We start from the raw sequence: 144,179 nt of genomic DNA on the forward strand, positions 1-144,179 counted from the left end.
CAGAAAATAACTCTTCCCCCCTTCAAAGCCTTATTGAAGGCACATCTCCTCCAAGAGGCCTTCCCTAAGACCTCCTTTCCTCTTCTCCCATTCCCTTCTGTGTTGCCTTGACTTGCTCCCTTTATTCACCCACCCATTCACCCTGCGCCCCACAGCACTTACGTACATATCTGCAATTTATTGATTTATATTAATGTCTGTCTCCCCTGCTAGACTGTAAGCTCACAGTGGGCAGGGAATGTGTCTGTTATATTCCACTCTCCCAAGAGCTTACTACAGGGCTCTGCACCCAGTAAGCACTCAATAAATATGATTGCCTGGCTTATTTTAAGCATTCAGTCACCTTTCCCCCTCCTCCTTCACCTCGCTGCTCTCCTAATACAACCCATCCTGGGCACTTTGCTCCTCTAATGCCAACCTACTCACTGTACCTCGATATCATCTATCTCACCACCGACCTCTCGCTCACATTCTGTCTCTGGCCTGGAACACCCTCCTTCCTCATATCTATTACTCTATCCCCACTAAAAAGCCTTACTGAAGGCACATCTTTAAGGGGCCTTCCCTGATTGAGCCCTCTTTTCTTTTTTCCCCACTCCCTTCTGCATCACCCTGACTTGCTCCCTTTTATTCATTCCCCCTCCCAGCCCCACAGCATTTACGTACATATCCGCAATTTATTTATTTATTAATGTCTGTCTCCTCCTCTGGACTGTAAGCTCGTTGTGGGTAGGGAACGTGTTTGTTATATTGTTACATTGTACTCGTCCAAGGGCTTAGCACAGTGCTCTGCACACAGTAAGTGCTCAGTAAATATAATTGATTGATATTGATTTAATTGGGCATTCCATTTTTTTTTTACTACTCCCAATAGAGTGTAAGCTCCTTTGTGGGCAGGGAACATGCTCCTTCTCTGTGATGTACTTTCCCATTTGCTCACTACAGTACACTGCACCCAGTGGGTGCTCAATAACTGTTATTAATCCTATTTCTAATATTCAATCATATTTATTGAGCACTTACCGTGTGCATATCACTGTACTAAACACTTGGGAGAGTACAATATAACCTAGTTGGTAGACAGGTTCCCTGCCCACAACAAGCTTACAGTCTGGGGGGGGAGACAGACATTAATATAAATAAATAATACTTTCAAGGGTGTTCGCTTATTTCGATCTCCGTATTTTTCTGGTAAAGCACATAATGTCAAATGTCATGTCAAAGATTGATCATGCCACTTATTGATCTTCCATTTTTTCCAAACATTAAATTAGCAAATGGATGAGTAGAGCAACAGTCTGCTGGGTGTTAAGTGGGAGGGAGTTCCAGAGAGAAGGGAGGGTGTCAACAAGGGATCCATCGCCACATGGGCTTGGGATCTCTGCTCCCTTGGAGTGAGCTACGGACCGCCAGGCCCCTTGTTCCCGACTGAATCGGCTGCCACATGGACTCGGGAGCTCCTCTCCCTTGCAGTGGAACCTTGGCCCGCCCGGCCCCTGTTCCCGCCAAGCCCTTCGCCTGCCAATCGCCGACTCATCCGCACCGCCACCGCCTCTCCCGAGGACATGCGCCTTGGACCGCCCGGACCCGCGCCCACCTCAACCCTTCGCAACCCAGACCTCCGCACCCCCTCTCAAGGACTCCGCCACTAAGGATCGCCCCCACGCCCCAGCCCCCGCAGACCCCCCCAGCCTCCAGCTCCCATTCTGCTCCCCCGCTCGGGCCTGGGTACTTTGTGCTCCCCCGCTCGTCCCTGGGGACATTGTGCCCCCCTGCTCTGCCCTGGGGACATTGTGCTCCCCTGGGGATATTGTGGTCCCCTGCTTGGCTCTGGGGACATTGTGCCCCCCTGCTCGGAGCCGGGGACATTGTGCTTCCCTGGGGATATTGTGGTCCCCTGCTTGGCTCTGGGGACATTGTGTCCCCCTGCTCGGCCCCGGGGACATGGTGCTCCCCTGGGGATATTGTGGTCCCCTGCTTGGCTCTAGGGACATTGTGTCCCCCTGCTCGGAGCCGGGGACATTGTGCTCCCCTGGGGATATTGTGGTCCCCTGCTTGGCTCTGGGGACATTGTGTCCCCCTGCTCGGCCCCGGGGACATGGTGCTCCCCTGGGGATATTGTGGTCCCCTGCTTGACTCTGGGGACATTGTGTCCCCCTGCTCGGAGCCGGGGACATTGTGCTCCCCTGGGGATATTGTGGTCCCCTGCTTGGCTCTGGGGACATTGTGTCCCCCTGCTCGGCCCCGGGGACATGGTGCTCCCCTGGGGATATTGTGGTCCCCTGCTTGACTCTGGGGACATTGTGTCCCCCTGCTCGGAGCCGGGGACATTGTGCTCCCCTGGGGATATTGTGGTCCCCTGCTTGGCTCTGGGGACATTGTGTCCCCCTGCTCGGCCCTGGGGACATTGTGCTCCCCTGGGGATATTATGTTCCCCGTCTTGGCTCTGGGGACATTGTGTCCCCCTGCTCGGCCCTGCGGACATTGTGCTCCCTGGGGATATTGTGGTCCCCTGCTTGGCTCTGGGAACATTGTGTCCCCCTGCTCGGAGCCGGGGACATTGTGCTTCCCTGGGGATATTGTGGTCCCCTGCTTGGCTCTGGGGACATTGTGTCCCCCTGCTCAGCCCCGGGGACATTGTGCTCCTCTGGGGATATTGTGGTCCCCTGCTTGGCTCTGGGGACATTGTGTCCCCCTGCTCGGCCCCGGGGACATTGTGCTCCCCTGGGGATATTGTGGTCCCCTGCTTGGCTCTGGGGACATTGTGTCCCCCTGCTCGGAGCCGGGGACATTGTGCTCCCCTGGGGATATTGTGGTCCCCTGCTTGGCTCTGGGGACATTGTGCTCCCCTGGGGATATTATGTTCCCCGTCTTGGCTCTGGGGACATTGTGTCCCCCTGCTCGGCTCTGGGGACATTGTGCTCCCCTGGGGATATTATGTTCCCCATCTTGGCTCTGGGGACATTGTGTCCCCATGCTCCGAGCCGGGGACATTGTGCTCCCCTGGGAATATTGTTGTCCCCTGCTTGGCTCTGGGGACATTGTGTCCCCCTGCTCGGCCCTGCGGACATTGTGCTCCCCTGGGGATATTGTGGTCCCCTGCTTGGCTCTGGGGACATTGTGTCCCCCTGCTCGGAGCCGGGGACATTGTGCTCCCCTGGGGATATTGTGGTCCCCTGCTTGGCTCTGGAGACATTGTGTCCCCCTGCTCGGAGCCGGGAACATTGTGCTCCCCTGGGGATATTGTGGTCCCCTGCTTGGCTCTGGGGACATTGTGTCCCCCTGCTCGGCCCTGGGGACATTGTGCTCCCCTGGGGATATTGTGGTCCCCTGCTTAGCTCTGGGGACACTGTGTTCCCCTGGGGATATTGTGGTCCCCTGCTTGGCTCTGGGGACATTGTGTCCCCCTGCTCGGAGCCGGGGACATTGTGCTCCCCTGGGGATATTGTGGTCCCCTGCTTGGCTCTGGGGACATTGTGTCCCCCTGCTCGGAGCCGGGGACATTGTGCTCCCCTGGGGATATTGTGGTCCCCTGCTTGGCTCTGGGGACATTGTGTCCCCCTGCTCGGCCCTGGGGACATTGTGCTCCCCTGGGGATATTGTGGTCCCCTGCTTGGCTCTGGGGACATTGTGCTCCCCTGGGGATATTATGTTCCCCGTCTTGGCTCTGGGGACATTGTGTCCCCCTGCTCGGCCCTGCGGACATTGTGCTCCCCTGGGGATATTGTGGTCCCCTGCTTGGCTCTGGGGACATTGTGCTCCCCTGGGGATATTATGTTCCCCGTCTTGGCTCTGGGGACATTGTGTCCCCCTGCTCGGCCCTGCGGACATTGTGCTCCCCTGGGGATATTGTGGTCCCCTGCTTGGCTCTGGGGACATTGTGTCCCCCTGCTCGGAGCCGGGGACATTGTGCTCCCCTGGGGATATTGTGGTCCCCTGCTTGGCTCTGGGGACATTGTGTCCCCCTGCTCGGCCCTGGGGACATTGTGCTCCCCTGGGGATATTATGTTCCCCATCTTGGCTCTGGCGACATTGTGTCCCCCTGCTCGGCCCTGGGGACATTGTGCTCCCCTGGGGATACTGTGGTCCCCTGCTTGGCTCTGAGGACATTGTGTCCCCCTGCTTGGCCCCGGGGACATGGTGCTCCACTGGGGATATTGTGGTCCCCTGCTTGGCTCTGGGGACATTGTGTCCCCCTGCTCGACCCCGGGGACATTGTGCTCCCCTGGGGATATTGTGGTCCCCTGCTTGGCTCTGGGGACATTGTGTCCCCCTGCTCGGGCCCGGGGACATGGTGCTCCACTGGGGATATTGTGGTCCCCTGCTTGGCTCTGGGGACATTGTGTCCCCCTGCTCGGAACCGGGGACATTGTGCTCCCCTGGGGATATTGTGGTCCCCTGCTTGGCTCTGGGGACATTGTGTCCCCCTGCTCGGCCCTGGGGACATTGTGCTCCACTGGGGATATTGTGGTCCCCTGCTTGGCTCTGGGGACATTGTGTCCCCCTGCTCGGCCCTGGGGACATTGTGCTCCCCTGGGGATATTGTGGTCCCCTGCTTGGCTCTGGGGACATTGTGTCCCCCTGCTCGGCCCTGCGGACATTGTGCTCCCCTGGGGATATTGTGGTCTCCTGCTTGGCTCTGGGGACATTGTGTCCCCCTGCTCGGCCCCAGGGACATGGTGCTCCCCTGGGGATATTGTGGTCCCCTGCTTGGCTCTGGGGACATTGTGTCCCCCTGCTCGGAGCCGGGGACATTGTGCTCCCCTGGGGATATTGTGTTCCCCTGCTTGGCTCTGGGGACATTGTGTCCCCCTGCTCGGCCCTGGGGACATTGTGCTCCCCTGGGGATATTATGTTCCCCATCTTGGCTCTGGCGACATTGTGTCCCCCTGCTCGGCCCTGGGGACATTGTGCTCCCCTGGGGATACTGTGGTCCCCTGCTTGGCTCTGAGGACATTGTGTCCCCCTGCTCGGCCCCGGGGACATGGTGCTCCACTGGGGATATTGTGGTCCCCTGCTTGGCTCTGGGGACATTGTGTCCCCCTGCTCGGCCCTGGGGACATTGTGCTCCCCTGGGGATATTGTGGTCCCCTGCTTGGCTCTGGGGACATTGTGTCCCCCTGCTTGGCCCTGGGGACATTGTGCTCCCCTGGGGATATTGTGGTCCCCTGCTTGGCTCTGGGGACACTGTGTCCCCCTGCTTGGCCCTGGGGACATTGTGCTCCCCTGGGGATATTGTGGTCCCCTGCTTGGCTCTGGGGACATTGTGTCCCCCTGCTCGGCCCTGGGGACATTATGCTCCCCTGGGGATATTGTGGTCCCCTGCTTGGCTCTGGGGACATTGTGTCCCCCTGCTCGGAGCCGGGAACATTGTGCTCCCCTGGGGATATTGTGGTCCCCTGCTTGGCTCTGGGGACATTGTGTCCCCCTGCTCGGCCCTGGGGACATTGTGCTCCCCTTGGGATATTGTGGTCCCCTGCTTGGCTCTGGGGACATTGTGTCCCCCTGCTCGGCCCTGGGGACACTGTGTTCCCCTGGGGATATTGTGGTCCCCTGCTTGGCTCTGGGGCCATTGTGTCCCCCTGCTCGGAGCCGGGGACATTGTGCTCCCCTGGGAATATTGTGGTGCCCTGCTTGGCTCTGGGGACATTGTGTCCCCCTGCTCGGCCCTGGGGACATTGTGCTCCCCTGGGGATATTGTGGTCCCCTGCTTGGCTCTGGGGACATTGTGTCCCCATGCTCCGAGCCGGGGACATTGTGCTCCCCTGGGGATATTGTGGTCCCCTGCTTGGCTCTGGGGGCATTGTGTCCCCCTGCTCGGCCCTGCGGACATTGTGCTCCCCTGGGGATATTGTGGTCCCCTGCTTGGCTCTGGGGACATTGTGTCCCCCTGCTCGGAGCCGGGGACATTGTGCTCCCCTGGGGATATTGTGGTCCCCTGCTTGGCTCTGGGGACATTGTGTCCCCCTGCTCGGCCCTGGGGACACTGTGTTCCCCTGGGGATATTGTGGTCCCCTGCTTGGCTCTGGGGACATTGTGTCCCCCTGCTCGGAGCCGGGGACATTGTGCTCCCCTGGGGATATTGTGGTCCCCTGCTTGGCTCTGGGGACATTGTGTCCCCCTGCTCGGCCCTGCGGACATTGTGCTCCCCTGGGGATATTGTGGTCCCCTGCTTGGCTCTGGGGACATTGTGTCCCCCTGCTCGGAGCCGGGGACATTGTGCTCCCCTGGGGATATTGTGGTCCCCTGCTTGGCTCTGGGGACATTGTGTCCCCATGCTCCGAGCCGGGGACATTGTGCTCCCCTGGGGATATTGTGGTCCCCTGCTTGGCTCTGGGGGCATTGTGTCCCCCTGCTCGGCCCTGCGGACATTGTGCTCCCCTGGGGATATTGTGGTCCCCTGCTTGGCTCTGGGGACATTGTGTCCCCCTGCTCGGAGCCGGGGACATTGTGCTCCCCTGGGGATATTGTGGTCCCCTGCTTGGCTCTGGGGACATTGTGTCCCCCTGCTCGGCCCTGGGGACACTGTGTTCCCCTGGGGATATTGTGGTCCCCTGCTTGGCTCTGGGGACATTGTGTCCCCTGCTCGGAGCCGGGGACATTGTGCTCCCCTGGGGATATTGTGGTCCCCTGCTTGGCTCTGGGGACATTGTGTCCCCCTGCTCGGCCCTGGGGACATTGTGCTCCCCTGGGGATATTATGTTCCCCATCTTGGCTTTGGGGACATTGTGTCCCCATGCTCCGAGCCGGGGACATTGTGCTCCCCTGGGAATATTGTTGTCCCCTGCTTGGCTCTGGGGACATTGTGTCCCCCTGCTCGGCCCTGCGGACATTGTGCTCCCCTGGGGATATTGTGGTCCCCTGCTTGGCTCTGGGGACATTGTGTCTCCCTGCTCGGAGCCGGGGACATTGTGCTCCCCTGGGGATATTGTGGTCCCCTGCTTGGCTCTGGGGACATTGTGTCCCCCTGCTCGGGCCCGGGGACATGGTGCTCCACTGGGGATATTGTGGTCCCCTGCTTGGCTCTGGGGACATTGTGTCCCCCTGCTCGGAACCGGGGACATTGTGCTCCCCTGGGGATATTGTGGTCCCCTGCTTGGCTCTGGGGACATTGTGTCCCCCTGCTCGGCCCTGGGGACATTGTGCTCCACTGGGGATATTGTGGTCCCCTGCTTGGCTCTGGGGACATTGTGTCCCCCTGCTCGGCCCTGGGGACATTGTGCTCCCCTGGGGATATTGTGGTCCCCTGCTTGGCTCTGGGGACATTGTGTCCCCCTGCTCGGCCCTGCGGACATTGTGCTCCCCTGGGGATATTGTGGTCCCCTGCTTGGCTCTGGGGACATTGTGTCCCCCTGCTCGGAGCCGGGGACATTGTGCTCCCCTGGGGATATTGTGGTCCCCTGCTTGGCTCTGGAGACATTGTGTCCCCCTGCTCGGAGCCGGGAACATTGTGCTCCCCTGGGGATATTGTGGTCCCCTGCTTGGCTCTGGGGACATTGTGTCCCCCTGCTTGGCCCTGCGGTGCGGACATTGTGCTCCCCTGGGGATATTGTGGTCCCCTGCTCGGCCCTGGGGACATTGTGCTCCCGTGGGGATATTCTGGTCCCCTGCTTGGCTCTGGGGACACTGTGTCCCCCTGCTCAGCCCTGGGGACACTGTGCTCCCCTGGGGATATTATGTTCCCCGTCTTGGCTCTGGGGACATTCTGTCCCCCTGCTCGGGCCCGGGGACATTGTGGTCCCCAACCGCCCTCCCCCCACTCCGCCCCCAAGTGGCCATTTTGGGAAGCCCTCACCCCCTCTTCCCCCGTGAAATGATTGATCTCCCCTGCCCCCGCCCCGGGCGACGATGTCCTTGTTCTCTCCGTGTTACTTTACCTTAGCCGCCGCCTACGCCCGCAACCCACCCCGGACAACCTCAGGGCCCCTGCCGCCGCCTCAGAGACATTTGGACATGAGCCCCGGGACTCTCCTTGCTGCTGGCCTTTTGACTTTGATTTTGATCAGGTCGCCCCTAAGTCAAGTCGACCCCCGACCCTGGTCTTCACCCGCTTATTAATACTATTCTATTGTATCATATTACTATATTACCGATTTCGCATGTTATTAATTGTCAGTGCTGCCACCTACCTCTCTGGCCTCACCATGTCCTTCCACCCGCCCCCCTCCGCCCCCCGACCCAATCCTCTCCTTCCCCCCTCTCACCCAGCTCTTTCCCGCTCTCTCTTCTGCCTCCTCCCCCCCTCCCCTGCCCTAGAACCCCGCTTTACCAGCGCTACCCCTCTTCCCCCTCCCCCTACTCTTCCCCCCACCAAACCCCCTCCTCACCCCCTTCCCCCTTCTCTCTTCCCCACCCACGCCCCATCCCAGTCCTCTTGTCCCACCACTACCCCTCATCCCCCTCTCCCCGTCCAGGGCCCCGCCACCTCCTTCCCATCCAAACCCTCCCCTCCCTCTGCCCTCCCCCCCCTTGCACCCACAGCTACTTTCAAGTTTGGCCTCTGGAACCCCCGCTCCATTACAGGTAAACTACCTTTCATCCATGATCTTTTCCTTTCCCACTCTCTCCTCCTCGCCCTTACGGAAACGTGGCTCACTCCCGAAGACACGGTCTCGGCCGCTGCTTTCTCCGGTGGACGCCTCTCCTTCTCCCACTCCCCCAGACTCACCGGAAGGGGAGGAGGCGTAGGTTTCCTCCTCTCACCCCGTTGCCGCTTCACTTCTCACTCTAGGCTTCAAGGCTCTCCATCACCTTGCCCCCTCCTACCTCTCCTCCCTTCTCTCTTTCCACTGCCCACCCCAAACGCTCCGCTCCTCTGCCGCCCACCTCCTCACCGTCCCCCGTTCTCACCTGTCCCATCGTCGACCCCTGGGCCACGCCCTCCCGCGGTCCTGGAATGCCCTCCCTCCTCACCTCCGCCAAACTAATTCTCTTCTCCTCTTCAAAACCCTACTTACAGCTCACCTCCTCCAAGAGGCCTTCCCAGACTGAGCTCCCCTTCTCCCTCTACTCCCTCTACCGTCCCCCCCACTTCACCTCTCCGCAGCTAAACCCTCTTTTCCCCCCATTTCCCTCTGCTCCTTCCCCTCTCCCTTCCCATCTCCACAGCACTGCACTCGTCCGCTCAACTGTATATATTTTCATTACGCTATTTATTTTGTTAATGAAATGTAGATCGCCTTGATTCTGTTTATTTGCAATTGTTTTAATGAGATGTTCATCCCCTTGATTCTATTTATTGCTATTGTTCTTGTCTGTCCGTCTCCCCCGATTAGACTGTAAACCCATCAAAGGGCAGGGACTGTCTCTGTTCCCGATTTGTACATTCCAAGTGCTTAGTACAGTGCTCTGCACGTAGTAAGCGCTCAATAAATACCATTGAATGAATGAATGAATGAATGAATGAATGAATGAACAAGGGCTTGTCGACGACGGGAGAGAGAAGAATGAGGCACAGTGAGTAGACTGACTTGAGAAGAAGGAAGCGTGAGACCTGGAAGATAGTGGGAGAAAAGTGAGGATGAGTAGGGAGTGGGATTCAATGGAGGGCAGGAGTTTCTGCTTGATGCAAAGAGGAAGGAGTCACTACTGGAGGTTTTTGGAGGGACGGAGAGAGGAACCCAATTGCAAATCAACTGGAAGCTGCGGGTGTTGCAGCCAAATTAATATTGATGTATTTATAGCCTGGTAAAAGGTTCTGTCAGTCTTTCATTCTTTAAATCAACTACCACTGCTTGGGCATTTTTTTTAAATACAAAAAAAGCAACTAGATTAAACAGTTTAATTGTTTCAACAACTATCATTTCTCCAGGGCCAGCAATTCTTCATCTTTCCTTTCCTCTTTTCTTGTAGAGATAGCAGATGTGATTTTATGCAATATCTGCTTGGAAGTCAAACAGGATTAGCCTCTCCATTAGTTGTGATTGTTCTAAACAGCCCTTATGATTCGACTTTCTACTTGTTTGTCTCGAAAGCCAACCTGGCTTTTTAGCAAATTGATGGTGTGCTGACCACAGGGCATCAAGCTTTTTACCATATTGAAGGTCTATAAAACTAGAGAGGCATCCAAACTTCTAACAGATGTTGAGAGCCGGATCTACTAGAGAAATGACAGGATAGGAGATTGGATAACAGCAGGATCCCCAAACCAGCAGCAGTATCGTAAACTGAAAGGGGACACCTGCAAGCAGGGAGGGTGGAATAAACTATTTAAAGACATAGTGAAGAACAACGTGACCTAGCTGTGGATTGTTGTGACATCATCACACAAGCAGACCACCCTGGTGGGCAGTAATTAAAAGAAGGGTTACTTTCCTTGAGGAAAGGCTCAGTGAAGCTCGGAAATACTGAGGGGCTGTCTTGAAACCAGATTAGCCCTGTATGGGGCAACACATTAGCACAGAAAGGAACTCTCTGTATAGGCACGCGATGCAGAAGGGAGGGTCAGTCTAGCATCAGTTAGTTCAGCCACGTGCAAGAGTGGATTGGATCTAAACATCAGTAGTGTTATCTTTAAGAATGAACAATTATTCCACAATATAATTTTATGGGAAAATGTGATTTTCCTTTTACTTATTTTTTCCAGTCATATAATCTTTTGATGATCTTTTGTTGATTCAAATTATTCTAGGGAATCATAAAACAGTGCACTGAGAATAAGAAAACCTAGACTTTGGCCTCTTAAGTAGAAGGGGGAATCTAAGGAATTTAATTGTGCTGTCAAATAAATGCTGGGCTGGGATAATACCAAATAAAATATTAGGAGTCTCATTTTTGAGGCTAAAGTGAGTTCTTCACTGAAACAATACTATTCTAACCCAAAGTGATATGGACAAGCTTAACAAATACCATAATTATCATTATTGCCTCATCTGTAAAATGGGGATTAAGACTGTGAGCCCCACATGGGACAATCTGATTACCTTATAATAATAATGGTATTTGGTAAGTGCTTACTATGTGCCAAGCACCGTTCTAAACACTGGGGGAGATACCCATTTTACAGATCAGGTAACTGAGACCCAGAGAAGTTAAGTGACTTGCCCAAAATCACACAGCTGACAGGAGGCGGAGTCAGGATTAGAACCCACCACCTCTGACTCCCAAGCCCGTGCTCTTTCCATTAAGCCAGGCTGCTACCCCAGGGCTTAGAACAGTGCAAATCTTATGCAAATCTCAGGTTGGCATGCATTCTTCCTCATTAGACTGCAAACTCTTGGAAGGTAGACACTGTGGTCTTCTACTTTGATTGTGTTTCCAAACTCCTGGTTCAGTAGCTCTGTACCCAGTAGATGCTCAGTAAATAATGATAATGATACATAAAGAAAAACCTTTTCCTAGGAATCTTATATTTCAAAACATGGTAGTTTGAAAAAGACACATAGAGAGAGAGAGCTTTAGGTGAAAAAAATATATATACACACATTGTATCTTTACTGGAATCTGCTTCCTACATGCCACGTACCAGGTATTTCACATTGAGCCAGATCCTTCAGGGGAGTGAGATTCAGAGAATATGGTGTCACTCAAGGCAAGAGTACTTGACTCTTAAAAATCCATATATTCAAGCAAGCCTTCCCAGCTTTTTCCTTTTTGTTTGCCCCTTGTCTCCTTAAACTAACTACTCTGCCCTCTGCCTGACCAGAGAAAGGTTCTAGAAGATGGTAGTGGTTGTATTAGTAATACTATTTATTAAGTGCCCATTGTTTTCAGTGTACCGTTCTAAGCACTTGGGAAGTACAAAACAAGCAAGGGAAACATTCTCTGTCCACAAGGAGCTTACATTCTAATGAGGAAGGCAGACCCAAAAGTACTGACAATCAGTCAGTCAATTGTATTTAATGAGGGCTTACTTGTGCAGAACACTGTTCTAAGCACTTGGGAGAGAGCAGTATCACAGACACATTCCCTGCCCTACTCAATATATGTACCTACATAACTGCAGAGGATGGATGTAAGTAATCTAATGTTGGTATTTGTTAAGTGCTTACTATGTGCAGAGCACTGTTCTAAGCGCTGGGGTAGATACAGGGTAATCAGGTTGTCCCACAAGAGGCTCACAATTAATCCCCATTTTACAGATGAGGTAACTGAGGCACAGAGAAGTTAAGTGACTTGCCCATAGTCACACAGCTGACGTGGCAGAGCTGGGATTTGAACTCATGACCTCTGACTCCCAAGCCCAGGCTCTTTCCACTGAACCACGCTGTATGTGTGTTCTAGAGATGGCTGATGGGTTTCTATGATTTGGGGTGCTTCAAATTAATTAAGCCATGTTGAAGGATGTGGGATTTCAGGAGGGCTTTGATCTGTTGGATTTTTCTGAGGAAGGGAACAACAGGAGTGAGGGGACAAAGGTGAGAGAGTCAAGAGCAAGGTACAGAAAGGTTAGCTTGGGCAGAGGCCCTCAGAAAAGAAAAAGGGCAAAAAAGAGAATAAGTGTAAAAAATAAAGGGAGGAGAAAGAAAAGGAAGAAAGGGAAAAGGAAGGACAGCTTTTAAAAAAAATTTAAAAGGAGAGGACAAATACTGCAGGCTCAACAAAAAGGAAGAAGATCCCACCAAACAGCATCAGGAAAAGAGGGCAGGATATAAATATCAGTGATAAGAAGATCAAGAAGGAAAAAAGGAAAAAGTTACATAATAAGAATCAGGCAAAAACAAAGATTTAGGAACAAATGCATAAGAAAGTGGCTGGATGAGAGAGAAGCTAAATTGGGGAGGGAGAAGTCGTCAAAGAATTATCTGCCAAAGGCTAATTTCTGGTGAATTACAATGCACCCAGTATTATGATACCGACACTTGTTTGGCTAGATAGCCATCTTATGTACACCTCTATAAATTATATATTATAAATTATTTATTTATATTAAAGTTTCTCTTCCCCTCTAGATTATAAACTCGTTGTGAGCAGAGAACGTGTCTACCAACTCTGTTGCATTGTACGCTGCCAAGGGTTAGTACAGTGCTCTGCACACAATAAACACTCAATAAATACCTTTGAATGATTGATTGATTAGTGAATTCACAAGAACCAGCACCCAGCTCCTTTCTTTATGGTATTTGTTCAGTGCTTACTAAGTGCCAGGCACTGTACTAAGCACTGGGCTGGACACAAGCTAATCAGGTTGAACACCATCCATGTCCCACATGGGGCCCATAGTCTCAATTCCCATTTTACAGATGAAGTAACTGAGGCTCAGAGAAGTGAAGTGACTTGCCCAAGGTCAGACAACAGACAAGTGGCAGAGCAAGGATTAGATCCCAAGTCCTTCTGACTCCCGGGCTTGTGCTCTATCCACGGGGCTGCTCTGCTTCTCTAAAAATCATTAGTATCCTTAGAATCATTATTCATTCTTCTTTATCACAGTACATGATTATCTTTATCACAGTTGATTTTTTTCTAAATTGTTGTCCCTCTTTAATACCATATTGGAGCCCTGACCACTAGAAGCTGTCCCCTCCCTCCCCCATGAGGCGGTTCCCTCCTTTGTGTCTCGCCTGCTCTAAATGAAACCTTGGTGCCTTTGCTTCCTAGCCTCGGTCCTCCTTACTTGCTCTTTGGCTCTTGTGCCACCAGTTCTCAGCTCTCTCTCCCAGTTTTCTCTCACACAATTCCCCTCAGCTTTCTCTTGAGCACTCAAATTTCAATCACTTTCATCACTTTTGCCTTTCCTTTTCTCCTCCCTGCTTTTCTGCCCTGCCCTTTATTTTCCTTTTCTTTTTGTTCACCTTGATCTTTTATTGTTTTTCTTTCCACCTGTTCACACCTTCTGAACCACTGTGGCCCCGGCTCCAGTAAGGGCCACAGAGACTCTCTTGTGCTTGGCAACCAGAGGGAAGGGCAGAAGGCTGGAGGAAATGCAAGGGAAGGGAACTGAGGCTCCTTCTTGCTTTTGGAAAGCTGCTTCTGGGTCAGCATCAGGGTAAAGGATCCTGGCCTTTAGCATATAGGACCATGAAGAAATGACATAGGACAACAAAGGTGTCACTATAATCTCCATCTTCAAAAAGAAAGAGGAGAGAGATGACTACAGAAACTACTGGGGTATCTGATTGCTTTCTATAACCTGGTAAGCTCCTCGAGGAATCCTTCTGAGTAGGCTACTGAAAAATATAGGTAATCAGGCACTCCCTGAATTGCAAATTGGTTTCGGTTCAAAACGCAGCTCAACGGGGACAGGAAAAGTGCAGAGAACAACCCCAAGATTTCTAAACTGCATTCACAGACTTCACGAAAGCATTTGATTCAATCAGCAAACCTGTCCCCTGACAATTACTAAGCAAATTTGGCTGCCCGAGAAGTTCTCCAAGATCCCAAGGATCATTCATAATAATAATAATAATAATGTTGGTATTTGTTAAGCACTTACTATGTGCAGAGCACTGTTCTAAGCGCTGGGGTAGATACAGGGTAATTAGGTTGTCTCACATGAGGCTCACAGTTAATCCCCATTTTACAGATGAGGTAATTGAGGCACAGAGAAGTTAAGTGATTTGCCCACAGTCACACAGCTGACAAGTGGCAGAGTCAGAAATCGAACCCATGACCTCTGACTCCGAAGCCCAGGCTCTTTCCACTGAGCCACGCTGCTTCCCCAGCTTTCATGTCAACCAATTGTATTTATTGGTTGATAGAGAAGCAGCGTGGCTCAGTGGAAAGAGCCTGGGCTTTGGAGTCAGAGGTCATGGGTTCGAATCCCGCCTCGGCCACTTAGCTGTGTGACTTTGGACAAGTCACTTAACTTCTCGGTGCCTCAGTTACCTCATCTGTAAAATGGGGATTAAGATTGTGAGCCCCAAGTGGGACAACCTGATTTCCCTGTGGCTACCCCAGCGCTTAGAACAGTGCTCGGCACATAGTAAGCGCTTAACAAATACCAACATTATTATTATTATTGAGCGCTTATTGTGTGCAGAGCAATATACTGAGCACTTGGGAGAGTACAATATAACAAAGTTCATAGCTACGTTCCCTGCCCACAACCAGCTTACAGTCTACAGTCTATCCATGCCAGCACGAATAGGCCAGGCAGGGTTAAATGTGCCCTATCTGATCCTTTCCCCATTACCTTCAGAGTAAACAGGGCTGTGTGGGGGGTCAATCAATCGATCATATTTATTGGGTGCTTACTGTGCACTGTATTAAGCGGTTGGGAGAGTACAATATAACAGAGTTGGTAGACACGCTCCTTCAATCTTCTCAACTTACTCTATGCTGCCAAATTTAAAGATGTGACCAGGGAACTTTAGGCTGATGTCCAAATTTGCTTCTGATCTCCCAAGCAACTCTTCCAACTCAACAGGCTACACACATTATTAAAAGTGTTCCACACATGGAATTTGATACCACTGGAAGTTGCACAGGCCCAAAATACCAGTAGGTTCAAGAGGGGTTGCGATACATTCATAGATAAGCAGCTCCAATGGGTTATTAGAGGAAAACTTGGAGATAAAAAAGGTGTCAAGGAGGACAACTAGCCCAAGATTCCTCCAAATATCCTGTTGCCACCACCAAAGGCAGAATACCAGTCTAGATGGACAATTGTTTTCCCTCAGGAATGGCAATGTCATTAGGGATGCTTGTGGTGAGTAGGCACTTACCCAAGAAGATAGGCAGATGATTATAAACCACCTCAGAGTCAGCACAACTCTAAGGGCTGACAATAACAATATTAGTAATTCATAATCAATCAATGGTATTTATTGAGTGCTTACTATTTGCAGAGCACTGTACTAAGCATTTGGGTGAGTACCACAGAATCAGCAAACATATTCCCTGCCCATAATAATTGTGGAATGTATGAGGCATGTACTTTGGGCTAAGCACTGGAATAAAAGCAATCTAATCCAATTGAATACCATCTCTGTCCCACATGACCCATGGGGCTCACAATCTCAGAAGTAGGAAGGGCAGAAATTTTAGCCCCTTGTTTAAGACAAGGAAACAGGTGCAGAGACATTAAATACCTTGCCTCGGGTGACATGCTCTTTCCACTAGGCCACACTGCCTCCGTGAAGAACACAGTGGAACCATCAGCCTGGAGGTTATCTACCAACCTACATTTCAAAATCCTTTCATACAAAGATTTTCACTGACACAGTAGTTTAATGCAGTCACCAAATTCTGCTACCCAGAGAGTTCACTATCCAATAATGCACAGATAGATACAGAAAATCAAATCAAGAAGGAGAGCAGGTCCTTTGGGCAACTGTAGGACAGTGCTTGTGAGGCCATAAGGCATCAAGCTTCACGGTAGTACCACTTAGAAGACTGTGAGAACCTACAACAGATGGCATACTAACTTCTGGAGCAGATTGATCAGTGTCACCTGTGAGCCATACTCAATCCCAAATGACGAGATAAGATCACCGCAATAAGGTTTTGAGGTGGCATCATTTTACCAAAATTGAGGCATGGCCGACCCCTTCACAGCTTTTGTTGGGCAAGATATGTGAGGAGAATGGATAACCAGGGAGTTGGCATGGAAGGGTAGAATCAATCCTGTAAAGATATAGGGAAGTACAAAATCAAACTATGTGATATAGCTTTGGACTGTTAGGACCCAGTTCCAGCAAAACACATTAGCATGACATGCAGCAATCAAAGATGGTGTTGCTCTCCTTGAGCAGAGGCTTTGGAAACATGGAGAAACCAAGAGACAGATTAGAAAACGGTACATATGGGGAAAATTGCGAAGACATCAGCCCAGCAAAGGACAGACAGTTTTTACATGTACGTGATCTGGAGTGGGTTGCCTGTTGAATATAGATCTTCACAGTTACAACCTCGTGCATCACACTGTCAATGTATCATGTTCAAATTTGAAAGACAGCTCTGTTATGTCTGCCACACTTCAACTCCCCTCCTCTACCCTCACTCAGTTCTAATCCAACCCATGAATTCACAGAAAGGTTGAGTGTACTAAATACATTCTTAAAATCTGACTATTACAAACTTCTACTCCTAACGATGTCTTAAAAGTTTGTTTATGCATTTGGGGGCAAAATGATAAACAAGCTTAAGAAAATATTTCCCAGGTTCTTTACTAACTTCTATTAATCCTCCCGTTGCCCTTTCCTCCCCTTTCCTGCATTACAAAAAGCAGTTTACATGCTTAGAACCGTTAACAAAGCCTTGTTGAGCAGCCTGAAATTACTTCAGAGGTACTTGGTAACACTGCTACAGTGAAAAAAGTCCCTCAGCAATTTCATTAGAAGCCCTGATTTACAGGGGGTTACACAACCCAAGAGTGAAAATATTTCCTGGCTGAAATTTGGAAAACTGTGGCTTTGTTTCATTTAGAAAAGTCTATTTTAACTACTGACTGGCCTCTCAGATCAGGTTATTTCACTAAATAACACCCACAAGACTACAAGCATAAAAATATATAATGCAAACCAAAATATATTTTAAGCCTCAATCATCAGAATAATTTGCCTGTGTAGACACACTGACCGAGATATTTGTCAATTTAAGATATTGGGTAAGTGTGGGTGTTTTTTCTTCCACCTCGACCGATAAAAAGAAATACGTTTTAAAGAACATTCACTGTTCGAGCTATTATTCACAAGTTATAATAAATCACTATTTAGTGAAATGAATCATAGTACTTGTGTGACTCCATTGAACAAGAATAGAAACTGTTGATAGTTTGTATTCATAGCACTCTACAAATTAACCAATTTCCATAGGGGTGTTTGAAATTTTAAGTGAACAAAATATTAATTTGCAGTGTCATATTCGTATTTTTGTTGATGACAAAAACATTCGAATTGTTTTGAATGTCAATCTTTTTTTTTTTTGTCTTTTCTCCTCTCCTCAAACTGCGTTATATTATTCTCTCACCAGAAAAATGCAGGTCCTTAGCTTTCTCGAATCTTTCCACATTGCAATGTGGCATGAACATCCAGTGTTAAATGGAAAATCCCAATCGATAATTATGTCATTTCATAACCGATACCTCGTTGCGCTTTTTTACCGAATATAGCTCTTGGGTATTGTGTATCTACCTATGCAGATAACTGTGGGTGGATTTTTGTGGGTGTGTGTTTGATTATTACAGGGCACTGCCGGCAGCCCGGCAATACCCAGCAACTTAAGTACAAAAATCCGTAAGAAAAAAGAAGTTGTGCTTCAACTTCCAATGACGTGTCCCGAGGAGCAGCTCGAAACCGTGATTTCAAAATGCTTGGCAAACTTGCGCCTACTCAACCCCAAACGTGCGGAGAGTCCCAGACCCAGGTGTCCATTATCATCAATTAGGGAGAGGCGACGGTGGACGCCGGGTGGCTTGGGGATAGAGGATTAGGAGGGTAGGAAGACGGATCTGGAGAAGACCCAAGGAGTTTACTCTCAGAAATCGGCGTCAAACTGCGACTTGGACGAGAACCAGACTTCTCGGGAAAGAAGCACGCTTGGGACACCAGGAGATGGACACGCACGCTCTGCAGTTCAGTTTGAGAATTCCGTTAACCAGAGCGAAAAACACACACACACACACAAGCAAACCAAAATAAACAAACTCTGTCCCTGGAAGCCCAGCTCCTGCCCGCCCCTACCTGGGTTGTGCACTTTGGGGCAAAGTTGGCAACGGGCTACCGAGTCCCAAAGCGGCGCGCTGGGGAGGGAGGTGAAGGGGAGGGGGGCGACCGTTAGCGGAGCGGAGTACAGGAGAACGTAGGGAGAGAATGCAAATCTCTCCCCTACCTCGACCCCGAATAGGGGGTGGACGGGGGCGAGATGCAGGGGGGCGGGAAGAAGGCGGGTGGGCGGGCAGGCTGCCTGCCCCTCCCCGAAATGACGCCACCCGTGCACTGGGCTTGGCCGTGGGTTCGTCCCTCCCCTGCCAGAGCCGCGAGGGGCGGCTGAGCCTCTCCCGTTCCGCGTCCCGCCCGGTCACCCACCCATGCCCCTACCATCCTGGGGCTGCGGATCGCACTTCCAGTCCCCCCTTTCCCGGCCGTTTTCGGAGATGGCCGGGGGGTCGGGCGGCGCGGGGGCGCAGCGTCGGCGGCCGGGATAGAAAAGGAAAGAGCTGAGGAAGGCGCCGAGAGGGGAATCCATCCAACTGGGGAGCGATGGAGCCGGGGCCGCCGGACGCCTGGGACCCGTACCGCCGGCCGGCGCGCCGGACGCAGTGGCTGGTGAGCGCGCTGGCGCACCACTACCGCCTAGACCGCGGCGTGGAGAACGAGATCGTGGTGCTGGCTACCGGACTGGACCAGTACCTGCAGGAAGTCTTCCACCACTTGGACTGCCGCGGCGACGGCCGGCTGCCCGGGGAGGACTTCCGCGTGCTGTGCAGGGTGTTGGGGCTCCGGGCCGGAGCCGGCGGCGGAGCGGGGAAGGTGGAGGGGGACGCGGAGGAGGAGCAGGAAAGGGGGAAGGAAGAAGAAGAAGAAGAGCGCGCGGCGCTGGGGGACGATCTGGCGCCGGAGCTCACCTTTCGCCAATTCCACGCCCGGCTCTGCGGCTACTTCAGCACTCGAGCCGGGCCGGGGGACAGTCGGCTGCCTGTGGGGCCCGAAAGCGAACACATCGAGACCCAGATCCGGCTGCGGAGCCCCCTGCGCCGTCGCCGGGACCGGCCCGGACCCGCCGCCTCCGCCGCCCCCGCCGGGCGCCATCGGAGCGCCAGCGCCGCCGCCGCCTCCTCCGGCTCCCCGGCCGCCGGGGACTGCTCTCGGGAGTGCTACGAGGAGGTGGTGGCCCTAGAGCAAGCGGAGGACAGGGTGGCAAAGCTGGAGGAGGAGAACGCCAGCCTGCGGGAGTTGGTGGAGGACATGCGGGCCGCCCTGCAGAGTAGCGATGCCCGCTGTCTGGCCCTTCAGGTGAGCGGGATCCGGCCGGGGCCAGGAGAGAGGGAGACTGGGGACCTTGGAAAGATGCAGCAGAAATACCCCGGGGCCTGCGTTTCCCTCCCACGTCCTCTCCCTTACTGCTTTCCCGGGGAGGCGAAAGCACTGCCCCCCACCTCAGAGGTGGCCGCCTCGTAGCGGGGCCGCCCGCAGGGGTTCTTTGGGGACCTCATTAAAGCGGGGGCGACTGGGAGGGTTAGGGGAGGCAACGGCGTTTCGATCTAACGAGGAAGAGTGGATGCAAGCCTCCACTACACAATATGAGAAGCACACGGTGTGCAGTAGCATTAAAAAAAAAAAAAAAGACGGCCGGGTGGCCCTGCCGATTGTCTAAGAGAGGTTGACTTGGGGGGTTTTCTCTTTCCGCGGTGAGTGAAGAAGCTGGCTCTGGGGAGAGTGTTCCGCTGTCGGTGTTTGTATCGGTTGAGAGATTGCCTTGCTGGACTGGGCGTTTGAAAGAATGAGAAGGAGAGCTGCCAAAGTGCTTTTCGACTGCTCATCTAGCCAGGCAGTTGTTAGCTATCTTTCCGTTTCGAAGTCATTTCCTTCGTAAATGACAGTGCTGATCGACGAAACGCTGGCCCCTAGAAGTGCTGTCCCACCCTTAGTGTTTCCGTTTAACGCAAGTATTCCGCTCTCCCCTGTTAAAGCAGTCTGTTATTCATTCAGTCGTATTTATTGAGCGCGTACTGTGTGCAAAGCACCGTACTGAGCGCTTGGGAGAGTGCAGTATAACAGTGAGCAGACACAGTCCCTGCCCACGAGCTTACTTTAGAGGCCAGGGGTCCCAACGAATTACTTATTTCATTTGTGACAGACCGCTTCGCCTTCAGAGTTTGGCAGTGGAGCCTCTCCCAGCGCTTGAGTTATTGGGCTGACTTTTAAAACCTATAGGACTAAAGTTTTTGTTTTTTTAACTTTAGAGGGGACCGTTTCTGCATACCTCTCACAACCAGTACAGTGCCCTGCACACACTAAGCGCTCAATAAATACTATTGAATGAACTAGTAGGACATCAAAATGTGTTTTAGAAACAATAACAGATTTGATTGTAAGATTCTTAAGGGCCGGGACTGTCTTAATTTTATTTTCCTCTCCCAAGTGCTTTGTACAGTGTCCTCCCACCCAGTAGGTGCTCAATAAAGCCATTGATCATTTTATAATAGTTCCTGGGCCCCAGAAATTTGAGAAATAGTTTCACTGGGCCCCAGAAATTTGACCCATTTCTCAGAAAAATGCTATGTGTGTTTAATATCTGGCCCATTTTTGAAATCTCGGCTGAGGCTAAAAGCCCCATATCCTCTCCTTTCTGGAAACATAGGACATAGTCCATTTATTTAACTTCAAATGTTAAGAATAAATCTCACTGATATCATCCAAATAAGAACTTCAGGTTCCAGACAATCTGGGCATGACCAATCTGAAATTTAGTTCTGGAGCCTTTTCGTCATCATCATTAAATATATTTATTGTGCACCTACCTGAGCGGACCCCAGTACTGGGCACTTGGGAACAGAAAACAGTGAAGTAAAAGAAATGGTTCCTGCCCTGAGGAATTTACTGCTTATTGGAGAGGACAAACAGGTAGGAATTGCCAGACATACAACAGCTATAAGTAAAATCAGTCTAGTACAACAGTAAACAGACACATTCTCTGCCCACAGCGAGCTTGCAGTCTAGAGGGGTGGAGACAGACATTAATATAAATAAATTACAGATATGTACATAAGTGCCGTGGGGCTGGAAGCAGGGCAGGACAAAGGAAGCAAGTCAGGGCAATGCAGAAGGAAGTGGGAGAAGAGAAAAGGGGTGCTTAGGGAAGGCCTTTTGGAGGAGATGTGCCCTCAAGGATTAAGAGTAAGTGTCTGCCGGATTTGAGGAAAGAGGACATTCCAGGCCAGAGGCAGGACATGGGCGAGGGGTAGGCGGTGAGATAGACGACACTGAGGCACAATGAGAAGGTTAGCTTTAGAGAAGCGAAGTGTGCGGACTGGGTTGTAGTAGGAGAGTAGCGAGGTGAGGTAGGACGGAACAAGGTGATTGAGTGCTTTAAAGCTAGTGGTGAGGAGTTTTTTTTTTTGATGAGGAGGTGGATGGGCAACCACTGGAGTTTCTTGAGGAGTGGAGAAACATGTCCTGAGCGTTTCTGTAGAAAAGTGATCTGGGCAGCAGAGTGAAGTATGGACTGGAGTGGGGAGAGACAGGAGGCTGGGAGGTCAGCAAGGAGGTCAGTAATCCAAGCGGGATAAAATGAGTGATTGTATTAACTTACGAGCAGTTTGGATGGAGAGAAAAGGGCAGATTTTAGTGATGTTGTGAAGGTGGGACTAACAGGATTTAGTGATGGATTGAATAGGTGGGGATCCTTTCCTGCCTTAACTCTGCCCTCTCCTCCGCCAGGCAAAACTACTTTTCTTCCCTCATTGACGCCCATGCCCGTCACCCCTGCCAATTGTTCCGGACTTTTAATTCTCTCCTCAGGCCCCCTATTCCTCCCCCTCCCCCATCTCTCACCCCCAACGATCTGGCCACCTCCTTCATCACGAAAATTAACACAGTCAGGTCTGAGCTCCCCAGTCACCCCTTCTCCTCCTGCTCCCCCGTCACCCTCTCCCCTACTTTCCCATCCTTCCCTGCAGTATCCTCAGAGGAGATCTCCTCCCTCCTCGCAAGTGCCACCCCCTCCACCTGTGCTTCGGACCCCATTCCCCCTCACCTTATAAAAACCGTCGCCCCTTCCCTCCTCCCTTCCTTAACTTCTATCTTTAACCGCTCACTCTCCAATGACTTCTTCCCCTCTGCCTTCAAACATGCCCATGTCTCCCCCATCCTAAAAATACCCTCTCTCGACCCCACTTCCCCTTCCAGTTATCACCCTATCTCCCTCCTACCCTTCCTTTCCAAACTCCTAGAACGAGACAGCTACACTCGCTGCCTTGAACTCCTCAACTCCAACTCTCTCCTGGAGCCCCTCCAATCTGGCTTCCGTCCCCTCCACTCTACCGAGACTGCTCTCTCAAAGGTCACCCATGACCTCCTTCTTGCCAAATCCAATGGCTCCTATTCTATCCTAATCCTCCTTGACCTCTCAGCTGCCTTTGACACTGTTGACCATCCCCTCCTCCTCCACACCTTATCTCACCTTGGCTTCACGGACTCCGTCCTCTCCTGGTTCTCCTCCTATCTCTCTGGCCGTTCATTCTCGGTCTCTGCAGGCTCCTCCTCCCCCTCCCATCCTCTAACTGTAGGGGTTCCTCAAGGGTCAGTTCTTGGCCCTCTTCTGTTCTCCATCTACACTCACTCCTTTGGTGAACTCATTCACTCCCACAGCTTCAACTATCATCTCTATGCAGATGACACACAAATCTACATCTCCTCCCCTGTTCTCTCCCCCTCCCTTCAGGCTCGTATCTCCTCCTGCCTCCAGGACGTCTCCACCTGGATGTCTGCCCACCACCTAAAACTCAACATGTCCAAAACTGAGCTCCTTATCTTCTCTCCCAAGCCCTGTCCTCTTCCTGACTTCCCTGTCACTGTGGACGGTACAACCATCCTTCCCGTCTCTCAAGCCCCTCAACCTTGGTGTCATCCTTGACTCAGCTGTCTCATTCACCCCCCACACCAATCCATCACCAATGCCTGCCAGTCTCACCTTTACAATATCACCAAGATCTGCCCTTTCCTCTCCATCCAAATGGCTAACGTACTGGTACAAGCTCTCATAATATCCCGACTGGATTATTGTGTCAGCCTTCTCTCTGATCTCCCTTCCTTCTGTCTCTCCCCACTCCAGTCTATTCTTCATTCCGCTGCCCGGCTCATCTTCCTGCAGAAACGCTCTGGGCATGTCACTCCCCTCTTTAAAAACTCCAGTGGTTGCCTATCAACCGCTGCATGAAACAAAAACTTCTCAATCTGGGCTTCAAGGCTCTCCATCACCTTGCCCCCTCCTACCTCACCTCCCTTCTCTCTTTCTACTGTCCACCCTGCACGCTCCGCTCCTCTGCCGCTCACCTCCTCACCGTCCCCCCGTTCACGCCTATCCCGCCGTCAACCTCTGGCCCACGTCCTACCGCTGTCCTGGAATGCCCTCCCTCCTCACCTCTGCCAAACTACCTCGCTTCCCCTCTTCAAGGCCCTACTGAGAGCTCACCTCCTCCAAGAGGCCTTCCCAGACTGAGCTTCCCCTTTTCCCTCTGCTCCCTCTGCTCCCTCTCTGCTCCCCCTCCGCCCTCTGCTCCCTCCCTCTTCCCCCCTTCACCTCCCCTCAGCTAAACCCCCTTTCCCTCTACTCCCCCACTCCCTTCCCCTCAGCACTGTGCTCATTTGTATATATTTTATTACCCTATTTATTTTGTTAATGAGGTGTACATCCCCTTGATTCTGTTTATCGTGATTATGTTGTCTTGTTTTTGTCCGTCTGTCTCCCCCGATTAGACTGTAAGCCCATCATTGGGCAGGGATTGTCTCTGTTGCCGAATTGTACATTCCAAGCGCTTAGTACAGTGCTCAGCACATAGTAAGCACTCTATAAATACTATTGAATGAATGAAGGATAAGGCCAAGGCTATGGGCTTGTGAGACAGGAAGGAAGGTGGTGCCGTCTACAATTGATGGGAAAGTTAGGGGAAGGTGAGGTGATGGAAGAACATCCAAGTAGAGATGTCTTGAAGGCAGGAGGAAATGCAAGACTGTACAGAGGGAGAGAGATCAGGGCTGGCAATGTAGATTTGGTTATCATCCGCATAATAGTGGCAGCTGAAGCCATGGGAGCGAATGAGTTTTCCAAGGGAGTGGATATAGATGGAGAATAGAAGGGGACTCAGAACTGAACCTTGAGGGACCCCACACCTGGGGGTTAGGAGGCAGAGGAGGAGCCCACGAAGAAGACTGAGAATGAATGGCCAGAGAGATAAGAGGAGAACCAGAAGAGGACAGTGTCAGTGAAGCCAAGGTTGGAGGTGGTCGACAGTGTCGAAGGCAGCTGAGATGTCAAGGAGGATTAGGATGGAGTAGAGGCTGTTGGATTTGGTAAGAAGTAGAGAAGCAGCATAGCATAGGAGATAGAGCACGGGCCTGGGAGTCAGAAGGTCATGGGTTACAATCCAGGCTCTGACACTTGTCTACTGTGTGACGTTGGACAAGCCACTTTGCTTCTCTGTGCCTCAGTTACCTCAACTGTAAAATGGGGATTGAGACTGTGAGCTCCACATGGTCCAACCTGATTTGCTTGTATCCACCCCAGCACTTAGAACAGTGCCTGGCACATAGTAAGCACTTAACAAATACCATAAAAATAATAAAAAATCATTGGTGACCTTTGAGAAGGTGGTTTCTGTGGAGCGAAGAGAACAGAAGCCAGATTGGAGGGGGTCAAGGAGAGGATTCGAGACGAGGAATTTGAGACAGCAGGTGTAGGGAGTGGATTTTGAGAGGAGGCAGGAGATCTCCTCTAGAGATACTCCTGGGAAAGATGGGAGAGTTGAAGAAGGGGCAAGAGGGAGGAAGGACTGAGGAGGGTTAGGGGAGATTTTAGGGAGCTCACACCTGATAGCGTCAATTTTCTTAATAAAGTAACTGGCCAGGTCACTGGGGGCAAGGGATGGGGCAGAGGCTGATAGAGGGCCTGAGGAGGGAGTTAAATATCTTGGAACAGCGGGAGAGGATGATGGGCATGGGTGTCTACAAGAGTGGAGAAATAATTTTGCTGGGCAGAGTTAAAGCACGCAAGGATAAAGCAGCGTGGCTCAGTGGAAAGAACATGGGCTTTGGAGTCAGGGCTCATGAGTTCGAATCCCAGCTCTGCCACTTGTCGGCTGTGTGACTGTGGGCAAGTCACTTAACTTCTCTGTGCCTCAGTTCCCTCATCTGTAAAATGGGGATTAAGACTGTGAGCCCCACGTGGGACAACCTGATTCCCCTATGTCTACCCCAGCGCTTAGAACAGTGCTCGGCACATAGTAAGTGCTTAACAAATACCAACATCATTATTATTATTATTATTATTGTTATTATAAACTTGAAGTGGACCAAGTCAGCATGATATTTAGATTTCCTCCAGCAGCACTCTGCAGCTCGTGCACAGGAGCGAAGGAGGCACACTGTGCAGGTGATCCAGGGCTGTGGGCTAGTGGTATGATAGCACCTTCACAGACTAGGTGCTCAATAAATACTTTTGTAATTCTTTTTTAAAAAGTAGGTGCCACTTGCTGCTTGTCATAGCCTTTCTAGCCTTGTTTTTGACTCAACCAAACACTTGTATTTCTCATAGCACTTCAGCAAAATTCAACTGGATTGATGAGCATCTCAAGCTTTTTAACCCCTTCTTATTTTTGCCCTCCCCACGTCCTCTCATTATTGGCCCGGATGGTCAAAGGGAGATCGTACTCTCCCAGCACAAGCAAATGACAGGAAAGACAGAGCTACTAATGCCACTAAAAATTAACAGTAAATCCTCACACTTCTAGGCCAATAACGAGGCACATTCAAATTGACTGAAATATTCAGTTGGGAAAATTACGATGGCCGAGGGCTGACTGGCACGACCAGAGAATGTATTTCCCTCTTGGGCTAGACTTTCCAGTCTCTATCCTTCTGCCTGGTGAATATGCACACTCCAAATAATAATAATAGTGGGCTTTGTTAGGCACTTATTATGTACCAAAGCACTGTACTAAGTGCCGGGGTAGATACAAGATAATCAGGTTGGACACAGTCCCTGTCCCACATGGGGTTCACAGTCGAAGTGGGAGGTAGAACAGGTTCAAGGAACTGAGGCCTCCAAATGAAAGTAACATGCGGTCCAAATGAAAGCCTGTGTGTTATTAAAATTGAAAATCTGCTAGGCAGTATTCAAAATGTAGAGGGACCTGCATGTTTCAAAGTATATAGGTTAGAAAAATTAGTTCCAATAATTCCCTATAAAGTAGTCTTCAACCTTCACAACATCGCTAAAATTCACCCTTTCCTCTCCATCAAAACTGCTACCATGTTAATCCAGACATCTTATCCTGCCTTGATTACTGTATCAGCCTCCTTGCTGACCTTCCCGCCTCCTTTCTCTCCCACTCTAGTCCATACTTCACTCTGCTGCCCAGATGATTTTTCTACAAAAAACATTCAGTCCATGTTTCCCCACTCCTCAGGAACCTCCAGTGGTTGCCCATCCATCTCCACATCAAGCAGAAACTCCTTTCCATTGACTTTAAAGCGCTCAATCACCTTACCTCACTGCTCTCCTGCTACAGCCCAGCCCGCACACTTCACTCCTCTAATGCCAACCTACTCACTGTACCTGGATCTCGTCTATCTCGCCACCGACCTCTTGCCCACATATCCTGTCTCTGGCCTAGAATGTCCTCCCTCTTCATATCTGACAATCACTCTCTGCACCTTCACAGCCTTACTGAAGTCACATCTCATTCAAGAGGCCTTCCCTGACTAAGCCCTCATTTCCTCTTCTCCCATTCCCTTCTACATCACCCTTGTGCTTGGATTTGCTCCCTTTATTCACCCAACCCTCAGCCCCACAGCACTTATGTACATATCCATAAATTTATTTATTTATATTAATGTTTGTCTTCCCCTCTAGACTGTAAGCTCGTTGTGGGCAGAGAACATGTCTACCAACTCTGTATTATACTCTCCCAACGCTTGGTACAGTGCTCTGCATACAATATGCACTTAATAAATACGATTGATAATCTGTTCCTTTCCTCCTGCTTGGGACTCCCTTTCTCCTCAAATCCACCAACAACCTGAACAGGCACAGAAGGTAATTCTCCACTTTATCTGGTCACTCCACTTGACCTGTGGCCCAAGTAAAGCTTCCCATGAAAAGTCAAAGTGACTTTGGTCATTCTGCTGCTTCTGAAGTGATATAGCAAACATCCTAAACTGTCAGTTAAGATTTGGGAATAGGGTTTGCACGAGAGCCAGGAAAGTTCTCATCAGCTGTTTTCTCTGGTGCTGGTCAGAAGGAGAGTTGTCGGGTGGGGGGCGGTGCTGAAGCAACGAACTGGGAATTAACAATACAAGCTTTCCTCTTCCATTCCTATGCACAGGTAGGACTGTGGAAGAGTCATGCCAGTCACAAGAAGGATGGCAGCTGCTTTCTTGGGAACGGGACGCCATTAAGTCACGATAAGCCTCAGACCACCAAGGGCTTGCAGAGCATCCTAAAGGAAGTGGAACTAATCCGTAGCTCCAGAGATGAGCAGATTGAAGAGGCGATTAGGATCAATCAGGAACTGGAAAAGGAGCTGAAGCAGACCCAAGAAGCCCTGGCCACCTCCGAGGACCATAACCGCCTCCTCAAAAGGGAGCAGGCAGAGATGAGGAAGAAGGTGGAGGAAGCCAGGCAGACTGTGTTGAACAGCCTGGGGAAGGTAAAAAAGCTGGAAGCAAGAGCAAATAAAGTGCCACATCTACAGATCTGCATCCAGCAGCTGGAATCAGAGGTGCAGTATTACAGGTGAGCTGGGAGTCATGGACCAACAGGACAACTCAGAGTGGAAAGTAGTCAGACTCAATCGGTCTTTTTATTGAATCTGCTGGTGGGTCTGTCATGTTAGTGGTACATCGAAGGAACTAACTTTTACTTCAGCAGAAGCAAAATAGTCATGTTATTCCTCCTTAGGATCTGTGGCAGACGATCATTGATTCAATCGTATTTATTGAGCGCTTATGGGTAACCTTGCCCCCTCCCTGCCTCTTAGGGAGACAGAAGTAAAGGTCACCTAAGCTATCAGCATAACAGTTGCACTGGAGAATCACCTCCTTGGGTTAAGGAAGAGCTTTTATCCCAATTTAGCTCCCTTCTAAACAGCCTCTCCTTTATCCAGTTCTCTCCGCCCCCTTAGTTTAATGCCACCAAACATGATCTATTAGCAACTGAGAGAACATCAAAGAGGAGCCAGTTTAGCTACTGACCAAGAATGAATGTTTTAACAACCGCATCTAAAAGCCAAAATGAATGACTTTGTTGGACTGGGTTGAGTTTAAGAGCCAGTCTTTCACTCAGGGTGTGAAATCACTAGCCCCATGTCTTGTCTGTCAGTTTATAATGAGTTCTGGCTGCTTTGTTTGGACTTTGGAGTGGAGAGAAATGAGTTTAAAGCCATTCTGCAGTACAAGATTAAAACTGAAAGAAAAAACATATTTTCCAGGCAGACTATAGAACATATGATACAGTGGAGTTTCAGCCAATGAGAGGTAATATCCTTCTAGCCAGAGACAGAAAACTCCACTTGCCTGAGATATTGAAACATTATTTGCTGGACTTGCTGGGTCCCCCATGTCTACTCCTAAGCTTTCGTCTCCTGCAGCCATGCCTTTCCCAAAGTTTGGAGCTCCTTCTTTAGAAGGCAGTATGTGGGTTAGATACCAATTGGGGATTTTAATTTGCCTGGGCATTGAGCAAATTGGGCAGCGACACCTGCTGTCTCTATACCAGTTCAGAGCTCCACTTGTCATAAATCAATTCTATTTTATTCCAAGTGAATTTAACACTCATGATACATGCTGAGTTAGCAGCTCTGCAAATGGAAACCAAAGTTCTTCACTTATACATGCACCCACTTCTACAATGTGAAGATTGCATTCTTGCAGAACCCCACATTAAGGAAAAGTTGCTTTGTGGCGCTCTTATTAGGAACAAGGCACCAGAGAAATCTAAATTTAACAAATTATTATTGGGGAAACTGAGCCATTGAGAAAGAAAATAGGGTTCTCCGGACCACCTAGTAATTCAGTATGAGATCTGGGAAATCAGGATCCTTTACTCTCTCCTTTTCCTCTATCTTTTATAGAACATTCCCAGGGGAAAAAAGCAAGTTAGCCACCCTTAGGAACAGTACAATAATTAAAATTATATGCCTCACACCTTTACGTTATCAAATGGTAATGTGCCTGTCCTCTCTTTTATTTTTTAATTCAGAAAGATGATCGCAGATGTTGATTGGTTTTTAACAGAATCTAACTGCAGTATTAATGGTAGTCTTTAAAGGCGGATGTTAATTTTTTTTTTAGCGTATTACTAGCAACAACAAAAATTTTTGTTTAAGAATGTACATAAAAATACAATTTTTGGTAGTGACTTGGAAAGTAATTTTACCAAGTAGGGCTATTCAAGTTATATGGGTCAGAGCCAGAGATCAGACAGTGTCACCAGTGCTCCTAACCTCCAAGGGCTTATTTCAGAGTACCTTCATTATTCTTCAGTATTTACAGAATCTAACAGACCAGAATTCTTTTCTCTGTGGATTACACAGTAGGTCCACTGCACATATTCACAGCACCAGGGAAAGTGGGAGCCAGGCCTGCCATTTTCAGTCCTTTTTGTCTTAAGGTGATCAGTGGGAGTTTATTAGGCGGTTTCCAGATGACGCCCACAAATCCCAAACCTGCATGCTGACTGAGGCTGAGAGGAGAGAAAGACCTCTCCTGTTGGTGATTTTAGGGAGCAACTGAGGCTGGGTCACATTGTGTCTGAGTTACCATTCCTGATGCAGAGCAGGAAATCATGGACTGGATAATATTCAGCTTCTATTTCCATCCTTGAGTGAGGCAGAGATAAGTTTCAGTTCCACAAGGAACCTCTCTTTTGTGGGGCCCTTCTGAGGTTAGGGGGGCTACACTCATGTGCAGTAGACCCCAGTGATTTAGATGAGTACCGAACATCCTGTACCCAAGGACTCCTGGCTGACAAATTCCTAGGGGAATTTGTGTCGCAGGTCCCAAACTGACACAGAATAACCCAGGAGGGTCTCCAACTCAACAGGCCCCTGCAAACCTATGGATTCTCAAGCACTTAGTACAGCACACTGCACACAATGGGCCCTCAATATATTCCCTTACTATAACCTGGGCTCCTAGAACAGGCCCATCTCACCAATCCAGGGATCCGCCCATGAAGAAAACTCTCTGAGGGAGCTCCAGGCCAGCTCTGGGAGCATCAGGAGGGAAACCTCAATCCAAAGAACCATTAGTTTACTACTTCTATCTTCCTGGGATTAAACCTTGAATTTCTAGATTAAAAAAAATCCTAAGTAAAGCTATTCTCTCATCTCCAAAGATCAACCTCTCTATGGGATCTTGGCAAGCCTTTATTTGCTTCATGCCTTGAGACAATAACTGCATTCGCACTGGACAAAGCCAGTGACAGGCTTGTAAAAACTTCACAGATGTTAAGTGCATTTTAATGACCTTAATGACATCTGTCGCACTGGCCTGTTAACAGTTCGGGAGATTTGTTACCAGTGCGTTTTTGGCCCAATTCAGCAAGACAGACAGAAAATCACAAGATTGGGCTCCCAGGAACAGGATGTCTTTGTCATAATAATAATAACGATGGTGTTTGTTAAGCACTTACTATGTGTCAAGCACTGTTCTAAGCACTGGGGTAGATACAAACTAAGTAGGTTGGACACAGTTCCTGTCCCACAAGGGGCTTACCATCTTAATCCTCATTTTACAGATGAGGTAACTGAGACACAGAGAAATTAAGTGACTTGCCTAAGGTCACAAAGCAGACAAGTGGCGGAGTCAGGATTAGAACCCAGGACCTTCTGACTTCCAGGCCCATGCTCTCTCCACTAGGCAGTGCTGCTTCATGTCATGACATTGTGTCCAGGGACCAAAGCCCCCGATTGGTCTGCGAGTCTGCCTGTTTGTTGGACCACTGCTGCCCAGGGATACTAGGGGCTCTGAGCTGCTCCCATCATTCTGTCCCCAGCCTGCCTGGACATTGGCGGCTGTTCTGAGGGGAGAAGATTAGATCAAACATGGAACTATTGATTCATGGCTCCAAAAATGTTAGTCCTGTCTCCATGGTGTAATCCCCATTTCTGTTAGCTTTCCCTGTGTAAATTCCCATGAAAAATATGCCTGGCCCATGTGGAACAGCCATTGATACATACTCCTCACAGTTCTTTCTGGTATTTTAAATAGGTAGAGGCCCTGAGTACTGGATCGGATTGTTGACTCTCCCTTTGCAGGAGACCTTTACTAAAGAAGCAGGTTCTAAAGTAGTTTCCTTCTTTTGTCTGGAGACCCCTTTGGGGCTGTGGAAACTAACCAAATCCAGTTAGTTTCTAATAGGTGATGGACAGTGATTAGCTCCCCATCATTTATGCCTGTGAATGTTTGTTTATAAGACTTCTCACTAAGTCTCCCAATTTTCTCCCAACTAGGCTTGCCTTGTTTGATGAGTCTGAGAGTAATTCTCCACGAGCACAATAGCAATGTCACTTAGAGGGAATGCTGCCTATTCAGACCAGCGGACCTGGATTTGCTCAGCCTTAGTGTTTCCTTAAGTCTATTTGTTGCACACAGTACTGTCACTTAGCAACCTCCGCTTTCATCCACACCTTCCAGGGGCAAAAACACTAATTCCAGGCTGCCCTGAGACCACTGGGTTTGTCTTGTGACCTGTCCCTCTAAAAGCCTAATAAGAAACCTGGATGAGTTAGCTATTTTGTGTAGTAAGTGACCATGTATCTCAACATCGAGTGTAACTTTTTTTTTTTTTTAATGTTTTCTTACATCTATTTGTGGAAACTTGGGGTCTCGGGCCGGGGTAGAAATTTCCAATAGGGCTTCCAGCTTTTTTGTGTCTGAGAAACTGGTTTCATCAACTTCCAGCCTCCCTTTCTGGGGAGCCGGCATTCTACTTCTAACACGGATTCAGGCACCTTTTGGGGTGAATGGGCAGGTCTTTCTAGAAGGAGCATTAGGTTTCTTGCTGGACCAACTTCCTAAAGCCTCTAATGTTTTAATAATGGTTTCCTGTTTTTGTAGCTTATCATCTCACTGGATGAAGATAAGCAGTCTGAATTTATAGCTGCTCTGTGCCATGGCACTTTCTCTCTTTACAAAGGGCAAATCGGTCTCTGTGTTTCCAAAAATAAGAGAGAACAACTGTAGGTAAAACATGACTGTTTTCTAAGCTGTTTTTGCATGTTTGGTACTACTTTTGCTATTCTTGGAGAACAGGATCCCTGCTGATTATAACTGAGGGGGAATTCAAGAAAGAAAGGTAGCTTGCATACTTTCAAAAGCCCTTTTGAACTACTTAATCCCACTTGCTGACAGCAAATACACATGCACAGCCACCCTCTTTACTGTATGGACAGAGAGTCTGGATGCATAGTGTCCTGCATTCAGTGTTCACCTAGGAGAGTCAGGACATTTTCCAGGTACATTGAGGGTCACATGAGAAATTGCAGTAATTCAATGCCAACTGAGCAAGAATCAGCCTAGCCCGAAAGTTGGCAGTGAGAGAAATTGAATGTAGAATATGGCTCACTGATCATGGAAAGATAAGGAGGGACAGGTTAGAGTCGAAGATTGGGTTAGGACAAGTTTTCAGATGTTGACTCCTATATCAGAAGAGTGTGTGGTAATCCACATGTTTGCTGCCTGGACCCTAGAGTGTCTGCCTTCAAAGGTCAGATCAGTGGCCTAAGGTCTGTGTACCTGTGGAGTCAGGTATAGACACAAAACAGATCTGGAAATGGAGGGAAAAGTCAGACCAAGCCAGGGAGAGGGACAGTTACAGAAAAAGAGATAGGCATGAGAAGAGCTGGGAATGGCGAGGGCAGCAGGGATGGAGGAAGGGACCAGGGATAAGGAGGAAGATGGAAAGTGAAAAGGAGGGTGAGTTGGAAAAGTGTAAGAGAGAGATAGCGATGAAATAGGAAATTTTACTTGTGGAATCTGCAGTGTTTCGCATTCGAAGGTTGATATTTATTTACAATCTACTTTTTCTCTATGGCGAAACATTGAATAGGAGTTCTAGTACCTCTGGTAATGGAAGATATGAAAAATCCATAGCAGGTGTTTAACAAACGTCAACAGCAGGAGAGCAGCGTCTAGGCTGGGAAAAGACATGGAGGAGATTTTTGATTGTTGCTCCATCACCTCCAAACAGCTGTCTAGAACCCCTCAACTCCAGGCTCCAGGACTGACTTGATTGGGCAGTTGTATTTAAAGACATTAGAATTCCCCTAGCCTTCTTTTCTTTAGCTCAATAGAAATGACCTAAGATCCTATGTAATTGGAAGGGGGTGGGTGGGGAGTTGTTTATCTGGGCAGGGTTTGGTTTGATCCATCCAAGAGGTTGCCGATATCTCAGAAGTCCTGTCAGCGAGTTGTTTCAGGCAATTTCCACTGTAGCAAAATCATTTGTTCTTTATTCTGGAGGAATCACTGGGTTTGAGGAAAAAGCACTATCTATAAGAATGAATGCATCTTGAAGAATGAATGAATGAATGAGTGATGATATTTGTTAAGTGCTTACTATGTGCCAAGTACTGTTCTAAGCGCCAATAGAGTCAAGGTTATCAGGTTGTTGCAGTTGGCGCTCATAGTCTTAATCACCATTTTACAGATGAGGTAACTGAGGCACAGAGAAGTTAAGTGACTTGCCCAAAGTCACACAGCTGACAAGTGGTAGAGCTGGGGTTAGAACCCATGACCTCTAACTCCTAAGCCCGTGTTCTTTCCACTAAACCACGCTGCTTCTCTTTAAGAGCAGAGCAATATAATCCAGTGAGTGAGATCACTCCAGAAAAGCCCCAGGAAACTTGCAGGATGTTTCTTTAAGAAAATGCAGTGACTGTTTTATTCTCATCTTAATCTAGAAAAGAGTGTGGCAGTATGAAGCCATACGTTTATGATTAATGACCTAGAGGCACTGAGTGGAAAAATACCCAAAAAACCTCAAATCAATCTGATGTTCAGTAAATACCTTCAGTGTCACATGTGGTCAGGATACTTCAGTCATTAATCTAAATGTTAATTTTTAATGTAGGTTGATTAGTTAACCAGATGTTATCAGAAACATCTGCCAGTCAGTCAGTTGTATTTGAGGCTTAGTGTGTTCCGAGCACTGTACAATACAACAGTAAACAGATACATCTGTGTTCACATCTGTGAACACCAACATCCATCCTGCTGCTCATCCGCAGGGCCTGCAGAAGTTCCAAGGAGGAAACTAGTGGGGTGAGCTTTGGGAATGAGTGACAGGGAGACTGAGGAGAGACCAGTAGGACTAGGTGCTCAATGAGCAGCAGTGTGCCTGGTAGAGCAAAGGCTTGGGAGTCAGAGGACCTGGATTCTAATCCTGGCTCTGCCACTTGCCTGCTGTGTGACCTTGAGCAGGTCACTTCACTTCTCTGGGCCTCAGTTTCTTCACCTGTAAAATGAGGATTCAATACCTGTTCTCCCTTCCTTGTTTGTGCCTGACCTGATTATCTTCTGTCTGCCCCAGCACTTAGTACAGTGTTTGGCACAATGTAAGTGCTTAACAAACACCAATAATATTATTATCGGAATAATAACCAGTCCTCCTGCCTCTTTGCCCTAGCTGTTTTTTCTACTGCTGCTCCACTGTCCCCACCATCCCATCCCCACTCACACATTTTCCCTTCCCCCCCGCCTCTCTCCTCACCCCCACTGTTCCCCTGTTTCTCTTCCTAGTTCATTCCCTCTCTCCCCATACCCCTATCTCTTAACCTCTCTCCTATGATGGAACACTTAATCTATTCACCTATCCAGAGAATTTAAAACCACCCAATTGGTTAAATAGGCCAATCTGTGAATCAGTGGTTTTTAGTTGGATTCATCCTGCCAAACATCATTAAACAGGCTTTAAAAATCCACAAGTACTGTGTACCCTCTCAGATGTGAGCCGATTCAGGAGACATGATATCAGTAGCATCACAGTTCAAGTCCAGGTTCAAAGAAAATATCTCCTTCCCAGGCCGTTAGGCTAAGAAAAGCAAGGAAGGACAAAGACACACAAATGCCTGCTTTGCCTGAGAAAAAATGACTTCTGTGGAAATGATGCATGAACGGCATTTCCTATTAGAGAGTGGATACTCCTTACTTGAAATCAGATGGGGAGCATCCTTATTACAGGGGTCCCAGGGTTACCTTAGGGGCCAGGAACTGGGTCAATCATTGAACTTGCAGTGAGAAGCAGCTTGGCTTAGTGGAAAGAGCACAAGTCTGGGAGTAATAATAATAATGATGTTGGTATTTAAGTGCTTACTATGTGCAGAGCACTGTTCTAAGCGCTGGGGTAGATACAGGGTAGTCAGGTTGTCCCACGTGAGGCTCACAGTCTTAATCCTCATTTTACCGATGAGGGAAGAATGAGTAAGAAGACCTGGGTTCAAATTGTGACTCCACCACTTGTCTTCTGTGTGACCTTGATCAAGTCACTTATCTTCAATACCTGTTTTCCCTCGCACTTAGACTGTGAGCCCCATGTGGGACCTGATTATCATGTTTCTACCCCAGTGCTTAGAACAGTGCTTGACAGAGTAAGCACTTAGTACCACAATTATTATTATTATTTATGACCCCCAAGGCCCAGCCTACAATATTGAGAACATACTGTGTATAGAACACTACTTAGTGCTTGAGAGAATATAATAAAAGTAAAAGACACAGTTCTAGCCCAAAGGTGCTTATAATCTGATGAGGGAGTCAGGCAGACACAGATGGTGTACATGGAATGGGTGCAGGAGAAAAAGCAAGTTAATAGAAAAACCCAGTAGCAGATGAAGTAGGGAAGAGGGTTATAGGCAGAAACCAGAGTGGCCAATTTCATCTCTTCCTACATTTTTATGAGAAAAAATTGAGTTTCCCTCCCAATATCCCCCATCCCAAAAGGACAGGAAACTGGCCCTGAAATGGTACAGAATGAGTGCATTTTGGGCAAGGAATGTGTCTGTTGCTTTGTTTATGGTATTTGTTAAGCACTTACTATGCATCAAGCACTGTTCTAAGTGAGTGCTGGGGTAGATACAAGTTTCATCAGGTTGGATCCTGTCATACATGGGGCTCACAGAGTAAGTAACAGGGAGGAGGATTTTGCAGTTGAGGAAATTGAGCTACAGGGAAATTAAGTGACTTGCCCAAGGTCACATAAGTAATTGGCAGAGCCGGGATTAGAACCCAGGTCCCCGAATCCCAGGCCTGTGCTCCTTCCAATAGGTCACATTGCTTTTGCTTCTGAGAAGCCGTATGGCCTAGTGGAAAGAACACGGATCTGGAAGACAGAAGACCTGGGTTCTAATGCTGGCTCTTCCACTTGTCTGCTGTATGACTTTGGGTAAGTCACTTCTCTGTTCCTCAGTTACCTCATCTGTACAATGGGGATTGAATACCTGTTCTCCTTCCTGCTCATACTGTGAGCCCAATGTGAGACCTAATTATCTTGCATCTCCCCAGTGCTTAGTAAGTGCTTAAGAAACACTACATTTATTATTATTATTTTTTGGTGTGCTTTCCCAAGTGCTTAGTACAATGCATTTCACCCACTAAGCACTCAATAAATCCCATTGCTACTCCTGCAGAGTACCTTAAATGACAGGCATGGATAAGTAAAATCCCTTCTTTGCTCCCGAATTAGCCTAAAAAAGAGTAGGTTAGGACTAAGCTGTTTAGGCACCTTCTCATCCTATCCTTTTCCTCCACGGGACTCTTCCTCCCTGAGCTCTTTTACAAACAAGGAGCAACCTTGTGACAGTGGCAACCTCTTGACAGCCTTTATGGTTACCTGATTTGGGACTGAATCATAATTAGCACTTGAGCTAACTGCAGCGTGGTTCTCACTACTGCCCTGAAATATTGGCCCTCATTGTAGTCTACCTGGTCAAATAAAGCTCTTGTTAGTGCTTTGGTCTCTTAAGGCCTATTAAGCCTACAGCCTACTAAACTGCTATCCAGGAAACACTTGGGTAAAAATATAATAAGAATGTCTCCAGGCTCAGCATTTTTTCAGAATTACAGTTTAGCTAGGCAATTCAAATACTTTAAATTGTTTGTGGATTGTGTACAGTGGGGTTGTTGAGGTTGTCCTACAACTTTAATCCTGGTTGGCATGTTCATTTTTGTCTCCCCTTTTTTTTTGACAGCGATGAAATTTCTTCTCATAGAGAACTATGTAATTGTTCCATTTAAACATTAAGTAGGTAACAGCCAGGGCCTTAGCTATTCAATTACACTGTTTAAACACTATCCAGGTGCAGAGTTAATGGTCCTCCCCTCAGTAGATGAACTAGGTAAGGTTTTGTTTCAGTTTGCTACTCACATTTCTCTTTTGCACTAATAAATCAGGAGTATGTATTCCTTAATTCACCTCAAAATGTGCAAGTTGATCAAACGAAAAGCTGCTCTTTTTCATCCATCCCCAATTGTTTACTGTTCATTCAGGTCACACCCCTCATTGCAAGGTGAGTGATCTGAAAACTCACTGGAAGCCTGATGGGCCCTCACCTTGCAGCTTCTGTAGAGAAACATTAGAGGTTAAATGTTACTGTCCCATGGGGGAATTTGGGTCTGGGTTTTTGTTAGCATTTTGCCTACAAAATTAGTCCTGGCTATGATCAGACTCAGTCTATAGAACTACAGCTCCTGAACAACCCCTCTTCCCCTTTCCTCTCCTAAACTGAGGTTCACAGCCACACTGCTGAACCAATTACATTTGTAGCCTTTTTTTCTGGGCTGCAGCAAGCCTTTGGAAAAACAGTCTGAGAAAATCCTAGGCGTTTTTTAATCTCACTCTAGTTGGCATCCAATTCCAACATTCCACACTTTGGAGCCAAAGGTGCCAAATGTGAGGAAGCAGAGCCCAGTGAGAGGCTCCAAACTGGGCATGTCTCTTGGACACTGTTTGAGGAAAGGCTCTCTGGGCCCTTAAATGCACTTCTGGGAGAGGGTCCCTTCTCTTAATGAGGGCATTCTCATTCCTTGTTGGAGCCATAATGAGATGTGGATTAGGGTAACCCTGCCCACTGTTTTTGCTGAGCAATTGGACACTGCTGATATTGCAGACTTGGGAATCAGTCAATCAATGGTATTTGAGCGCTTACTGTGATTGAAGCACTGTATTAAGAACTAGGGAGAGTACAACACAACAGAGTTGGTAGACACATTCCGTGCCCACAAGGAGCTGACAGTCTAGAGGAATCAATGGGAATTGAAAGTAGTGCCAATACTCGGGCAATATTTGTCTTTTTCTTCCCAGATCCAAGAGGCCTCAAATGTCAGTTGTTTCAATGGGTGAAGCATTGCAAAGTGCCAGAAATAACAGTCGTGCTGCACCTTCTGTTACACAGGGCACAAGCAAAACATTCTTAAGGAACTCTATTTCCCGGAGATGAGATTGGTTTAGCAGAAGTGGGGACCCGTGCCTGCAGAGAGAGTGCTGTTAGTATAATAGTCTGGGGCAATCCCACCACCCGTGAATAAATTACTTTTCAGTGCAGCCAGAGGGTCTGGTGCCTCTCAGGATATTTGTTCAGCCTCTCTGGGAATTTTTGGCCAGCCTTAGTGTAACTCGGTAACCCAGAGTTAGCAAATTCTGAAACTTGCGATTTTCAGTTTGTCAATCCTTGATTCTTCCTACTTAGTCACTTCTGAATCAGTGCTCTGATTTTCCTGTACCTGCTACATATCTTGCAGATCAGTCAGTGGTTTTTCAGTGCAGGTTGGCCTTTCTTCCTTCACTCTACTCAGTTTTTCCTCCCCTTTCATCTTGTTAGTGTCCTGTGCAGCCTTTCTGTATTCTTCTAAATTCTGAGAAGGCAGGCAGGCAGGCTGGGCTCTCCCTTCTAGGACATCACTAGGCAAGGTTAGGGGTGGGCTGGACTGGGCTGGCATTGTTGCATCTGGGAAAATGCTAATTACTTTGACCCACCCTTGCCAAGCATTGTGATGACCAAAAGAAACAAAAAACAACGGGAAGAAAAGACACCCCAAAGGGCAGCAGCAGCTCCGGCTGACAAAGAGTCCCTTTAAAATCCTTCTGTGGTGCTTCTCTCTGCTTGTGCTCAGTGGAGGCTTTCGCTTTTTCTTCTTTCAGTGGGGGGTGGGGAGAGGGGAGTGTGGTTGTTGTGTAGAGGATGAAAAGGCTGTAGTGGGAGAGGCAAGGAGAAGAAAGACCATTACCGTGAAAAACGCCCCCACAAGAGAGTAGCCATCAAAGTGTCACCTTCTTTCATCCTTTCCTTCTCACCCGCCTTTGCTTGACCTGGGGAAAGGAAGCTTAAATCAAATAGTCAGAAGGAATGATGAAAATAGCCTGAATGAAACAAAAAGGCTGGGGAGCAGGCAGAGTGGAGGAGAAGCGTGAGGTAAGAAGCGGGGCACCATCTGGAGGGAGAGGAGAATGCTCTTCTGTTTCTCCCATGATTTCACTATAACACAGCTCTGTGTGTGTGTGTGTGTCTGTGTGTGTCTGTGTGTGTCTGTGTGTGTCTGTGTGTATGTATGTATAAAACTCTGGTGGGAAGCAGGAGCCTACTTTCCAGAACAATAAGCGGGGGCCTGCAAAGCCCTTGCCATTCTAAAGCAGGGCTCTTAATTTTCTATGGTCTATTTGCCTCAAAGGGAATAAGAGGCAGGAGGTGTCCATCATCCTCTGTAAAGAGGACCACTTAAAGACAAGAGATGGAGTTTTAATATCGGTGACTAATTTTAACCAGGCTTTTGTTTGGTGAGCAGTGGCAAAGACATCCTGAGGTAGATTTGAGAGTGACTGATAAAAAATTGTCACTAAGCAGTGGAAGGAAGGGGACTGGGCATAGGCCTTTGCAAGTTTAATGCTTTTTACTGTAACTCCAACCTAGAAGTTGTGCCTTTTGGTTCATCTTTTAGAAACCCTAAACCAGATTTGGATTCCTAAAGATAATTTTTTTTTTTGGTCATCAGGTCACAAATCTCCTTTTGTGCCTTCTCTCTTTATCTAGGAAAATTCTACTTTCAGCCACCTTGGGCTGGACGTGTTCTCAGAATATCTGCTTCAGCCCAGCAAGAAGTGAATGCCTTAATATCTAAAAATATCTAATAATAATAATAATAATTAGGGTATTTGTTAAGCATTTACTATGTGTCAAGCTCCGTTCTAAGCGCTGGGGTAGATACTTTCATTCATTCATTCAATAGTATTTATTGAGCGCTTACTATGTGCAGAGCACTGTACTAAGCGCTTGGGATGAACAAGTCGGCAACAGATAGAGACAGTCCCTGCCGTTTGACGGGCTTACAGTCTAATCGGGGGAGACGGACAGACAAGAACAATGGCAATAAACAGCGTCAAGGGGAAGAATAGAATCAAGGCGATGTACAATTCATTAACAAAATAAATAGGGTAACGAAAATATATACAGTTGAGCAGACGAGTACAGTGCTGTGGGGATGGGAAGGGAGAGGTGGAGGAGCAGAGGGAAAAGGGGAAAATGAGGCTTTAGCTGCGGAGAGGTAAAGGGGGGATGGCAGAGGGAGTAGAGGGGGAAGAGGAGCTCAGTCTGGGAACGCCTCTTGGAGGAGGTGATTTTTAAGTAGGGTTTTGAAGAGGGAAAGAGAATCAGTTTGGCGGAGGTGAGGAGGGAGGGCGTTCCAGGACCGCGGGAGGACGTGACCCAGGGGTCGACGGCGGGATAGGCGAGACCGAGGGACGGTGAGGAGGTGGGTGGCAGAGGAGCGGAGCGTGCGGGGTGGGCGGTAGAAAGAGAGAAGGGAGGAGAGGTAGGAAGGGGCAAGGTGATGGAGAGCCTTGAAGCCTAGAGTGAGGAGTTTTTGTTTGGAGCGGAGGTCGATAGGCAACCACTGGAGTTGTTTAAGAAGGGGATACAAGATACAAGATACAAGATATTAAGATACAAGATAAGTCAGACACAGTTCCTGTCCCATATAGGGCTCACAGTCTTAATTTCCATTTTGCAGGTGAGGTAATTGAGGCACAGGGAAGTTCAGGGTTTTAATTTAAGCACTATATAACCTTGGCTTCACTGACACTATGCTTTCCTGGATCTCTTCCTAGTTCTCTGGCTGCTTCTTCACACTCCTCTTCCATCCTCTGTGAGAGACCCCTTCTCTTCAAGGGTCAGTGAGTTCCTCAAGGGTCAGTTCTTGACCCTCTTCTGTTCTCCATTTACACTCACTCCCTTGGTGAACTCATTCGCTCTCATGGCTTTGACTACCATCTCTACGCAGATGACACGCAGATCTACATCTCTGCCCCTGTCCTCTCCCCCTCCCTTCAGGCTTGCATCTCCTCCTGCCTCCAGGATGTCTCCACCTGGATGTCGGCCCGCCACCTAAAACTCAACATGAGCAAGACTGAGCTCCTCATCTACCCTCCCAAGCCCGGTCCTCTCCCAGATTTCCCTATCACCGTGGATGGTACGACCATCCTTCCCGTCTCTCAGGCCCGCAGTCTCGGTGTCATCCTTGACTCGTCTCTCTCGTTCACCCCACACATCCTATCCGTTACCAAGACCTGCCGGTTTCACCTTTACAATATCGCCAAGATCTGCCCTTTCCTCTCCACCCAAACGGCTACCTTACTGCTACGGGCTCTCGTTATATCCCGGCTAGACTACTGTGTCAGCCTTCTCTCTGACCTCCCTTCCTCCTCTCTCGCCCCGCTCCAGTCTATTCTTCACTCTGCTGCCCGGCTCATCTTCCTGCAGAAACGATCTGGGCATGTCACTCCCCTTCTTAAACACCTCCAGTGGTTGCCTATCAACCTCTGCTCCAAACAAAAACTCCTCACTCTGGGCTTCAAGGCGCTCCATCACCTTGCCCCTTCCTTCCTCTCCTCCCTTCTCTCTTTCTACTGCCCACCCCGCACGCTCCGCTCCTCTGCCACCCACCTCACCGTCCCTCAGTCTCTCCTATCCCGCCGTCGACCCCTGGGCCACGTCCTCCTGCGGTCCTGGAATGCCCTCCCTCCTCACCTCTGACAATCTAATTCTCTTCCCCTCTTCAAATCCCTATTTAAAACTCACCTCCTCCAAGAGGCCTTCCCAGACTGAGCTCCCTTTTTCCCTCTGCTCCCTCTACCCCCCCTTCACCTCTCCACAGCTAAACTCTCTTCTCCCCCCTTTCCCTCTCCTCCTCCCCCTCTCCCGTCCCACCCCCTCAGCACTGTACTTGTCCGCTCGACTGTATATATCTTTATCACCCTATTTATTTTGTTTATTTTGTTTAATGAGATGTACATCACCCTGATTCTATTTAGTTGCCATTGTTTTTATGAGATGTTCTTCCCCTTGACTCTATTTATTGCCATTCTTCTTGTCTGCCTGTCTCCCCCGATTAGACTGTAAGCCCATCAAAGGGCAGGGACTGTCTGTCTGTTGACAACTTGTACATTCCAAGCGCTTAGTACAGTGCTCTGCACATAGTAAGTGCTCAATAAATATTATTGAATGAATGAATTCTCCATCTCACTCTCTTGGAGAACTCATTTGCTCCCATGGTTTTAACTACCGTCCCTCACAAATCCCAAATCTGCTTCTCCAGCCCTGACCTCTCTCCTTCTCTGCAGTCTCACATTACCTCTAACTGGCTGTCCTGCGGGCACCTCGAATTTAACATGCCCAAAACAAAATGCCTCATCTTCCCACCCAAACCCTGCCCTTCCCCAGACTTTCCCTTAACTGTAGAGAAGGCCATTATCCTGCATATCTCACAAACTCATAACCTTGGCCTCATCATCTACACTTCTCTCTCATTTAACCCACATAGTCTGTCACAAAATCCCGTTGGTTCTCCCTTCATAACATTTCTAGAATTCGCCCTTTCCTCTCCACTCATATTGCTACCATGCTGATCCAAGCATTTATCATATCCTACCTTGATTACGGCAACCTTCTCACTGACCTCCCTGCCTCCTGTCTCTCCCCCCTCCAGTTCATACTTCACTCTGCTGCCCGAATCATTTTTCTAAGAAAAAAACCCTTTCAGTCCACATCTCCCTGCTTCTCAAAAACCTCCAAAGTATTCCCATCCATCTCTGCATCAAACAGAAACTCCTTACTGTCGGCTTTAACTCTGCTGCCCGGATCTTTTTTTTTTTTTTTTACAAATCCATTCAATCCATGTTTCTCAACTCCTCAAGAACCTCCAGTGGTTACCCATCCACTTCCACATCAAACAAACTCATTACCATTAGCTTTAAAGCACTCAATTACCTTGCCCCCTCCTACCGTACCTCTCTGATTTCCTACTATAACCCAGCCCGCCTACTTCTCTCTTCTAATGCCAACCCACTCACGGCAGGTCGATCTCATCTATCTCGCCGCTGACCCCACACCTATGTCCTGCCTGTGGCCTGGAACTCCCACCGTCTCCATATCCAACAGACTATCCCTCTCCCCACCTTCAAAGCCTTATTTAAAATCATTTTTCCTCCAAGAGGCCTTTCCTGACCAAGCCCTCATTTCCTCTTCTACCACTCCCTTCTGTGTTGCTCTTGCACTTGGATTTGCTCCCTTTATTCACCCCTCCCTCATCCCTACAGCATTTATGTACATATCTGTAATTTATTTATTTGTATTGATGTCTGTCTCCCCCTCTAGACTGTAAGCTTACTGTGAGCAGGGAACAGGTTTACCAACTCTGTTATATTGTATTCTCCCAAGTGCTTAGCACAGTGCAGTGCACACAGTAAGTGCTCAATATATGATTGATTGATTTTAAAGCAATCAGATTTCCTCCTTCTTCCTTAAGTCCCTGATCTATTATAACCCAACCCTCTTCTAATGCCAACCTACTCACTGTACTTTGATCTCATCTTTCTTGCCACTGATCCCTTGCCCATGTCCTCCCTCTAGCTTCATAGCTGACAGGCCACTACTCTCCCCACCTTCAAAGCTTTACTAACATCACATCTCCTCCAAGAGGCCTTTTCTGATTAAGACTTAACTTCCCTGTCTAATCTCTTCCATCTGCATTGTCTATGTGCTCAGTTTGGTACCCCTTGGGAACTTTGATATGATAGTCAACTTCACTGAGCCGCACAAAACTTCTGTACTTACCCATCTGTAATTTATTTTAATGTGTGTCTCCCCATCTCATGTGCATGGGGACAGGGATCACATCTACCAACTCTGCTGTACTGTACTCTCCCAAGTGTTTAGTACAGTGCTCTACACACAGTAAGCGCTCAGTAAATACCATTGTTAGATTGATATTGATTTGTCTCTGCCTTGTATCTCGAAGCTGAGTTCACCTGCATCTGTCTAACTTCTTTCCACCCTGCAGAAACAAAAAATGTTTGGTGGATTCTAACTTAGCCTACATATTAGGAGTGTGTAAGGGCCCTTCCTGCAGGATTGATAAGTATTCAAGGGCTAGATGGAAGTAGTTTCTAAGAGACACTGCACCTACCCTGTTGGAATCTCCCAGTTTTTAATACATTTTCCAAAGAGGATGTTGACCCTGGAAAGGAGAAGGCTAAAGAAGATGACTTCATGATTCGAGCCCGGGCTTGGGAGTCAGAGGTCATGGGTTTGAATCCCAGCTCTGCCACTTGTCAGCTGTGTGACTGTGGGCAAGTCACTTAACTTCTCGGTGCCTCAGTTACCTCATCTGTAAAATGGGGATTAAGACTGTGAGCCTCACGTGGGACAACCTGATTACCCTATATCTCCCCCAGCACTTAGAACAGTGCTCTGCACATAGTAAGAGCTTAACAAATACTGACATTATTAAGTAAATTAAGGGCTACAGTGCTCTGCAAATAGTAAGCACTCAATAAATTCCATCGATTGATATTTTTTAGGGGAAGGACACTGACGTTCTGTTCATTACCTCCACAGAGGATAAACCAGAGGAAGTTAAAATTGCAGTAAGAAAGCACATAAAAGAATAATAATGATGGTATTTATTAGGGGCTTAATTTGTGCCAAGGAATGTGCTAATCCTGGGTTAGATTCAAGACAATCTGATCGAACGCCGTGACCCACACAGGGCTCATAATCCAAAAGGTGTGGAGAACAGGTATTATATCCTCATTTTACAGATAGAGAACATGAGGCACAAAAAGTTAAGTGATTTTCCCAAGGTCACACAGCTGCGCAAGTAGAGGAAGCCAAAACAAGTAGCAAAATTGACAGGTTTGAGTTTCACTTGCTTTTATTTGCCCATATTCTGGTGTAGGTACCAAACAAGTCATAGAAAGACCCAAAGGCAAACAGACAAAAGAAGGAAAGGGCATGGATAATCTGCCACCAAGTATTTGGCCCACAAATAATCAAGAGGTGATCATAGTTTTTGAAACAAAATCACCCTACCGTAAAAAAAATTCCACCAGCTTCAATTTAATGGCATATTTTCTAATCTGATTAAGATCCTTGTCTTCAATCTGAATTATTTCAGATCCTGAGCATGTACTGTTTTGTCTAGGTGATTTCGTCAAAAGAGCAGTTCTGTCTGTGTGATTCAGACCATTTAAGACACACAAGGCCAGCTTCTACTGGTGAGAAAAGAATAAATTTGCCAAGTTAACATGACTAAAGTGGCCCATTTCCAAAATGTTTACAGCTCTCAAAATCCCATGTATATGCTCAGTGCCTCTTCCTTGATTTGTGAGGTATTGGAAGAGTAGTTTAAGGATCCAAACGTGTTTTCTTTCATAAATCCTGTTGGAAGCTGTAGGTTCTTCCAGTCCAACATATATGGTCCCAGTTTTGGTTTATGATACTGTAAACAGAGGAAGTGGCCTGTCTCTTTAGTTTCTAACCGTTAACATCTGTGCTTTCTACCCGTGAACAACATCCCAAGCACAACACAAAGTAGAAGAAAAATATTTCCTCAGGTCTCGGTAACTTCGAGGCTTAAAAAGGGACTTGGTCAACATACAAAAGGAATATTAGGAAGCAGCATGACCTAGTGGAAAAAAGTAAGGGCTTGGGAGTCAGAAGACCTGGTGTCTAATCTCAGCTCTGCCACTTTTCTGCTGTGTGACCTTGAGCAGGTCACTTAACTTCTCTGTGCCTCAGTTATCTCATCTGAGGGGAATAAAATTGTGAGCCCATGTGGAACATGGACTGTATCCAAACTTATATCTACCCCAGTGCTTAGTACAGTGCCTGGCACATAGTAAGCACTTAACATCCCATAAAAAAAGGGATAATTCTTGCACAGAAGAATTAATAATCTAAAGGGGAGACAGTACACAGAAATTGGTAGTTGATAGAAAAGAAATAATGTACAAATGAATAAATCAGTAAATAACAAATGGTGAAATATATGTGTGTTGAGGTGGCTGAGAGGATTGTATGACTAGGAAGGTGGAGGGAATTATTCAAAGAATATTTCCTGGAGGAAGTGACTTTAAGTGAGTTTTTCCTGAAATTTAAAATATTTATATCACCCTTATTTTGAAGCCCCACCCTCCCTTCAGAAGTCGGACCTAATGAGAATTCCTGAACTCTTTTTCCTTGAAAACGATACAGGGTGTAAGTAAAGAAAATGTGGGCAGGCACCTGTTTCTGTCTGTCTGCCTATATGTCTCTTTAGAATTTGAGCATAAAAATGTCAAAATGAAAACACCAAAGCTGCATTTACATTGAGGGTCACCTTATGAGTCTTCTGAGCAAGGGTGAACAGTCCTTAGTTTCCACCCACACCTTCTTAACCATGAAATCATCTAATTTTTCGCTTCAGTTAAAGTTCAGTTGAATTTTCCAATTTACTTTCAAGTCAGAAACTTTATCCTCTTTAGGTACTGTAACTATCATTCTCTCACCTTATTGCCCTTTGTATTGAATTTTCTGCAGGCAGCAGCATGGCCTGAAGGAAAGAGCACCTGATTGGGAGTTAGGGGACCCTGGGTTCTAGCCCTAGCTCTGCCATAAACCTCCTTGTCTGACCTTCTCTAAGCCTCAGTTTCCTCATCTGTAAAATGAGGATAAAGACTGAGAGACCCATGTGGGGCAGGGACTATGTCCAATCTGATGATCTTGTTTCTACTCCAGCACTTAGCTCAGTGTAGGGCAAAGAGTAAGTCTTCAATAAATATCATCATCATGGCTTAGTGGAAAGACATGGGCTTGAGAGTCAGAGGTTGTGGGTTCTGATCCCGGCTCCGCCACTTATCAACTGTGTGACTTTGGGCAAGTCACTTAACTTCTCTGTGCCTCAGTTACCTCATCTGTAAAATGGGGATTAAAACTGTGAGCCTCATGAGGGACAACCTGATTACCTTCTATCTACCCCAGCACTTAGAATAGTGCTTGGCACATAGTAAGCATTTAACAAATACCACCATCATCATTATTATTATTATTATTATTATTATATGTGATAATAAGTACTCATTGGTGAAAATGGGATTTGAGCCTGAACTCAGAATGTGATGACAGAATTGTCCAGGAGCAGAACATAGTTCTTTGTCTGATGAGAAGTATACACTGCAGATGGCCTAGATGTCCATCTTAAACCAAGAGTCCCAGAGTCTTTCCTGTCAAGTGGGACCACAGTGTCAAGTGGGATCATTTTGTTATGGCTACTAACAGAGAAGCAGCGAGGCCTAGTAGATAGAGCATGGGCCTGGGAATCAGAAGGATGTGTGTTCTAATCCTGGTTGTGCCATTTGTCTTCTGTGGGACCTTGGGGAAGTCACTTCACTTCTCTGTGCCTCAGTTACCTCATCTGTAAAATGGGGATTAAGACCTTGAGCCCCATGTGGGACATGGACTGTGTCCAGCCTGATTAGCTTGTATCTACCCCACTGTACACTACCTGGCACATAGTAATCACTTAAATATCATGGAAAAAAAAACTTAACAGTAAACAGTTATATAGAACAAGGGTCAAAGTAAGGTGACCTGCTCAGACTCTCAATGTCAGGCTAGCCTCAAGCATGGCATTGTAGGCAGTGTCACTTGAAAATAATTTTCTGTGGAATATAGACAGGTCTTTAAAAGTGATTTGCAGAAACTTACTTTTGCGTGTGTCCATGGAGCTGCTGGGTAGTCAGAACCTGAGTTGTTCCCTCAACAGTAATAATGTTCCTTAGGACCTGACCTCTGATCCAGTGGGGTCCTATAAAGCAACAAAGCAAGCAGTGGTTTGACAGTGACTCAGTAATCCTTTGCCTTTATGTTTCTTACACTGACAAAATACCCCACTTCTGAAGTCAGAACTGCATTTAAAAAAGTCCAAGCTTCCAATCTGGATCGATAGATGTAAAACAGTCTTGCTCCCCACATCTTTTTGCTGAGGAGAGGTGCTTCTACACAGGGGAATGTGGGATTGTGGGGTGGTTTTCTGTGAGACAATACTTCTGATAGGGAAAAAAAATTTCTTGAAGTTTTTAGCAGCTGAAGCCTTCCTTTGGGGGAATATGGGTTTATTTGCATTTTAGAGCCAAAGGGAAGACCCTAACTTGTAGCTGGCATCACCTTCTTCCGACTTCATGCCCTGCTTGCGCAGATGTCTTTTCCTCGGAGGAGCAAGCGGATGTGAAGTGAACTGTTTTAATTGGCCCAATTTTCCTAATTCTGGCAATGGCAAGTGAAACTTGGTGAAATCAGGCTGATGCAAACCAGATTCCAGCATACTCCAAATGGGCTCTCAAGAATCTGTCAGACAGATCAGTGCACAGCTGTTTCAATTCATAAACAGCATCCCTCCCTCCTACCAAGGGTCTCTATGACTGATTCTGTATCCTGTTTTGTCCCAAGGTATTTACCACTTTCTCCAGGTCTCAGAAGGAAACATAACATTTTGTATTTCAGATTAAGATTACCCAGTATCTAGAGGTTGACTAACAAGGTGTTGGCACTTCTGGAGAGATTATCAAATAAAATCTGCCTAAGAATATGCCATATTGACAAATGTGGTAGATCCTTAATAGCACCAAGTTCTTAGAGCTGAGTTAAAGGTTATGTTCCTTGAAATTGTGATTGAATCATGGGGTACATTTGCCCATAGGGTTACAGGCAGTAAATTGTTTCATTTCAGAACCAGTCCTAGCACGATCGCCGAACACTACAGAGAAGTATTCATTCATTCATTCAATAGTATTTATTGAGCGCTTACTATGTGCAGAGCACTGTACTAAGCGCTTGGGATGAACAAGTCGGCAACAGATAGAGACAGTCCCTGCCGTTTGACAGGCTTACAGTCTAATCGGGGGAGACGGACAGACAAGAACAATGGCAATAAACAGCGTCAAGGGGAAGAACATCTCGTAAAAACAATGGCAAGTACTAAAAATTAAACAGTAAATCCCTCCCAGCTCTTTCCTCCAACCTCCCTATAACGAGCAGATTTTCCATCTTCCCTCCCGACCCTCAAATTCAATTTTTTTAATGGTATTTCTTAATCGCTTACTGTGTACTAGAGCCCATACTAAGCACCGAGATAGATACAAAACAAGCAGGTTGAACACAGTCCATGTCCTACATGGGGCTCACAGTCTTAATTCCCATTTTACAGAGGAGGTAACTGAGGCACAGAGAAGTGAAGTGACTTGCCCAAGGTCACCCAGCAGACAAGTGGCAGAGCCAGGATTAGAACCAGGTCCTCTGACTCCCAGGCCCATGCTCTTTCAGACTAGGCCATGCTGCTTTCCGTTAATCCATCAACGGTATTTATTGAACCCTACTGTGTGCAGCGCACTGTTCTAAGCACTTGGGAGAGTACAAAAGAGTTGGTAAACATGATCCCTGCTGTCTAGGAGTTCATGATCCTCTCTCTCTCTCTCACACACTCCTTCCCTCCATCCCTCTCTCTCCTGCTCAGATTTTAAATGCCTTCAGGTGTGTTATAGGTTTCTTCTTAATAGTTTGTCACCCCCTGCTCTCCAGTATTGTTGGCTTTTAAATTAACCATAGTGAGTGCAGCTGAGGACACCTCCCCCCCTCCCCCCCCCGTCATCTCCTCTCCCTCCTCCTTGTCACCCCATCTCCCTGCCATGGAAATGAAGACAGAAAGACAGATGGTAGCATCAGGGACAGTATCTAGAAAGGGGACCACATTCTCTCCCCAAACCCAGGCACACTAATCTTACCCCTGTCCCGGTTCCCACAGCTTGTCCAGGGCAGCAAGGTATGGATAGGAAAAGGCGGAGATAGCAGTGATTGCTGAGTGGCACTCATAATTAGGATTACTTTAAAAAAATACTGAGTTGGGGTAAGACTGGGGAAGTAGTGGGGAGGCAGATTTGAGGGGTAGGAGGGGCAATAAAACTGCTGGGAACTGAGGAGGGCAAGGAAGGAGCTGGGTGGGAATTGACTTATCTGCAGGGCTTATATGTGCCAGGATAATTCAGCAAATAGCTCAGGATGTATCCCTGGGTGGCACATATTGTTGGTTGGTGTAACCTGGGGCATGACTATATTCATTCAGAAATATTTAATACTCACCTGTTTAGAGTTTAATCTGGATAGAGTCTTGTAACAACATTAGTATGAATTTTTTTTGGCGATAGTATAAGTTTCTCCTTTCAAGGTATCTATGAAATCAAAGCAGCTCACATCCTGAGCGTTTATTGTAACTTTGAAGGAAATCATGTACTTTCCTGTCTTGGATTAATGCAGTACAGAGTCATTGCACTGTGAGTTACTCCACCATGTTCAATTATCACAGAAACCAGATCAGATTGCAGTATGAGGCCTGTTAGGGGAGAATGAACTTGGAAGTCTGATCCTTCCAGAGAATGTTGCTAGAATCAATCAAATCTGCAGTCCTGACTGTTCAGTTCCAGTCTGCCACTGAGATTATCTGCTCCTAAAATGACTCTTCCACCTAAAATATTGTCTGAAATTCACATGGAAAATGCCCTGTTTTCTGGCAAAGCATACACAGGAGCTTAACCCTACAGGGACTAAGACAGGCCATCCCATGGAGAGCAACAGCTCTTTTACCCCTGAGCACTGGCAAAGCAGGGAGAAGGAAGAGCCAGGGAGAAGGAAGGTGGTGCAGGTGGTGGTTCCATGTAGGCAATCCCCCAAGAAAAGAGCTCTAATATAGAAAAAAAAATACTTTGAAAGTCACGACTGCCTGCTCCCCAATGTCCACTGCTGTCCAGAGGGAATGGAGTGTATGTTACTGCTTCCCCAGTGATAATTTGTCAGGAAAGCCACCCCACAAGATCAGAATTTGCCAACAAGCCCTGTGCTTGTCAGACTGATTCAGAAAGACCATCAAATGCTTCGGGAGAAACTGTGGCGTTAAAAATGGTTTTCTTAGGAGCCCAGGAGCATTTCTGACAAAGTATATCATTTTATTGCTTAGATTATGAATTTATTCAGTCAATCAGTAATATGCAGACCAATTAACCAATCATTGGTACTTATTGCATATTCATTGTGTGCAGAGCACTGTACTAAGTGCTCGGGAGAGTACAAAACAACAGAGTCGGTAGATGCCCTCCCTGCCCACAAGGAGCTTACAGTCTAGAGGGACTTGCTTGCCAACTGGTGGGACAGTTCTGGTCACTGGGGACTGGTTGCTCAAGATGAAATCTTGCAAGGGAAGTAGAAGTGCATAAGTGGGTTACGAGGAGAGGGAAGGAAGAAAGCAAATGGGATTCTGGAGGCTATGAGCCCATTCGTATAGGATAGCTACATAAATCCCAAATGAGTACTCTTTTTATAATGCCATCAGTCCTTCACAGATCCCTAAATCATTCAGAAGGTGATGCTGGATTAAGGAGCACTGTATTAAGCACTTAGCAAAGTACATTAGAATTAGCAGACATGAGCTTTGCTCTCAAGGAGCTCGCAATCAAGGGAGGCAGATGCAAATAATTTAAAGATAGGAGACAAAAGGAAAAATGGAGATATGGATGAACAAGTAGGTATACATACCTCTAGGTACAGAAGTGCCATGGATGGATGGATGTGAGTGCATAAATGTGTAGGTAGTGCTGAAGTGGTATTTGAAGGGATGTAATCTGAAGAGTGGAAAATTAATCAGGGAAGGCCTCCTAGAAGGATTTTTGATTCTCTCCCACTAGTTTGTAAACTCCTTAAGGGCAGGGATCAGTCAATCAATCAGTTGTATTTACTGAGCACTTACTGTGTGCAGGGCACTGTACTAAATGTTTAGGAGAGTACAACACAACGGTGTAACAGACACATTCTCTGCCCATGTCTACCAACTTTATTATACTCTCCTAAGTGCATCGTACAGTGCTCTGCACACAGTAAGCATTCAATAATTACAATTGATTATTTTCAGAATAGCTTTGAACATGGGACAAGCTGTGGTCTGGTGGGTCTGAAGGGGGAACTGTGTGAGCAAGAGGTCAGAAGTGGGAGAGACAAGAACAAAGCACAGTAAAGCAGTTTCCTTGAGAAGCATGAAGAGTTTTACCTGGGGTGTAGTAGAAGAGAGTGGATCAGCAGAAGGGAGAGAGTTGATGGTCAGCGATTTTTCTTTATGTGGAGAGGAAGGGACAACTGAAGGTTTTGGAAGAGTGAAGAGATGTGCTGAATGATATTTTAGAATAATGATCCAGACAGCAAATTGAAGCAAAGGCTGGGAAGGAGAGAGACTGGAGACAGGGTGACCAATGAGGTGGCTAATGCAATAGTTGAGAAATGGCAAGTGCTTGGATCAGTTTGGTAGCCATTTAGATGAAGAAGGATGAAAATCCTGGAAATGCTGTGGAAGCGAGACCAGCAGGATTTTAGTGGCAGACTGAATATGGGAGTTGAAAGAGGGAGGAGTCAAAAATAATGCCAAAATTTCAGGCTTCAGAGACCATGGGGATGATGGCATTGTCAAATGTGATGGCCAACTGTGGAGGAGAGCATTTGGGAGGGAAGATTAGGGGTTCAATTTTCCATACATTGAGTTTAAGGTGCTGGCAGGATACCAATATGAACGTTTCCTGGAGGCAAAAGGAAATGTGTGATTGTGGAGGAGATGAGAGGTAGGGACTTGCCAGGTAGATTTGGGAGTTTGACCACAAAGAGATGGTAGTCAAAGATACAGGAGAAGATGAACTCCATGAGGGAGTGAGTGTAAAGTGAGAAGAGAAGGAGTCCCAGAATAGAGTCTTGAAGGACACCCCCATCGAGGGGTTGGCAGGCAGAGGAAGAAACAGATCAAGAAGGAGCAACCAGAGAGGTAGAAAGAGAAGTAGGAGAGGACTGTGTCCATAAAACCAAAGTTAGATAGTATTTTCATTAGAAAGGAGTAGTTCACAGTATCAAAGGCATCTGAAAGATTGAGGAGGATTAGGATTGAGTAGAGGCCATTAGATTTGGCAAGGAGGTGGCCGCTAGGGGCCTGGGAGAGTGTAATATCAGGGGAATAAAAGGAGCAGAAACCAGATTGTGGAAGGCCAAGAAGGGAGGTGGAGGATAGGAAGTGGAGGCAATGTGTGTAAACAACTCATTTGAGGAAGTTGGACAAAAATGAGAGTAGGAGGGTGGGGTAGTATCTGGATGGTACAGTGAGATCCAGTGTTTGTATTGTAGAGGAGATAAAAACATGATTAAAAGCAGAGCAGTGGGAGCCATGAGAGAGTGAGCAGTAGAAGATGGTGGTCAGGGAGGGAAGAAGAGCATTTTTCAAAGGTGAGAGGGGATGGGGTCAGAGGCACAGATAGAAGGGGTAGATTTTAAAAGCAGACAGGCAGATCTCCCCTTAAGAGATGGCTGAGAAAGATTGAAAGAGGATTTATGAGAGGGAGGGAGTTGGGGAGGTGTGAGGGGAGTTTTGGAGAGCTCATACCCGATGGTTTCAAATTTGTCAACAAAGTAATTGGCATGGTCATCAGGGACTTCAGAGGTGAGACTTCAGAAGGGAGTTAAAAGTCTGGAATAATTGATGAGGGCAATGGGCATGGGAGTCTGAAGGAGGTGAAGTAATGTTGCTGAGTGGAAGAGAGGGCACAAGCAAGGTTTGGGGCACATAGTAAGCATTTAATAAATACTATAATTATTATTATTCAAGTAGGTGAGATCAGGCTAGTGTACCTGGATTTCCACCAACAGCACTCTGCAACATGGGTGCAGACAAGGAGCATTTTTTCTCTCTGCCCTTGAAGACAGATAATATTGCAATTCATTGACCCCATGAGACACTGAGTGCCCTGTAAATAGGAGTTGAAAATAAAAAGTGCTTAATACAGTGCTTTGCACAGTTGGCACTCTGTAAATGCAACCATTTAATAATGCTGTCTTGTTAATCCAGACAGACTCTTAAAGTTGAACTGGCAAATTTTGAGGGAGAGTATGCAGCCTTGTCTGACCAGTTGAAGAGAAACACCTGGTTCGTTTCTCCTGAAATGAGTTAACTTTAATGTGGACATAAACTTTCCTTTCATGGGAGAGACACAAATTTGGGGGTTCTGCCTTGCCACTCAAAAGGCCTTAAGATAGAACAGCCACAGTAGTGGTGGTGGTGGCAGCAGTAATATGAGCAGAAGAGGGGAGGAATGAAGGAGAGACTGTCCGACCCGCTCCTCCTCCATTTTTTCCCCATTGGCACTTTTGCCTGCCTCAGCTGACTGGGTGGCATAGATTAGTGAAGTCAGCTCAATGAATTGTCTCCTCTCCCTTTTCCCTTCTCCTTCTCCATATCTATCTCAGTCTTTTTTCTTCTCCTTTCTAACATTCATTATCTCTCTCTCTCTCTCTCGTTTTTCTGTCCTTCCCTTCATTTTATTGATGTCAACTCTGAATTGTCTCCTCTCCCTTTTCCCTTCTCCGTATCTATCTCACTTCCTCAGTCTTCTTTCTTCTCCCTTCTGACATATTCTTTTTTTCTTTCTCTTTCTCTCTCTCTCCTCTTTTTCTCTTCCTCCCTTCATTTTGTCCGTCTCCCATGGCGGCCACATTAATTTTTGAAAGTTTAAAACAGATCCCAGCCTTTTCCATTCAGTCAGTTTGGAGTCAAGAAATCAGAAGGAAATAATGATTTATGAGCAAGAACAAGCCTTCACTAAGTTTTCCTGAATAGTAGCTTTGGAAACACCCAAGTTAGCAAATGGCATTTTTACCTCTAGAGCTTCCTTAGGAATTCCAGAGGCCAGTTTGCTCCATCAAAAATCAAAAGCACTTTTGAACTTTTTTCCAGGACTTAATAATAACTTTCTTGTAAAATATTACTCCCCTAACCCAGACCCAGGCTATGAACAAAGCTTTGTGCATGTCCTTATCTGATCACAGCATGCATTCCTAGCTCTGTATTCAAGGCAGAACCAGGCTGTTTTGCACTGTCTTGTTTTTAACAGTTTTGTTGACTGCTGGAAGCATTACCTGCAAGCTTAGTTAGACAGTACCAGAAGCCTATTTACCACTTACCTATGGCATGTGACATAAAGAGGTGCTGGTGCCCCATGGAAAAGGCTTTTGGATTTAGAGGAAATTTTTCTGGGAGATCATGTCTCCTGAAGATTTTTAATTTGTGTTTTTCATCCCCAGGTTTTCTTTTGTTTAAAAGGCTCTTGATTACCATAATGTAGCACTCATAATGTGTTTGGGTTTAGGGGTGGGGAGGGAGAGAATCACACGAATATATGAGAGGGCATATTATAGAATAGAGATTTCTTGTTTATATAGGTAAAGAGTTAGAGTTGCAGTTGGCATAATTTAAGAGGTGGTGCTTACTGGGCTGCCTGCTAAACTTGGGAAAGGACTTTATAACACATTTACAGGGTGTTGGTTAGATGTGGAGTGCACACTGAAGGGAATTGGGAATTACAGTGGATTTCACAGAGCAAACTCTGTATTGGGCAGAAGATTATGATCTTGATTAGGAATAAGAACAGGAGTTAATAAACTCCTCTGCAGCTAACATCCTGTTTTCCGGAAAACTCCCTTAGTTTTTGAAAGAAAAGGGGGAAAAAAAAGGCTGGAAAATAGCTTGACATGAGACATCAGTGGCTCTCTCTAGGCTCAGCTGGGAATTTTGAACATCTTCTCTTTGTGTGTGTGTCTGAACAAGGCAGGCATGTTTTTCCAGAGATTTTTCTTGGGGGGAAGGAGAAAAATCCAATTTGGGCCTGATTCTACATAACACGAAGAACAAGCACTAGCATTAGGGGGCCTGAGCTGTGCAAACAAAACAAACATGAGGAAGCCATGTTTCACCTCTGTGACTACACTGAGAACCCAGACATAAGCACAACTTCCTGATTGTCAGGGAACAAATATGTCAGGTTTTCCAACCCTCATTCTGCTGCCTTGGTTGGTGTGGGCGGGGGGTGCTCAGGGCAGCTCTCAGCATCCAGGCATGCTGGAATTGAGGCAAAAGGAGCAGCTCAGCACAGCTGGTGCCCCTGGGCAGCAGCCATTAATCAACCAGATTCACTGGCCAATTAGGAGGCACGTATGAAGATGTGATCCCACTTCAAAATGGCCCTGCCTGTATAACCCACAACCTATTATTCTTCCCCCTACCATGATGAATTACATCAAAAGATACTAATAGCAAATCCCCTAACATTAACTGGCTAACAAATCAAGGACCCTTAGCACTGCTAAGACAGGAGATTCTGTGAACCTTTTTCAACCTGTGGTTAGGTTTTGTCCCATGCTGACTCTCACACTGTCACAGTGATTTATCCTGGAAATTAGTGTCAGGCAGGTTTGTTTCAGAGAGATGGTTTTAGAATGATTTTTTATTAGGACTCAGCAGTGTAGAGACTCCAAGATCAGAGCCAAAGTGCTAAATAAGCAAGTCCAGATGCTGCTAGAATGGACCAAACCAGTTATACTACATCCCTCTAATGCTAATTCCTAAAATATCTTAATGAGTACACATTTATTTTCCTGTAGGCATGGCACATTATGAATGGGATAACAAGAGGCAGGATAAATAGTACCACTTGTCTGCTGCTCCAAACTGGAGTTTATTTTCGTTCTTCCTTCCACTGTCATACTCAAGTTTTCTCTTTCCTAGTGTTGTTCTATTGTTTTCATACAGATTTCCCATGCTTCCTATGGGACTTCATTCAGGAAATCCTCTGTCAACATTAGGAAATAGCTGTGTGAATGCTTGCTAGACTACCTTCAAACCTCCCCTCCAGAGGGAGATCAGGCATCATCTTCCTAAAACCTCCCCTCTTCAGTCCCTCCCTCCTCCTGCCCATTCTTCAACTCTCCAGTCTTTCCCAGCAGTATCTCAAGAGGAGATCTGTCTTTTTTCAAAATTCACCCCCTCCACCTGCACCTCCCACCCATCCCTTCACACCGTATCAAAGAACTTGGCCCCTGCCTTTCTCCCTCCCTGATTGCCATCAACTGTTCACTTTCTGATGGCTTTTTCCCCACTGCTTTCAAACATGCTCATGTCTCCTGTATCCTAAAACAAACCCTCCATTAGCTCCATGTCTCCCTTCAGTTATTGCTCTATCTCCCTCCTACCATTCCTCTCCTAACTCCTTGAGCGAGTTGTCTACACCCGCCGTCTCCAGTCCCTCTCCTCCAGTTCTCTCCTTGATCCCCTCCAATCTGACTTCCAGCCCCTTCACGGCAAAGAAACCACCCTCTCAAAGGTCACCAGTGATGTCCTTGCCAAATCCAATGGCCTCTACTCCAACCTAATCCTCTTCAACCTCTCAGCTGCCTTCAGCACCACCCTCTTCTCCTGGAAACATTATCCAATCTTGATGTGACACTGTTCTCTCCTCATTCTCCTCCTTTTTCTCTGACCACTCAGTCTCAGTCTCTTTCACAGGCTCCTCCTCTGCCTCACACCCCTTACCTGTGGGAGTCCCTCAAGGTTCCATTCTGGGTCCCCTTCTTTTTTCCATCTACACCCACTCCCTAGGAGAGTTCACTTGCTCCTATGGCTTCACCTATGTTGGTGATTCCCAAATCTACATCCCCAGCCCTGACCTCTCTCTTTCTCTGCAGTCTCATATTTCCTCCTGCCTTCAGTACATCTCTACCCAGATGCCCCGCTGACACCTCAAACTAAACATGTCCAAAACAGAACTACTTATCTTTCCATCCATCCCTGTCCTCCCTCTGTCATTTTTTTTCTGTATGGTATTTGTTAAGCACTTACTATGTGTCAGGCATCATACTAAGCACTGGGGTAATACAAGATAATAGGGTTGGATGCAGTTGCTATCCCACATAGGGCTCAGTCTTAATCCCCATTTTACAGATGAGGTAACTGAGACACAGAAAAGTTAAATGACTTGCCCAGTGTCACACAGCAGACAAGTACTGGAGCTGGCATTAGAATCCAGGTCCTCTGATTCCCAGCCCTGTTCTCTTTCCACTAGGCCACACTGCCTGTTTGTCTTTTCCATCACTATAGACAATACCATTATCTGCCCTATCTCACAAGCTCATAAACTTGACATTTTTCTCAACTCATCTCTCTCATACAACCCACATATTCAGTCTGCCACCAAATCGTCTCAGTATAAAATCCACCCTTTTCTCTCTATCCAAACTGCTGCTATTACTGATCCAAGCACTTATCCTGTCCCACCTTGATTAAGCATTCCCCGACTAAGCCCTCATTTTATTCTTCTTCCACTCTCTTCTGTGCCACCCTTGCACTTGGATTTGCACCCTTTTATCACCCCTCCCTCAGCCCCATAGCACTAATGTATATAGCCATGATTTATTTATATTGACATCTGTCTCCCCCTCTAGACTGTAAGGGCATTGTGGGCATCTGTCAAATCTGTTGTGCTCTCCCAAACACTTAGTACATTGCTCTATTCACAGTAGGTGCCCAATAAATAGGATTGATTGATTGACTACTACATCTGCCTCCCTGCTGACCTCACTGCCTCCTTCCTCTCTCCACTCCATTCCATACTGTTCCCTGCTACATGGATCATTTTTCTAAAAATAAAGTTCAGTCCACATCTCCTCATTCCTCAAGAACTCCACTGCTGCCCATTCACCTCCCTGTCAAATAGAAACTCCTTACCACAGGCTTTAAAGCACTCAATCAGCTCACCCCCTCCTACTTCACCTCGCTGATCTCCTACTACAGCCCACCCCACACACTTCGCTCCTCTAGCACCAGCTTACTTGCTGTGCACTAATCTCTTCTGTCTCACTGCTGACCCCTTTCCCACATCCCCCTCCCTGGCCTGGAACTCCCTCCCTGTCCATATACACCAGACCATCTCTCTCCCCACCTTCAAAACCTTATTAAGGTCACATCTCCTTCAAGAGGCCTCTTTCCCCCGGCTCCCTCTCCCTTCTGTATCATCTGTGTACTTGGATCTGTGACCTTTGAGCATTTAATATTTGCCCCACCATCAACCCCACAACACTTATATACAGATTTATAAATTGTATATCAAATCATTTATTTATGTCTATCTCCCCCTGTAGACTTTGAGGTCGTTGTGGGCAGGACTCTGTTGTATTGTTCTCTGCCAAGCTTTTAGCACAGTGCTCTGCACATAGAAAGCACTCAGTAAATACCATTGATGATGTTGATGATGATCCAACCCCCACCCATAGCAGCTTCACCTTGAGTTAGGGGTGGCTGATCCCCAACTTCTTCCATGGAGCTGTCCTTTGGAGATGGGAGAGACTGCAAGGGGTAAGATGGTCCCCTCACCAGTTTCATTGCCCCCAGTTGTCCAGGGGCCCAGTTTTGCTGCTGGGGATGAAAGCTTGAATTTGCCCTGTATAACCCTCCCAACACAGCTCATGCATCGAAACAGGTAATTGTTTCCTTTGGATCTGCCCTTGCTTCAAGTTTGGGGCTTTCGTAAGCATGGGGCCTGGGACAGCTGCCTTCTAGTAAGGAAATCTCTGCCTCCCTATCCATTTGTTCATTTATTCCATAATATTTCCGGAGCAGAGAGCACTGTACTAAGAACTTGTTCAGTAAAAGTACAACTTTGGAATGTCCATTTTGACTGCTGCTGCCTAAGGGTCAGATGAGAACTGAGTCTTGCCTTATTTGATCATTTTAAAGAGAAGAAAGTAGAGAAGAAAGAATTTTCATCCAGAGAAGCAGCATGGTCTAGTGGGAAAAGCACGAGGCCGGAGCCAGAGGACCTGGGTTCAAATCTCGCTTCTTCCACTTGCCTACAGAGTGACCTGGGGCAAGTCACTTCACTTCTCTGGGCCTCAGTTTCCTCATTTGTAAAATGGGGATTAAATCCAACTTAAACTATAAGCCTCATGTAGGACAAGGACTGTGTCCAATGCCATTATCTTGTATGTACCCCAGACTTAGTACTGTGCTTGGCATTTAGTAAGTGTTTAACAAGTACCATACTTATTATTAGAGTTCAAACATCTAAATTAAATTGGAACACATGTGTACTCTTAGTTCAGTGCTCTGCACACACTAAGTGCTCTGTAAATGACATTGATTGATTGATACTGAACTTGTCTTTTAGATTGCAAAGTTTGGGATAGGAACTATGTCTTCTATCTTCTATTTTATGTTCTTAAGTATCCAATACGTACAAAATATCCTCAATAAATACTGATGATGCCTACAATCATAATGATGATGCTATGAGAACCGAGAATGATGATTATACTCAAGGGTTTAAATTCTACAGGAGTCACAACAGAAGTGCCCCTCATATAAAGGCTTCTCACCCCCATTTAAAGTCTACTTTGAACTAGGGCTCCAATATACTTAATGGACATTTTGGCTATTGGTCTCTTCAACAAAAATTCAAGTGGGAGGAAAGAATGAAAAAGTTATTTGCGACCAAAGTTTGCATCTGTTTTTAGTTTGAGTCTTTTGGTCTCCACTGAACCTGGGGGAAAGTGTACTCCCCGAGGCAGTATTTTTGTTGGAAACAGTGACTTTCCAACAGGCTGAAAATGAGATAATGTTTGGGAACCTGAGCTATTTTCTACTCTTGCAGTTTTCTTGGTGGCACTGATTACCATTGTCACCCTTTTTCTTCTTCTGTTTACAAGGGAACAGCTGTCTCTAGATCATGATCCTCTGAAAACAGTCGTATTTAATTAATCAATCAATGAATGGTATTTATTGAGCAGTTGATGTCTGCCGAGCACTGAACTAAGTGCTTGGGAGAGTACAACACAGCAGAAGTGGCACACATTCCCTGCCCACAAGGAGCTCACTGTCTAGTTCAAACGTCGGTTGAAATAAGTGACATATACAAATAAAGATATTTATGTATCATAGTGATGAGAATGAGGATAAGGGAAAGGAAAATAAAGTCAAAGGCAACTGAATTCCGCCTGAGGGATAGATCACTCTAAATTGTTAGCTCATTACAAATTAGTGGAGAGGCAGACTCTAAAATAATAAATTATAGAGAGGAGGAAGTATTAGAGGTCTCCCCATCCCTGCCCGCCGCCTCCACCACTCCTGACCTGAACTCCAAGCCAGAGGGGCACACAGTCTTTCGTTCATAAGTGCAGAAAGATAGCTTACTAACTCAACACCTTTGTAAGGCAAACACTTGGAAACTTGTAGCCACCAGGCCGGGGACTGGCATGGTCACATGAGCTAAATTTGAATCTCATCTAAGAGTCCATTTTCCTCCTCTCCAACCATATGTTCTTCTTTCTTGGGGCTTTCTTCTCATCAACCTGAGAGCTACTATAGAAGATGGGATTGCTCTACAGTAGCCTTGTCAGAAAGACTTGTCAGTGAACCTCTCTGTCTCCCTCGGCTTCTCCGGTTACCTGCAGAGACCATACCTGTTTTCTGAGGGCCAAGAGTTCCCTCAGTCCCAAGAGTTCCAAGAGGGAATGTCACTGTTTATTGTTGTATTGTACTTTCCCAAGAGCTTAGTACAGTGCTCTGCACACAGTTAAGTGCTTAGTAAATACGATTGAATGAATGAATCAATCAATCAATCAATCACTCAGGTGGCCAAAAGTGAGAGAGGAAGATTTTCAAAGTAGTATTTGGAATGAACCAAAGGGGAGGCCGGTGAGAGTGGGGCCAGTACAGTATAATCTTTAAGTCCTACAGTAACTGGTGGAAGAAATGAACACTCCATTAGATAAGGGCTTTAATTTGTAGGAGTGAATTGGAAAGGATGATTTCAGAAGAAATGATGTGAAGGAAGAAATGGCATTTGGCAACGGATAGATCATGTAAACTTTTCAAGTGCCATCAATACATTGGGTGTGGTCCTTAACATAGGAAAATGTGATTTCTCTCCAAAAGAAAAGTACAAAAAAGCTTCTACTTTCATATTCCAGGGGAAGTGCAGATGTGTTGAATCAGGGGGAAGAGTGCAAAACAGTAAGGATCTTTTTTATCTAGGACGTAAAAAATGAATAAGCAGAGCATACCCTGGGGACTTCCCTATTTAAGCCTGAAATCTAACTTCACTGATCAAACATATATAGTTGAAGAGGTCATCTTGTAAGTGGTCTTAAATAGCTAAGGTAGAAGTAGCATGGCCTAGTGGAAACAGGTCTGGGAATCAGAGGACCTGGGTTCTAAACCCAGCTCTGCATCTTACCTGCTGTGTGACCTTGGATGAGTTAATTCACTTGTCTGGCCCTCAGATTCCTCATCTGTAGAATGGGGCTTCAATAATTGTTCTGCCTCCTACTTAGGCTGTGAGCCCCATGTGGGACAGGGACTGTGTCCAAACTGTTTATCTCATTTCTACCCCAGTGCTTAGTACAGTGCTCAGTATATAGTAAATGCTTAATGAATTATATTATATGGAAGAAAGTCATAGCATCTGGCTAGTGATCATTCCCTCTTATGCTTATGTGCGTGCTGGTCAGATTGAACATTTTCAGGAGTAAAATCATATTTACTTCATCTAATTCCTCTAGGGGTGGGCTTCCCTCATATCTCCTTTTTCCTTAGGTCTTAACTCTAGTTGATGTGTTGTTGCTCTTGAGCCATTCACCGTTTTAATAGCATTAAATCATATAACTTGGTTGCACTTGGATCTGTTTCCCTAGGACACTTGGTAGTCACCCCACCTTCCACCCCAAAATGCTAATGTCTATATCTGTAATTTCCACAGTGTTCTGCACACAGTGAGTATTCAATAAATACCATTGATTGATTGATCCCCCTCAGAATTCTAGGGCTTAGCCATATTTCCTAATGGTCTCTTTTAGGTGGCATGAATAAACTTTAAAAAAAAATTAATTTTTCATCAACAGCCAATGTGAACTGCAAACAGAGTAGTTTTTGGTTTGGGTGTAATTAAAATAGGACAAAGAAAGATATGGTTGACACTGAGATATTGCTGGCAATTTCATATTGATAATAGTCAATAAGAATAATTAATAATATCTATTACCTGTCCCTCTCCTAGGAATCAATGCCTTATTGTGGCAGGAACGTTTGCTTACACTGATGAAGCTTAGAGCTGTGCTATTTAGGGCTACCCATAATGGAAAGATTTAAGCCGAAGCATCAGACAAAATTGATTCACCTGTGCTGGGCAGCGTCGGCATAGGAAAGAGTCAAGTGATCAAAATGATGATCAAAGACAACAGCAGAAACTCAAATTTTTACTGCGTGGAAGAAGGCAATGGTCAACCACTTCCATATCTTTACCAAGAAAACTCCATGGATACACAAACCAGAATGACCCATATGACAGAAGATGGGACATTCTGAAGAGGGTCTATGGAGTCACAATGGATTGGAAATGATTTGAAATGGAAATTAAACAAGAGCTCAAATTTAGACAGATGAGAATGCTAACCAGATAATATATCTACCCCAGCAGTTCAAACAGTGTTAGCATAGTAAGTGCTTAACAAATAACATTTTAAAAAAATGGAAGTCCAGCAGCAGAGTGGGGTCTATCCAGACTACTGTATAAAGTGGAATACCTATGACCTCTCGTCCCTGGGCTGGGTGCCTGGTGCAAGGAACTCTTGGCCCTCAGAAAACAGGTATGGTCTCTGCACGTAACCGGAGAAGCCGAGGGAGACAGAGAGGTTCACTGACGCAGCGTGGCTCAGTGGAAAGAGCACGGGCTTTGGAGTCAGAGGTCATGAGTTTGAATCCCGGCTCTGCCACTTGTCAGCTGTGTGACTGTGGGCAAGTCACTTAACTTCTCTGTGCCTCAGTTACCTCATCTGTAAAATGGGGATTAAGACTGTGAGCCCCACGTGGGACATCCTGATTCCCCTGTGTATACCCCAGCGCTTAGAACAGTGCTCGGCACATAGTAAGCGCTTAACAAATACCAACATTATAAGTCTTTCTGACAAGGCTACTGTAGAGCAATCCCATCTTCTATAGTAGCTCTCAGGTTGATGAGAAGAAAGCCCCAAGAAAGAAGAACATATGGTTGGAGAGGAGGAAAATGGACTCTTAATGAGATTCACATTTAGCTCATGTGACCATGCCAGTCCCCGGCCTAGTAGCTACAAGTTTCCAAGTGTTTGCCTTACAAAAGCGTTGAGTTAATAGGCTATCTTTTTGCACTTAGGAACAAAAGACTGTGCACCCCTCTGGCTTGGAGTTCAGGTCAGGAGTGGTGGAGGCGGTGGGCAGAGATGGGGAGACCTCTAATACTTCCTCCTCTCTATAATTTATTATTTTAGAGTCTGCCTCTCCACTAGTTTGTAAGCTCCTTGAGAGCAGGGATCATGTCTACTAACTGCTGCACTGTCAGAAACAGGATATGAGACTGGGAGCAATGACCTGTCTTAGGCTTTTAGAAATCAAAGCCATATTCAATTTACATGATAAGGATTTAAAGTAGGAGTAAAATTCTTTAAGACCATTTAGGAATGAGGAAAGACACACCCCAGAATTTAAGTGGTCATTCAGGGCATTCAACTCATTTTCAGTGTAAATGTTTCAGTTCATTCGGTGCTTTAGACTTCCCAACTCTGATATTCTGAGGAACACCTCTTACACTCAAGAGAAGCAGCATGGCCTAGTGGATAGAGCATGGGTGGAAGTCAGAAGGACCTTGATTTTAATCCTGGCCTTGCCACTTGTCTGCTGTGTGACCTTGGGCAAGTACTTAACTTCTCTGTGCCTCAGTTACCTCATCAGCAAAATGGGGATTAAAACTGCGAATCCCATGTGGGATATGGACTAGGTGCAACCTCACTAACCTGTATCTATCACAGTGCTTAGTACAGTGCCTTGTTCATGGTAAGTACCTAATAAATACCATTTAAAAATACATTATAGCCAGAATCAGGCCCCAGTCACTCTCTCCTGTCAAGGGGCAGCCTGTAGGGCATGTGCAAAATGAGGATACTAACGAAAAGGGAAAACAAAAGTCTACACAGTGGGACTCACCTGTTAGTGCTGGCCCTGCTGGTACTGAAGCAGACGTATTAAGGGAGAGACAGGTTGAGCAGTGACTTGTCCTATATCTAGAAAACAAAAAGAGAGTGTGTGTGAACGATAGCACTGAACTGTATGCTGTCATGTCCAGATGTTTTGGGGCAGGCCAACTATTTCCAGTGAGTTGCTAGGTTATTTCTCAGTTGGCCACACACACCCACACACTTCATTCAGTATGGAAGATTTTTGGGTTGGCTGTAGGGAGTCATCGAGGCTGTTACAGCATCATAGTGGTCCATGGATGGTTTCTTTTCTCTGGAATGGGAGCATGACCTCCTTTCTGTATCTAGGGAATGTACACATGTTCCGAGTTATTGTAGAGACTGTCAGAACACGCCTAAAAACATTTGAATGCTTGGGTTGTGTGGGAATCCAGGGAAAGTGTATTAATATAGCAAGGGAGATTTCGACAGAAGAATCTTCTGTTGATAAGAGTAAACTGGTTACTAGGGAGATGTTCTGCAATCTTCAGTGAAGCAGCATGGACTAGTGGAAAGAGCCTGGGTGTCAGAGGCCCTGGGTTCTGATGCCAGCTCTGCTACTTGTCTGCTGTGTGACCTTGGGCAAGTCACTTCACTTCTCTCTGGCTCAGTTACCTCATCTGTAAACTAGGGATGAAGACTATGAGCCCTATGTGGGACAGGGATAGTGTCCAACCCAGTCATCTTGTATCTACCCCAGAGACTAGTACAGTTCCTGACACAAAGTAAGCACTTTACAAATAGCATAAAAAAAACCTTGAGCCATCCCTGAAAAGCAATGTAAATATATAGAAAAATATCTATAGTTATATTGCTCCTTACGGATTTATCTATATATGAGAAAAGGACACGTGAGCTGCTATCTGGGTCATCACATCAGGGCCTAATTAGCTATAGGTAATACAGCAAGTTATTGGACAGTAAGGCTAAGCTCTCCCTTACTCCAAGTCTGGTTCCTATTATTCCTCCTCCCCTCCCCACCCTGTGGGGTACCCCTCTTTGTCATCCCCCCCCAACACACACCCTCTCCATTGTGCCCTTTCTTCTCCCCTTACTCCACTCTTCTTTATCCTTGGTCCTCCCCCACCTTTCCCTCCCTTTCTTCTCTGTTCAGCACATCAATCAATCTAGGTTGAGTGCTTACTGTGTGCAGAGCAGTGAACTAAGTCCTTGGGAGAGTATGACAACATATATCCTACTCACAACGAGCTTACAGTCTAGAAGATTGTATCTGCCTGTTGCCTTTCCACCAACCCTCTTTTCGACCTGCTTCTATCAGGTTTTCGATCCCTTCATTTCATTGAAACTGCACTCTCTAAAGTCACCAATGACCTCTTTATAAACACATCCAATGGGCTCTATTCTGTTCCAATCCTCCTTGACCTCTCAGCCACTTTTGACACTGTGGATGACTCCTTCCTCCTTGAACTACTATCAGGCCAATCTGGAGCCACATAAGAGGAAGGCATCTCCCAGAAAAGTACCTCGTCTGTCCAACTTCAGCCTACCTCTTTTCAATTCTTCCATGCCGAATTGTGGCAGAAAGTACTAGGATCAAATCCCCTCCCATTAGCTGGTTAATGAGTCAGATATAGCTAGGGCTGTTAAACACTTCAAGAGAAGCAGCGTGGCTCAGTGGAAAGAGCCCGGGCTTGGGAGTCAGGGGTCATAGGTTCTAATCCCCGCTCCGTTGCTTGCCAGCTCTGTGACTTTGGGCAAGTCAGTTAACTTATCTGTGCCTCAGTTACCTCATCTGTAAAATGGGGATTAAAACTGTGAGCCCCACGTGGGACAACCTGATCGCCTTGTATCCCCCAGCGCTTAGAACAGTGCTTTGCACATAGTAAGCACTTAACAAATACCACCGTTATTATTACATGCAGAAATGTGCCCTCCGAGCACTAGGTTGACCCCCAACCAACCACACTCCCGAATCCCTGATGATTTAGGTGTGGTCCTGCCTGGAGGACAAGGAACTGAGCTAGATAAATTCTTGAGACGCCTTCAAGCTAGGTTTCAAACCTCTAAGTCTTCCAGTTGTGTCTGAAAGACTCACAAGAATAAGCTTTTTCAAGGGAATCCTGGGCAGCCTTGGTTTATAAGGTAACAGGTGGCATTCCTGGAAGTGTTTTTTTTGCTGCCACCTAGTGATTGAAGTGAGTGGGGAGAGGGTGAGGGAGAGGGGCGGCGCGGAGTGGGAGAGAGGAGAGGAGTCGGGCTGCCATCTAGTGAGCAAACTATGTCTGCATCAGGATTGCCTGTTCGACCTGACCCTCTAACACCCTGATTTGCCTACCCGACTCGGGGTAACATTTGGGATTAATGGACTCCATCGGAGATCAAATGAAGTGAAGCCCCCATCTAGACTTGGATCCCTATAATAATAGTGGAATTTAAGTGCTTACTGTGTTCCAATCACCGTGCTAAGCCTTGGGGTAGATACAACACAGTCAGATCAGACACAAAGCCCCTGTGGCACGTGGGGTTCAACCTTAGGGGGAGGGAGAACAGATACTGAAGTACCACTTAAATGATGAGGAAACTGAGGATACGAGATGTTGTGACTTGCCAACACTTACACAGCAGGTAAGTGGCTGAGTCTAGATTAAAACCCAGGTCTCCTGGCTCCCAGTCATGTGCTTTTCCACTATGTTGCACTGCTTTTCAGAGGGACCCTTATCCCGAAGGCAGTGGGCTTTGGGAAAAGGGCCCCCCAAAGAACTTTATAGTAGAAAATGAAAGAAGTAATGATAGTATCCCAGCTCTGCCATTTGCCTGCTGTGTGTCCTTGGGCAAGTTACTTTAACTTGTCTGTGCCTCAGTTTTCTCAATTGTAAAATGGAGATTCAATACCTGTCTTCCCTCCTACTTAGACTGTGACTTCATTTGGGACATGGACTATTATTATTATTGTTTATTAAGTATTTACTATGTGCTGACATTCTGCAAAGCACAGGCGTAGGTACAAAACAATCAGATCAGATGCAAGCATCTGTAATAAACTGGGGATACCCAGAAGGGGACTGTTGGAAGAAGGAAAGGTCAGGGCAGAGTCTGAGAGAGGTTTTTGTGGTGGGACATGCTGTACACTGTTCTAAAACAAGCATGGTACTGTTGTGCCTGACCAAAATTGATATAGGCAACACTCAGCCCAGCCAGAAGACGACTGTTAATCAATCAATGGTATTTATTGAGCACTTACTGTTTGCAGAGCACTATACTGAGCACTTGGGAGAGTACAATGTAATAGAGCTGGTAGGTATCTTCTCCGCCCAGAAGGACCTGACAGTCTAGAGAGAGGCATTAAAATAAGTTATGGATATGTACATAAGTTCTGTAGGACTGAGGGTGGAGTGATTAAAGGGTAAAATTCCTAGTGCAAAGGTGATGCAGAAGGGAGAGGGAGGAGGGGAAATGAGGGCATAGTTGTTGAAGGTCTCTTGGAGGAGATGAGATTTTAATAAGTGGGGAAGGGTGATTGTCTGTTGGCTATGAAGGGGTAGGGAGTTCCAGTCCAAAGGCAAGATATGCGCTAGAGGTTGGCTGTGAGATAGATGAGATCAAAGTACAGTGACTATTTTGGCGTTGAAGGAACAAAGTGTGTGGGCTGTGTTGCAGTAGGAAATCAGCAAGGTAAGATAGGAGAGGGCAAGATGATTGAGTGCTTAATAGCCAATGATAAAGGAGTTTCTGGTAAAGGAGTAAAGGTAAATGAGCTTTTAAAGCCAAAGGAGGTTCTGCTTGATGCAGAAGTGGTGGGCAACAGTGGAGGTTCTTGAGGAATGGGAAAACATGGACTGAATTGCTTTTTAGAAAAATCATCTGAGCAACATGGTGAAGTTTGGACTGGAGTGGGGAGAGACAGGTGGAAGGCAGGTCAAGGAGGAGACTAATAGGCGGGATAGGAGGACAGCTCCCCAAGGAAGTAAAATGTGCCTCCTGGGAGAGTCCCCACAAAAGTGACTGGGAAACTCTTCTGGGGGAGAGGTGTGGAGCCTTGTTATAAGGAATGTCAACAAATTGATTAAACCACCCTTTCTTCAACTAGACTGCTCACCACATTAGCACTCTAGGATTGTTCAGACACCAGATCTGACTGAGGAGTTGTTACTAAGTCACTAGCAGCTCCCAGGGGCTCCAGCTGAAAGTTTGGCTGCTGTTTCCTCCCATGTCTCCTCTGATTCCATGCAGAACTGAAACAGAGGTCAAAGGAAGGCAGCAGGTATGGCAGGAGTGGCAGCCACAGAGAACTGTACCAGAGAAAAGTCACAGGTAAGTGGAAGCTGAAGACAAGGTTGACTTCTTGCCCCTCCTGGTACTATATAAGATTCCTGGAAAGCAGAATAGGCTGGAATCTCCCCCATTTGAGACACAGGAGTGAAGCTAGGCAGCAGAAACACACACCCCTACCATTGCCAAAGACAGTGAAGGATCAGTGGGAATGAATGACATATACTTTAAGCTCATTATGGGCAGGGAACGTCTCTACCAACTCTGTTATTTTGTACTCTCCCATGCACTCCGTACAGTGCGCTGCATACAGTAAGCGCTCAATAAATATGATTGAAAGATTCTGCATGGCCTGAGAAGAGTTAGCTATATCAGGAAAGTGGAAGGAAGAAGACAGCTTAGCTATCAAAACTCTCCATCTCTTACCCCGTTGGCAGTTCAGCTCTTGGCTCCTGCTGCTGCTGCCGCCGCTCTCCAAAATTTCCAAATTTCCAGGGCCCATTCTGCATGTAATCCCTGCAACCCAGGAACATGAGAAGGCAGCTGCAGCAGTTTTGTCCTATTCAGCTCATGCTTCCCCTGATTTTCTCCTGCTACTGTCACCATCTGATTGTTGAGCGGAAAAGTATCTGGATGACTGGGATGTGTAGGTGAATGTGGAGAGGAGAGAAGACTGTCTCTCCCTCCACCCCATCTCTCTGTCTCACACACACACAAAATCGTACTTATATAGGGCTTATTATTCTAAGCGCTTGAGAGAGTACAGAATAATGGAGTTGGTATACACGTTCCCTGCCCACATCAAGCTTATAGTTTCTCCTCATTCTCTCTGTCTCTTTATTTCTATTTCTCCTTCCCTCTCCGTGTTTATATTTTCCTGTGTCTCTCTGACTGTCTCATCTGCCTCTCTCCCTTTCGTATCTTTTTCTCCTCCCTATTACTGGACCAGTATTCCCTCCCCAGTAGATATCCCATCCAATCACTCTGTATCTGCAAGAAAGTGAAAGAAAGAGTTCTATGCACCACTTTGGTGTCCATTTGTTTTACTAACTCATAATGTGACAGGTTAATGATTTTACAGATCAGTTATTAATTTACATCTTTTTAAAAAGTGGGACCCACATACGAATGTAGAACTCATATGTAGCCCAACAGCAGGAAGAAGTTTGTCCTCCCTGTTCTAGATAAACTCAGTCCACCTTATCCCCAACCCCACAGTACTTATGTACATAGTCTTATACTACTCTGCTAATAATAATTAGGGTACTTGCTAGGCACTTACTATGTGCCAACTATTGTTCTAAGCGCTGGGGTAGATACAAGTTAATCAAGTTAGACACAGTCCCTGTCCCACATGGGGTTGAGAAGCAGCATGGCTTAATGGAAAGAGAATAGGCTTGGGAGTCAGAGGACATGGGTTCTAATCCTGGCTCCGCCACTTGTCTGCTGGGTGACCTTGGGCAAACCACTTAACTTCTCTGTGCCTCAGTTACCTCATCTATAAAATGGGGATTAAGACTGTGAGCCCCACGTGGGGCAACCTGATTACCTTGTATCTACCCCAGTGCTTAGAACAGTGCTTGGCACATAGTAAGCACTTAACAAATTTTTTAGAGAAGTAGCATGACACAGTGAATAGAACATGGGCCTGGGAGTCAGAAGGTCATGGGTTCTAATTCTGGCACTGCCACCTGTCTGCTTTGTGATCTTGGGCAAGTCACTTCATTTCTCTGGGCCTCAGTTACCTTATCTACAAAATGAGGATTGAGACTGTGAGCCCCATGCGGGACAGACACTGTGTCCAACCCGATTTGCTTGGATCTACTCCAGCGCTTAGTACAGTGCCTGGCAAATAGTAAGTGCTTAACAAATACCATAGTTATTATTATTCGCACTCCTAATCTCCATTTTATAATTGAGGTAACTGAGGCCCAGAGAGGTGAATGACTTTCCCAAAGTCCAACAACAGATATGTGGTGGACTCATATTAGAACACAGGTCCTTCTGACTCCCAGGCCTGCACTCTATCCACTAAGCCACACTCTGATGCTTCCTCTCTCTCTCATTTATTTTAATGTCTGTCTCCCCCACTAGACTGTGAGCTCTTGATGGCAAGGATTGTTTCTACCCCAGTGCTTTGTACAGTGCTCTGCACACAGAAAGCACTCAAATTTCTCTGATTCCTGCAGAACCACTCTCCAACAAGCTCAATGTCATGAGAGACTTTATTCCACAAGGTAGGCATTAATGCTGGAAATGTGATGAAAAATTGGTAAGCTAAAGTAATGGACTATTCCTGCTCAGTGAATGTGCTAAACACTAGTTCTTAAATCACCAATTGTATTTTGCATACTGAACAAGATCTAAGCCAGGGCAAATATCAAATGCTGAACTGACCATCTTCTGATCTGTTCCAAACTTCTACTAATACTAAAGCAGGTAGATTACAAAGTGGCAGCTAACCCCCCGAGACAGCTGAATGTCAAACTCCAGGAGAATGAAAATATGTGCAAGAAACTTGAATGGAACAATAGCCATGTTTGCACATGCTGTAGAAAATCATCCACAGTGGTTATAGAAGATCTCTTAAAGAGATGGCAGCAAACAGTCCCCTTAAGATTCCCTCCTTGTTTGTGATGAGTGGAACTGTCTTTACTTTTACTAACTGAGATATTTGTTAAGCACTTACTATATGCTAAGCACTGGGGTAGAAACAAAATCAAGTTGGACACAGTCCCGATCTCACACAGGGCTCACAGCCTAAGTAGGAGGGAGAACAGGTATTGAATCCCCATTTTACAGATGAGGAAACTGAGGCTGGGACTGAGAAGTGACTTTCCAAAGGCAAATGTTGAAATTGGAATAAAACCCAGGTCCTCTGACTCCCAGGCCCGTGCTCTTTCTGCTAGGCCACACTCTTCATTGGGGCTCTGGTGATGTGTGTGGCTACATCTATATTCTTCAGAGATGGACTTCAGATACACTAATGAGAAACAACGAGGCCTAGTGGAAAGAACACGGGCCTGTTTAGTAGACAGTATTGTGAAGTTTAGCAGAAAGACCCTCCCCATTCACTGATCCCATGGGAAGAGGAATGGGGGGTTTCATGCTCTGTGAAAGGGCTGTTTCAGTGTTGTCATGAAGTTTCTGTGTGTGGAGCTTTACAGTCAAATTTATTTGGGATTCCACCTAATACCAAAGAGGGCAGGTAAGTACTGTAATCCCCATTTTACCACTAGAAAGATGAGTCACAGTGACTTTCCAAAGTCAAAGAGAACGTAAGGGGCAGAACTGGGGTTTAAAGGGAAGGTTAGAGTCCTGGAAGACTTTCTCGCCTAGAGCATACATTCACTTTGCCAATGATGTGGTAATCCACATGGGGGCATTAATCAATACAATTCTTAACCATTAACATTCTCCATAGACACAAGGAGTAAACACCATGTGCTGGGATTTTTCCATCTACTTATTTTATCATAAAAACCACAGATATAGCCAAGACTTTTTTTCCACATCGCAACACACCAGAAAGCATTCTACATTTCCGTTAGTGAAGAAGATTTAAAGTAAACTCTAGGTGCTCAATAAGCATTAACCCAAAACAAAAAGGAGAGAATGTGTGTATTCCACAAGGAAGGAGAAAAGGGTAAACACCCTACCCCTGCCACCACCTAATAATGGTTCAGAGATCTCTACCTCCTGTCTCTGGGACCAACATTTTGAAGGCCCTTATATTCAATCTTATTTATTAAGTGCTTACTGTGTGTAGAGCACTGTACTAAGTGCTTAGGAAAGAACAATACAACCATAAACAGTGACAATCCCTGCCCACAACGAGCTCACAGTCTATATTCTCCCCTTCCCAATCCCTCCGCCAGCCTTGGACCAATAAATCAAGAGCTCAAGGGTCTCTTTTGGAGAAAGCAACACTGGATATAGGTCCAATATTGGCACATCGTATATGTACAGCCTCAAACACAGTCACTATTGCATTGTAGACATTTTTTGTGATGTGCAGATTGCATGTGTGTGCATGTACACATCCTCAGGTTGGTGAGGGTGCCACATGATGATGAAAAGTCTAATCAAGTGAGGCAGTGCCACTGACAGCATTTTTAACATTGGGCTCTCTGACTGCCCTGCAATTAACTAAGCAAAAGGAACAACAAAACAAGAGGCCACTTTCTGTCCACAGAAAAAGCAGATGCTTTTTGCTGGGTGTGAAGTCTGGGGCATGATGAGGCTACCATCCTAAAAGCTACGAGACTGGTGTCACTCTGAGCTTGACTTTTCATGCTGAGCTCCACTCGCAGATTGTTCCCTACATGAGCAGCCTGTGGCCTCAGCACAAAGACTTCCAAATGCATGTGGGCCTGACTATTGCCATGGTAACTCAGAAGCCACCATGAAGCCAGACTTGGTGCTGCTTTTCCCTGTAATCCTTGCCCTGTGTGAATGTGCTGTTCATTCAGCCTTTTTTCAAAGCCCCTTTCAGAGCCTTCCTCTGGAAGGAGGATATGGGAGAGGGGCCTGGGGGCTGAGAATGCAAACTCAAGGAGAGAAAGCTTTCCGACTCCCACCAAGAGAGGCTGGCTCAACTGGCTAGAGTAACTGATGATTTTGTTGGTTTGCTCATGTTTCTGGAGAGTATTAATTAGTAAATTACTATTCATTGTATCCACTGGGTACAGTGCACTACTAAATGTTTGGGAAAGTGCAGCTGAAACGTGCAATATGTTTTCTTCCCTTATTATGTTCCTTGTTGATAGAGAGCTGACACTCTGGGGAGAGAGGCATAAAAATATTTACAACTGGGATACTCAAAATCAATGCATTATACATATATTTGTAAGTGCTGAGGGAGGGTACAAATATAAAAGTGAGAAAGACCAAGATGGATGTACATAAGAGATTTGGAATTCAAAATAACACCCAACCCTACTTCTTCCTTCTTCCCCTTTCTCTTAGGAATTTGCTCAAGAGATGGACAATGCATTTTCCTTTCATCTTTTCTTGCTGGGCCCTAGCGAATGTGAATCTGAATTGCCTTCCCCTATTTAATCAGTCAATCAATCAATCATATTTATTGAGCACTTACTATGTGCAGAGCACTGTACTAAGTGCTTCGGAGAGTACAACACAATATAATAGACACATTTCCTGCCCACAAAGAGATTACAGCCTAGAGAAATTATGGATATATAATTAAGTGCTGTGGGGCTGGGTAGGGGTGATGAGTAAAGGGAGTCAGTCAGAGTGACGCAGAAGGGAGTGGGAAAACGGAAAATTAGGGCTTAATCAGGGAAGGCCTCTTGGAGATTTTTCATTTATTGCACTGTTTCTCAGCCAACCAGACATGTTTCTACTCTGAAGAGAAGGAAATCACAATTTGTTTCCCGCTCCTGGCCTAATGGAAGGGCAGGGTTTCTAACCCTGAACTAGGAAATACCTTGAGACCTCTGAATTGTCCCCTTTTGGGAAGGCTTATTTGGTATCAATCTGAAAATGGCAACAACAAAACAGCCCCTCAGTTAAAATTAGCTGAATGATAAGAGTTAAACACTTTTCAGGACAAATAGCAATTTCTGCCAGGTGAATAGAAAAAACATACAGATTTTATTCAGCAAATTATCAGTGTCTCCTACAGAGAATCAGAAAGAGCTGGCATACAAGTATTTACATGAGTCCATTTTTTGTACTTATTTGCAGAATTGAGGTAACTAGAAATGGAGAAGGTGAATGGGAGGAAGAAGGTGAAACAGAAGGAGCTAGACATGGACTATAGCAGTTTTCTTAGATGATTTTATTTTCCTCCCTCCAAACAGTACATTTTCACTGGTGACTGCTATAATACTTTTCCTGAAAGGATTTCCATCTTTGTTTCTGCCTCAGCATCAGAGTTTGATTTGCTAAGCCACACTCTGCTTTTCTCAGTGACTTTCCTTTCATTTCCACCCCTCCTCCCCACAGCAAAATTATTCTAATTGTAGACCCACCTCTAGCCTAAATTAATAGAATTTGGAAAAATACCAAGATGACACGGAAGTCACAACCAAGTAGTAGAGAGAGGAGACTAGGAGGAAAGAGACCAAAAAGGAAAATTGGTACGATTGTAACCCAGAAAGTAAAGAAATTAATATATGTTTAGTGTTAGAAGACATAAATATCCATTTCCTTCTATCTGCTTCGATGTTCAACCCAAACATTCTAGCATTAAAATAATTTGTCACCTGCCGATAAAATAGTTTTTTTTGAGAAGCAGAGAAGCCTTCCTATTCTGGACTGTTGGGTCACCGCGATGAATGAAATCAAATAAATTGAGGTCTCACCCAGAGCTGCAGGGGTTCATCTCCCTCTGGACCTGGAAACGCTCTCCAGGAGCAGACACCTGCTCGTGAATATAACCTTCCAGCTCATCACAGCAAGCAAGCCTGATCACTCCATTCTTACCCTGAATAACTAGTCAGCAGCTTTGACAGGTTGTATGTAAAATATGTATTAAAAACAAGAAAAGATCTTTTAAATTTAGATCTAGGATTAAGGGATTAAAGGATCCAGGATCCTCTCTAAGCAACCTTTGTCAGAGGTGGCAAATCATCGCTAAAATGAACCTGGTTTCATTTCAAAATATTTGTCAAAAGGAGATCTTGAATTCCCAGAAGGTCACAAGCTAAATGAAAGCGATATCTTCAGATGTGAAAAGGCCCAAGAGTCTAGCCATCGCCAAATTGATATAGATAAAATGTTCTTACCTCCACAAAGAGATGTCCTCTGTGTTTTCCTTTTTTTTTTGGCGTGTGTGTGTGGTGGGGGAAGCGGTAATTTATTAATCACTTACTGTGTGCCAAGCTTGTACTAAGTACTGGGGTAGATATAATGCAGTCAGATCAGACACAGTCCCTGACCTACCTGGGACTCATAGTCTAAGATGGGAGGGCATCCTGAATGATACCTGCATGAGCAGTCCAGGACGGTGGCTGGCCCCTTTCAAGTTTGAGGGGTAGCTTCATGGATATGGAAAGCCTGAATTTAGGAATGGGGTTTTCCATACAAAGTGTTCACTCCAAATTGCAAGGATATGAATTCCCTTCTATTGGCCATGGGAGTAACCTCCTCAAACATGGAGAGGGGCACTAGATACAGGTACACCTTTGCTAAGCTAAATTTGATTGGATTACAGGCATCCTAAGCCACCCTTCTTTGATCAGTTGAAGGATAGCAGGGTCAGTGTTCATAAGAACAGTAATCCTTTGGAGAAACCACGAGTTCACAGCCTCCAAGCACCTCCCACAGTGCTTTATCTGATATAAGAACAACCTCGTTCTCGTCCATCCCCTCGCTGACTCCTTGCCCACATCCTCCCTCTGGCTTGGAACTCCCTCCCCCTTCATATTCCATGGACCACCATTCCCCTCCCTCCCCACCCCCAACCTTCAGAACCCTCCTAAAATTCAAATCTCCTTCAGGTGGCCTTCCATGACTAAGCCCTCATTTCTCCTAGCTGCCCTCCCCTATGCATTGCCTGTGGACTAGGATCTGTACTCTTAAACACTTGATATTCACCCCACAGCTCTCATATACATAACCTTACACAGCCATTTCCCCTATCTGTAATTCATTTTAACATCTGCCACCCCCTCTAGACTGTAAGCTTGTTGTGGGCAGGGATCATGTCTACCAACTCTATTGTAGTGTACTTTTCAAGTGCTTAACACAGTGCTCTGTACACATTAAATGCTCAGTAAATACCATGAATTGATTCTGATTTTCTACTACAAATTGCTGCCCAGGGATAGGCAAATGACCTCCATCAGTCCGGGGCAGCAACAAACTCAGAGAAGACCATGGCTTTCTGTGAGGTTTCTTTTCCTAAATTCCAAGGGTTGAAAGGAGGAGATTTTCCTCCACAGAACAGCTGCCCTTCCCAGTTCCCAAATTCAGATGGGTAGGATGGGTTGAGTCAGGGATTGGGAGCTGGAGAAGAGGCAGAGGAAGGAAAAGGAAGGCTGATGAGATGGAGGTTCCATGGAGCAATCCTAGAAAAAACACAGAAAGCTGTGGTCCCTTTCTCTCTCCCTTAGCCCCAACCCCATCCCAAATTCACTGCCACTTGGGAACCATGATTTACAGGTGATTTCTCCAGGTGAAGATGTTTCATGGCTGAGTGAAATTGAAATTTGGAGGCCAAAACCCATCATACAAACTTAAACGGTCAGATCTTCCTGTCAGAATTTTTCCCCAGACTTTTATGAGATTAGAATTTGACCCATTTCTCTACAGGATCCCACTAATGGTACCAAATCCTAAGGCTGGATGAGACCTTGAGAGGACCACACTTAAACCATCTCAGAAAGGCAGAAACCTCTAAGAAGAAAATTCTGCAGTTCCCTTAGTGACCCATTCCTGGGGCTACTAATCCTGACAGGGAATCCTTCCTTGTGTTTTACCAAAATCCCTCTTGCTATTGCTCCAGCCCATTCATTTCCTCTTGCTTTGTCTTCAACACACCAGCCTTTTCTAGCACTTATATATTTATTTACATTCACTCCCAACGTTTGTGTTTATTTGTTTATTCGTGTGTACATTCAGTTATTTCTTCTGATTATTCTATTTGAAAATATGTTTATGTCTTTGTCTTAGAGTGTAAGCTCCTCATGGGCAAGGAATGTGCCTCTCCTTTCTGTTGCACTTTTCCAAGCACTCAAATACCATAACTATTAGTATCACTATTATTACAAGTGGAGCTGGAGAACCTCTGGTGAACATTAATTTATAGGATTAACTCATTACTATGTTTCCTTTTATTCTCCAAGTAAAATTCACAGATTTCACAGATTTCAAGATATTTCAGAAATAAATTTTGATTTCTGAAAATCTCACTGATATTATTCCTTCAAAAAATATTAAGTTCACTCCTGCATGAATACTTTGTGGGCTCGTCGGGTTGAATATTATGAAACAGTCATTTAAGAATCAAGCATGGAAATGATTTACACTTACATCAAAAGGCATGACAAAGGCTAAAGTGCTATTCTTTTCATACCTTTGTAATTAGAGCTCACAGGCAAACCATTAAAATAGCTAACCCCTTGTAGTTGTGAATTAAATGAATTGGGGGGCAGGGGAGAGAGGAAAGAGGACACCATATTTTTAAAATTACTGTTTCACCTGAACTTGAAATAAAATGGCATTTTTGCAATAACAGTTAACCCAGGCCACCATCAGTAAGATGTTTTATTTAGCCTTGTTGTCCATGTTATTAATTCTCAGAAAATAATTTTAATAGGATCAATCATTAAATATGGTTTAAATTTCCACAGTTTTCCTAAATGACACTTTTTTGTTGGGTGGGTATTTTTGTTTTTTGTTTGTGGATTTTTTTTTTGCTTTCTAGTTTCATTAAAACAATCCAGCACTGTTCTTTTCAAGTAGACTACAGCTTGTGAAAGGATAAACACAAGCTCGCCATGATATCTGTGCCTAACTTGGCACAGATCTTCATATTACCGTATTTGAACTTTAGTTTCAGAAACTTTACAGCTGCAGTTAGCTGTGGGAAGAAGTTAGAGCATTCCTTAGAAGAGCTCATTTTAAGTAGTGCAACTTTATAACCATTTTTCTTTTATTTTATTTCGATAAATCATTGAAAGTATATGTTAAGAGCAAGATGTATTCACTGTGAAACTAAAACAGGTGCGCCAACTACAGAGGAGAGGGATTGGAAGCCACTGGGACACCATCCTCACTGCCTCAAGGGCAGTGGGTGCCACTGAGCCTGGTCCTTTTCCCACCTTGAGATATCGATCAATTTTATTTCTATATGTATTGTATATACACACACATATATATCCCGCTTTCCTCCTTAGCAATAATTTTAGTGACAGTTTCTTGGGCTAGACTGTAAACTCCTTGAGGTCCATGATCTCATGCATTCTTACTCTTTTGTACTCTCCCAAGGGCTTAGTGTAATGATCAGTCAATCCAGCAATATAATTTATTGAGCATCTGTCATGTGCAGAGCATTATACTGAGTATCTGGGGAATTACAGGACTATCACTATACTTGATTCCTTTCCTCAGAGATCTTAGCATTTAGTGAGGGAGACAAACACATAAGTAAATTACAGAGAGGAGGAAATAATAGAGTGTATAAGATATGTACATAAGTGCTTCAATTGAAAATTAGTGAAAATTTGGACTCTGGGATCTAACTAATAAATCCAAGCCCTTGAGATCAGTACCAGAAAAGAAGGTGGCTCTCTTCACACAAAACTGTCAGGAAAGTCACATTAATAAACAAAATAATTGAAAACAGCACCAGCTGTTATAATGGTATAAAAATACCATTTTTATATCCTGCATTTGCCTTTTCAACTATATCTGCGCAGACTTGCAAAGTTCATCATGGTCAAACATGAAGGAAAATTATATATACATATATATGATTCTTAAAGGCATGAAGTGAGTATAATAAAATAAATTAGGAAAATAATTTATAATTCAAATTACTCAAACAATTTGCATTTTTATTGAAGCCAGGAACATAATTTATTCTTACACTCTATTATTCTATAATTCTTCATTTTGGATAGAAATTAGGAAACAGTTTCCTGACGAGCCATTGTTCTTGTCTGTCCATCTCCCCCGATTAGACTGTAAGCCCGTCAAACGGCAGGGACTGTCTCTGTTGCCGACTTGTTCATCCCAAGCGCTTAGTACAGTGCTCTGCACATAGGAAGCGCTCAATAAATACTATTGAATGAATGAATGAATGAATCTATCTGAATAAAATGTATTGAGATGTAGGAAGAAACAGTCGTAGGCATGGGAGTGTGTATTATTGTGTGAGTTTTCCCTAATGTGGGGTTGGTTAATAATGTGACCCCTGTGTTATAGCGCTAAAGGCTTTCATGTATTAATCTGCAGAATTGTACTTCATATCACAGATGATGTGCTAACAGTGGTTTTGTGTCCATGAGGGTGAGTGTCATGGAGAAAGACTCTCATGCAGCACCTTCACACTTTGTCTGTGAGGGCTACCATTTCTAGTTAGATATTCCTAGCATCAAAATCCAACTTCCAGTTTACTCAAGTGACAGATTTAACCCACCCTCATTTGCTTGCTTATTTCTGGGCATGAGTTTTTCCAGGTAATTTTCTTTGGATCTTCGCATATATGTTTCTACTTTCTAGGTCAGAGATCATGAGGCTTCCACTTCCTTTGAAAAATGTCAGTGACCAGAAAGAAAGAGCGGAATCACATGACAGAAGAGACTGCTCATCCAAGAAACCAAATCAAGACTTACCTATGGAAGGGGCAGGGATTGCAGACAATGGTATGACTATTAGCTGATAGTTTTAATCAACTATAAGAGTCTCGGTTAAAAAGTCCAATATTTGCTTTAATGGTTCTGAATCACCAAAATCACAAGAAAATTCTAGTGAAGTTGCAAAGCCAGAACTTACTGGAACTCCATAATAAAAATGTGCTTTCCCTCCCAAGCTCTGCTATTATGAATCTAGCATATCCCTTACAGCTGCCTAAAAGAATTGCTTTCTTCATAGGAATCTTTGGTCTACAGAGAGTCTTTCTGCTTTGCTGGTTTGAGATTTAAGTTTTGCTCTTTGAATAACATCCTAGAGCTCCAGTGAGAGTCCAGTCAAAGGAACACTTTTACAGCTGGTTTTCCACACAGTCAGGCCTCTTAGGAGCAGCCCCTCTTTCCACTTCTAATTCTTCAACTGTCAATCTTTCAGTGCAAGCAGTAGGAACTATTTCAACTAAAAAGGCATTCTGTGGCCAATTTCCTTAGGGACCAGACCCAGAATATAGAAAAACAAATAATTTGAAAGCAGTACATGTGCTAGGAACTAGGTCTTGATAGTGCTTCTAGACTCTTAATTCTTCTAGACTGTGAGCCCGTTGTGGGCAGGGATTGTCTCTGTTTGTTGCTGAATTGCACTTCCTAAGTGCTTAGTACAGTGCTCTGCACACAGTAAGTGCTCAATAAATACAACTGACTGAATGAATGAATAATGCTCCGTCATATGCCTTGGTCACCCAGTGGAGAAGACACATATCAACACTATAATGTTATTCAGTAATGTCAAGGGTCATGCTTCCTCTGTTGCCTCCATAGAGAATTAAGCCCTAGAAGTCTTTCAAAAGGTACTCTAAGAAAATATAAATTTAAAAATTGGTTCAATGACAAACCATTGTCCCCAGAGTTGCGAATCAGCCCAGAGAGATGAGCAAAGTTATGATCCTGGCTTTCCAAGGTTGTACAGGTCAGAGAGGGGAGTGGAAGAGAGGGCCGAAGAGAGAAAAAAAGGCCAGCAGGGTAGTGTTTCCCTGAGGAAAACTACTACTCTGGCCGCCCTGATTTGTATAAACCCACAAAGCTGGCGTCCCCTCCCCTATTTCATTTGTCATCTAGTGTCATGAGTATGTAGATTATTGACTCCCAGGGCACAGTTTGGCACCAGACTGGGTGGGTTGCAAAGCTCAAGATTACAATATAGAAATTATTTTCTAAGTGTATATTTATAAGGTATAATGGAGGGGAAATCACACTGCGCTCCTCTTCACAGGATAAAGAAGACTTAATTACAAAATCATCTCAATTATGAAAGTAGAACATAATGGGGAAACCAACTGGCTTAGGGGAGTAAAACTCCCATGGTTTAAAAAAAAGATTTTCAATCTTCCATTGTAGACAATATAATGTTCTTAAAAAAGCAACTAGAATCTACTAGACTTTTAACCAATCAGATAAGAGTATAGGGAATTGTACATGACTACTACTATTCACTTCAAGTTAAAGAGAGAGAGAGAAAGAGAATTGTAGGAGTCACCCACTTGGTAGTAATAATAATTTTGGGGTTCAGAGGACAAATTCACCTAAATTCCCAAGCATATGCCCATTTAAAAGGATTTTTTTTCTGGAATTTGTTAAAATGCTTACTATGTGCCAGGCACTGTACTAAGTACTGGGGTAGATACCAACTAATCAGGTTGCCCACAGTCCCTGTCCCACATGGGGCTCATAGTTATAATCCCCATTTTACAGATGAGATATCTGAGGCACAGAGAAGGATTAAAAAAGGTTGGAGGTAAGTTTCCAACACACTGAAGTGCATGTGTTGCTTGAAATATTAAGCATTCCCAGGCCACTATCTTGCCCCCAAAGAAATATGTTCAAGAATCAACTAATAGTAATTGGGGTATTTGCTAAGCTTACTATGCGACAAACACTGCTCTAAATGCTAGAGAAGATCAAGATAATCAGGTCAGACACAGTCACTGTCCCACACAGGGATCACAGTCTAAGTAGGTGGGAGAAAAGGTATTGAATCCCCATTTTACAGATGAGATACCAGACACAGAGAAGTTAAGCAACTTGCCCAAAGTCACATAGCAGGCATGAGGCAGAGCTCAAATCCACTGTTAGACTCCCAGGCCCGTGTTTTTTCCACTAAGCCACACTGCCTCTAAGCCTAAGCCACACTACACCACTATTGCCTACTCTTCTCAAAAAGCTCATTTGTACATCAGTTTTGCCTGCTTGACTCATGGGACCAAGTACAAATTTGGTATACATAGCAGGAGTAGGTGAAAAATACATAGCTCACTGGGCCTTGGCAACTTTAGCCCAACACTAAATAGTTCCCCACCAACACATATCCTTCAGTTTCTCTCATGAAGGCCAAAAGAGGTTTGTATAAGAGAGGCAGAAGCTACCCACCTTATAACATGGAGCATCCCTGTTCCTTCTCCTCATGACTCTTACATTTATACTGAAGTTAAAATGGAGTAACAGTACCCTTACACTGCAGAGTCCCCAAAACTGAAGTGAAATGTTTACAGTGCCTCTCACTCTTCCTTTCCCTCTCCCACCTCTCCACAACCTTCCTGGAGAATTCTACCCCTGAACTCAGACAAGTACATTTACAGGCTTCCAACCATTTTGTTCCCCTCTCTAGTGGAAGATCAGATGTTCCGCTCAGTGGAAGGGCAGGCAGCCTCGGATGAAGAGGAAGAGAAGTGGACAGGAGAGCAGCAGTTACAAGTGGCTGAAATGAAGAAGCTGCTGACCCGACTTTCCTGCTGTGGTAGTGGGTAGGTTCTCTCAGGGTCAATGGCAGAGAGAATACAGGAGGAGTCTCTAATGACAATATTGACGATGATAATAATAATAGTATGTGTGAAGCCTTTACTATGTGCCGAGCACTGTGGTAAATAGCAGTCAGATCAGACAGAGAGTCTCTGTCCCACACAGGAGAACAGGAATTAAATGCCACTTTACAGATGAGGAAACTAAGGTACAGAGAACTTAAGTAATTTGTCCAAGGTCACCCTGCAGGCAAATAGCGGAGCCTGGATTAGAACTCAGGTCTCCTGACTCCCGAGCCTGTACTTTTTCCTACTAGGTTTCCTACTGTTTCTCCAGGGGTTGCAATCTTGGAAAGCCTGTGAAAGGTGAAGCGCTCAATAAATATCATTGATTGATTGATGGATTGGAACATGGGCCAGAAACTAAAGTGAACAGAAATCTGGTCACTTTAGATGAGATAGAGACAGCAACAGTTTAATATTTTGAACACTCATACTACTATTGAAAATAGACCACTACAAAGCATAGAAAGGTTGCCAAATGTGAAAACATGATGCTTACCTCAATTATTGTGGAAATCATGCTTGAGGTCAATATTACGAACCACAGCAAAGCACCTGGACCTGATAAAATACCTGCTGTGGATCTACAAATACTGAAGGTAAGTACTGTAGAAAAACATCCATAAGCTTTTCTTCAACATATGGAACAAAGAGGAAATGCCACAGGATCTCAAAGATACCACTATCACCATTTTCAAGAAGAGAGGTGACGGGTCAGACTGCATTAATTTTTGAGACATCTTACTGCTGGCAAGATCCTGGCCAGAATCTTTCTGCATAAGCTACTGAAGGACACCATTGACCACACACTCTCAAAATTACAGTGTAGCTTCAGAAAGCAGTGTGACACAGGGCAGCATGTCAGATTCAGGAACACGCAGGAAGTCCCAAAAAGACTCCATACAGTTTTCATGCCTTTTCCAAAAGCATTTAAAGAGGAGATCTGGGCTCTGGGAATTATTTAGTAAATTCAGCTGCCTTGGGAGTTCAAGATTCTGAGATGTAGCTGGTCATGTTAGAGCCAGAAAAGCCCTATGCTTCGTTCCCCATCACCAATAGAACAAAGTCATGGTAGGAAGTCCCATCTTGTTTCAATCATTCCGTACATCCATGCTGGAGATTACAAGAGACCAGCTCAACAGGTAATTAGCATCATTAAAGACCTGGAAATAGTCATGCAAAAATTATTCTAAGCGGGTAACTGTGACCTAGAGGTACATAGTCAAAAAGGCCTACTAAGAGAAGCAGCGTGGCCTAGGAGTCACGGGCTGTAAATCAGAGATCTGGGTTCTAATCTTGGCTCTGCCACTTGTCTGCTGTGTGATCTTGGGCAAGTCACTTAACTTCTCTGGGCTTCAGTTACCTCATCTGTAAAATGGGGATTAAAACTGTGAGCCCCATGCGGGACAAGGACAGTGTCCAACCTGATTAGTTTTTTTCTATCCCAGCTCTTAGAACAGTGCTTGACACATAGTAAAAGCTTAACAAATACCATAAATATAATAATAATAATAATAATAATAATTCTGAATTGCTTTGGCAAATAAGCCAGGCGACATGGGTTGACTACAAGTTTGAAGAAAACCAAGGTAATATAACAACCAGCTTGTGCCAGGGAAACAATATAAACAACCAAAGGTCTTTACAGGCAACATGGAATTAGGTGTCATCACAGAATTCTGTTATCTAGGCAGCACACTGTTCAACATGCCAATGATAGATGAAGAAGGAAAAAAACACACTAGCGCATCTTTTGGGAGAGTATGTTGGCATCAGGGCTGCCTGACAAGTGAAAGGTCTTTGACAGGTGCCTGGAACGGTGCTCTGCACACATTAAGTGCTCAATAAACTCCATTGGCTGGTTCAACAGGGTGTGCTGGCGATGAGTCAACAGACATCAGACGTAACTGAAGTGCCCTACTGTATTGCTGTCTTATCTGCTGGATATTTGTGAGACCTGGACCCATCACAAATGTCACATCCAGCTACTTGAATAGTTATCCCTTCCAGCCATCTCACAATTTGTGCCAGTGGACACAGAAGTACCATACAACAGAGTGTGGGTGTTCAGCCACCACCACCACTGCAAAAACAAGTGAACCGCCTACCACACCCCAGTGATGGGATATGCCTTTCCCCATTTAGCTATTGGTATTTGAGCAATGCTCACCCTCAATGAACAAGGGGCCAGAAAAAGGTACACTGTTCTATCTTCATGGGCAGAATGTGCAAATATGGAAGAGATTCTCTCTCGATAACACATTCATGGATGGTATGGTCTCACTGTACCATCTTCACTATGAAAGACAACTCCACTTGAACCACTTTGTCAGTATTATTTTTGGGTCACCAGGTAGCAAGATAGAATCACAGACAACGAAAGCCTATTAGTATTGAAGTGATACTTAATTCAATTTTACTGGGTGGATCATATGAGGAGAAAGGACAACAGTAGGATACCCCAGTAGCCGAGGTATGGTGAGCTGAAACAGAGCATCCGAAAACAAAGGGGAAAGAAGAAATCTATGCAGGAAGTCAGAATGGACAGAATTTAAATTGGTTATGAGGAAAAGTCCTGGGATGGCTGGTATCGTGAAAACTGTTCTGTGGTGGTGGGCCTTTCGGCCAGTTGGGAGTGGTGCTCCCAGCCTCTGCTGTCTCTTGTTTTCAGCAGCTGGAGCCAGAAAGTGGACTCTGGGTCAGAGGTCAGTAACAGATGCAGTAAACAAAGGGTCAGACAATGTTGCATCTCAGCTAAAAGCTCAGAGACAACTGCTGCAGACAGACCAGCATGATGCACTTCAATCAAGAAAAGAGCAGTTCCTTTTAAGCAGAGACTTTGAGAGGACTGGGAAACTGAGCAAAAAGGAGCAATAGACCCTGAAATTGACAAACAGGACAACACAACAAAGGACAGTCTTGGCGTGTGCATAGTGTGAATGGGCCTATCCCCCATTGATCTCTTCAGAAACACACCCCTCTTCCCTCCAGCACCCCCTCCTCTCCACCCCCCCCACCCCCCCGCCCAGGAAACTTTCATCCCTTAGGATAGACTGACTGGACAAGTCTTTTCAAATGAGAGTCCCTGACCAATTCATCTACACTTCTTGGGGTTCCAGCTCACCACCCAGTGAACTTGGTTGGGGAGAGAAGGGTTGGTTTTGTGGGGAACATCCCTGAGGAATTCCTTTACATTTAACTAAAGAAACCTCAGAAAATCACTGTCACCCCCTACCACTGCCCAGGTTAGAGGGTGGGTTGCCACTTCCCAAGGAGACATTTTGCCATAGCCCCACTCAGAGATTTTGCCAAGACTATGGGCCCTGTCCCTGCATTCCTTCCTCTCACACTTTTCCTCTGTTATCCCTTCAATCTGGCCACACTTAGAGTGGTGAGGGATCAGTCAATTAAGGGTTTTTATTGTGCAGAGCACTGTAATAAGCACTTGGGAGAGATACAACAGAATTAACAGAAACATACCCTGCCCATAATGAGCTTACAGTCCAGAGGGAGAGACAGACATTAATATAAATAAAATAATTTATACTATAAAAAATATAATTGAATGATAGGTACATATGGAGGGGTGGGGGGAGAGGGGGTGACTGGCTTCAGTGATTTATGGAGCCATGCTGAGTCAGGTTAGCCTCAGAGATATCTGATGACAACTGTGGCCTTAGAATAGGTCCTTGATGGCAATTAATGGTATAAAAAAAGAGGAAATAGAACACTCAAGGAAATCAGTCTCAAAAGGGATAATTTATCCTTTCTCTTCCCCTTTAATGTAGATGTGATGACAAAACAGCAAAGAAACTCATGACTTATTTTGGCAACTTCAGCAGTAATGAGCATGAGAATGCCATCGTAGAACTGATGGAAAAGATTACCAAACTCACCAAACAACTAGAATGGAAAGGTCATGAAGCAAAGAAACTGGAAACCAACATGGAAGAGGTAAGACATATGACTGTTTTGCTCTGAACTCCAAGACTTCTCTCCAAAGATCATTTAAAATTCTGTTGCTTAGGAGGCAGCTTTATATTTAGTTTTTTTAAAAAGTAGAATTTCCTTCTGATTTTCAAGATGATGGCACTTTCTTTTGTTGTTCTGTTTAAATGACAGCTGCAGAAAAAAACATTATTGCACATATTTTGCTTGAGCAACTAGAGAAGCCCATCAGCCTAATAATAATATTTGTGGCATTTCTTAAGCACTTACTAGGACCCAAGCACCGTACTGGTGCTTAAGCACTGGGGTAGAGAAGCGGTATATCAGGGGTGGGGAGAAGGGAGAAGAGAAGCAGTGCCTAACACCAGCTGGAGCTTGCTGTGGGAGTGACATTGTGGCTGCTCTACAAGTCATTTCCGTCTGGGTTTACATTTTCCACTGAGGCCAGTTCAGTGGAGGCTCTGCTCTGAGCTGGGCTGGCCTGGAGTGCTTTTCAGGGCTTTACTGGGGCTGGAGGAGGCCCTGAGATGCAAGACTGAGCTCCTTATCTTCCCTCCCAAATCCTGTCTTTTCCCTGACTTTCCTGTCACTGTGGACGGCACTACCACCCTTCCCGTCTCACAATCCCACAAACTTGGTGTCATCCTTGACCCCACTCTCTCATTTGCCCAACATATCCAATCCGTCACCAAAACCTGTCCATCTTACGTTCACAACATCACCAAGATCTGCCCTTTCCTCTCTATCCAAACCGCTACGTCAGTACAATCACTCATCCTATCCCAACTGGATTACTGCAACGGTATCCTTTCTGATCTCCCAACCTCCTGTCTCTCTCCACTTCAGTCTATACTTCACTCTACTGCCCGGATTATCTTTCTACAGAAACATTCTGGGCATGTCAATCCCCTCCTCAAAAATCTCCAGTAGTTGCCTATCAACCACTGTTTCAAGCAAAAACTCCTCACTATTGGCTTCAAAGGTCTCCATCACCTTGCCCCCTCCTACCTCACCTCCCTTTTCTCCTTCTACAGCCCATCCCGTACACTCTGCTCCTCTGCCACTAACCTCCTCACTGTGCCTCGTTCTTGCTTGTCCCGCCATCGACCCCTGGCTCAGACCTCTGGCCTGGAATGCCCTCCCTCCTCAAATCCACCAATCACACTTCCCCCATTCAAAGCCCACAATCTGTGCCAGTGGATACAGAAGTACCATACAACCGAGTGTGGATGTTCAGTGTAAGCCGCCACCACCACCACTGCAAAAACAAGTGAACTGCCTACCGTACCCTAGTGATGGAATATGCCTTTCCCCATTTAGCTATTGGTATTTGAGCAATGCTCACCCTCAGTGAAGGCTCACCTCCTCCAGGAGGCCTTCCCAGACTAAGCCCCCCATTTCCTCAGCTCCCCCTCCCCATCGCCCCTTCTCGCTCCCTTTGCTCTACCCCCTTCCCTGCCCCACAACACTTATGTATATATGTACATATCTATAATTCTATTTATATTAATGCCTTGTTTTGCTGTACATATATATATATATATATTTATAAAATTCTATCTATTTATTTATATTGCCGCTATTGATGCCTTTTTACTTGTTTTATTGTCTGTCTCCCCCCTTCTAGACTGTGAGCCCGTTGTGGGCAGGGATTGTCTTTGTTGCTGAATTGTACTTTCCAAGCGCTTAGTACATTGCTGTGAACACAGTAAATATGATTGAATGAATGAAGGAATGAATGAAGGAATGATGGGGCACACAAAAAAAAGGGAGGCCATAGGCCTTGTACCCTGTCTTGTCCTGGTCCAGCCCTGGCCCTCCAGCTTTGTGCCCCTGGAGGACTGGAGTTGCAGAGGAAGCCAGAAGTGGCAGCTGTAGCAACATTAAGCCAAGGGCTGGGCAGACAATAATAATAATAATTATTATTATTATTATTATGGTACTTGTTAAGCACTTACTATGTGCCAAGCACTGTTCTAAGCCCTGGGGTAGATAGAAGTTGATCAGGTTGGACACAGTCCCTGTTCCACATGGGGCTCACACTCATCCCCATTTTACCAATGAGGTAACTGAGGCACAGAGAAGTTAAGTGATGTATCCAAGGTCACATGGCAGACAAGAGGCTGAGCTGGGATTAGAATCCAGATCCTTCTGACTCCCAAGCCCGTGGTCTATCCACTAAGCCACACTGCTTCTACCAGAAGGATACAGGAGTGCCACAAGAGGGGAGGGAACATGGTTATGGGATACTTAAGCAGTGGGACTTAGTGGAAAGAGCACGGGTCTGGAAGTCAGGGGACCTGAGTTCTAATCCTAGCTCTGCCACTTGCCTGCTGTCTGACCTTGGGTAAATCACTTAACTTCTCCAAGCCTCAGTTTCCTCATTTGTAAAATGGGAATTCAATACTTATTCTCCTTCCTCTTTAGACTGTGAGTCTGGGACTGCGTCTGACCTGATTATCTTGTATCTACCCCAGTGCTTAGTAGGTAGTAAGTGCTTAACAAATATCATTATTATTATTATTATTATCATTATGTTTGTTAAGTGCTTACTATGTGCCAAGCACTGTACTAATCACAGTAGATGCAAGATAATTGGATCAGACACAGTCCCTGTCCCTCATAGGACTCACAATCTAAGTGGGAGGGAGAACAGAACAATCATTATTATTATTTCCTTTCATTCCTGCTGTCATTAATTTGGACCCAATGACATAAACCTGAAATTCAATGTAAATTCAGAGACATTGGAAGTGCTGTTGGTTGTATCTTGGGAAGTCATGAGTCATAGGGCTTCTTGTAATGCCATGGTTCAGGGACAGAGGACCATTGCTCTTCATGAAGTCTATGACTTATGATGTCCAAGTTATGACAAGTAGTACTTTTGTCATCTCTAAAATCGCAGTTTCAGGTTTACCCCATCAGCTCCAACTTTACTACACCAGACTCATAAGGTAGGGAGGACACAACCCCATCCCCTCCATCCTTCCTTGTTTCCTTCTTCCCCTGTGCCCCTTCCCTCCATTCAGTGTCACTTCTGCCACAACTGCTCCAACCATTCCCTCTCTTAATCGTCCCTGAATTTATCTCTAACCTTCTAATATTCCTGGCTTTTCCCTCAATTCATTCATTATGGATCTGTCATCCAGGAACATCACCAAATCTTTGTTCTTTTCTGACTGCTCTTGAAAGCTCATCAATGTGAAATTCCAACCCTGGCATAGCCAAATTTAGACTCCATTAGAGCAAACCATTTTACTTCTCTGAAAATAATCATGATATGGATACCTGGAAGAACAATGCTTCACTTCATTGAGAGCTCCTGAAGTGGCGTGTACCAACTTGGGGGCAGGGGGGAGTTAACTCTTCAGTTATTTGAGAAAAGAAACAAACTGCTATGACACTTTTTCCCATATATTTTTCCCCATGATGAAGACTTCACTGCTGGGTCAACTGCAGCACAAAGTAGAGGAAGCAGAGCTGCTGAAGATGGAGCTACAGATGTTGGAAACAGAGAGAGTTAGGCTGTCACTGGTGGAAGAAAAGCTTATGGATGTTTTACAGCTTCTCCAACAGCTTCAGGATTTGGTATGATAGTACTCCAAATGGAGAATTACTTTCTCATCGTGCCCTCATCCAGATTAGGAAGAATTCTCAAAATCTAAGTATTAGGACTCTTTTCCTGCCCTTCCCTTCCCTTCCCTTCCAAATCATTCCCCTCAGAGGCCTGAATTATATTAGGTCCTTGCCCTTTTCACTCAACGTTGTTGGGTTACCACTGGAGTTGCCTTGAGTTCCTCCAAATGGAAACAAGGAAAAAATCAAAGTCAAACCCTGGAACCACAGGAATACAGGTGCCACATTGTGATTTTTGGCTTGGGGCGGGAGGAGAAAACTCTTCAAAACAAAGCGAAAAATTCCAAGAGAATGAAGTAATCAGAAGTGAGTTTCATGCATTTTCAAATAGATAGCAATCACCATTATGTTAGGGAAAAAATTGTTCTAGTATTCCATATTACCTGGGGTGTTTTTTTTTCTTTTTTAAAGAACATATCCAAAAGAGCCCTGGGGAAAATGTTGCTGAGCACCTTGGAATCCTGTCGGGACCCCCAGCATGGTAGGAAAGTCCATTTGTAATTAATCTTTCACTTGTTTTTCCCCAATAAGTGCTCAAAGAAAAAAGTTACCCACTCTACTTATGAGCCACTGTTTTAAAAGAACCTTATTGTGTAAAGCCTCCCATAAAGGTGAATGCCTCCAGCTTTTGAGCCCATTCAGGATCCGAGTTATGATTTAGTCTTTAGTATGGTTTGGCTGAAAAATTGCAAGCCAGCAACCACAGCTTGCCCACCCCTAATCGTGGTTGAAAGTTCATCCTTCCATTTGAACAGAATGTGAGTGTTTCCAGGCTCAAAATGCTAAGGATTCGGGGAAAGAGGAGTGACAAAGTTGGGTGGGGGGAGGGAGAGCACCAAAAAAAAAAAAAATCTAGAGGAATCATGGTCTCTTCATTTGCCGGGGGGAGGCCTTTGGAACAGTGTCACTCTCCCTGCATTCTTCCCCCAGCCCTCTAAGGGGCCTGCTCTTCCTGATCCTCTCTCCCATCCCTGAATTCTGCTGACATTTCCACAAAGAAAACATTCACGGTCTCTTGGCAACATGAACTACCTTCCCACCTGCCTGTTCCCATGTGCCAGAGACAAGTCCTAAAGGGATCAGGTTTAATAGACCAGTTCTAAGGAATCATGTTTAATAGCCTTTGTGCCACATTTTCAGCGGCCCCAGACATGAGAGACAGAGAGAGAGAGAGAGGGTAAATTGGGGAGAAATATTCCCCATTAAGCCAATTTGGTCAAACCTAGTGCCACCACTTTGTATTCTTGCAATAAACATCTAACCTTCATAGCTCCTGTGCAGCCTTATGTAGCCTGAGAGTTCAGATTTATTGTTTTACTCTTATTAGTCACCCTGCTGGCATAACTTTTGAAGGTAATTTGCAAGGGAAATCTGCCTGCAAGCGTTTGTTTTTTTTTATAGAAGGCAAGAGGTCACAGAAGAGATAATAGAAGGTAAGATTGGGCCTGAGGGTTTAGGCTAGAGAAACTTAATGATGGTATTTAAGAGAAAGCAGAGGATCTTATGGCAGCATAAAGTATTTGATATTAGCAATGATTCAGCATGCCAGTACTCAAATCAACCACAAAATGTAGTGATGAAAACCTACTTCCCCTAAATCAAGCTGAAATTTTGACTTGGAGTCTCCATCAAATGTAAATCCTGCATCTCTCGAGCCATGGCCACATATGGTTCCTGACATTCGGATCAGTTATTGACCTAATTTCCTGTTGTTTTCTGAAATATTCGAAGTCGACCCTTTCCCGCTATCAGACTGGTTCATCTGTTGCAGCGGCTGATTCTCTCAGTTTCTTTTGATCTCTGAGACTGGGACTGGAATCCTGGCTTGATTTAACTGATGGGAAAAGCAGCAGGCTGCCCCAATTCGAGAAAGGAATGTTCTGAGGTTAGTGTAGCTTCTGTGGCCCTGCAGCCCCACCGCTGAGGACCACCCTAGAAGAGTCACATTTCAGACTCACTAGGCATTGTTCACATAAAAAGATGGGGATTAAAGAAGCCGGGCATCTGAAGTAGATGAAACAGCATGAGGGAGACAATTGCTTAGTGCAATTTCACAGATTTTCATTTGACTGATGCACCAGAGAGCCTATTCTCTCATCTTTATTCATGTTCAGAAACTGTGTGGGAATTGCTTAAAACCCCTGGAAGTGTGAGGAAATGAAACTTTAAATCATACCGTGGACCTACAATAACCAAGTATTTTTCACAATTCTTTTTTGAAGGGAAGGCCCACATTTTTGAGGTTCTTGACACCCTCTACCATGAACTAGCTGGCTGTGAGCTCTTGGGAAGCAAGCCCTTAGAGAAGGCACAGAGTCACCAATCCTTGACTAATCAACTGGTCATCTCTTGTTGAGCAATACTGCCCTCTACAGCTTTCTCTGTTAGCGTGATCGTGCTCCAAGACGCTGGCCCACAGACACAGGGATGGAGTTGCTGCATTCAGAAGAGTTCAACACAAATGGGGCACGCTGTTAAGATCATTCATCCATGAAATTGCTAGGTGGGCTGCTTTGGCAAAGCCCCCTCTGCAGAGCCGCTGACAGTATCAGAGGCTTTCCCTTTTCCACCAGGAGGGGCATGCCTGAAGGATTTCATCAGGACACCCAGCTCCCAATAAGCAGATCCAGCAGCCTGTTGTGACTATCTATCTGCATAGACTACCTCTGAGAAAAGAAAGTCTTTCTGTGGACAGCAGATCTGGGGCGGGGGGAGGGGGGAGGGGTGTTGCAGGGGAAGATAGCTCACAGAAGGTCAGAGATAATTAGAAGATGGTGCTTATGTTAGAGTGTGATTTTAAACAGTGAACTGAAGCTCCGATCCCAGGGGTGTGGCTAACTGGCTTCATCTCTACGGCAGCCTTCTAGACATACAGCAGACTAAGGCCTAGGGTTTGAAATGGATATCCTTAGCAATAGATTGTGCTGAGATCTCATGGATTAATTATGAGCATCTGTTCATGTGCTCATCATTATACAATTTACTTAACCCCCTTCCTTTCTATTTTTAGCTGCCATTCAGCTGAATGTTATTCTTGTTCCTAGGGGTCATTACTGTAGAAGTGACATTTGCCTTTATTGTGCTTAGTTTATGATGGTAGATTGCCTATTAAACATGATGTTTACCCCACTAGCCTGGCCCTACTGACTGCTGTTGTGCCCCGTGGACTGAGAATGCCTTCTGCTTTGGGACCACCACCAAATTGGCCAGCAAGTCACAAGAATGACCCTTTGACCATTAGCACTTAGAGGGTATGTGGATGTACTTTCTCTGCACAGTGGAGTGCTCAGTAAATATTCAACAACAACATTAAACATTTTCCAAGAATGCTGGCAAGTCTACTCAAGGAAGCTCCTTTCAGGTGGAAACAACTCTGCCAGGAGAAGGGTGGAAGGCAATTAAGGGCACAAGGACACTTCAGAAAAAACTTGGGATGATTGGATTAAGGTAGAAAAAAATTTCCCCATAGAGATAATGTACGGAGGGCAAGGGAAGACTCCCACACTCTGGATTCTCAATGGAGCTGTACTGTTAGAGGGCTGGAGGTAAAGGCTAAGGCAGAGGTATGTATTGAATGTAAATAAGAGGCTGGGAGCATAGCTTCTCTGGAAACTGTGGGGGAGTTGGTCCATCCAGGGAAACATAAAATGCCCCTCGAATAACAGGAAGAGTACTGAACTCATAAGGATAGATTAGGTAATGAGATGGGTTGATTTGGGTGAGTCAGTCGATTGTATTTACTGATTGCTTACCATGTGCAGAGCACTGTACTAAGCACTTGGGAGAGTACAGTATAACAATATAATAGACACGTTCCTTGCCCACAGTGAACTTATCTAGAGGATGAACAATGTTGTCTTCCTCTGGGGGTGCAGGTAGAATCCTTTGCAGAACCTAGAGACCAGATTTCTCACTATATTGTACTGTTTTGAGACCTACTGGAAAGATCACAGGCCTGGGAGTCAGAGGACTTGGGTTCTAATCCCAGATCCTCCACTTGCCTACTATCGTGACTTTGGGCAAGTCACAACTTCTCTGTGCCTCAGTTTTCTCAACTGTAAAATGAGATTTCAATACCTCTTCGTCCTCCTAGGCTGTGAGCTCCACTCTGTCAAACCTGATTAACTTTTATCTACCCCAGAACTTAGAATAGTGCTCAACACATAGTAAGCACTTAACAAATACCATTAAAAAAAAAACCAGACTGGGGCAGGAGGAGGAGCAGGAAGACTGTGTGGAGGGAAGTAGAGTGCTAAAGAGAGCAGCCCCTCCTCTCCCCTCAACTCTTTCACCAATCAGGTCAGTTACACATCTTGATCATCTTTGCTGGAAAGCCCCACAGGCCAGATATAAAGCTAATATCTGGGTATTTGGTAGATATTGAAGGCTTTGGGCGTTTTGTTTTGTTTTATTTTAGCACAAAGGAATTCAAGACAGAATCAGGAACTTCTGGATTCTAGTTCCTGTTCTGACCCTCTCTACCACTTTGTCAACTCACTTCATTATTGTCTTTTGGTGTTCTCTTTGCCCCTTTTCCTCTTTACTCCCTCAGTGAATAGAAGATGCTACGAACTTCCTCATAAGAAGTGTTGTAGGGCTTATTTAAAATCAATATTCGTAAAGTGCTGTGAAAATGAAAAATGCTCTCTAAGTGCTAAGTGCCATTATTGGCTAGTTTAGCCTTTTTCCCTTCCCACTGGAGATCCTGAAATAGGAAATCAGTTTTCTTAGAGATACATATCTAGGTCTATTCAGTGGAATCATTCTCATTAGATAATTGATCCTTGAGGTGGCATTCATCTTCCACATAGAGATTTTTCCACTAAGTGGCAAGTTAAATAGCTTCTCTCTCTCAATCTTATTATGAAATTTTTTTATGTTGGACGGAAGAGGGTTAATGTTTAAAATTGAATTCTAGAGTCACAGAGATTCTACAGCCCAAATATGTGCTTTATTGAGATATTTGCTCACTGGGAACAAACTGTTCCCTGAAGAGGTAAGAGGTCATTCATTAGTAGCTTGGGCCTCAAAAGGGTTAACGTTTCTCCAGAGGTGACCAGTTTAGAACAGTACTTGGCACATAGTGAGCGCTTAACAAATACCATCATCATTATTATTGTTATTATACCAAGGTAATGATATCCTAACCAGCTAGCCTGTGAATTCAGGAACCTCCACACAGTCAACCTGGAAAATCCAGATGAGGAAAACTAAGCTACCTGGGCCATAATGATATGGATTGGTTATAAGGTGAAATCTAGATTTACAGGGTAACTGCACATCCCTGCACTTTGCTTTAGCTGTGGGAATTACCTAAGCGTGCCATTGACTCCTCAAGGGATCAAGGCCTGTTTCTTTTATGTTTGATTTTTTTTTTAAACAAACTCAGAAGCATCACTTAAAAAAACAAATAAGAAACTTGTTATGGGCATGGAACGTGTCCACCGATTCTGTTGTATTGTACTCTCCTAAGCACTTCGTACAGTGCTTTACACATAGTAACCACTCAGTAAATACCATTGACTGATGGATTGACTGAAGCCACAACAGGACTTCAACTCAATTCGGCCCAAAGAGGACTATATTCAACAGTCAGTTTTATTGTTTCTTCAGTTGTCTTTTTAGGGTTGTTTTCTAACATGTTAGTAGTAGCTGAAACAGCTAACAACAAGCTCTCACATTAAAATGAATGAAGCTCATTTCCTTCCAGGCTCTTTCGTGGGCTTGCTCAATATTGGTCTGTCAGAGTTAATGTACTGTGCATATTGTGTGGAACAGTTCCAGGCTCTCAGAGTAAAGGACAGATGTAGTTTGCAGCATAATTCACTAGGATGCAGTTGGTTTGCATTTAAGGCTCCAAGTCCTGAAGTATGGAAATGCCAGGAAAGGAGAAAAAGACATTAAACCCAAGAGAGTTGAGAGATGTTCTGAGTTACTCCTAATTGCTTGAACTTAGTATAAGGAGACTAGAGAGTCAGACCACCATAATATGTGCAGGACCTCTCTGAGGTGGCATTTTCCTGAAAGATAACTCAGAGGGCAAGTTTGAGATCCCCATCACCTGTGGAGTAGGGGAAAGAGTACAGGTCTGGGATTCAGAAGACTCAACCTCTAGTCCCAGCTCTGCCACTTGCCTCCTGGGTGACTTTTGGCTAAGTCATTTAACCTCTATGCCTCAGTTTCCTAATTTGCAAAATGAGGTTAATAATAACTGCCTTTTGTTACTTCACAGGGATATTAGGATGACAGAAATGACTTAAGTAATGTACATGTGCTTTGTGAATAAAAGCACTATATAAAAATCAAGGTACTGTTGTGTGTTTTGGTCTCACTTAATCATGCAGGATACTCTGTCTGCTACTTCTGCCCTTTTCCCCATTTTCTTTCTCTGTTTTTTATGTGATTATCCCCCTGGCCTTCCACATCTTATCTCTTAGTCCCAAAGAAGGGTCACCTCCTTCTTAGCACATGGAAGAAGAGTTCCTTCCAAGGCTCTGAAATTTACCCTTCTCCAGGATTCTCCAAATGCCATTTGAATGGTCCCAAATCCTCACAGTCATCTTAAATCCCAATCTTTTGCTTAAAATAGAGTTACCATCCTTGTGCTGGGATTTGCTAATCCATTATGTAATATCTATAAATTATGCAATTGAGATTGCTACTGCTTTGGACTTGATTACAAGACCCAATTCTATTACAAAAATAAAAATCTTTCCCCAAAATGACATTGGTACATGATCATATACCCAAATCACTTATGGCACATCACTCACAGAAACACCAGTTTCTCAGAGATTTCAAGAAGTTCTTTTACTAAGCAAATAATGCTAGATAAATATATTCCAGAATAATTTTGCATGAATTTGAAGTTAGCGCATCCTTCCTCTCAGTATGAAATGTAATTGAACACCAGGAACTTCCCTTCAAGAAATACATGTAGCACTTATAAAGGCCTTTTTTTATTTTTCAAATTCCATTTGCAATAATTTGTATTCAAAAGCTTTCAATTTTTTTTAAAAAATCAACTAGGTGGAAGTCTTTTTGGCTCAATTCTCTGAAAGAGCTGTTCCTTTAACAACATAAAAGCAATAAATAATTTGGACTCCAGCCACCAAGAAAGATGTTCTGTAAAACTTCTGGGACAGAGATCACAGAGATGACTTCACTAAAATCTAGGACAGCAAAGTAATTAAATGAGCAAGTTAAGTTGTTCTGTGAAACAAAAATTTACTGAATTGAACAAGCCACTCTGATTCCAACATGACTAGATTTTAAAATGAACTTCTTTAGGGGAATCAAACTACTGAGCTTTGGGTCATTGGTTGTGGTTTCTGGAGTTAATAATAATAATAATGTTGGTATTTGTTATGCACTTACTATGTGCCAAGCACTGTTCTAAGTGCTGGGGTAGACACAAGGGAATCAGGTTGTCCCACGTGGGGCTCACAGTCTTAATCCCCATTTTACAGATGAGGTAACTGAGGCACAGAGAAGTTAAGTGACTTGCCCACAGTCACACAGCTGACAAGTGGCAGAGCAGGGATTTGAACTCATGACCTCTGACTCCAAAGCCTGTGCTCTTTCCACTGAGCCACGCTGCTTCTCATAGCCATGCTGCTTCTCAGTACTTCTACACCTTGTAACCGCTTCCCCGGGCATGCTCAAGCAAATGAATTCAAAAATTCCCCACCTCTGCTTTTTTCTCCAAATAAAAGTCTTTGACTTCAGGTAAACAAGCAGCACTGGGGAGTGAGTAGCTCTGAGCCTGAAAGCAGGTTTAGGGGGTGCTGTATATAACAAGTGAGAACTGATTCCCCATCAGCAGTACATGCATTAGTGCCAGTTGATGAAGCTACTGTTCACTTGAGATGCCCCAGGTTTAACTGTTAGCTAATGTTCATTGACTCTGACCATACGCAGCCCCCTGGCCCGGCACAGTCTGTCTGACTCTTTCCTCCCATGAAAAAGCGCTGCCTCCAGGACCCTGCAATATGGGGTGAGCAAATCAAATGACCTACTGGAGAACAGCAGAACAGAAGGCTCTGTGTAAATTGTTCAAGCCTGTCACTCTTAAGGAAGCCACATTTTTCCATGTTGCTATGGAACCCCAACATTTATCAATCAATTGTATTTTCTGCGGGCAGAGTACTGGACTAAGAGCTTGGGAGAGGGCAATAGAATTTGTATGCAAGAAGTAGGCAGAGAGCTGAATAGGGCAGCAGGTTTGTCCTCAAGGTAATGTTTTCGAAGAGTCCCTAAGAGTGAATATTAATGCAGTGAAAAATGTGTCTGATAAATAGCCAGGGGCCAGGTGTGCTTCTGTTTTCCCTCAGTTTGGATCCGGCAAGAGCACTATCTGTGCCCACTTTTCCCCACCCACTTTCTGACCCAGCAGCACCGTCCATCTGCATGGGGTGTAATTAAAACATCCTTGCTGATGGAAGAGATGAGAAATCAAATTTCACATGGATGAATCCCCAGAAAGAGCCACAGCTGTGGTTGGTACAAACACAGGCTCATGCCTGATGACCCCCCAGACAGTTGAGCAGCAGATGCTGTATATGGAGCTGTGGCTTTCTGCCTCTGAACTGCAAGAATCCAGATACTTTGCAAATTACTTTTAGCAAGACTGACCACCTCTATTGGGTGTGAATTTTTAGGGTTTGGGGGCTTCATTTTGCAATCAATCAGTGATATTTACTGAGTGTTTACTGTGTGCAGAGTACTAAGTGCTTGGGAGAGGACAATACAACAGAGTTGATAGTCTCTGCCCTCAGAAGAGCTTACAGCCAATTAGAATTAAACCTCCCTAAATCCCCCTAAATTTTTTTTTAAAACTGTGGATTTTTCTTCTTTGATATTTTCATTGCCGAAATAGATGAGTTGATTTACAAATTCATCTCAATTCTCCCAAAGTCAAATTAAGTCCATTTATTGCATTTATGTGTGGGTTGAGTTGCTAATAGCTCCACTGCCATCAATAGAATCAACACAAATTTTGGAATGTAATAGCTGGAAGAGTTGGGTATTTTTAAATGAGCCATAAATATCTTTGGTTTCTGGAGGATTTCCCTTCTTTCCTCTCTGGAAAGAGATTGGAGTTTCCTTGGTCAGCTTTTCCGTATCATTTGTGCAAGTGTCACTCTTCTTACTACAATAGAGAGCGCTCACATCAAAACCCAAATTTGGTTATTGTCAAATTTTGAATTGATGTATAATTTGCTTCTCTGAGTTAAGAAAGTTTGCCTTAAGAATCGCTGGTATGTTGAGCATCTGTTTAGTCCTTCATGTCATTTGTAATGCCAAAAAGGAGTAATATAACCAAAGAAACATTTGCTCTACAGATGTTGGTGTATGTGAATCATAAAAATATCTGAATTTGAAATCTGAATTAAATCCAAATTCAGTACAAATAAAACCTGATAATTTGCCCACAAAGGTTTATTTTTAAACCTTAAAAGATACTTACTCTACCAAGGAATCTAGGATACAAAGAACGAGTAGTTTAATCAACTTTGAGAAACAGCGTTGCCTAGTGGGTAGAGCACAAGCCTGGGAGTCAAAAGGGACTGGGTTCTAATCTTGGCTCTGCCACTTATCTGCTGTGCCACCTTGGGCAAGTCATCTCACTTCTCTGGGCCTCATTTACCTCATTTATAAAATGCAGATTAAGATTGTGAGCCCCAAGTGGGACCTGGACTATGTCCAACCTGATTATATTGCATCCACCCCAGTGCTTACTACAGTACCTGGCACATAGTAAGTGCTTAACAAATACAATCAAAAAATAAAATTGGGGGTGAAACTATGCCCGCATGCTTTGTAATACAGAACTTGTGATACTCTCAAAAGAAAGCGCCACTGTCTTCATTTAGGGAAGACCTGAAAAATTAGACTGGAAAACAAAATGTTTTTCTCAAACCACCATTTATCACTATCCTATATGTAAGTTATCATGTTTTAATGGGCTAAGGAAAAGAACAAGAACTCAAGTCAACCAGATGAATTAGTGTATGATTAAAACCTTGGATGGAATTTACTCTAACATGAAAAGGAAGAACACAGCTAGAGCTGCTGACTGGCTATTCCCATGTATTCCTGCATTAAGGCAAAAAATACATGCCTAACCATCCTGGATTGTGCAGAACAAGCATATATTTCAGCCCTGTCCAGCGCCTCCCACCAAATCGACCTGCAGATCCCCTGAATTTCTGCTTTCAGGAGGGGTTGCAGGAGTGACCATGGCAACAGCATGGCTTCACGGACTCTGTCCTCTCCTGGTTCTCCTCTTACCTCTCTGGCCGATCATTCTCGGTCTCCTACGCTGGAGCCTCCTCCCCCTCCCATCCTTTAACTGTTGGAGTTCCTCAAGGGTCAGTTCTTGGCCCTCTTCTGTTCTCCATTTACACTCACTCCCTTGGTGAACTCATCCGCTCTCACGGCTTTGACTACCATCTCTACGCAGATGACACGCAGATCTTCATCTCCGCCCCTGTCCTCTCCCCCTCCCTTCAGGCTCGCATCTCCTCCTGCCTCCGGGACGTCTCCACCTGGATGTCGGCCCGCCACCTAAAACTCAACATGAGCAAGACTGAGCTCCTCATCTTCCCTCCCAAACCCGGTCCTCTCCCAGACTTCTCTATCACCGTAGATGGCACGACCATCCTTCCCGTCCCGCAGGCCCGCAATCTCGGTGTCATCCTTGACTCGTCCCTCTCGTTCACCCCACACATCCTATCCGTTACCAAGACCTGCCGGTTTCACCTCTACAATATCGCCAAGATCCGCCCTTTCCTCTCCACCCAAACGGCTACCTTACTATTACGGGCTCTCGTTATATCCCGGCTAGACTACTGTGTCAGCCTTCTCTCTGACCTCCCTTCCTCCTCTCTCGCCCCGCTCCGGTCCATTCTTCACTCCGCTGCCCGGCTCATCTTCCTGCAGAAACGATCTGGGCATGTCACTCCCCTTCTTAAACAACTCCAGTGGTTGCCTATCGACCTCCGCTCCAAACAAAAACTCCTCACTCTAGGCTTCAAGGCTCTCCATCACCTTGCCCCTTCCTACCTCTCCTCCCTTCTCTTTCTACCGCCCACCCCGCACGCTCCGCTCCTCTGCCGCCCACCTCCTCACCGTCCCTCGGTCTGGTCTCGCCTATCCTGCCGTCGACCCCTGGGTCACGTCCTCCCGCGGTCCTGGAACGCCCTCCCTCCTCACCTCCGCCAAACGGATTCTCTTTCCCTCTTCAAAACCCTACTTAAAAATCACCTCCTCCAAGAGGCATTCCCAGACTGAGCTCCTCTTCCCCCTCTACTCTCTCTGCCATCCCCCCTTTACCTCTCCGCAGCTAAAGCCTCATTTTCCCCTTTTCCCTCTGCTCCTCCACCTCTCCCTTCCCATCCCCACAGCACTGTACTCGTCCGCTCAACTGTATATATTTTCTTTACCCTATTTATTTTGTTAATGAATTGTACATCGCCTTGATTCTATTTAGTTGCCATTGTTTTTACGAGATGTTCTTCCCCTTGACGCTGTTTAGTGCCATTGTTCTTGTCTGTCCGTCTCCCCCGATTAGACTGTAAGCCCGTCAAACGGCAGGGACCGTCTCTATCTGTTGCCGACTTGTTCATCCCAAGTGCTTAGTACAGTGCTCTGCACATAGTAAGCGCTCAATAAATACTATTGAATGAATGAACAGCAGCAGTGGAAAGTCCAACATGAGGCAGCAGCTGGAAAGCAGATAACTACCCCTTCTCCCTTTTGCTCACCACATTATAGTGATCACTGTGGCTGTTGCTTCTTCAGTTTGTTCCCCAGCAGTTGTCAGTTTGGTCATGTTTTGGCAGCTCTGCTGGGATGGAAACCTGTGGAGAACAGGTTGGGGTGGTGTCAAGAGAAGCAGTGTGGCTCAGTGGAAAGAGCACGGTCTTAGGAGTCAGAGATCATGGGTTCTAATCCTGGCTCCACCACCTGTTAGCTGTTTGACTTTGGGCCAGTCACTTGATTTCTCTGTGCCTCAGTTACCTCATCTGTAAAATGGGGATTAAGTCTGTGAGCCTCACGTGGGACAATCTGATTACCTTCTATCTACCCCAGCGCTTAGAACAGTGCTCAGCACATAGTAAGCCCTTAACAAATACCAACATTATTATTATTATTATCATCAAGGGCGGCACATGGTTAGTAGATGCAGCAGCAGCCTGATTAATTTTCCTTCTCCCCACTCACCTCCTTCTACTATCCCATGGATGAGTGTTTCTAGGTTGGGGTGGGGGGATGGGGGATGGGTGTGTGTGTGTGAGAGAGAGAGAGAGAGAGAATCTGTCACTCGTGGTATTTATTGAGTGCTTACTTTGTGCAGAGCACTTCTTGGAAAAGTACAATACAATGAAGTTTGTAGACATGATCCCTCCTTACAAGGAATCTACAATCTAGAGGGGCAGGTAGACATTAAGATACAGATAAGGGAAATGACAAAGTCTAAGGATTTAATAATAATAATGTTGGTATTTGTTAAGCACTTACTATGTGCAGAGCACTGTTCTAAGCGCTGGGGTAGACACAGGGGAATCAGGTTGTCCCACGTAGGGCTCACAGTCTTCATCCCCCTTTTACAGATGAGGTAACTGAGGCACAGAGAAGTTAAGTGACTTGCCCACAGTCACACAGCTGACACGTAGCAGAGCTGGGATTCGAACCCATGACCTCTGACTCCAAAGCCCGTGCTCTTTCCACTGAGCCAAGCTGCTTCTCTGAGATGCGATGCTTAGGGCGGGGTGGATACCAAGTGCTTAAAGCATACTGATATAAGTTCATAGGTGACACGGAAGGGAGGGGAGTGCTGGAAGGGAGGGCTTAGAGAAGGCTCTGCAAGGAGATGAGATTTTAGTAAGGCTTTGAAGTTAGGGAGAGTGGTAGACTGTCACAGATGAAACAGTACCACCATTCACCACGGAGTGGCTGATGGGTATCCTGGGGTTTGTTTAGGGTTTTCCCACAAATAGGCTGGAAAGTAGCTTTGGTCTTCTTCAGGATAATTGTCAGTAGCATTCCTCTAATTATTCCATGCAATTTATAAGCAGCGTGGCTTAGTGGAAAAAGCACAGGCTTGGGAGTCAGAGGTCGTGGGTTCTAATTCAGGCTCCGCCACTTATCAGCTCTGTGATTTTGGGCAAGTCACTTAACTTTTCTGGGCCTTAGTTACCTCAGCTGTAAAATGGGGATTAAGACTGTGAGCCCCACGTGGGTCAACCTGATTACCTTGTATATATCCCAGCAGTTAGAACAGTGCTTGGCACATAGTAAGCACTTAAATATCATCATTATCATTAGGGGAAATGTGGGCTTAGTCGGGGAAGGTTTCTTGGGGATGTGATTTTAGTTAGACTTCAAAGGAGGTGAGAGTGGGTGACGTTGTATATGGAGGAGGGAGAGAGTTCCAGGCCAGAGGGAGGACATGGGCGAGGGGTTGGCAATAAGATAGATGAGATCGAGGTACAGGTTGGCATTAGAGGAGTGACGTGAGTAGGCTGGGTTTTGATAGGACATCAGTGAGGTAAGTTGAGAGGGGGAGAGCTGATTGAGTGCTTTAAAGCTGATGGCAAGATGTTTCTGTTTGATGCAGAGATGGATGGGCAACCACTGGAGAATCTTGAGGAGTGGGGAGATGTAGACTGAGTGGTTTTTAAGAAATATCTGAGCAGCAGAGTGAAGGAAAGACTAGGAGTGACATATAGAGAGACTGGAAAGCAAGGAGACCAGTGAAGAGGCTGATGTAATAATCAAGTTGGAATATGATAAGTGCTTGGATCAGTTTGGTGGCCATTGGGATGGAGAGGAAAGGGGGCGGACCACAGAAATGTTGTGGAGGAAAAGCCAACAGGATTTGACAGATTGAATATGGGGTTTTAGAGAGAGGGGTCAAGGATAATGCCTTCTGAGATGGAGAGGATGGGAAAGTTAAGTGGAAGAGAAGATGAGGAGTTCAGTTTGGGCCATACTGATCTTGAGGTGGCAGTGGATCACCCACATAGAGATGTCCTGGGGACAGGAGGAAATGTGAAATTCCAGAGAACAGGAGGTCAGGGCTAGTGTGGTAAATTTGGGAATCATCCACAGAGGTGGGAGTTGAAGCTGTGGGAGTGGATGAGCTCTCTGAGAGAGTGAGTATTAAGAGAGAAGCGAAGGGGACCCAGAACTAAGCCATGAGGGTCACCACAGTAAGGTGGTGGGAGACAGAGGAGAAGCTGGCCAAATCAACTGGGGAGTAACCAGAAGGTAAGAGGAAAGCCAGGAGATAACTTTGTCATTTAAATCAAGGCTAGACCATATTTCCAGGAGAAAGGAGTAGTCCATTGTGTCAAACACAGTCAAGAGTTCAAGGAGGATTAGAATAAATTCGGTTAGCTTTAGTAAGGAGGAGGTAACTGGTGACTTTGGAAACCACCTCATTAGCTACCACCTTATTAGCACAGTGGAACACTGGAGAGGCAAAAATATTCCCCTTACAAGGGATATTTCTGGCATCCACAAAGGATGTCGGTTTCCGGGGAGAGCAAACTCATCCTCTCTATTCCTAACCTACCCTCCTCATATTTAACTCTGCTTCTCTCTCTTGTCCGGTTAGATGACACTGAACATACAAATGCTTGTCTAGTGGTTTGGAGCCTTCTGGAAGTTACACACAAGGATAGAGAAGGGCCAAACTGACATCTTTCATGAGCTCAAAAATACAACTTACAGATATCATAGTCACTGACCCATTGGTTCTTAGACAAAATAAATCAGGTAAGGATGCAGTAAGGATTGTTTGGAGGTGGTGGTGTAGGTATAGGTGGGGTCAATGCCAATTCTACAAGGCAAATCAAATTTGATAGGTCTATTCATTTTTGAAAACTTTTGTAAGATTTAGTTACACCATATACCTACTGCCTACCTACTGAAATTATAAATAATTTCATAATTCACAAAGGTTGAAGAGAAAGGAGGATCCTTTCATGGGCCACTTACATTAATGCTATATCCAGATGTCCTGTTTTTTGGGCAAGGTGAATGGATTTCATTCCCTTTACCAGCCACTGGACAGTGGTCAGTAGGGCAGGCTAAAATCCTGCTTTTGGCCTTAGTGATGGGAGCAATTATGGCAGTGGTGTGGCAGCAGCAGGTCAGCAAACATATTTATTGAGTGCTTACTATGTGCAGAGCACCCTACTAAGCACTTGGGAGAGTATAATACAACAGAATCAGAGTGCGCTAGCTGATGCTGTACTACGCCTTCCTCCCCCACGGACTCCACTACCACAACTGCAGCCTTTGAGTGCAGCACTCCTGCAGCCTGCTCCTTGAAGGAATCTGGCCCGGAACTGTGTGCCGAGAGTCTGAGCCAGAAACCTCCAAGGAACAGCATGTTTTGGTGGTGCAGCAGCAGCATCTCCGAGGTGGTGTAAGCTCATTGTGGGCAGAGAATGTGTCTTTATTGTTATACTGGACTCTCCCAAGCACTTAGTATAGTGCTTTGCACATAGTAAGTGCTCAATAAATACGATTGAATGAATGGTGTGCATTGGGGACAGTGATGACACAGAAGGACATTCTAGCTGCCTCTCCCTTCCTCTGTTCACCTGCTGTCGCTGTATTTGTCTTTTTTGCATCTCTCAATGTCTCTTACTTTCTCCTTCTCTAGCTCTTTCCATCTGTCTGACACCTTTTTCTCCCTAGGCTCCAGAAAGCCAAATTCCACCCAAGTGGAGAAAGCTTTGCATCTGTAAGTCATACAGTGCTCAATAACAACCATGGTAGCTTGCAAACTAAGACATCATTCAGAGGCATCCTGCCGATCTCGGCAGGATTAGAGCTCGAACTCCAAACATATTTCACTTTAGTAATTACTTCTCTTGCATTGTCTAATTCATCCATGGTCATTTTCATACATCCCTTTTTGCTGGGTCGATTAAATTTCTTTGCCTGTCACATGATTCTTGATGACTAGAACGTGTTTATGCTCCACCTCCTTCTCCCAAAGCTCACTTTAGATTGTTACAAGGCCGAGACAAATTGATGTAAAAGCTCAGACCACTTGAAAATGCCATACAAACCAGTGCTGGAACGAAGCCAGAACTGGCTTAACCTTAGTTCTCATACATATATATGTATATATATATATATATATACATATATATGTGTGTGTGTAGGGTCATGCCCTTGCCTGTGGGGAAGGTCTATTCCACTAGCCCCACCCCTAGTCCCTACTGACTCTGTGGTTTATTTCACCCTGAGGCCCTGGCCTGTGTAGCCAGATTCTTCTTCAGTGACTAGCTGGCCATCCCCTCCCCTCTCATCCCAGAAGGCTCACTCACCACCGTGGCCACCCCACAACCAACACCCTCCCCAGTACCTCAAAGCCCATCACCACCAAGGACTGTGGCAGGCTCCGCTGCATTTCAGAGATTTTTTTTTATTTAATTACCCAAATATTACTACTTTTCACACTGCTACACAATCCAGCTCTAGGATTTCTATTCTCTCTTTCTCTCTCTCTCTTTCTCACACACACACACGCACACCCACACACCAAAGCACATAGCCATTAATCATCAGTGCTTTGTAACTTTACTCCTTTTTCAAAAATTAAGGATTCATTTCAGAGTCTCAAGTCCCAGAACAGTTCCCAGCCCCATCTTGTCCCAGGCTTCCAAAGTTCAGATTTAATATGTAAAAGGTTTCCACAGAGCATCGCTCTTTTGGATGAGTTGGCATAGAAAGGAAAAAAATATATATAAAGCAGAACATTGCTTCTACAAAACATCTCCAAATAATGAACTTTTTCCAAATTACTACTAAAGCTAGTCTCTTGATGAAAGCCATGAAAAATCAGTAATGAATATGGTTAGAGGTGGAAATGGAAAATATTTACTATTGTAATCTTTGTATATTGTATTACCTTTAAATCATCTATTATTAGATAATTTAAATGGGGAGAAAGGGGGCAGAAGTCCCCAGACTGGTTCTTGAGTGTCTTTTCCAATTTCCACCACTAAAAAGAAAGCAGATTTGGGGACTGGGACTCAAGAAGGGAAGATCCTGTATTGAGCAGGCATAAGTATTTCTGTAAAGGAGAACAACACAGCAAATATCTGAAAGACAAGTGGGTTAGAGTAAAACCTGGCTCCATCTCTGAATTGCTCAGCAACTGTGAGCAATCCATGCAAAATGAGAATTCAGTCACTAACCTCCCCAGAATGCAAGGAGGATTGATGAGATAATAATCTTGGTAAAGCATTCTGAGCTCCTCAGAGGCTAGACAACGCCAGTATATAAAGTTGTCATCATGATATCAGCATTTATTAACCACAGCCCTTGGGCCATATTCTCCTACTTCCTAGAACTCTGTCTTTGTCTTATTCAGGAAAAATAATTGACTTTAACCTAGCCTCTCATTTTGGGCTCGGATAGCTGAAAAGATAAGAAATTCAATTCACAAAGAAGGCTGGGCATTTTAAATATAAACCTCTCTAGATAAATGGGACCAAACTTATCCTAGAAAATCCCAGGGATAGGACTCTTTTGGCGTGCTGAGAGATGGAGGCCTATGAAGGGTTTAATGAGAAGTCTGCTTGAACTAGGGGTATGAAGAGAGTTTTAAAATTCGTTATCCCATTCTCTGCAGCTCAACTGGGGAGGGGGGGGTGTATTATTTGTCCTTATGATATGTTTGTTGTTAGAAACATCAACCAGATCTAGAAAGCAGAGAAGATTTTGTTTCTCCTTTGGTTCACTTGTCAAACAGAAGATTATATTCATTCCTTTTTGGTCTCTGGGCACCGCCTAAGGCAGAATGGTGGGCAAAATATCAAAAACTCACAGAACAAAAGCTTTCTCCAGCTCTCCTGCTCGGAAGCTGTACAGACAGACCCTAGAATTTGAATTGCTAGTGATTTCACTGTTTTTAAGCAGAGGGTCTAGGTGATACTCACTCAGAGTGAAACAGCATCAAACTAAGTGACCTCATTCAAACCTTGACACTGAGCAGAACCACTAATCCCTTTGGTTATGACTAAAGTCAAAAGTATGGAATGTATATATTAAACACACACACATGGAAAAATAACCCAAGCAGTAGTATTTATTGAGCCCCTACTGGGTGCAGTGCTTAATGATGGACTCTGAGCTATCTGTCATTACTCAGTAGTTATAAAGTGATTAGAAATCTGATGGGGGTGGGCAGGGGGAAGAGAGAAGAATCTCAAAGGGAGTGGGGCCAGAGAAGAAAGTTGCAGGGAGATGTAGGACAAAAGGAAAAAGAGGGAAAGGGTGGAGAGGAAGAGAAAAGGGAGAAATGCATCTAAGGGTAAAAGAGAGAGTGGGAAAGAGGTAGAGAGGTAGAGATGAGAGAGAGGCAGCATTCATCTCTGATTTCTCCACTGCTGCCTCCTTCACCACTATTACCTGACTCAGGGCCAGTTCACACAGGGTCAACAGCTGCCCTAGGGTTGAAAATTTAGAGACCCTCCCATCTTGTCCCCAGCTTCTTCCCTACATGACCCCTCCCATCAGAATACATCTCAACTGATTATTTTTTCTGTTTAGGCCCTTCAGAACACACTAATGACCCTAAAGAACCTAAAGCAGGAGGTGAGGTGAGACAAGCCAAACCTGTTTCATCTCATTCTGGATGCCTGGTCTTTTTTTGGTTTTTAATGTTATTTGTTAAGCGCTTACTATGTGCCAGGCACTATACTAAGCACTGGAGTAGATACAAGGTTGGACACAGTCCATGTCCTTCATGGTGCTTACAGTCTTAATTCCCAGTTTACAGATGAGGTAACTGAGGCACAGAGAAGTTATTTGCCTAAGGTCACACTGCAGACAAGTGGCAGAGCCAGAATTAGAACCCAGGTCCTTCTGATTCCCAGGCCCATGCTCTATCCAGGCCACACTCCTTCTCACTGCTCACTTTACTCAGGAGAAAAAAATCTCGGCATTATTGTCAACTGTTCCCCGAAATTATTGGCCTAATGTGTGGTGGCAGCCGAAGAGGTCAATACCTCTTTGAGGCATCATCAGGGAGGGATAGAAAGAAAAAGAAAAAGCATGAGTCTTGCCACAATTTGAAATGGTTATATATCTGCATTTAGGAATACTCTGTGCATTTCTGGTCTTTGCATATTAGATAGGACATAACACAGGCCTGGGATGTGGAAGGACATGGGTTCTAATCCCAGCTGTGCCACATGCCTACTGTGTGATCTTGGGCAACTCACTTCACTTAGAGAAGCAGCATGGCTTAGAGGAAAGAGCACAGGCTAGAGAATCAGAGGTTGTGGATTCTAAACTCAGCTCCGCCACTTGTCAGCTGTGAGACTTTGGGCAAGTCACTTAACTTCTATGTGCCTCAGTTACCTCATCTGTAAAAGGGGGATTAAGACTGTGAGCTCCACCTGGGACAACCTGATAACCTAGTATCTCCCCACCTGGGACAACCTGATAACCTTGTATCTCCCCCAGTGCTTGGAAGCGCTTAACAAATATTATTAGAATTATTATTATTCTCTGGGCCTCAGTTACCTCATCTCTAAGATGGGGATTGAGACTGTAAGCCCCACGTGGGACAGGGACTGTGTCCAACCTGATTTTCTGGTATCCACCACAGCACTTAGTACAGTTCCTGGCACATAATATTAAGTGCTTAACAAATGCCACAATTATTATTAGAGATAGGAAATGTTCAGAAATGGGCAACTAAAAATGAACAGGAGAATTGGGTAGCTTCATTATGAGGTTGGTGGAAAAATCCTCAATTAATCAGCACAGTAATATCCTTATTCTGCACCTGCCCTACAAGACTATCTCTTGGCCTTAGATATACTTGAGTATAATCAATTAATTAATGGTATTTACTGAGAACATACTATGTGCAGAACACTTTAATAAGCACTTGGGAGAGTACAATGAACAGAATTAGCAGACACACTCTCTTCCCATAATGACCTTAAGGTCCAGAGATGAATTTACAGTTTAGAGTTTAAGAGGAGGATCCTAGATAAATCTGGGTTTGGAAGTCTAAAGCACCAAATTAATCACACCCTTTACATCGAAAATGAGCTGTGCTCCTCTGGTGTATTAAAAGACAATGCCACTGACATTGAAATGCACCACTGCAGGACCCACAGTCCCAATCCCATTGTGCACACACAAAGACTCTTCCTTGTTGTGCTGGCATATTTGTTGTTTGTGACACCTGACATTGTTTACACTTTTGCCCAGTTTCTGATGAAGCTTCTGCTTAGGAAGAGCCACTCTATTCTTACCACGCTGGTCTGTCTGCAGCAATTTACTCCCAGTTTTCATCTGAGATGCAGTATCATCTGAGGTTTTGTCTGATCATGTCCTTAAAGTGTCCTTCATTGCCTTCAGAATTTCAGTTCGACACACCATAGCTGTTTGGTTATTCTGCTGTTGTCCACGGTCCTCCCATGTCACCCAGCACACTTGTGTTGTGGTGAGCTAAAAATATAAAGAAGTGCAATTTCTGGGTGAACTCAATGGTCCATTCAGTCCAGTATTCTGCCTCCAACAGTAGCAGTGGAATGTTTACTATGGTTGCCCTCGATATCCCTCTTCATGTTTAGTAACATATCAAACATCCCTAACTTTTCCCTCTCCCACCATTTTTCCCCCACTCTCTAGTAACCCATAATGAACCATGTGTTCATGAATGGATCCAAACCTTCTTGAAGCTGCTGATTATTTCTAGTTGCACAACTTCATGTGGGAATAAAATGGTGAGAGTCTTTATTAAGTGAATAAAACAGGGTGGAGTAGGGTTTATCAACACACACAGCAATGGAATGGAGAGCAGGCCTCACTTGGGCAGGAGAATCATGAGTCCCAGGTTCAGGTTGATTTGAGTAGCAAAGGGTGGAATGCAAGGCCCCCTCCAAACTAGAAGGGACAAAAGATTGAGTGCAACCTAATTAACTTTTATCTACCTCTATCTTAGAAAAGCAGCGTGGCTTAGTGGAAAGAGCACGGGGTTGGGAGTGGTCATGGGTTCTAATCCAGGCTCTGCCACTTGTCAGCTCTGTGACCTTGGGCAAGTCACTTCACTTCTCTGTGCCTCAGTGACCTCATTTGTAAAATGGGGATGAAGACTGCGATCCCCACGTGGGACAACCTGATTACCTTGTATCTACCCCAGTGCTTAGAACAGTGCTTGGCACATAGTAAGTGCTTAACGAATACAAACATTTTTATCATTATTATTATTTATACAGTGCTGGAACATTTTAAACACTTGAATACCATTAAAAAGGGGGGGGGGGGAAGAAAAGAGAATTGGGAGTCCCCACTACTCTGTGCTGAGAAGCACAGGACCTCTTCCATTCCCTCTTCCCTCACCCTCAATATGGTGGGAGAGAAATAAAACAGCAAAGGGAAGCAGCATGGCCTCGTGGATAGAGCACGTACCTGGGAGTCAGAAGGACCTGGGTTCTAATCCCAGCTCTGCCACTTACTTGCCTGCTGTGTGACCTTGGGCAAGTCACTTCACTTCTATGGGCCTCCATTACCTCATCTGTAAAATGAGGAGTAAGATTGTGAGCCCTATGTGGGACAGTGACTGTGTCCAACCCAATTACTTTGTATCTACCCTAGCCCATAGTTCAAGGCCTGACACATAGTAAGTGCTTACCGAATTCCACTATTATTATTAGTATTAATAATAAAGCAGTTAGTTCTTGGTCAGCAGTGGCAGGGGAGGGAGTAATATACTGCATCAATGCCATACCAGGGCCTAAAGGGGTGCGCAGAGTAGTAGAAAGAGCACATATTTGAGAGCCAGAAGACCTGAGTTCTAACCCCAACTCTGCCACTGGCCTGCCCGGTGACTTTGGCAATTCACCTAACCCTTCTGTGCCTCAGTTTCCTCATCTGTAAAATGGGGCTAACAGTAGCTCCATACTTCACAGGGATGTGGGGAGAAGAAAATGAGAAAATTGATGTAAAAGTCCTTTTGAGCAAGAAAAACACAATATAAGCACAATATAAGTATAGGGGCAAAAATGCATTTTCATACTACTAGTACTAGCAGCACTTTTAAAACAATCTTCCATGAAATTACTGTCAAATAAAGTACGTCAAAATTGGTTCCTTCAGTTTCATTATAACTAGGTTTTACAGCATGCAAAAAAACTCATAAAAAGAATACAAATGGTATTATTAATATAATAAATTAATCATGATAAACTAATTAATTATCATAAATAATTCATTATTTTATTATAAAGTTCTTACTTTGTGCTCCATGCACAAAGTTTTGAAAACTGAAAAGTTTTGAGTATCAGATAATCGAATCAGCCACAGTCCCTGGTACACATGGGCTCACAGTCTAAGAGGAAAGGAGAGCAGATATCTTATCCCTAGTTTACAGATGACAAACCTAAAGCCAAGATCACACAGTAGGCCACTGGGATAGGTGGGATTAGAACCCGGGTCTCCTGACTCCTAGTCCTATGCACTTTCCAGGGATGTTATTTTCTACTCTTTTGTAGTTAGAGTCAAAAATGAAGCTACTGCATAATACTGGGGAATGCTCAGTTTCTACATTAGCAAATGAATTGCGCGACTGCTGTTCGGAAGCTTGGCATGAAACATTAAATCTCCTCTGTGGAAGACTAATAGCCAGGCACACTTTCCCTGCATACACTGTGACTACTGGCTATACCTATGTATGCTTCACACATAGACACCAAATAATCAACTGTCTCATTAAGTGGATAGTAATCATTAATCCTAAAACGCTACCAGGGATATGGCAATTATTCTTGCAAAACTATACTAAAGAATAGAAAGCAGTCATCAGGAGGAAATAAAGGTTTTCAAAACTCATGGCAAATTCCTGACCTATTTGCCTGAGATACTACCCTTGTTATTCAGAACTGTTTTGCAGTGTAATTTTTCTACTGAGAAGGGAGTATATTTAAATTTTGATACAGGACTTAAAACTTCGGCACAGATGTGGCTTTTACTAATTACAGCAGTCTGAACAGAGCCCAGCTGACCTTTGAATATCTGCACATAAATTCAACCACTCATGAGTTCTTGTTTGGTGCACTTGCTGAACTTGTTGATAATGCCGGAGGTGCCAATGCTACCAGAATAGATATTCTAGTGGAAAGAGCACAGGCCTGGGAGTTAGAGGACCTGGGTTCTATTCCCAACTCTATCACTTGCCTGCTTGGTGAACTTGGACACACTTAACTACTCTGCACCTCAGTTTCCTCATCTGTAAAATGGGGATTAAATACCTGTTCTTTCTCCTACTTAGACTATAAGCCCCAAATGGGACAGGGATTGTATACAACTTGATAATCTTGTATCTTCTCCAGGGCTTAGTACAGTGCTTGGCACATAGCACTTAAATACCATAATTGTAATTATCACTGCCTGTAATTTACACTATTGGCCCAATATTTTGTCTCCAAATAAACATCTCTTTTCATTCATTCCTCCTCTTAGAAGCAGAGATAATTATGGCTTCCATGGCTATGGGATGCATGCATTTTCAAGTCATTTTCACTTCAGTCATATGCTTTCACCCAGGAAATTATCAGGCTAGGGCATGCTCCAATTTTAATCCTCTTTGATACTTCCCAGGAGAAACCTATCACCCAGGAGGATTCTTCTCTTGTAGTTGGCAGGTTGAGTCTAAAAATTGGCAGCTTTCTCTATTATTCCCACCTCTCCTGACACCTCAGAATACTGTACACCATTATTCCTAATCAGCCCAAATGATAGATGAAATGACAAGATCGGTGTCATCAATAATACTCATCACTTATGGGATCACAGGATGAAATGGAAAATCAGGGCCTGAGAACTGGCCAGTAGGGAGTGCCACAGGAGATGGGATTGTCCAAGGACAAACTTGCCCTATCAGCATAGTCATCAGGGAGAGAAATGGAGAGTGGGTGAAGGAGTGTGTGTATGTTGCTTTAGGTTTGAAATGCATTTTCCTTTGGCACACACCAAAGTCATAGATTCACTGCACAAAGAAGTTGCTCACAGGGGTGAAATGTACCATCTGGGGAGGCTGAAATGCTCACTTTACATGATTCAGGATGATTAAATATAGGAGTTCTGGAGATGGCATCTAGATAAATTGACTGTCAGGCAGTATGACCTACTGTCGAAGCACTATTTGGAAGAATAATAAGATTGGGGGTGGGGGGATTCTTCTAAAGTTTTCCCTGACAAATGTAAAGCAGAGTGAAACAGCTCCTGTCAGATTACAGCCGCTGCCATTTCTCTTCAAAGGAAAGGACACACTACTTTCAAATCAACAATCTTGGGTAAACTTTTTCCATTACAATTTCAGCTTCTTCTAGTAGTGGGCATACAAAGAGTACAAAGCAAGTGATGAGATTCTGAAATACCTGCAGGCACCACTCTGATTTCCCTACAGCTTGATGGTACCCCACTAAACCTATCTCCAATAAAAGAGACACACACAAACACACACCTTCCCTTCTCTACTTCTCACTTCCCTTTCCAAGTAGCAAAAACTCCCAATAGAACAAACAGGTGATCGGAATGACTACAGTGTCACATTGTTAGCAATGTCTCTGCCCTAACTAAGCTTAGATTCTTCTTTTAGAGTGGACTCTCCAAAATCTTGCACATTCTGAAATTGAGACCTCAGCTGGGTGGACATTACTTTGCACCCATATAAGGGCCTCTCAGCCTGTAGCTTTGGAAGATTTTATAAATAAGCATGACATAGAGGAGCCAAGGCTCAGAGAGGTTGCTGTAAAGATACATTTAGTATTTCTACCCTGTCAAAATATAGTGGAATCAATTCTCACATCCAGAGCTCTCGAGGGTTCTGCAACAGACCCTTGAGAGCTGCAGAGAGAAAAACAATCTCCCTTAACTGCTCCCTTATTCTCCACAGACCTGTCTCTCCTTCTAGTACATCTTGACAAGGGATTTATGTGTCCCATGGGCCCAGCTGGCATTTCCTCTAATGATGGTGGTAACGTAACCTATGAAGCTAACAGACCAAAACTGCAAAACGTTTTTTTGTGACATGCTTTCATATCCAGGCCTCCCTGGTCTCATGAGACTGGCTGTCACTCAGTCCCAAATGCAGTTCTGCTCTGCTGTACTTTGGCATATTTCCACACTTCAGTATCACCACTAATTCCACTTTCAAAAATTGCCTTTTATCACAGACTTAATCACCTTTGCAGGCATTATTAAGGGCTTTCCCACACCCAGCATAGGAGTTGAAAAGAAAAGGAAAGGTTGGCGGTCCATTAGTGCCCTCTCTGCCTTTCTCCTTGCATGGTAATTACACACACACACACACACACACGTGTGTATATTTCATAGTCTTGAAAAACAAAGGACAGCTGTCCTTTGAGAGGTCCTATCCATGCATGTGAGTGAGGCAGGAAAAAGCAATAAATGATTGACATCATCTCATATTTTTAATAAGTAAGGATGTATTTTTGTACTAGTGGGTCTCACTCACACTGGGCCTGTTCCTGTTTTCAACTCTGCCTCTTTGCATCCTGATCTTCACAAAGTCTTTGCCCTAAGAGAGCCACCCTTCTCCCAATTTCTGGTCAGTTTGCTGCAGTATCCTCCTGACAGTCCACTGTTACTTTGCATTGTTTGAGATGGTGCTTCACCATATCTTTAATACATTTTTTTCTGCCCTCTGGGGTTGTGTGTGCCTTTTTTCAGCTGCTTGAGTATCTTGCTGTCTCTAGAAGCTTGATGTGTCAAATAATAGATTCAAACCTCACAGCTGTATAGAAAGTTAGAGTCAAAACAACAGTCTTGTAGACCTTTAACTTGGTGTGGACCTTGATACCCCACTGTCACCCAACACAGTCTTGCAGTCTTCTGATAGCTATGCTAACCTTTTTGTTTGTTTCCTATCCCTTTGCCTATCTGGACATCATTGGAGAGTGTACTTGCCTAGGTAGCAGAATTTGGTGACAAAGTTCTGTGTTGTGGTTGAAACCTTTGGTTGTATGTAAGGTTTCTATTGTACTGCATTTCAAGGACCAGCTGTTCATTTTCAGCCATAGAGCAAATTTATCATCATTCTTCCAAGCAGATTTAATCGTTTCCATCATCTAAAAATGTTATTCCTGGCTACTAATAACAATGCATTAATTGGTTTAGAGGTCCAACTATCAGCTCGGGCCCAAGTGTTGAGCCTCAGGAGGGAATATTTGGCCACAGCCTGATCTCATTTCCTTTCCAAGAGTCAGTTGTCAGACCTCAGAAAGCTCCCTGGCTGTGCTCTCCAGGATGTCAAACCTGGAATCTCCTCACTGGGACCTGGACTTGAAAGTGTCAGAGGGACAGCTGAAATCACCCTTGGCCACATTTGTATTTGGGAGGAAATACAGTAGAGGAAGTACAGTACAGTTTAAACAATTACTGTTTATTTAGGCATTCCCCACCTGATACTTCATCTGGATGCAACAAGCTTTTAGGAAGCAAGAACATCAATGGCATTTAACATCATGCTAAGATCCAAGGCTTTGGGGTGTTTGAAGCCCTGAAACCCATGAAGAAAACCCATGAAGAATATTTAAAAACAGAGTCATTTTTCATGCCTTTTCAGAAAACTCTTTTGATGCTGACTCCTAATGACTAGGCCAGGGGTTTAATTGCTTGACTTTTTAAAATTACAGATTTTTGCAGTGCTTAGTATTTGTTTTTGCTGATATCCCGAGGCCTGGAGGATTAAAAAAAAAGCCTTCTCTACTGAATCAAGAAATAGAATCAATGTTTCTAATTTCAGTTCTTTCCAAGTCTTCCCAGTAGGAGTTCAACCCTGTACAAGAGTGTTGAGTGCTTAGATACCTTCTTCCTTATCCCATCATTTATCAGTATTGGAAATAAGTGGTCTCTCCCATAGAAGCGCTCTACCATTGCAATTGCTTGGAACATTTAAAAAGTTAATGAGCTTAGAGGAAGACCAGATTGCTTGCACTTTTGTTTCATCTTAGAGAAGGGCTGACAATATAACTACCCACAAAAAAGGCCACTTATATGTTTTAGCTACTTATAAATCTGGAGGAAGAGGGATACTGAACATATTTAAAAAATATTTAAAGCTAAAGGCTAATTTTATACTGGCCCATAAATGCTGAAAACAAATGCAAAAAATAGGAAAAAACTAGGAATGGTTGGGTTTGAGTTTTGGAGTTTCCAGTATTTCTGGAAAATTCCCCTAATATATAAACCTCTCTTTAAGGATAAGTGTGGATCGGGGGGAGATGGGAACCTGATCTACTTCTACTTATTAATAAAAAAAATCAGTGAAATGCACTCTTTGGAAAGCTAGATAGCTTCATCTAAATCACGTGGTTCTTATGAGCACTCATTCCTGTTAATTTTGACATTTAAAGTAGAAAGGGACAGTTGTTGCAGAGAGTCACAGATGGCTTAATAGAGCAATAGGAGAATAAAGCCCTTCAGCCAGCTAAGAACATATAAATATTCAAGCATAAAAAGTACCATTACTGGGACAGACCAATGGCCCACCTTGCCCAATATTCTGTTTCCAACAGTGTCTGCCACTTGACTATCTGCTGTGTGACCTTGGGCAAGTCATTTAACTTCTCTGTGCCTCAGTTACCTCATCTGTAAAATGGGGATTAAGATTGTGAGTCCTATGTGGGACAGGGCTGTGTCCAACCTTGATTATCTTCTATCTATCCCAATGCTTAGTACAGTGCCTGGCACATAGAAAGTGCTTAACAAATATCATTAAAAAGAAAAAAAAGTGGCACAGGATGCTTTGAGAAACCACATAATTATTCCTTCCTTGAATTCCATTCTAATGTTTAGCAATGTACCTTCCAACATTCATTCATTCAATCGTATTTATTGAGTGCTTACTGTGTGCAGAGCACTGTACTAAGCACTTGGAATGTACAATTCAGCAACAGATAGAGAGAATCCCTGTCCAACAACAGGCTCAAAGTCTAAACGGGGGAGACAGACAATAAAACAAGTAGTCAGGCATCAGTACCTCTCTACATGCCCCTCCTCCCCCAAGTTATCTATTTTGAACTGCTTGCCCATGAATTTTTCCAAGATGCTAGTATTTTCAGCCTGCCCAACTTCTTCTGGCAGTGAATCCTAAATGTTTACAACCCATTATGTGAAAAAGTGTTTTATTTTCTTCATTTTGAATCAATCACTGTCCCCTTGTCCTGGTGCTAAGGGATTTGGTGAACAATACTTATAGTTCAACCTATCCACATCCTTCATCATTTTATAGATTTTTATAGTCATGTCCCCCCTCACTTACCCTTCACTTCTTCAGACTGAAGTGTCCTACCCTTTTAAGTCTGTTATATGGAAGCTTCTCCATTCCTCTGATCTTTTGGGTCATCCTTCTCTATACCTTCTCTGTATCTATTCCATCAGGTACACACTGTGACTTGCAACAAAAGCACTCCATTGTGTCCCTTAAGTAATTCAAGCCAATCTGTCAGGATCACTGAAGTGGCAAACCTTTAACTCAAAGCGTGGTAATGGGCATCGAGGCTAGGCTCTTCAGATCCTGTGCCTTCCTCTGCTCTGGCCATGGCAACAGGGCAGTAGATATAGGTCTGAAGACCCCTGCCCACATCACCCCTCTTCTCAACAGTTAAAGCATTTTCCCTTTGGGATCAATAGGGTAATGAGCTGCCAAAATTGGGAAAGTAACCAAAATCAGCCCAAGTGAGTCCATGACTCTAGCTAGAGCATGTGCATTCAGCTGAGTGCCTTCAGTCACAGCTTGTTGAATTCAGTGACAAAACATGGATGCAGGCACTGAGCGACCCTTCCCCAAGTGCCACTTGTTGGCAAATATGAACACTCTTGGGGTGTTTATTCCCTTTAAGTTATTTAACGGAAAGATATAAGTGTAGAATTTCAGAGTGTTTTTGGTCTGGCAAGCCCAGAGAAATTGTCACTGTCTGCCATTTTTACACTTGCCCTACTTTCACAGCATTTTTTTAAAAATAGTATTTGTTAAGCAATTACTATGTGTTCTAAGCACTGTTCTAAGTGCTGGGGTAGATACAAGTTAATTAGTTTGGACACAGTCCTTGTTCCGCATGGAGCTCATAGCCTAAGTAGGAAGGAGAACAGTTATCAAATCTCCATTTTACAGTTGAGGAAACTGAGGCACAGAGAAGTTAAATGACTTGCCCAAGGTCACACAGCAATTGGCAAAGCTGAGATTAGAACCCAGGTCTTCTCTCTGACTCCTCTGCCTGTGCTCTTTCCACTAGGCCAAGTTTTCCCAATGTCTGCTCACATATTCTGTTCACTTTTGTCATCCTGGTCTACTGGACTACAGAACAGTCCTACTCTTTAAAAAGTGTTTTTAAAAAATAAAAAGTTTTTATTTTTAAACTTGGGAATTTCTTCCCATTAGGGAATCTGTGGAATACTTCTGGTCCTGTAAGATTTTTATATTACTACTGTATACACTGGCCCTCCCCAGACCTGTGGGCCACCCTGGTCTTTCCTAGGGCGTTTTACCCCGGCGGTAGTGGATCCCATCGTTTTCCATCCCTTCACCAAGATTCCAAGATGTCAATTCTATCAAGATCTTCACTAGTTGCCAAGCTTGCCAGTTGACCCATTTTCTTTGTTTATATTATCTAGCATTATTGCTGAAGTATTTGTGTGTCTTTTGTCTTGCGTTTTTACCAGTAGGAGCTGTAATGGCAGCTCCTACTGGTAAATGGAAATGACCAGCAAATTTTCAATTTGCATAGCACCAGTCTCTAAGCACTTGCCTGGAAAGTTGAGTTTGGAAAGAAGCAAATGAGAAAATACTAGACATAAGATGGCAGCTCTTAGAATTGTTGTCACTGGAACCAATCACTGGAACCAGACCAATACCAGTACGGTGCTACAAGCAAGGGAATGCTTAACAATACCCAGTATGGCAGGGGAGAAAAGAACCCAGGTTAGTCCACTGACAACTACAAGATATTCAAGAACCTAGAATCCAGCTTAGAGAGAAGCATAGAACCAGGGAAAGATTGGCAACATAATAGCAATAATAATAATAATGGTATCTTAAGCGCTTACTATATGCCGGGCACTGTACTAACTGCTGGGGTGGATACAAGCAAATTGAGTTGGACAAGGTCCCTGTCCCACATGGGTTCACAGTCATAATCCTCATTTTACAGATGAGGTAACTGAGGCACAGAGAAGTAAAGTGACTTGCCTGATGTCACACAGCAGATAAGTGGCGGAGCCGGGATTTGAACCCATGATCTTCCGACTCACAGGCCCGTGCTCTATCCACTATGCCATGCTGCTTCCAGACTTGTGAATAGATTGGATGTCATGGTTTTTACCTTGTACTGGTGTCACCTTGTTATCTGTTTGCAAGCTTGTTCAAAATTGACTGCTGTTTATGATTTTACTTAATACTTAGCTTGAGTAAAATATTTTGTCCCTTTTCTTATATAAAATGGAAAAATCTGTGTGCTTTGTGTTCTGAGGACCCATGTCCACATTAAGACTAACTACACCACCGAGGGAGAGGGTAGGGTTTTCAGGAAGCCCTTTCAAGAACAAGTCTCTGCCCACACATAAAGCAGGGCTAGAGAGTGGAATCCCAGCTGCTTCCCAATCTGACTTAAAGATAGAAGTTGGTGGATGCAGTTTACCTGCCCAATCTCAGGGGTGTCCTCATTAGGAAAAGCTCCTTGAAGAACTGGGAAAAGTTGAATTCCCTGGGATTACAGCATACATTAGAAATTGGGATTGGGGAAAATGTGTGGCTAGTGTGGGCCTCAGATAGTCCTGGAAAGGCACAGGAGAGCTCTTGTGGGTGTTTCAGCTAAGGAAACCCCAGGGGTACTGCCCAAACCATCCCATAGGTGTCATAATAATAATGATAATTTAAAAGATAAAAATAATGATGGTATTTATAAAATGCTTATTATGTGGCAAGCAACATGCTAGGCACTTGGGTAGTTACAAAATCATCCAATTGGACACAGTCAAAGAGGAGAACAACTAATTCATCCCCATTTTACAGAGGGGAAAATAGAGGCACAGAGAGGCTAAGTCACCTGCCCAAGGTCACACAGCAGCCACATGGCAGAGCAGGGCCTAGAACTCATGCCACCTGACTTTGCAGCCCCAAACTCTTTCCACTAGTCCACGTTGCCTACTCCCAGATGTTTGTGTGACTAATAGTCATATCATCCATTACTACAAATTTGCTACTTCCTACCCTCCTCAGAGTTGCCCTGGGTGCAAGAGGGTACTGGGTCATCTGCTGGAGGGAGGGATGGTCCTCTCTAAAGTTAACGTTAAGCTTCTCTCTAGCTAAAATATTATCTTTACTTAAGGTTTATTTCATCAGTGAGTTGGAACTCCTCTACTATGTCCAGGAAAGGAGGGACTGTGCTAGCTATGCAATTACTAAGAGACCTCTCGCCCCACTGCTTCTTCTTGATACAGCCTCCTGTCCCCCAGGGCAGTGAAGCTGCTATTCCTACCTGTTCTTCGACCAGCAGAGCTTCACTTCATGGCCTGGGCAATCACCGTACTCGACCCCACCTTCCTCCAGTACTGCTTTAGTTCAGAACAGTTAATTCTCCTATATCACAGGGATTAGGTTTCTGATAAACCCCACGTTAAAGACAACCCACATTATAGGACACACACCTTAGCTGGCATCATGCGTAAGCATTGCTTCTGACACCTAACCGTGTTCTATATCAAACCAATAGTTTAAAAAAAACACCAAACATCATGTTATGGGAGAATTGAGCATAGTTTTTGTCCTTGAAGGCAGGACAGAACCAGGTCTCACTTATTCTGAGTGCCTAGGACACTGTGATAAACATACATATATTACTTACACACAGCCCCATTATGTGTATTCAAGGTAACTTGTTGTCACCTGTAGACACCAAACTCTTTAATGCATTTTAGATACAGGATTATTATAATCCCTGAAGCATTCTGTGAAAGCTGGTCTACCAGGCTTAATGATAGGGGAAACAAGGAAGGAATTTTTATTTAACCCCAACACGATCAAACCACCTGAGAAAGCTTAGTCACAGGGTTAGTTTTTTACTACAAGCACTTAGTACAGTGTTCTGTACCTAGTAAGTGCTCAATAAATACCATCAGTTGATTGAGAGAAAAGGAGAAAGATCAAGTCCACATGCTTACACTTCACTGATTAAATAAATATGCACACTTCCATAAAATATAAGAAAACTTGCATAACTATGTGAACAAAAATCTATAAACTTATAAGTTTTCTTGGACATGAACAAATTACTCACAATTCACCATCCATATTGCCAGCAAACTGCACATCCTCAAGGCCTCACCTTAGTAGGTCAGCAAAGAAATTAGGAAAAACAGAGCCTCAGCTCTGCTTCTCCAGAATTTAAGATCTCTTCCTGGGTTGCTGATTGGTCAGTTTCATCCTCACAGAGGATTTTGGGAAATGTAATTCTTCTGGACTGTAGAGTCCCCTTATGAACTGTGTATGTGGGTGTGGCTTGGAGAAGACAACTTGTCTTTTATCATAATAGGAGAAAATGGATTGTTGATGACCCTGTGAAGATGCTGAAACTGGACATACTGAAAAAGCACCAGTTAAAACCTGGGTGAGGCCCTCTGCAGGTAGGGGGCAAGTTCATAGAGTCTCAAGAAGCAGTGTTTACCAGAAGCTGGTTGTCGTCTTTGGAAGATCCTTGTTTCAAGACTGTGGGGCTCTGGAATAAGTTCCAGGACTGTCTACTGCCAAGGGGGGTGATCTAGAATGTGAAAAAGTGGTGTTTGTAGTCTGTAAAGAATTTAAAGCAGCAAGGTGCTAGAAAGCTCAACAAGATCCAGTCTACAGGAAGAAGGCCCAGGACCTTCTACAATGGGTAAAGATGGAGGAGCTAATACTGAATGTTTGCATGACAGAGAATAGTGTGTGTAAAATGGGGGAGTTTATGTGTGCCTGAGAACTTTGTCCTGGAACTACTGAATGGGAGGCTTGCTGCAGTAACTGTCATTTTGAGAGAGAGCACTGCTAAGAATTGGGGTGCTTGAGTTCTTTTTCCTCTTTCTCTGGTTTGGGGACACTATCATCAGTGAGCATGCATTTTCCTATCCACAAAGCTTTCTAGGAAACAAAGCATACTAAACCCCATCTGTGACAACCACCTATCAAATTTGAATAGAGAGGATCCCCACTGGTGGTGATGGGGGGCAGGCAGGGGAGGACTTGACCCTTGGGAGTGTAACTCTCCAGAAGAGAAGACTCCCTGATTGAAAACAAATGTAAAGTAGGATATTTAATCTCACTTCTCTTAGAGGCCTGAACATTGCCACACCTGATCTGCCAGTACTGGCTGATTACCCCCAGGTGGCAAGTGGCTGATGCATTATAAAGGAGACTTGATGCCTAGCCTGCCCGTGAGCAGTTGACATCTAAGAGTAAGAAAAAGCAAAAATCAAGAATGTATCATATTGAAGAACTACTTGCCAAATATGCCAAAACTTCACAGAGCTCTGATTATGGGTTCTGCATTAGAAAAAGGACTAACAAACCTAAAGGTATGATGGCAGAACACCTATGATTTAGATAGGCAGAAGTTGGGGAATAAGGGCTTAAAATAAAGTACTGTAATATATAAGAATTCAGAGATCACCACTCTGGTTGCTGCTGCTCCCAAAGGGAGACTACATCATCACCATGTTTTTCCTCTTGTTCCTATAGTATATATTGTATTCTCCATGCACTTGGAACAGTCTTCTGCACACAGTAAGTGTTCAAAAAACATGATTGGGGGATATGTTCACCAGGAAGGACTTGGTTTGTTAATGGGAGGACAAGAGAAGGGAGAGAGAGTGTTTCATGTAAATGGAGAGATGAAATCTGAAGTGGATCCTACCCACTGCAAATCTGTGCCTGAAGCAAATTTCACACCTTCATTAGCTCCTGTGACACATTACTCTTCCCCAGTAGGTCTTTGGGAGGAGGAGGGCATTCCTTCATCTACTTCTCAAATTCTTCAGAAAATATTCAAGTACCTGTCCATTTCTGTAGTCCTACATTATCACCTCATTTTTTTAAACTATTCAATTCCACTGGGTTTAACCAGAAGTGAAGACTCCGACCACCCGGTCAGATAACAGGAATGCCACTGTCAATAATGTCTTATAAAGTGGCTGAAGGCAAAGCAGTTCCTGCTGCTGAGGTAGTCTTCTAGATATTATGTTTCTTAACCCCAGACTGCATCCCCAGCCCCTGCCCGGGGACCAGGAGAGAAAGTGTAGGTGCCTCAAGGCAACCTATATCAACTAATGGAAAAGCAAATCGAATTCTAGTGATGATGGGATCCCTCCAATTCCAAATTAAAGTCATAGATAAATAGGTAGCCTAACATTGGGCTGCCGATTGCTGAAGAAGCAGAGCCCCTTTGATCACAGCCTTCTTGGGACGGGCCAATTTAGGAATGCACCATGCACGCTGACTGGGCAACAATCAAGCAGGCAATCCATGATACTCGTTTAGCATCTTCTGAGTGTTAGCAGAGAAGCAGTATGGTGTAGTGGATGGAGCAAGGGCCTGGGAATCAGAAGGTCATGGGTTCTAATCGAGAAGCAGCGTGGCTCAGTGGAAAAAGCCCGGGTTTGGGAGTCAGAGGTCATGAGTTCTAATCCCGGCTCTGCCACTTGTCAGCTGTGTGACTGTGGGCAAGTCACTTTGCTTCTCTGGGCCTCAGTTACCCCATCTGTAAAATGGGGATTGAGACTGTGAGCCCCACATGGGACAGGGACTATGTCCAATCCAATCTGCTTGTATCCACCCCAGCGCTTAGTACAGTGCCTGGCACATAGTTAAGCGCTTAACAAATACCATAATAATAATAATAATAATCCTGGCTCTGCCATTTGTTGGCTGTGGGACTTTGAGCAAGTCACTTCACTTCTCTGTGCCTCAGTTACCTTATCTATAAAATGGGGATTGAAACTGTGAGCCCCATGTGGGACAGGGACTTTATCCAATCTAATTCTCTTGCATCCACCCTGGTGCTTAGTACAATGTCTGGCACATAGAGCTTAAAAACCACTAATATTATTATTAGGCACTGAACTAAGCACTTGGGACTGTTCAACAGTAGCAAGACACATGTTCCCTACTCCCTACTCCTCTAACGGGGGAGATAGGCAAAATTATTTACAGTTACTGAAAGCAGGAGGAGGAGAATCAATCAATGGCATTTATGGAGCACTTGCAGCGTGCAGACCACTGTACTAAATGCCTCAGAGAGTACAATACAACAGAATTGGCAGATGCTTTCCCTGCCAACAGGGAGATTACAGTCTAGAGAACCGTATAAAGCAAAAACAGTACAAGCATCAGGAAAAAACAGCTCAACAAATAATTGAATGTACAGATAAATATACTGAAGCATAAAAATAAAAATCATATGTAGATGAATGTTGATAGGATTAAAATGCTTAAATGGTAAGGGTGGATGTTAGACTGAGGTTTAAGCAGTTGTGAATCAATCAGGGAAGGCTTCCTGGAGGAGCTTGGTTTTTCTTTTTTTTTAGAAAAGCTTTGGAAACAGAGAGAGCAGTGAGCAGGAAGAAAAACAGATGCAACTGGTAATAGCAAGAATTCAGAAGGATTAAATACTGTACATGAATAAATAAATGGAGTATGTACATCACTATCAGTGTGTGAAGTAAACAGAAACTGGCCAGAACAAGTGGCCATGATGAGCCAGCTCCCAGCAAGGAGAAGGACTAGGGTGTTGGATAAGCATTGGAGGAGCCTCTGTATCCTGGTGCCCCCCTGTTGGCATCCCAAGCATTTCTGTGGAGGGGAAACTGAGGCCAAGCGAGCACATAGTAAGCACTCAATAAATACTATTGATTGATAGATTGAAAGGTCAAGCACTCAGGTCCCAACCCAGTTAGAATCCTAATTCCTATTCCTTTTTCTCCCAATCCTCCTCCCTTTCTGTTCCACCCCTATCATGGCTTCTTCCTGTTTGTAATCTCCAGACCATGCAAAAAAAAATCCAAATGCTACAGAAAGCCTGAACCTTCTCAGAAGCCTTCCTGCATTAACACTATGTGTCCCAACTTCATATACCTTGTATCTTAGTCAATATCAGTCAATCAACCATTGTAGAGCATCACTGTGAGCCTCATGTGGGACAACCTGACTACCCTCTATCTATCCCAGCACTTAGAACAGTGCTGTGCACATAGTAAGCGCTTAACAAATACCAACATTATTATAAGGGCTTGAGAGAGTACAATCTGTGTTGGCAGAAATGTTCCCTACCCACACTGAGTTTATATCAATCAGTAGTATTTATTAGGCACCTACTACTGAGTGCAGAGACACTGTAGTAAATGCTTGGGAGAGTACAAGAGTTAAGTAAATTTTCAAATAAAAGGAAGAAGGAAATGGCCCTGTGTATGAATTGGTGCTAATAGACTATGTAAAATATGTACATAAATGCTACAGGACACTATGAGTACACAAGTATGTAGGTGACAGCAGTGTTAAAGGGACAGTTGTGGGGAGGTATAATCTGAAAAGATTAGCAATTACTCAGGAAAGACTTCTTGGAGGGGATGTGCTTTGAGAACATATTTGAAGATGGGGAGCAGTGCTCTCTCAGATTTGAAGAGGGAGACAGGGAGAAGAGCATGAATAAGGTTGGAGGTGGGAGAGACAAGAACAAGGCACAGTAAGTAGATTAGCTGGAGAGGAAGGAAGAGTGTGAGGCGGGGTGGAGTAAGAAAAGAGAGTCGGTAAGTAAGAGGAGGTGAGAGGTGATTGAGTGCCTTAAAGCCAGTGGCCAAGAGGCTCTGCTCGATGCTAAGTGGAGTAGGTAACCATTAAAAGGTTTTGGAGGAGTGGGGAGATATGTACAAAATGACATTTTAGAGCAAATATGGTCTGGACCCCGGAGGCAAGGAGATTGATGCAGTAGTCATGCTGTGATATGACTGACAGCAGGAAGGAGCAGATCCTAGAAATATTGGGGACAAAAACCCTATAGGATTTGGCGACATACTGCATATGGGAGTTCAAAAAGGTAGAGGAGTCAAAGGTAATGACAAAGCTGAAGACTTCAAAGACCATTAGAAGCAGCGTGGCTCAGTGGAAAGAGCACGGGCTTTGGAGTCAGAGGTCATGGGTTCGAATCCCGGCTTGGCCACTTGTCAGCTGTGTGACTTTGGGCAAGTCACTTAACTTCTCGGTGCCTCAGTTACCTCATCTGTAAAATGGGGATTAAGACTGTGAGCCCACGTGGGACAACCTGATTCCCCTGTGTCTACCCCAGCGCTTAGAACAGTGCTCGGCACATAGTAAGCGCTTAACAAATACTAAAATTATTAATTGTGATGGAAAAGACCTGTAGAGTACTTTGAACACTTATTTCTGCCCCAATCAATGTTATTTATTCAATAGTTTTTATTGAGCACTTACTGTGTACAGAGCACTGTACTAAGTTCTTGAGAGTACAATTTAACAATAGATGCTTTCCCTGGCCACAGTGAGCTTACATTTATTGAGCTCCTACAGCATGCTGAGCACTTGGGAAAGTACAATACACTAGAGTTTGATAGATATGATCTCTGGCCACAAGGAGCTTCCAGGCTAGAGGAGGCGTTGACAGTACATTTTATGATTGAGGCCTAGAGGAAGGAGCACGGGCCTGAGGAACAGGAGACCTGGATTCTAGTCCTGGCTCAGCTACAGGCCTACTGTGTAGCCTGGGGAAAGTCAATTCACCTCTCATCTGTTTGCTCATCTGTAAAATGGGGATAAAACAGATTGGGAGCCCCGTGTGGAAGAGAGGCTGGGCCTGATCTCGAATGTTGTATCCACCTGAGCATTTAGCACTTCATAAATGCTGAATTGCTGTAATTATTATTATGTTCTCTACTGTGCTACTTGACATTTCTCTTTCTGCCTATATCTTCCTTGCCTTCCCCATTAGACTGACAGCAGTCTGAAAGCCCAAGGGCCTGAACCAATCTAATCCTTTCACCCTTTCCCCATCCGTCCATGGATGGTGCTAAAGGCAGACTGTCGCTGACTGGTTATTATCTGAGACAGCTGTAGAAATCCGGGGTCATACCTTTTGGCTCCTTGCCACAGCACTCTGCCTCATGGCGTCTTCCCCACAAGGCCCGGATCTGGGTTAGTGCCTGGAGATGATTCCTACTCCTGGGCTCTTTCCACTAGGACATGAAGTGCTAAGAGAGGTTGATGATAATGATGGTATTTTTAAAGTGCTCACTATATGTCAAGCACTGTTCTAAGTGCTGGAGTAGGTACAAGTTAATCAGGTGGAACACAGTTCCTGTCCCACATGGGGCTCACAGTCCAAGTAGGAGGGAGGGCAGTCGTGGAATGGGTTAAACACTTATGTGACAGGCACTGTATTGAGCACTGGGGTAGATACAAGATAGTTGGGTTGGACACAGTCCCTGTCCCACATAGGGCTCACAGTCTTAATCCCCATTTTACAGATGAGGTACGTGAGGCACAGAAAAGTGAAGTGACTTGCCCAAGGTCATACAGCAGACAAGTGGTGGAGCTCAGATTAAAACCAGATCTTCTGATTCCCAGGCCCAAGATCTTTCCATTAGGCCATGCTACTTCTTTGCTTAGATGGTGCAAAAGTGTTAAAGTGGCATTTGGAGAGATAAAGATTTGAGAAGCTGCATGGATGAGTGGAAAGACCATGGGCCTGGAAGTTGGAGGACCTGGGTTCTAATCCCAGTTCCACCACTTGTCTGCTGTGTGATCTTGGGCAAATCATTTAACTTTGTTGGGCTTCAGTTTCCTCAATTGTAAAATGAGGATTCAATACCTATTCTCCCTCCTACTTAGACAGTGAGCCCCCTTGTGGGACCTGATTATTTTGAATAGTAATTATGGCATTTATTAAGCGCTCACTATGTGCCAGGTACTGTATTAGGCGCTGGGGTGGATATAAGAAAATCAGATTGGACACAGTCCCTGCCCCACATGGGGTTCACAGTCTCAATCCTCATTTTACAGATGAGGTACCTGAGGCACAGAGAAGTGAAGTGACTTGTTCAAGGTCACATAGTGGACAAGTAATACTTAAGAGTGTACAGTACAAAGGAGTAGGCATAGTAGTTATGCTGTTTTAGTGAAGTGATAAGGGTGGAAACCAGGGAGTAGAGGGTCAAGAAAGGAATTGGATGATTTGGACATTTAAACACTTACTATGTGCCAAGCACTGTTCTAAGCATTGGGGTAAACATTAATCAGGTTGGACACTGTTCTTGTCCCACAGGAGGAGAGGAAGTGGAGAGAGTGGGTGTATACAACCCTTTTGGATGGAAATAGGGGGAAGGCAATGGCACAGTAGCTGGAGGATGCAGTACGTTCCAGAAAAAGTTTTTTTTCTTTTTTTTGTATATACACAGTGCTTAGTTCAGTGCTTGATAGATAGTAAGCACTCAACACATACCACAATTGTTATTATTATCAGTAGCAGTAATGGTATTTAAGCGCTTATTATGTGCCAGTCACTGTTGTAAGTGCTGGGGTAGGTAGGAGCCACTCTGGTTCAACACACTCATAGTTGTAATCAGCATTTTACAGAGGAGGAAACAGACACAGAGAAGTTAAGTGACTTGCCCAGTGTTACATAGCAGACAAGTGACAGAGCCATGATTAGAACCCAGGTCCTTCTGGCTACCAGACCTATGCTCTATCCACTAGGCCTTGCTGCTTAATATTATGATTATTAGGTTAGAAATTAATCAGACAAGGCATCCTGGAGGAGATGTAATTTAGGAAGGACTTTGAAGATGGGGGAGTACTGTGGATGTGTTTTCTTGGTGGGATTGAAAAGGGAGGGTGTTCCAGGCTGGGGGAAGGACCTGATGACAGTGTCAGAGGCAAGAGAGATTACAGCACGGTGCCAGATGAGTAGGTTGGCTTGAGAGGAATTAAGAGTGTGAGCTGGGATGTAATGGGTGATTCTGGATTAGTAGAGGAAACAAAGCTGATATGATACTTTGAAGCTAAAGATCAGGAGTTTCAGCTTGATGCAAAGAGGAATGGTTTCTTGTGGAGTGAGGCAATGTGGCAGAATGGCATTTTAGGAAAGCAATTCAGGCAAGAGAATGAAGTATGGACTAGAGACTGGAGGCGAGGAGACCAGTGAGGAGGCTCATGCAGTAATCGAGCCAGGTTACGATGAAGTGCCTGAACTGGTGTGGTAGTGAGAAAGAGACATATTCTAGAAATGTTGTGACTGCTGTGTGACCTTGGGCAAGTCGATTAACTCCTGTGCCTCAGTTTTCTCACCTGTAAAATCGGGATAAAATACCTGCTTTCCCATTTTCTTGGATTGTGATACCTATGCAGGACAGGGACCAAGTTCAATCAATGAAATTTGCTAAGCGCTTACTGTATACAGACCACTGTACTAAGCACTTGGGAAAGTACAATGTAACAGAGTTGGTAGACTCAATCCCTGCCCACAAAGAGTTTACAGTCTACAGTGAAGAAAGAAGAGAAAAGAGAGAGAAGAAAAGAGAAAAATCAGAATTTTGCAACATTGCCCAACTCCCCTCTGCAACACAAGGGGGAGCTAAATCTCTAAACTCTTTGCATTTACCCTGTCTTTAAAGATCTCCAAGCAAGGAGAACTATTAAGCATCCTTAAAAAATCTCCCACAGTTGAACTTAATGGCCAGAGGAAACAGAGCAAGAGGGAGGTCACAATGGTAGAAGCAGCGTGGCTTACTGGAAAGAGCAAGGGCTTGGGACTCAGAGGTCATGGGTTCTAATCCCACTAGTCAGCTGTTTGACTTTGGGTAAATTACTTAACTTCTCTGTGCCCCAGTTACCTCATCTGTAAAATGGGGAATAAGACTGTGAGCCTCATGTGGGACAATCTGATTACCCTGCATTTCCCCCAGCGCTTAGAACAGTGCTCCGCACATAGTAAAGGCTTAACAAATACCAACATTATCATTATCATTACCGCAGTGCTTGGCAGTTAATAAGTGCTTAATACCCTCATTATTAAAAGATGCCCCTCAGGCCTGCAGCTCTGGATTCTCCAATAGCCAGTCCAGAAGGATTTGGCTAGAATCTCGCTAGTAATGGAGAGCAGTGAAATAGCCCTCTAGTTTCCACCGTCATCTCACTCACCGATTATTTGTCTCTATCTGTTGCCGAATCGTACATTCCAAGCGCTTAGTACAGTGCTGTGCACATAGTAATTGCTCAATAAATACTATTGAATGATTTAAACCTTCCTAAACCACGCCATCTGCTTCTTTCCTAAAAACGCCGAACAAAACCAAGCAAATAGCAGCACCTCAGTGCCCCCTGGTGGACGCGCGTGAAAGGGCACCATTTTAATTCAAAAGCGCAGATGTTGCCAACCAGATGTACAAGCACTTCTGGAGTTATTTCAAAAGTGTTATAGAGAAATCGTGTAATTATTTTGGCACTGGCATCAGCAGCTCCTGCCATCGCTGAGCTGCTTCCTTCCGGGCCTCCTGGGAAGCTCAGGAAGAAGTGAAGCGGCACCTAGAAACAGAAAGAAGAGAGACAGTTTCTGCCGCAGCCTCCACCACAGGGTCCCCCGAGTTCTGCCTCTGCCACTTTCTCTTCACACCTGCTCTAGGGCTGCTGCTGCTCCACCCCTGTGTGGCAGTTCTGGTGAGTATTCTTCAGTGGGAGTGAGAGGAGCTGGAAGTGACCGATGGAGGAACTGGGTATAAAGATGGTGGTGGGTACTTCAGACTGAAGCCAAGAGGGTTTGGTTTTGTAAAAAGCTTGAATACCCTGTGATAATCAGTCAATCGATGGTATTTACTGAGCGTTTACTGTGTGCCGATTACACTTGGCAGAGTATCATATTGGTAGATATGAAACCTGCACCTCAAGGAACTTACAGTCCAGTAGAGGAGACAGACTTTAAATTAAATTACAGATAGGGGAAGTGGCACAGTAGGAGGATACGTACATAACTGCTGTGCGGGTGGGGTGACTATCAAAGTGCTTTAGGGGTTCACAGCCAAGTGTGCAGTTAATGCAGAGGGAGGGTGGGTGGGGGAAATAAAGGGTTTAATCACGGAAGGCTTCTTGGAGGGGATGTGATTTTAGGAGGGTTTTGAAGGTAGGGAGAGTGGTGGGCTGTTGAATGTGAAGGGGATGGGAGCTCCAGTATTACTATACCAGATCTAGAAACGTTTACTTACCACTAAAGGGAAAATAATGCCTTCCTAATCATTTCAGTAATAATTTTCAAATCAACTAGGCAAGGTTGACTAGTATAGAAAAAAGTATCATCTCAGATTTTTTTTTTACATGATTTACAAGACTAAACACATGAAAGAACCCAGGAAGGCATTCATTAATGTGTAGGGACATGCTGGATGTTGAGAGGGGAGGGGGCGGGAAGGAGTGGGACTGGCCTTGTTAGGACCATATTTAAGAAAGGTTTTGTGGAGGAAGTGTAATTGCAAAGGGGATATTTTGAGTCATGAGAAACCTTTTGGAACTAAAATAGTACATTAGAGAGTTCTCTGTTACATTACTATAAGCTTTCTGAGCTGTCTAGCCTTCCCCACACTGTCATTTTTTAAGATACCATGGTGCCCTGGATAATTTACTAAATGTATTCGATTTCCTAAAAGAGAAAATGATAGTTTTTTTCCCCCACAGACCTCCTTCACATGTGCTCTTTATTTTGCAAAATGTAAGAACTAAAAAAAAACCCAAGAAACTATTGGAATGATGCACATAATTATTCATTATGTGTAGCGAGAGAAAGGAGCGATCCAGAGCTATGCTTCAATTTTGAAGATGTTGCTAATGAAGATGAGATACTATCCACATGTGCAGCTGTAAAATCTATGCACGAGTGACAAGCCATTCCTCCTTATGTTGATGCGAATATAGTTTCTTGCTGTGATGCTGTTTAGCCACTCACAAGGTCTGTTGCTGTTTTTCAAACTACTTCCTGGTATCCTGAGCTTCCCTATATTCCCCAAACCTCTGCTCAAGAAAGTATGTCCTCTCCTGATAGGTGCATGATAGATTGGTCCATCTATGGTAATCTTCCAAGAGCCCACTACTGTATCACCAGACTTCACTATGGCTTCACAATGTTTGTTCTCCTCTTCCTTTTCGCTTGTGCCCCTTTTCACTCTACCATACAGCAGCTGTGGTCTCTATTATCCATTACTCTCACTGAGACTCTTGGACTATGACATGTGACAGGGATTATGTCTGATCTGGTTATCTCATATCTACCCCCGGAGTTAAGCATAGTGCTTGGCACATAGTAGGCACTTAACAACTACCATTATTACTGTTACTTTATGAGTAGTAGTAATAATAGCAATAATAATAAAGCAGTTGCCTAGGGGAAAGAGCATGAGCCTGAGAATCAGGTGACCTGGGCTTTAAGTCTGACTCTGCCACTTGTCTACTGTGTGACCTTAGGCAAGTCACTTAACTTCTCTGGACCTCAGTTCCCTCATCTGCAAAATGGGGATTCAATACCTGTTCTCCCTCCTACTTAGACTGGGGGCCCTATGTGGGACCTGATTATCTAATATCTACTCCAGTGTTTAGTACAGTGCTTGGTACATAATAAGCACTTAACAAAAACCATTATCATTAGTATTACTATTATTATTATTTGGCTTACCCAGTGAAATTGTTTTGGAATGAGCATTGCCTCAAAATTGGTGAGCTGATTTTGTTCCAGAACATAGTTGGTAATCTTGACCTGACATTTGATGTTAAGTCTGGCTCATAGGTGACCTAATGAAATAGAAGCCAGAAATGCCTTCAGCGATAGATTTGGATTTCTTTGTGGATCACTGATTTATAAAATGTTTCGTTGAAAATCTGTTGCTGGCTAGGATTCTGGGTCACTGGGAAGTGCATGAAGTGGTGGTCTAAAAGCTCCTCTAGTACTGAAGAGGGAAAGGTATATGCTTTGAAAACAATCTGATGAGAAATATGCACCCTAAAATAAATCTCAAAGGAAGTCAATTTTTGGTTATTGGGAATGATGAGTTCCTGACTCTGGGTTAAAAAATAAATTTAAATTCCAGACCTATTCCTAAGAAATACCAAACTTCATCCAGCCCAGTATTCTGCCTTTCATGACACTGGCAACAGAGTATGTTTTGGGGGAACTGTGGGGTGGTTGCCCCTCAGAATTATATGGGTACCATCTCAATCAATTTATTTATTGATTGATTGAGCTAACATTTCTAACTTTCCCTCTAAAACTTTTTCATGAGCTTTTATCCATGAATCTGTTTAAACCTTTCTCAAGCTTTCCAACAACCTAATTTTACCTTTTATTAACCTACTATGGATTACTTAGTCATTCATCCAAACCCTTCATTAACCTACTAAGATTTTCTGCCTGCACAACTTCTCATGGTAGTAAATTCTCCATGCCATTTTACCTTTTGTTTTGAACCTGAAAATTGATTTCCCTGAGTCTTGATGTCGTGGGATGTGATCAATACACTTTCATATTCATCCTGTCCTCACCTTTCAAGATTTCCCAGACTTCAATTATGGCCCTTTTCAGCCTTCACCGTTCCAGACTGAAGTGTCTTTAAAGTCTAACTCCATAACTTTTTGGTTGCCCTTCTCTGTACCTCCTCCAGTTCTATTATGTCCTTGCCGAGATGTGGCAACCGGAACTACACTCAGCACAGGAAGTCCTCGACTTACTGTCTGAGTTACAGTGAATGGCACTTCTGACGCTGGTGAATTTACACCCTTTCAGGTTTACGCCGTCAGGTCGGAATTGATGACGGCAGGCTGGTAAGGTAAGTATTATATGACCCCATCCCCTCCCTCCTAGTGACTTTCGTGTCCCCCCCACCCGGCCATCACTCCCTCTGGTCAGTGTTGCTTCTGTGACTACTGGTGGCCTTTCCTGTGGCCCCCAGCCCCCACTCTCTGGGGCCACAAAGTCGGGGGTGCTGGGCCTTGACCAGAGCGGGATGGGGGAGGGGACCAGTGCCTGAGACACTCCTCCCCTTTCTCCCCTTCTATCCCCACTGCCAATGTAAGTGACAGAGGCAGTCACTGCAGAGGTTGTTATGCAACCCCATCCTAATCCTTCCCCACCAGCCCCCACGAGGCCCATTCTGCAATAGCCCCAGACCTCCCAGCATTATAGCTGTGGAGGGGGCAGCAGCAATGTCTTGAGGGGAGAAGAAAACTAGAGGGGGAAAGCAGAGCTGCCATTGACTCCACAAGGCCGCCATCTTGGGAAACAGCTCTGGGGGCGTGGAGGGCAGGAAATAGCCCTTATTCAGCACCACCTCTGATCCCAATGCAGTCCTACAGACTGCTGCAGGCTAGCCCAGCCCCACCTAAAGTTGCCTCTCAACTCTCCCCAGCGGGAACCCCATGCCCAGATCAGAACAGCCTGTTGTAGTCATACCAGGATGTTATCCCCCCACCCCTCCCACCACACACACATACACACACAAAACAACAACAAATTCCAGCTAGTCTTAGGCGCCCCTTGTCTCCTCATACCCTTCTGCATCTCGTTCCTCACCACTTCTCTGGGCTTTCACCCATTATTTCCTTTTGCCGCCGATGGCTTGGGTCCAAAGGGATTTACAGATTAACCACTGAGCATCATGCAGGAGGTAGGCAACCCCTTTGCCAGCAGACCAGTCTGCTTGCCTTCAAGGGACTGACAAACCCTGGAGAGCTCACCTATTTAGACCCATCCATAAGCAAATTTTTTATTTAAAAAAATGAAGTGTTTAAAATGTGTCTGAGCTTTTCAGATCATTTGTTGGTAGAGATAAGGCACATTGTATAATATGGAACTCTTCTATATTTTTATGTCCTTTATTTTTAAGTGCTCTTTATGCCACTATGATGCTCTTTACAATACAAATTCATTAATGTAACTATCGTTATTGTTACAGTACTTATTTACAATCAATGATAATTGATTATCCATAATGATTTTATGCATAATTTTGAGTGATCTGAGTAAAAATTGGGTATCAGCAATCAACCCCCATTTTATAACACTGTTCCTATGGGAAAATTGGTTCCAATTTACAACGTTTCAATGCAAGGTATGATTTTCGGGAGCCAATTATATCACAAGTCCAAGGATTTCCTGTATGTCTGATGCAGACATATCATGATTTTATATAGTTACAAAATTAGGCTTTTTTCTTCTATTTTCTGTCCTCTTTCTAATGATAGCCAGCATTTTGTTAGCTTTCTGGGCTGCTTTCACACATATACCAATGATTTGAGGAAATAGTCCATCATCATTCCAAGATCTCTTTCTTGAGTCATACCTGATGAACCCTGCCCATGTAGTTATAGCTTGTGTTCTTTTACCTAGATGCATTTACCTTACATTTGCTCATACTGGAGCTCACCGGCTACTTTAGGTCCTCTCATTCAGCTTTATAAACTCTTCCTGCAGTTTATCCCCAGCCAGCAGGATGCATCACCATTCAAAAGACCTCTGTGTACCCTGCAAATTTGAAATTTCACTGCAACACTCCTTCCAGAGCATTTAAGGAAATGTTAACTCTCAGTATCAACAGCATTCATTAAGCATCTAATGTGTGCAGAGGACTGAACTAGGACCTTAGGGAACATGCAAATTGTTAAAACTCAATCCCTGCCATAAAGGAAGTAGTCTAAAGAGGTTTTGCTGCCACCTAGTGATTGAACTGAGTCCCTCTCTGATGGTCCATTTTGACCTGACTTCTTTGTAAGTATTCGTTAAATGCTTACTCTGTGCCAGCCACTGTATTAATCACTGGTATAGGTACACGCTAATCAGGTTGGACACTGTCCCTAACCCACGTGGGGCACACAGTATTAACCCACACTTAACAGGTAACTGAGGCACAGAGAAGTTAAAGCAATTTGTACTAATTGTGGCATTTAAGTGCTTACATGTGCCAGGCACTGTACTAAGCGCTGGAGTGGATACAAGCTAATAGTCCTTGCCCCGTGTGGGACTCAGTCTCAATCCCCATTTTACGGATGAGGTAACTGAGGCACAGAAAAGTTTAATGACTTGCCCAAGGTCACACAGCAGACAAGTGGCAGATCCAGAATTAGAACCCATGACCTTCTCATTCCCAGGCCCGAGATCTTTCCACTCTGTCACACAGTAGAAAAGTGGTGGAGTCAGGATTAGAACCCAAGTCCTTCTGACTCCCAAGCCCGTGCTCTAACCATTAGGCCATGCTGCTTCCCTAACCATATCCACTACTCTGTACACCAACCTCTTGCTAGGGCCCTTGGGTAAGAGAATCAGGTCCAACGAACTACTTGAAGGGGGTGGAAGGGAGGTCTAAACAAGGTGAGGTGGGCCTCTTCTGCATAAGCTGAGATCATTCTATAGTGAGAGGAAAAGGAAGTCTAGTCCCTCCAAATTGTGAGCTCATTGTGGGCAGGGATTGTCTCTATTGCTGCATTGTACTTTCCCAAGTGCTTAGTACAGTGCTCGGCACACAATATGTGCTCAATAAATACTATTGAATGAATGAATGCCACTTAACGTGTAACGGAGTAGAAGGAACCTACTGGAAGAAGCAAGGATTAGGTCAGCTCCTGTAAGCTCTGTAAGCTCCTTGTGGGCAGGGAATGTGTCTACCAATTCTGTTATACTGTTGTCTCCCAAGCACGTAGTACATTGCCCTGCACACAGGAAGTGCTCATAAGCACCATTGATTGATTCATTCAATAGTATTTATTGAGCGCTTACTATGTGCAGAGCACTGTACTAAGCGCTTGGGATGAACAAGTCGGCAACAGATAGAGACAGTCCCTGCCGTTTGACGGGCTTACAGGGGAAGAACATCTCGTAAAAACAATGGCAACTAAATAGAATCAAGGCGATGTACAATTCATTAACAAAATAAATAGGGTAACGAAAATATATACAGTTGAGCGGACGAGTACAGTGCTGTGGGGATGGGAAGGGAGAGGTGGAGGAGCAGAGGGAAAAGGGGAAAATGAGGCTTTAGCTGCGGAGAGGTAAAGGGGGGATGGCAGAGGGAGTAGAGGGGGAAGAGGAGCTCAGTCTGGGAACGCCTCTTGGAGGAGGTGATTTTTAAGTAGGGTTTTGAAGAGGGAAAGAGAATCAGTTTGGCGGAGGTGAGGAGGGAGGGCGTTCCAGGACCGCGGGAGGAGGTGACCCAGGGGTCGACGGCGGGATAGGCGAGACCGAGGGACGGTGAGGAGGTGGGCGGCAGAGGAGCGGAGCGTGTGGGGTGGGCGGTAGAAAGAGAGAAGGGAGGAGAGGTAGGAAGGGGCAAGGTGATGGAGAGCCTTGAAGCCTAGAGTGAGGAGTTTTTGTTTGGAGCGGAGGTCGATTGGCAACCACTGGATTGATGATTGGTCACACTGTTATAACACCTTTCTGAGTGACCCCTGTGAGAGGGGGGACCACACACCCCCAACAGTCATTTTTGCTTGGGGAAACAAGAGGAAGGACACAGTTGGCATCACAAAATGGAATATTCCTACATCTGTGAAACTGAACCAGTATGGCCTGAGTGGAGTTTCTGCATTATTGACTCCCAGACCAGCGCTGCTTTGAGAAGACTGGCCACCAGAGTTTTGCTACTCCCAAGTCACACCAGGAGAAGGTAATTGGATCTGTGCTATCTTGTCTGGGGTATTGTCTGAAGAATTGAAGTGGACTTCAGAGTGATCGAGTCTCAATAAGCCATCCTTATCTCTTATTTTTGAGTGAATTTGCTCATTGAAGACTCCCAGCAACCATAAATGTTTCAGGCTTCTGGTAAGCTTGAGCTAAGGTTGGGAGCTCATTAGGCCAAAGTTATAAGGTTATGACCTCCTGCCAAAAGAAGGGATAGTAGACCTGGAGAAGCAGCGTGGCTCAGTGGAAAGAGCACGGGCTTTGGAGTCAGGGCTCATGAGTTCGAATCCCAGCTCTGCCACTTGTCGGCTGTGTGACTGTGGGCAAGTCACTTAACTTCTCTGTGCCTCAGTTCCCTCATCTGTAAAATGGGGATTAAGACTGTGAGCCCCACGTGGGACAACCTGATTCCCCTATGTCTACCCCAGCGCTTAGAACAGTGCTCGGCACATAGTAAGCGCTTAACAAATACCAACTTAAGCACTTAAGCACCTGTCTCTTCCTGCCAAAGAGACAGTTTAAGGATTACACAATCTAATAGGGGGAGCTTACAATTAAGTCAATTTTAGCACTGATGCCTCAGTGTCCACCACTGTTTACACTGAGGCAGTGTGATCTAATGGAAAGAGCATGGAATTGGCAGTCAGGTAACAGATTCTAGTCCCAGCACTCCTCCTGGTCTACTGAATGATCTAGGGCAAATCACTTTACCTCTCTGGGCCTCTGTTTTGTAATTGTAAAATAGGTATTCAATACTTGCCTCTCCCTCCTACTTAAACTGTGTGGTCCATGTGGGGCAGGGACTGTGTCTGATCTGATTGTCTTGTACCCATTCCAGGGCCTAACGTAGTAACTGACACATATAGTAAGAGCTTACTAATTGACATCATTATCATCAACCTATGTTTTAGCTGTTTTTCTGTCCATGACCAAACACTCACTCCAATCCCATGATTACTTGGTGTGGTTTTTTTTACAATGCTTTTGGTGAGGAACTTTGATAAAAAGTCTCTTGTAAGTGTATTTTTTCTGCTCTATCCACATGCTTACTGATGCCTTTTTCACAAAATAAGTGGAGCATAATTTCCTCTTACAGAAATCATTGTTATCTTTCCTCCAACAGGTTTTTTTCTAAGTGCTCACTTAAACCTTAGAGATTTTGCCAATTTGTCAGGTGTAGAAGAGAGTTTCATCCATCTATAATTCCCAGGTCACCATCTGAACCTTCCTTGTTAGTGGGATCCAACATTGATCTGCCCATCCTCAGTTATAGTGGCTATACACTCTTGCTAGGAATTCTGCAATAACCTCTCCCAGTTCCTTCAGACCACTTGGGGGGAAACTATCTGAGCCCCAGTAATTTGATTACTTATAGCTTATCAAATTGGTCTCAGATATCTGTGTGACCAGAATTTGTTTCAGTTCTTTCTGACCTTCCTGCTACAAAATATAATTTAGTAGCATTATAACATTTTCTTCAGAAAAGATTGGGCTAAAATATTCATTAAGTCTTTCAGCTAATCTCTTATTAACCACCAAGTGAATCAGCCTGATGGATACCCTAGATGGCCTCCTGCATTTGATATAATTGAAGAATCTTTAATTACCATCCTTGGTGTCCTGTGTAAGGTACTCTGATCCATTTTTGACTGGCCTAATGCCCTTTCTGCACTTGATCTGCCCCTCTTTATGGACTTTCCTGCTCTCCTCAGACAGGCGAGTTGAAAAAATGGAGAAATTTCAGCACTAAAGAGATTACATCGGCTCCTTGTTGGGCTTGGGCCTGGGGTCAGGCCAAGAGACCACTGTAAACATCCTATTTTTCATTCCTACATTTCAGTGCCCAGTGCTCACCTATCTTGCTCACAACCGTTTCTTTAAACGGTCACATCTCCCTCTATCCAGATAGATGCATGTTGTCCAGTGAACATTCTCTAATTCTCTGACAGCATTCTACCCAAAATGCCTGGTAATAATATGCATTACAGAAGGACTGAGTATACAAGATTTCTAGTTGGTTTTAGGAGGAATTCCAAAGGCGGTTGCCCTGATGTCAAACATTCCCTAGTCTCATCCCAAATTTGCTCAGTATCCCTTATTCACCTGAAACACAATTTTTGTAACATCTATAATCTGACAGTTACTTTGTAGAACCTTTCCCGTTACTTGAGGGCCTTCTTTTTTCACTCCATAGAACTGTTGTTTCCAATAGCGGTATTTGTGAGTCTACAATGCTCACTGTGGGCAGAGAATGTGTCTGTTTATTGTTATGTTGTACTCTCCCAAGTGCTTAATACAGTGCTCTGCACACTGTAAGCGCTCAATAAATATAATTGAATGAATGAATGAAAAGGCATCAAATCCCTACCTGCATGTCCCATAAATCCTGCTTTTCTTGAATCCATTAAATGGTTTCTCAACTAGGGACCATTAGAAATATATGGACTTAATGTTGCTTATCATAGTATATGGTTTCCTGTACTTTCAAAATCAACTGATAGCATCAGAAAGTAAGTTTTACATGAACTCTGCTTTTTTTATTGCCTAATGACAGGAAGTATGGAGTCTGGAATAAATTCTCAACAGATCCCTCCAGTGAAATGTATCTTATCCTAAATAAGAATAATGATTAAGAGAAGCAGTGTGACCTAGTGGAAAGAGCACAGGCCTGGGAGCCAGAGGACTGGGTTCTAATCCCACTTGTCTGCTGTGTGACCTTGGACAAGACACTTATCTTCTCTGTGCCTGTTACTGCATTTTGTAAAATGGGGATTAAGACTTTGAGCCCCATGTAGGACAGGGACAGTGGCTAATATACTTACCTTGTATCTACCCCAGTGCTTAGTACAGTGCCTGGCACATAGTAAGCTTTTTTTAAAAAAGAAGTATTTTGCCTGTATTTCTTACTTACATACCACACCTTGCAGTGGTGGATTTAGAGATTCTCCCCACCTCTGTTTACCAGTAGGATTAACTTTTACATCCTGTCAAAGGAGGCAAGATGCAAAGCAGAAGTGGGGGAAGGGGAAGGGGTAATAATAAAGAAGGAAAAGGAGGCTAGTAAGGCAGATGGGAAAGGGGTTAGAAATGGGGAGAGATGGGAGAAAGAGAAAGAAAAGGTTTTTTTGTCTGTTCCCAGTGATGACGATGATGGCATTTGTTAAGTGCTTACTATGTGCAAAGCACTGTTCTAAGTGCTGGGGTAGCTACAAGGTAATCAGGTTGTCCCACCTGGGGCTCACAGTCTTAATCCCCATTTTACAGATGAGATAATTGAGGCATAGAGAAGTTAAATGACTTGCCCAAAGTCACACAGCTGACAAGTGGTGGAGCAGGGATTTGAACCTATGACCTCTGACTCCCCAGCCCAGGCTCTTTCCACTGATCCACGCCCAGTGCCCTGAATCATGCCTTGTAACTGTGGGACAGAGATGAATAATTGAATGCATGCTCCCATTTCAATTACATGAAAGTAAAAAACAAAATTAATACATCTTAGCTTCTTGAGAAATGTTGTTGAATTTTTAAACTACTCTTAAAGGATGTTATAATATAATGCCCCTTTAAAACCATTCAGTTGATGTCTCCCCACTCCTCA

General features: G+C 44.8%; 1 protein-coding gene and 1 long non-coding RNA gene across 2 annotated transcripts; one reads left to right on the forward strand and one right to left on the reverse strand.

Annotated features, from left to right (window-relative positions):
• The first annotated feature begins 18,889 nt into the window (after window positions 1-18,889).
• Window positions 18,890-94,528, forward strand: EFCC1 (EF-hand and coiled-coil domain containing 1). The gene is made up of 10 exons (XM_039910405.1): window positions 18,890-19,616; window positions 19,719-19,832; window positions 27,923-28,332; window positions 70,031-70,111; window positions 81,263-81,405; window positions 84,053-84,188; window positions 88,034-88,199; window positions 91,629-91,781; window positions 92,241-92,310; window positions 94,052-94,528. The coding sequence occupies exons 1-10, from the start codon at window positions 19,080-19,082 to the stop codon at window positions 94,183-94,185; spliced, it is 1,944 nt and encodes a 647-aa protein (XP_039766339.1). The 5' UTR covers window positions 18,890-19,079; the 3' UTR covers window positions 94,186-94,528.
• Window positions 38,046-39,491, reverse strand: LOC120638073. The gene is made up of 2 exons (XR_005659546.1): window positions 39,318-39,491; window positions 38,046-38,157 (listed from the first exon to the last, which is right to left on the reverse strand). It is a non-coding gene; the product is annotated as an uncharacterized LOC120638073 (long non-coding RNA).
• Window positions 94,529-144,179: the final 49,651 nt, after the last annotated feature.

The sequence above is a fragment of the Ornithorhynchus anatinus genome, chromosome X1 (assembly GCF_004115215.2).
Source record: "Ornithorhynchus anatinus isolate Pmale09 chromosome X1, mOrnAna1.pri.v4, whole genome shotgun sequence".
Lineage (NCBI taxonomy): Eukaryota > Metazoa > Chordata > Mammalia > Monotremata > Ornithorhynchidae > Ornithorhynchus > Ornithorhynchus anatinus.

What these genes read in the sequence shown, in the direction of transcription:
- EFCC1 (XM_039910405.1), top strand. Translation starts at nt 19,080, where the DNA reads ATGGAGCCGGGGCCGCCGGACGCCTGGGACCCGTACCGCCGGCCGGCG. An exon ending in TCAGAGGTGCAGTATTACAG is followed by an intron (nt 28,333 to 70,030) that starts GTGAGCTGGGAG and finishes GATTCCATGCAG; the next exon opens with AACTGAAACAGAGGTCAAAG. An exon ending in GGCAGGGATTGCAGACAATG is followed by an intron (nt 81,406 to 84,052) that starts GTATGACTATTA and finishes TCCCCTCTCTAG; the next exon opens with TGGAAGATCAGATGTTCCGC.